Source organism: Arachis hypogaea, chromosome 7 (genome assembly GCF_003086295.3).
Source record: "Arachis hypogaea cultivar Tifrunner chromosome 7, arahy.Tifrunner.gnm2.J5K5, whole genome shotgun sequence".
In the NCBI taxonomy this organism is placed as follows: domain Eukaryota; kingdom Viridiplantae; phylum Streptophyta; class Magnoliopsida; order Fabales; family Fabaceae; genus Arachis; species Arachis hypogaea.
In genome coordinates this window covers 66,097,455-66,241,633 of record NC_092042.1, presented here as the reverse complement: position 1 = coordinate 66,241,633, position 144,179 = coordinate 66,097,455, and the positions used below count along the sequence as shown (strand labels likewise).

The window sequence follows — 144,179 nt, the reverse complement described above, 5'->3', positions numbered from 1 at the left end:
CAATGTACATGGGGCAAAGTTAAATTTAATGCATGAGTTTGCAATACAAAGTGGGAAAATTTGGACAAATAGGTTAAGGAACTTTGATTTGTATAAAGTATGTATATGTTAGGTGAGATCTTAAACTAATTAAGGATTCACTTATTAGCTCACTTAGCCTTATACATATACCCTTACCTCTCTACCTTGGCCCCATTACAACCTTGAAAAGACCTCATAATTTTTGTATGTCTATATTCTATATTTGTTGATTGGTTAGATGAAGAATAAAGTTATAGAAAGTAAGGATAAAAAGAAGAATAGAGAGATTAACCCAATAAACACTGAGTGACTAGAGAGTAAACACAAAATCTAGTGAGGGTTCAATAGCTCATCACCATATATCTCTGCCTCAATTGTTAATTGTCTTGCAAGTTTGAAAAAAAAAATTTTCATCTCAATTGTAAAAGTGCTTTAACATTATCTAAGGTTGGCTATGCGTATATGATTCCTTGAGAATGTGAATTAATTTAACTACATGTAAAGCTTTATATATAGGTGAATAATAACTAGATTTGCATGACTCATTTAGGTAGTTGCATCTAGGATAGATTGCATTGCATGAGATTTCACCACTTTACCTTACTCTTTATTTTGGATTTAGCATGAGGACATGCTATTGTTTAAATGTGGAGAGGTTGATAAACCCATATTTTATGATATATATTGTGCTCAATTTAAGTGATTTATTCAACCCTTCACCTACTTATTCATGAAAATTGCATAGTTTTGTTTTCCCTTCCTTATTATGTGATATATGTGAAATACATATTTTCTATGCTTTAAAAGTAATTATTTTAATTACCCTTTATTACCATTTGATGCCGTGATTTGTTTGTTGAGTAGTTGCAGAGCTTCTAAGGCAGGAATAACTTAAAGGATGGAAAGGAAACATACGAAAATGGAAGAAAAGCACAAAATGGAGTTTTTGAAGAAACTGGCAGTGACGCGAACGCATGGACGACGCGGCCGCATGCCCAACGTGAAAAGGGAGTGACGCGACCGCGTGACCCACGCGGCCGTGCACCTTAAGCAGAACACAGATGACGCGGACGCATGATCAAAGCGAATGCGTGATAAGAAAAACTTCAGATGATGCGACCACGTGACCCACGCGGACGCGTGACAGACGCCACGCACCAGAAATTACAGAAAACGCTCCCAGTGGTTTCTGAAGCCCTTTTTGGCCCAGATCCAAGTCCAAGAGGCCCAGATTAGAAGTTATGAAGTGGAGGAATACATCCATTCAGGGAGTTGGCCAATTATTCACTTTACATAGTTTAGATGTAGTTTTTAGAGAGGGAGGTTCTCTGCTCTCTCTTAGGATTAGAATTAGGATTTTTAGAATTTAGGAATATTTTTATCTCATCTTTCTATCAGGTTCAATATTCCTTTATTTTGACTTCTCTTCTACTTTGAGATATTTTAATGCTTGCATTACTTATGTTGCCTATTTGGCTTATGAACCATTCATGTTAGGATTTTTTCTATTTAATATAATTTGAGGTATTTTAGACTCATGATTGTTTTCTTTTATTTATATAAATAATTTTAGATTTTTCCCATTTTGGCTTTGGTTAGGTAATTGGTAACACTTGAGTTTCAAACTCAGCAGTGGTTGAAATTGGCAGATTCTAATTGATCTAGATCGCTCTAAAGCTAGTCTTCCCACAGGGATTGACTAGGACTTGAGGATCAAACTAATTAGTCTACTTGACCTTTCTTTGTTCAATAAAGGATAACTAAGTGGGATTAAAACCCAACTCTCATCACACCTGATAAGGGTAACTAGGATAGGAATTTCAATTCTAATACCTGGCCAAGAGTTTATTTTATCATTACTATTTTATTTTTCTTATCGTTTAACATACTTGTTCCTTACTTTCAAAACCCCCAATTTACAAGACTCATAACCAATAATAAGAACATACCTCCCTGCAATTCCTTGAGAAGACGACCCGAGGTTTAAATACTTCGGTTTTCAATTTTATCAGGGATTTGTTACTTGTGACAACCAAAACGTTTGTAGAAAGGACTTTTGTTGGTTTAGAAGCTATACTTGCAACAGAAATTTATCTAAAACGAGCTCAACCATTATGTGCTTATTGAATGAGCCACACTTATATAGGTCATTAGATTTTATTAGATGAAAATCAAAGGCTAATATAAAAGAAGAGCATTGATGGACTCTAATAAATATAGAATATTCTAGTATATAAATAAATGCTTTAAATGACAATACTTTAATACACAATACCTTTAAACGACAACAAAATCTTTTATTCTTAAATAATTAAATATAAAATATATGAATATTTTTTATTTATTAAAATTAATTATTGCAAAAAAAATTTATAATATTAACAAATCATATTAAAATAATATTTTAAACTATAACTAACATAAAAATATAAAATAAATAAAATTTTATTTTATATTACTTGACAAATTATTAGATTATTATATTTAAAATTTATTAACTAACTACGTTTATTAAAGATATTATTATGTGATATAATTTTTTATAAAAATATTTTAAAAATATAATTTATTTAAAATATTATATATAATACATGAAAATATTAACTTTTTAATTTTTTAGAAAAATAGAATAAATAATATAATTTTAAATATATACCTAAATAAAAAAGTTAATATTTTCATGTATTATATATAATTTTTTAAATAAATTTTACTTTTACAAATACTTTGATAAAAAATTATATGATATAATAATATATTTAACAAAGTAGTTAGTTAATAAATTTTTAATATAATAATCTAATTATTTGTCAAGTAATACAAAGTAAATTTTAATTATTTTATATTTTTATATTATAGCTTAAAATATCATTTTTATATTAAAAAAAATTTACATAATAATTAATCTTACTAAATAAAAAAATTTATACTTTTTGTATTTATTTAATTTATATTTTTTAGAACAAAAAATTTCTACCTTTATATAGTAAAATATGTGATAATCTTCTTAATATATATGTTAGGGGTGGCAAAACGGGTCGAGTCCGTCGAGCCGACCTGCCGAACTCTCTAAAACAGGTGGGTCGGACTAGAATTTGAAACCTGTCAAATTAAAAAAATTCGCCAAATCCGTAAAATTTTTATGCAAAATTTTTTTATAATATTAAAAAATTATATTAAAATGATATTTTAAATAGTTATACTGTAACAGATTTAATATGTTTTTTTATTTCAATGTTATTATATGATTATAATTATTTAATATATAAAAAATTACTAGACAGTATATATATTAGGAGTGGCAATGCGAGTCAGCTCGCCCCAACCCGCCCCGCCTCACCTAGGCCCGCACCTTAAGAGGGACGGGCCGGCCCGCCCCGCCAACTAAAGTAGGTACAAAATGCTAGCCGTTTGACTTTGTTTTTTTTTTTGAAAAATAAAATTAATTAAAATTAACTAAAAAATAATAATTAAACAATTAATTACAAATAAAAAATAGTCAAATTATAATATAACTTTTTATTAATTTTTTTTAATTTTTAACTTCAATAAAATTGTTAAAAATAATATTTGTCAATAGAACCATCTTTATTTTAAAAAATAAGTCACATAATTTGGACATATATACGAAATTGTAAAATAAAAAAATAAAGTCAAATAATTAGAACATATATACATAATTTGGCGAATTTTTTTAATTTGACAGGTTTTAAATTTTAACCCGACCCATATTTTTAGCGAATTTGGCGGGTTAGCCCAACGGATTCGACCTGTTTTACCACTCCTAATATATATATAGAAGATTATCAAATATTTTATTATATAGAGATAAAAAAAATTTGTTTTAAAAAATATAAAATAAACAAATACAAAAAAATAAGTTTTTTTATTCATTAAGATTAATTATTATACAAATTTTTTTATAATATTAAAATAATATTTTAAACTACACCATAAAAATATAAAATAAATAAAATTTATTTTATATTACTTGACAAATAATTAGTTTACTATATTTAAAATTTATTAACTAATTACTTTGTTAAATATATTATTATATAATATAATTTTTTATCAAAATATTTGTAAAGGTAAAATTTATTTAAAACATTATATATAATACATGAAAATATTAAATTTTTTATTTAGGTCTGTATTTAAAATTATATTATTTATTTATTTTTTAAATTAAAAAAATAAAAAATAATATTTTTATGTATTATACATAATATTTTAAATAAATTATTTTTTAAAAATATTTTTATAAAAAATTATATTATATATTAATAACTTTAATAAAAGTGTTAGTTAATAAATTTTGAATATAATAATCTAATTATTTATCAAGTAATATAAAATAAAATTTTAGTGATTTTATATTTTTATGTTACAATTTAAAATATTATTTTAATATAATCTTTTAATATTTTAAAAAAGTTTTGCATAATAATTAATTTATTAAATAAAAAATACTCATATATTTTATATTTATATATTTTATATTTAATTATTTAAATATAAAAAATTTTGTTGCCGTTTAAAGTATTATATGTTAAAGTATTGCTATTTAAAGCATTTATTTATGTACTAGGATATTCTATATTTATTAGAGTCTATCAATGCTCTTCTTTTATATTAGCCTTTGATTTTCATCTAATAAAATCTAATGGCCTATATAAGTATGGCTCATTCAATAAGCACATAATGGTTGAGTTCGTTTTAGACATTTCCTAAACAACAACAACAACAACAACAACAACAACAACAATAATAATAATAATAATAATAATAATAATAATAATAAAAAAGATGGTTGATTGATTACCAAAGAAACGTAGAAAAAAATATAGTTTTTGAGATTTTACAAAATAAATTGAGTGTACGTAAAGTTGGATACTTAAAAATAAAAATAGTAAAAGAAATTGTGTAATAAATTAAAAGATATTGAATCATTTATAACTAATTACATTAAATAATTTTAATTAATGTTGATTGTATAACAGTAAGACTAATCCTTGGAGAATTCATTTTTAGAAAGGAAATAAAAAATACATGGATGTTATCTAAGTAACTTTCTCCACACACGCGTTTTCCTATCCTACAGTCGTTTGTTATACACGCACCTCATATAACGTATTGTGTTTTTGTTTTTCTTCTTCTTCTTCAACCTAATAAAATTCGTCGTTCTCCTTTGTTTGCATTTTTCTTCTTTGTTCGCATTCTTCATTATTGATCGCATTGAATTCAACGTGATAAGCTCCTTCATTCTTCTTTTTCTTCGTTTTCTTTTTCGATCTACACTTCTGAATGGAAACAATGAATGATTCAACTTCAAATCAGTTGAATGAGGCTATTATGTTGAGACAGTTAGGGAATGATTGCTGCATGCTATCACAATAATCTTAAACATTGAACAAAGTAAAAGGAGGCCACCGAACCGAACAACATTCATTTGGTGAACCGAAATCACGAAGGCCATCAAACCAAACAATGTACATGTGGTGAATAAATGGTGATCAACTTTCAATCAACAATAATAGTATTTCTTCTCCTCTTCCTCCTCCTCCTCCTTCTTCTTTCAAATTCTTCTTCATCTTCTTCTTCTTCAACCTAATAAAATTCGTCGTTTTTCTCTGTTCGCGTTTTTCTTCTCTGCTCGTATTTTTTATTATTGATCTGCATTGAATTCAACGTAATAAGCTCCGTCGTTCTTCTTCTTCTTCGTTTTCTTCTTCGATCTACACTTCTGAATGAAAACAATGAATGATTCAACTTCAAATCAGTTGAATGAGGTTATTACGTTGAGACAGTTAGGGAATGATTGCTGCATGCTATCACAATAATCTTAAACATTAAACAAAATAAAAGGAGGCCACCGAACCGAACAACATTCATTTGGTGAACTGAAATTACAAAGGCCACTGAACCGAACAATGTACATGTGGTGAATAAATGGTGATCAACTTTCAATTAACAAGAATAGTATTTCTCCTCCTCTTCCTCCTCCTCCTCATTCTTCTTTCAAATTTGCACTCGTAGGTTCTTATTCTTCTTCTTCTTCAGTTCAGTGGATAGTGTAACTAGGGCTTTGAAATTGGTTGTTACTCTGTTCATTACTTCTTTTGCATGGAGAAATACTATTCTTGTTGATTGAAAGTTGATCACCATTTATTCACCACATGTACATTATTCGGTTCGGTGGCCTTTGTGATTCCGGTTCACCAAATAAATGTTGTTCGGTTTGGTAGCCTCTTTTTACTTTGTTCAATGTTTAAGATTATTGTGATGCGTTTCGGAAGAATAATCCAAATCCCACTCATTCAATTGATTTTGAAGTTGATTCATTCATTGTTTCAATTCAAAAGTCCAGATTGAAGAAGAAAACGAAGAAGAAGAAGAACCACAAAGCTAATTACGTTGAAATCAATCCAGATCTATAACGAAGAACGCGAGTAGAGAAGAAGGAGAATAACAAGAAAGAAAACGCGAGCAGAGAAAAAGAACTAAAGAAGAAATAACGTTTTTTCATAATGAGCGAGCGCGTATTTTCACTCTTATTAATGCGCGTGATTCTATTTGGAATTAGGCCAACTTAGTTATATGATTACATAGATGTGTAGCGCTTCCTTTTTAGAATAAGCTTGTAGGAATTTATATTCACCGCTATAAATTATACTTGATTGAAGTTATTCAATTTTCAATATCATTTATTCAAATTAATTAATAATGTAAGAAAAGGAAACTTTTAATTTTTTTTGGGCTAAATTTTGTTGGTTATCAAATATTTTTTTATATGATATTTTAGTTAATAAATTTTTTTATATACGTGTGTACTAATAACACATATATTGGTATCAATTCCCACAACTAATTTTTCTGCGACTAAATATTATATATAGTGTTATTTTTATTATTTATAAGTTTAAGTTTTAGAGTTAAAGTATTTTGTTTAATTTTTTAATTTGTTATTTTTTTACTATTTTATAGAATAAAAATGTATATTCTTTGTTTTTTATCGAAATTGATTATTTTAAGGAACAAGTTATAATTTTTTTATGATCTTTTATTGATATAGTCATTCTCTTATTCTTTTGATAGTTTGATAATTTACAATTCGATTGTCTTTTGTCGTAATTATTTACAATGCACCACATTCGTCAAATATCACCTCGAGTTATATTCACGGATCTCAATTCTAATTACATAGATGTAAGTTCAACGAAAGCATAATGAACTCTATTTTACTGAAAGATAGTTGGATCTATTTATATATTATGACCAATTTAATATAATATGGGTAAAGTTAATTTTCTTAGAAAGAACTCGATTTTTTATTGAGCAATTGGATTTTTATAGGCCAAAATCAAATTCTATCCCTCCATACTTTTTATCTCTGCCAGAAAATTTTCGAAATGGATATATAATGAGATGAGTTTTCTTAATTTAAGTTCAATTTTTAAAGAATTGTATCTGCCTTCATATAGAATTTGAAAGATTGATACCATGTTTAAATTTTCTTCTTTTAAATTTTTTAAAAAAAAGGATGCATGGTCTGAATTTACACAGATTCTAAATGTTAAAATTGATGACATTATTTCAGTTAGTTGTCGTTACGAATATAACTCTAATCTATATGTGTCTAAAGTCTAAATTTAAACAACTTAAATATTATTTAAATAGTTTAGTTCTAATATTAAGATTTTGTTAGATTAATTTTAGAAAAATTTAAATGGTTACTTCAGTTTATTTGTTACGTCTATTAAATTTGGATATATTATTTCTAAATTTTTAATATAAAATTTTTGTTCGGTTTATAAATTTATTTTTATTGGATCCAATATAACTAAAAAATTCTAATAATTAAGTTAAAAAATACTGCTAATAATAAAAATAATATCTTTTTAAATTATTAATACACCAAACTAAATCTTTTAGAATATTATTAGTTGCCTTAAAAAATTTTATTGACATTGTAATAAATATCTCTACAGAATAATTTAAAATATGACAATTATTTTAATCGAAGTTATTGTAAATAAATAATAAATAATGACTTAATTTAGGTATACTTTTAAATTATCAATACGAAAAATCAATTTTAAAATATTAATAGTTACACTAAAAAATTTAGTAATCATATCCAAGAATATATTTATATATAAAAAAATAATCACAGGTATAATTAATTTAATAGCATTGATTATTTTTTTTAATTTTAAAATAGATTAATCCTATTATTATTATTATTATTATTATTATTATTATTATTATTATTATTATTATTATTATTATTATTATTATTATTATTGATAATACTTTAGTAATTATAATATTCTACATAATTATCGGTATTCTTATTATACTACAATTTGTATAAATGCATTATTAATTAAAATAATAACATATATTAATTAGATTATATACTAATTACGCATAATCAAATTTATTTGTTTAATTATACACATTTAAAGCGATAGTAATTAGTCTATTTTTTTTATAATAATGCTCTACATCCATGCAAAAAATATATCCAAATTATCCAAGCATTTTTTGTTAGACGCGCCTCCTCCACTCTCCAATTCGTTTGTGATACATGCGCCTAACATATTAACGTAACAAATTGTTAACGTAAACCTTCTCTGCTGCAACCTAAGCCTTCTTCTCTGCTCGCGTTCTTCTTCTTCTTTGCTCGTGTTCTTCTTCGTTCTTCTCTTCTTCTTCTTCTTCGTCTTCTTCTTCATCGTTCTTCTTCTTCGATTTGCATTCCATTCAATGTAATAAGTTTCGTCATTCTTCTCTGCACACATCTATCTTCTTCATTTTCTTCTTCGATCTGCTTATGTTGGATTTATCTTTTTCCCATTCTTCTTCATTTTCTTTTTCGATCTAGACATAACATTTATATTCTGAATCGAAACAGTGAATGATTCAACTTCAAATAAGTTGAATGAGTCTGATTTGGATTATTCTTCTAAATCCTGTCAAGCGGATCAGGTTGGAATGCAATTGTTAAATTGAATTGAATGCACATAGGTGTTCTAAATTGAATTGAATTGATAATGTAGACACATGTGTTTTGAATTTGAATTTATATAATGGATAATGTTCTGTTCATTCAGTACTATATAATTGTTTCACCTCAATATGGTGTTCGGTTCATTGTGAAGACAACTTGTAACACCCTAAGTGAAATTCCATCCTTAAAGGTCTTTAAATAGGGTGTCACACTTGATTAGAAAACTAATGAACTCAAGTGCTATGCAAGGAAGGAGAAAAATACGCGTGAAGTTTAAATAGCACTGAAATAACTGAATTGAAAACACTTAAAGAGGTTCGAGCAAATAGAATAACAACCAAATTTCCATGAGTACGGTTCTAAAATAAGAAAGTGCCTAAAGGTAAAAAGAAAACCAATTCATCCTAAAATGTTTCATCGAAGAAAACTCCCAACTATACATTATGTCCTATCCTTAGTCCGGACTCTTTAGTGGTTCACGAAATGAGGTACTAATAGTCTTCCTCCAACACTTTTCCACGGAATGAAGATCCGATCCCGTTGTGTGGAGTGAACTAAGATCCGACGAGGTGCCGAAGCGGGGGAATAGAGTACGTACTCCACCTTTGGACTTCCGCAAGAGGTTAACTCTTCCTCTGGATCTTCCTCCATTGGCTCCTCCTCCTGGTTGGGGCTGTCGGATTCTTCTTCCTCTGCCTCGGAGTCTGAGTCGAGACATATCACCTCGGGGACCATTTCTTGAGTGCTGAAGCGTTACTATCTTGAAGGGTCACGACGGGTAGCTGGGTCTCCTTTTACGAAATCCCGACCTAAGTAGATAGTTTGAAGTACGGTGGTAATGGTCGTAACTACCCACGCGTGCTTTGAAAATGTCATATTCAGAAGTTACCCTCGGAGGGCGCTGCGTCGTCTCCATCCGTTGTGCCATGTTCCTCTGGAGACAGTATGGGAAAAAGAAGGGATGAAAACTTAAAGTCTCAGTAGGAGTGCTATGTGACACCTCCATATCTATCCCAAGCCCACGCATGGAATTTAAAAAAAAAGTCATACGGCAAGGCATGTAATATGTGTAATACCCTCACTATCAGATGTCACGCTTCCGGCTGCGCTACTCTGATAGCAAGAAGTATTACGACTACTCTACATACTAAATACTAAAATAGGAGCCTGTGACTCGACACTGTATCGCTGATTTCTTTGAAAACGGGAAATAAATACTTTATTTTAAAAAAAAAATACAAGCAAGCCTAGATTCATATACAAGATTCATTACATAATAACTCATAATATAAAATACATTTTAAACATACAACTCATATCCCTCTTACAAACTTGTAATAACAAGGACGAGGGAAGAAAATAATCTAATTAATACAACAACATATATAAACCAAATGCAGTATACTCTCCATAATACTTCCTCATCTGGTTCCTGAAAAGGTAAAGCTATAGGGGGTGAGAACCTAACCACATGGTCTCACCACGGAGTTCCAAAGTTGTCATAAGAAGATATTTAACAAGAAAATTGTTTTCAAGTTCAGTGATTATCATTGCCTTATGAATCCTTTAAAAACCAGTAGGCACTCGTTCGAAACCTTTTCAAAGAAACAATGTTTAATTTTTTTGAAATATGAAACCTTTCCTTCCTTATAAGAAAATCTCAACCAAAAACCAACCACGCAATCAAACAACACAATCATTAATCCAGCACCAAAGTTCATTCTCGAATGTAGCACGCCAGGACAAACATAGGCAAGACAGACAAGGAAAGCACAAGTAGGTAGCAATTACAGCAAATAGTTCAAGTAGCAGTTAAGAATAGTTTAGCAATTAGGCAACCGAAAACAAGTTCAAACCTAAGCAAAGCATACAAATACATATGATGCAAGCCTGTCCTAGGGCTGATGAGGCTCATCTGTCGGTTATCCAGCCAACCCGACAAGTCTGAATTGTCCTTAGACTGTCCCCCGACGTGCATCCCCAAGAGTCTATGCATAGCTTTTTCTCAAATAATCAATATTGCTCAATGAGGGTAACATTCCCGGGAATTTATATAGTGCCCGGTCACACTTACGTCGTAGGGTCAACAGAGTATCGAGTTTTCAACTTGGTACACGTGGTGGCAAGCAACGGCACTTAATCCAGGGAACCTCGTATCTCAGATATTTCAAATTCATAAGCCATATGAATAATTCAAAGATCATATCTCAACATTCTCAACATCATAATCATTCATCAATCCAAATCTCATTTCCAAATTTATTCAAAAACCATATTTCAGAGAAAATTCTCAATCATCCTTCTTTCCATTCCGTTCACTAACAATTCCCAATATCCAAAACATAATTTTTTCTTTGATAAATGAGGTAGTTTTAAATCATATAATACTTAAAACCTTTTTTAAAATAACTACTTTCAATGAAACTTCTAATTTTATAAAATTTCGGCAGCATCTCCTCTAAAATTCGGATACTGCCACCCTTTTCGGGTCTCATCCAAACATTTCTCAAACCATTTCCAAATCTCAATCACTTTCCAAAATTCAACCAACTCCAATATCAAATTATTTTCAAACCAGACCAATTCCAATAATAAAACTCTTTTTAAAGTCACACCAGCTCAAGTATTAAATCATTTATAAAATCAGACCGACTCAAAATCAAACCACTTTAACTTCAAACCAATAAAAACCACTTTTTCTAATAATCAAGTAAATAACTTTTCAAATCCACTTCTTATCAACAATCGTACTTCACTCAAGCAATCAAGCACCCAATAATCCAATCCAACAAACCATCACATCCACAAGACAAGTATAATCATAAATATATATGTTTTTGCGTCAATATCTATTTATCACAACTCTGTAATGTAAAATAGATTTTAAGAAAAATCCTACCTCAATTATTCGCAATCCGCATAATTAAATACGTTGAATCCCTTTTTTCCCTCGGCTCATCACAGCGGCAACCACAACCGCAGTTCCAAACCACTTTTGTAGCAACTATAGTTACTCTAGCAACTATAGTTACTCTAATCGCAATAAGAAATAACCGAAAATCAATCAAATAGCAAATAACATTGCAAAATCCTCAATAAACTATAATGAATCGCTAATAGCGAGAGTTCCAAAACAAGAAAAACTCACCGAATCAAGAGGAAAATAAAAGTTGGAGCTGTTACAAATCCAATGGCCAACATCGGCAAGAGCAGGACTTTGACAGAAATAATGGAAAGTGAAGGTGATGCAGAATAGCTATAATGGTTAATCCAATTAGCACTGAGAGCGGCGTCAATAACTCCAACAACAGTGACCATGGTTACAACAAAATAGAGAATTCAAACCCAATGGAATCAAAACAGAAATGAATTCAATGGAACTGGAAACAAAGATCGCTTACGATAAAAGAACGAAGCAGCAGCAATAGGAGAGGCAGCACCCTTCTCTCCAGTCCATGATTCCGGCAACCAGAGACACGGCAGCTGTTCTCCAGTGACAATCGACGGCGGCGGCTGAAGCTTCTTCGACGGTGACTAAAACCAACACGCAGACACAATAAGGTTTTTAGAATCTTAAACGATGGTAAACCAAACTCAAAAACCCTTACCGATGGTGAATCTCAGTGGCGGCAGCGGAGCTTCTCGGCGGCAGAGGCGCGGCGGTGGCTGAGCACAGGTCTCCCCTTTCTCTCCTCTGCTCCCGAGCTCTCTCTCCCTCTCTCTTTCCCTCTTCACGAACAGCGACAACGCGGGCTGGAGGTGACAACACGAATGGCGGCAACGGAAGCTCCTACTACGCAACGGCATGGTGGCGACGCAGCAGTGACGAGCTTCAGCGCCAGCGAATCACTGGCGACGGCAGTCTAGCAGTGGTGAACGGCTTCTCTGCTCCCCTCAACTCCGTGCTCGCTCTCTCAGATCTCCCTCCCGATGGCACAGCGACGGCGACGGTGGCAGTGATGCCCACCGGCACCGTTTCCCTCTCTTCTCCCCACTCCCTTTCTTCTCTTTCTTCGGTCCCCCATCTCTCTTTCCTTCTTTCTCTTTTCTTTCTTTTTTTTAAATTCTGTGAATATGCTGCATGGCTTATTGAAGAAAAGGGGGTTCGGTGGCTGAGGAGATAAGGCGGCTGGTTTTTGGGAAAATTAGGATTAGGGTGATATTTTGGGAATTTAGGGTTTTGATAAAAATTATATATAAGGATAGTTTGGTGATTTTAATAAAATTGGAGTATAAAGTATTAATATTTGAAAAACTAATTTAATCTCTAAATTTACTTTAAAATATTACTTGTGGTATAAAAATACTAATTGATTCTCAATAAATTACTCTAATTGAGAATACATGGTAATATAATTAATTTTCTTTATTTTTAACTTAAATTATTAAATGATATAAATACAATTAATCTAAAATTGAATCATATAAAATTCCTATTCTTTTACAACTATTAAGCTATATAATTTAAATATAGAAAATTATTCAATAACTATAAAATTAAGTAAAATTTCTAATTAATTATCAATACCTGATTTAATTAGATTTAATAAAATAATTTCTTGAAATAAAATTTCTAATGAATAAATAAATTGAAGTCAATTTATAATAAGATTTATTTAAAAATTCTGGGTCTTACAATATGAACATTTCTTATAAAGCATATAGGCAAGAGGGAAAGCATATAGAAAAAATAGAAAGATAATATCTTATGTAACCTCAACATATCCATACATAAAACTTAGAAAAACATAATTAAAAATCAAAATTTTCCTTATATTTTCTCTTTTTTTTAACTTATAACTTTTATGGAAGGTATTGAGCTCAAACCGGTATAAAAAGTGGGAGTCCCCTTCCCTTACCGAAGGATTTTATCCCAAACGTTTTAGCGATCACCTTCCCTTATCGAAGGATCATATCGATATCTTGTCTTTGGGGGTCATATTCCCTTACCGAAGGATCATTCCCTCAATTCAATTTACAATCAAGGTTATTTAGACATACATAATAAGGGAGTCATATCAACAAACATATATTATTATATAAAATTGATGGGATAGTCCCCTTCCCTTACCGAAGGTTCTTATCCCAAAGGTTTGCCGATCGCTTTCCCTTACCGAATGATCATTTCGATTATCTTGTCTTTGGGTGTCACATTCCCTTACCGAAGGATCATTCCCTCAGTTCAATTTACAATCAATGTTATTTAGACATACATAAGAAGGGAGTCATATCAACAAATATATATTATTATATAAAATTGATGGGATAGTCTCCTTCCCTTACCGAAGGTTCTTATCCCAAAGGTTTGCCGATCACCTTCCCTTACTGAAGGATCATTTCAATTATTTTGTCTTTGGGGTCACCTTCCCTTACCGAAAAATCATCCCCTCATATTAATTTACAATTAGGTTTGTTTAAACATACATGAGAGAAAAATCATATAAGAAGAGATCATGCAAGAAAAGGGACAATTATGATGATAAAGAGATATATGAAAATCATGAGACTCTAGCATATGTGTGGATTTTCTAATTAAAAGATCTTGGTAATATAATAGCATGGATTGAAAGAGGTCTATCAAAAGTACAGAAAATAGGGCATTTTAAATAATTGCACAAAATATTAAAGAAGTATGTATTCTCGATCCTAAAGGAATAATATAATGGTGCAAACGATCATATACGTGTACATAATAAGAATAAGGTATATTAAATATTTGAATAAAATATCATAAGAAAGTATGTACTCTTGACCTTAAAGGAATAATGATATAAGAGATCACATAGATGCACATAATAGAATAGGATATGTTAAATATTTGAATAAAATATTGAGAAAGCATGTACTCTTAACTTTAAAGGAGTAATAATAACATAATAATATAAGAAGTCACATAGATGCACATAATAGAATAGTGTATATTAAATATTTGAATAAAATATTATAAAAAAACATGTACTATTAACCTTAAAGGAGTAATAATAATATAATGATATAAGAGATCACATATATGCATATAATAGAATATGGTATGTTGAACAAGACATTATAAGAAGACATGTACTCTCGGTCCTAAGAAAATATTAATAATATAATAATATAGAAGAGCACATAATAAAATGGTGTATATTAAATAGTTGAATAAGCATTATAAGAAGGCATGTACTCTCGACCCTAAGGGAATATTAACAATATAATCATATGAAAAAGCACAAAAATAGGTATAGTAAATAATTGAATGAATATCATAAGGAGACATGTACTAATGATTCAAGAAGACATGAATGACATGATGGACAGACATGATCAACATGGATAAAGGATGAGCGAAAGATAATTAATGTCATGATAACATTCGTGAATGGAAGAAAATAAAAATGGAACATAACACATGCCAATCATTAAAAAAACATAATTCCCTGCTCTTTTTCTAACGTTTCTTTATTACCTATGAGCTTGCCTCTTGTGTTTGCACACATAATATATTTTATTTTTTTGTAGAGAGAGAAGGGAGAGGATTAGTATTTTTGAGAAGTGATTTTCTACCTATAGGTGCACCCCTATTTATATACATTTAGTGATAGGGTGGTTGGGATAATTTTAAATTCAAAAGAAGGGCCGTTATTAGATTCCTATCCATAATTCAAAATTCTAAACTCATCTCCTAACTGATTTTCAAAATTCGAATTTAATTGTTTCTAGAAGGGGTGAAGAGAGGTTGTTACACAACTCTTCAAATTTGAATTTATATAATGGATAATGTTTCGTTCATTTAATACTATACAATTGTCTCACCTTAAGAAGTTGTTCGGTTCATTATGCAAAAAGCTGTTTGAATTTGATTTTATATAATGGATAATGTTCCATTCATTTGATACTATACAAATGGAAGTTCGGTTTATGACAACTGGAGTGGATGAGGATGTACTAGACGTATTTTCACTGAGAGATTACTACAAGGTCCTAGGTTATGATAGCATAGTTGAGTGTTGGTGGCTTGTTCCTAGTAAACCTATGAAGAGTGGATTGCGAGCACTAAGTCATGACAAAGAGCTGGTAGAGATGTGCTTCTATGCAAAGAACAATGATGAAAGAGTTCACATATACTATGAGCATGGAATTTTCTAATCCATGGTAGATGAAGCACCTGAATTGATAGAGTTAACACCCAATGTCACTGGTGTAAACAAGGATGTCAAAGGGACCACACCTAGTCCAAAAAATGATATACCACCCATTCCTTCTGAAGAATCCAATCCTTCACCCAACCACCATGCGAACGAGATCTACTAAAACTGCCTAAGTCTTGGCTGCTGCTCTCCAACATCCTGCTCAACTCTTAGAGAGACTATTGCGATTTGGAAAAATTGGGGCAGTTAGGTTTTATTTCAAATTGTCAGGGGTTAAATTGGTGCCAAGTGTCAACTAAAATTGCCAGGTCAGCTTTTTGGTGACGGAAAATGACGAAAGGGTCAAATTGAGGCACGAGTCAAAATTTTAAGGTACAATTAGAAATATAGTTATCAAACCCGACTCGACCCAGTCGGTTCGACTGGAAATTCGGTCACCTAGTCGAACCGAGCCACTCGTCAATTTTGGTATTTTGGTGCTGCATCACTGCACTTTGATTTTGTTGCTGGGAGTAATTTGTTACTGAAAGTTGAATGTGTTGCTGAAATTTGTTACTGATTATCATGAACCTTGAATTTGTTGTTGACTTGCCAAAATAATCACTTAGCTTAAGTTTGTTCGTTGCCGAAAATCATTACTGAGTTTATTGAACCTTGAATTTGGTGATGTTTTGCAGAATAATCACTCTGATAAGTTTTGCTTCATCTCTCTGCCCAGGTGAGTTTCAGCTTTGGCCTTGTTATTCCTCTTTCAATTTCATTGCTGTAAATTATTAGTGCATCTTGAATTTATTGTTGAAAGTTGAGTTTGTTGCTGAAATTATGATTAGCTAATGTTAATTTGCTGTAAATCATATTTGGAGAATTGGAGTTTTTTTGTTGCTCCTGAAAGTTATCATAGTTTATGTTTTTGTTGCTGCCTGAAAGTTTTCATAGTTATCATAGCTGAATTTGTTGCTAGAACTCTAGAAGTAGAATTTGTTGTCAGCTGTAAGTTGAATTTGATGCTGAACATATCATAAATGTGGTTGTTGCTGAAAGTAGAATTTGTTGCTGGATAACTGAGTTGAGTTGAATTTGTTACTGAACTTTGTTGTTGTGTTGCTTAAAAAATGCTAAATCTTTTGTTACTGTTAAGGGATAAGAGATAAGAGAGTTGGTCAATAACAAAATTAGTTTGATACAGTTAGGTAGGGTTTGTTATTCTGATCTCTAATCTTTTTCTCTTTTCCAACTGTTATAAATGAAGCTCTTGCATCCCTCTAAGAGGTGTGTAGAATTGATTCATTGATGGAAGAATAAGATGAAGTTAATTTAGTTTGCTAGTTTCTTGTAGCTCTCTCTTCAAACTTTTCTTTCTTTGTTTCTAATGTTCTGCATAATGCAGTGTTTCTTATGGAAGATATAGATGCAAATCAAAATGAGAAAAATGTTGATCAAGCTCTAAATTTGTCCTATGAAGATATAGATGTCGATTTTAAGATAACTTGGATTTGATTTATCGACTGTGTTATCTTTTGCTTGTTCTTGTTTATTTAAATGGTGAAAATATTTTGTACTAAAAACTAGTTTATTATCCATTTTTGCATCATTAGTTATGTCTAAAAATTAATATTTTAATATTATTATGTTTGTAAAGACTTGCATTTTAAATTTTAATACTTAATTTTAATTTCATTTATATAATTTATATTTTTTTAAATTATGACCGGATCAACCGGATGAATCAATAATCCACCGATTAAACCAGTGACATTATGATTTAGTCATATGACCGGATTGATTGCCGGTTCAGTTATAATAGCTATGATATTTAGAATCAATTGAAACTTTGAAAACTAATTGAGTCGGATCAAATTTCAGGGCTATTTTAAATATTCAATCAAAAAAATATCTAGTGTTTAAAGTTGAAATAATTTGTTTTTAGAAATAATATTTTTTTTATTTCAGACAAAAAAAATCCAATATTTCCTCCCCTCCTTGTTCCTGACTAGTCACAATCTGCTCCCCCTCGACGGCAATGCTCTCTTCTCTCATCGTCCCCTGCTCGTCGCTGGCAGTCTTCTGCTCCATCGCCTCTGCTCGCGTAGCTTTGTTGCTTCCATTCGCGTCGCTTCGTCGCTCACTTTGTTGCATTTTCTCCCACCGTCGCTGCATATGTCCGCCGTTGCTGGCGTCAACTCTGCAGCTCAGCTTCACCGTCTCTCTGTCGTGCCACTGGCCTCTGGTTCGTCGCATCGGGCCTCTTGCTTAGTTGCCTGTTCTCTGGTTCTTGCGTCTCCTCTGCTTCGCCTTCTCTCACTTCTATGTGCTTCACCGCTCCTATATTTCTGCTAAGCATTTAGGGTTTTTGCACATTTTAATTTGATTTTAATGTTATTCGTTTGTTCGGAATTTATAATTTGTTATCCTGATTATTTGAATATGATAATTAGGGTCAAAAGGAATGCTGGCTGCGGGAGTGGAAGCTCAGATTGGGTGCGTGATCCTAACATGATGCGATGTATACGCCATTCAATCTCTTCTTATTCAATTTTCTAGCTTAACTTTCTTATTTGTTCTAGCTATGTTATTAGTTATTGATATTTAATTATTAGTCTCGTCTGTTGCTGCTACTTTCTTTCGGTGAGTTCAACTGTTCAAGAAATTTAATTTCCTGTTCATGTTGCTCATTTCTCATCTTCATGTCAAATTTATTGTGTTAGTTATTCTTGTTACTGCTGTTAATTTTCTACCTCCAGAGATGTTCTTCTTCAGTGATTTTGTAGATGAATGAATGAGTAGAGGCAAGTTTGCGTATCTCCAAAGACATCATTCCTGTATATGTATCTTGTTTTGACTGTCGGAGTAGTAATACTCTTGTGTGCTTCAATTTCATTTATGTTTCACTTGCCAATAAAGACATTATTGCTCATTTTATTTTAATCTATTTACCAATTTGAACAAAACAATCAACAATTACTAACATATATTCTGCATCATATCTGCATATCGACATGGTAGAAATAATGAAAGTGTGAGGCACGCTGTCTAAGTCCTTTGAAAGTTCTTTTATTTTTTATCTTTTGGAAAAAATGAAAATGGATCTGCAATTTTACCTCATAGATTGTCACAAACTGAATTTATAAATATATTTGTCTTTATTTATTTATTTATTTATTTATGCATATAATTATAGGTATTTTTTTGTTTAAAACTGTATTGTTTATACTTGTGGTTTACAGGGTTAGCTTCACAGTTTGCTTTTGTTTATGGAGATGAAGCAACATCCTTCAAATCATATCGCATTTCCAGGTTGCCAGTGAGAATTCTGCATTGAGTGGTATATATGCTACCACCACTGTATTGTAACTTAGTAATTTGCTTACAATGTATGTTTTTCACTTGGCTCCACATCCTTCCTTATATAGTTAATTATATTTATTGATATCAACAACTCTGATTCTTAAGTGTAATGATTCTTAACATTTATATTTCTTTTATTGCTTGTCGATTTTTTTTACTGTAAAAAATATTAAAACTTATAGTGTACAATTAAATAAAGCTAATTTTCTTATTATATTGAATAATACGGGCATCTGAACAACACCCTCTTGTTTCGTAGATTATATTTCTGATATTTTTTTCTCCCTTAATGTGGTAAGATTGATTATAGTTTCTTTGTTGTATCTCTGTAGCCATTGCTGAATGGATGCAAGAAAACTTCTATTCCTTTTGAAAGCCAGTGTGACTTCCAAGTCACTTAAGCAAGGGAAACTCATCCATCAGAAGGTTGTGACTTTGGGGTTGCAAAGTGATGTTTCCTTTTGCAGGAACCTGATTAGCCTGTATGTTTCTTGTCATTTATATGATTTTGCAAAGCATGCTTTTGATACCATTGAAAATCCAAGTGAGATTTCTTTGTGGAATGGCCTAATGGCCGGTTACTCTAAGAATTACATGTATGTGGAAGCCCTAGAGCTTTTTGAGAAGTTCTTGCATTACCCTTATCTTAAACCTGATAGTTATACTTACCCGAGTGTTCTCAAGGCTTGTGGCGGGTTGAGAAGAGTCATCTTAGGGAAAATGATTCATACCTGTTTGGTAAAAGCTGGTTTAATGACAGACATTGTACTTGGAAGCTCTCTTGTTGGTATGTATGCTAAATGCAATGCACTTGAGTATGCTATAAAGATTTTTGAGGAAATGCCTGAAAAGGATTTGGCAAGCTGGAATACAGTGATTTCTTGTTATTACCAAAATGGAAAATTCGAAGTGGCCCTACGTTATTTTAGCATAATGAGAGGATTTGGTTTTGAGCCTGATTCAGTTACAATCACAACAGCTATTTCCTCATGTGCTAGACTTTTAGATTTGAAGAGGGGAAGGGAAATTCATAAGGAGTTAATTAATAGTGGGTTTCAGCTAGATAGTTTCATTAGTTCTGCTCTTGTTGACATGTATGGAAAATGCGGTCACTAGAAAATGCCATAGAGGTTTTTGAGCAAATGCCCAAAAGGACCGTGGTTGCTTGGAATTCCCTGATTGTAGGATATGGTTTGAAAGGTGACATCCCTTCATGTATTCAACATTTTAGGAGGATGTACAATGAGGGAATCAAGCCAACTTTGACTACTTTAAGTAGCATAGTAATGGCTTGTTCACGATCAGCTCGATTACTAGAGGGGAAATTCGTGTATGGATATATTATACGAAACAACATACAACCTGATATTTTTATTAATACCTCCCTAATGGATTTATACTTCAAATGTGGAAAGGTTAGGTCAGCTGAAGCCATCTTTAAGTTAATACCGAAGACAAATGCCGTTTCTTGGAACGTCATGATTTCTGGATATATGACGGCAGGGAAATTTTTTGAAGCCTATGATGTGTTTAGTGACATGAGACAAGCTCATGTAGAAGCAGATGCTATTACTTTTACTAGTGTTTTAGCTGCTTGTTCACAACTAGCAGCTCTAGAAAAGGGTAAAGAGGTTCACAAATTGATTATTGAGAGAAACTTAGAAGACAATGTAGTAGTTATGGGGGCTCTTCTTGATATGTATGCAAAGTGTGGTGCTGTTGATGAAGCATTTGGTATTTTTAGAATTTTACCGGAGAGAGATTTGGTGTCTTGGACTTCGATGATTACAGCTTATGGGTCCCATGGTCGGGCCCATGAAGCTTTAAAACTCTTTGCTGACATGCTTCAGCGGAATGTGAAACCTGACAGAGTTACTTTTCTTGCCATATTATCTGCTTGTAGCCATGCAGGGTTGGTGGATGAAGGATGCTATTATTTCAACGAAATGATCAATGTTTATGGCATTATGCCAAGAGTTGAGCATTATTCATGCTTAATTGATCTTCTTGGACGTGCTGGAAGATTAAATGAAGCCTATGAGATTCTGCAAAGAAATCCCTCAATCACGGATGATGTTGGGTTGTTAAGCACATTATTTTCTGCATGTCGTTTGCACAGAAATCTTGATTTGGGGGTTAAAATTGCAAGAATGCTAATTGACAAGAATCCTGATGATCCATCAACCTATATTATCTTGTCAAATATGTATGCATCTGTCCAAAACTGGGATGAAATGCGGATGGTGAGATCAAAAATGAAAAAGCTTGGACTGAAGAAGAATCCCGGATGCAGTTGGACGGAGATTAACCAAAAGATTCAACCCTTCTTTTCGGAAGACAATTCCCGATGGCATTTGGAATCAATTAAAAAATGTCTTTTGTATCTTACTAGTCACATGGAAGACGAGTCTATATCATTTATCCATTTTGATACTGAAACTCAGATATATTACTAGCCTTCAAAGGAAAAGAGCGTAGGCTTAGCAGATAGACATCATAATGATCCTTAAACTTAGTTGCAGGTAAAATTTTTCTGTGAGCAAAATGTAAAGTAGCTTTACTATGCTTGATTTTATATTTAACGTAGGGCTGCCAACTTGGTATTTGTATTTTGTATCATCACTTAAAAAATAGTGACATGGACTTTATTGTTAACTGGCTTGAGGAAAACCACCTCAACAGCTAAATTATTATTATTATTATTATTATTATTATTATTATTATTATTATTATTATTATTATTATTATTATTATTATTATTATTATTATTATTATTATTATTATTATTTTCCAAACTTCGTCTAAGTGGCATCCAATTCAATTCTGTTTAAAAATAAAATTAACTTTATTGTAGAATCACAAAATATTCATCTTGTTTATTATTTTAAATATTAAAATTTTAATTTTAATTTACATAAAATATTCTTAAGATAACCTTTAGGTGTTTCTTTAGTGAATACAACGAAATATTTAGGATATGTTTTGTATAAAGGTAGGTAAATAATTAGAAAAAAAAAATAAAGAACGCCAGCTTTAATAAAGATAAAAAATTTTGAGATGTGCGTTTACTATTTGTATTTATTTTTTATTACTTTTGCGTCATTTTCATTCAGACTTTTGAGCTTGAGAAAGTAGGAGATTCTTTATAGTCTCATTTTTTTTAGAAGTCTTCCCTCACTTTTGAGATTGTTGTATCTTTTAATTATGCTATATATATGATTGTACATAATTTAATTTCAACTATGTAATCATTTTTAAATGAAGAAAAGAAAAATTTATACCAATAGTCATATTATGATTTAAGCATAGTTAGTATTCGATTATTGAGGGTGTTACGTAGTATATTTGGTGCAGCTGGCTAGGGCCCAAAGTTCATATGCACGTACTTCAAGTAAGTGGAAAAAATGAATTCACTACTTTGTACGCGAGAAGTGGTATGTATGTAGATATCGTGTGTACGCGAACTGGTGCACATACATGATAGGCGCGCATGCATAATGTTGTGCATTTGCAGCACTTCAAGTCAGCTTTGAATTTCTTTGTATATTCCGCTCTAGGGATGTTTAAGACTGGCTCTGACTAAATCCGGATTCGAGTCATATTTTATTGGATTCGGATTTATTATTTTTACTCGATGTTATTTTCGAATAAGATTTTTGTCATGTTTTGGCCTTTTGGGTGACCTAATCCAGCTCGAAACTGTATTTTATAATTAAAATATAGACTTTGTTAGGTAGACAATAATTTTTGTGAACAATAAATTCTAAAATTGGTCCAATAAAGTAAAATACACTACACTCTCAAATTATCCACCTAAATCTTAATATTAGGATAACTATTTACATACATAGTGAATTGAACATTCGATATATTCATTGTTCACATTGTTTAGTATTTTCATTGTCTACCTATATTTTTTCTTAAAATATATCTTAGAGTAAAATTTGTAATGAACATTATACTTTTATATTTCGATTAAAATTTTTTATACTATATAGTATTATTTTTATTTTAAAATAATTTATTTTGTTATAAATATGATATAATGTATATTAAATTTAATTTTTAAAAGTAATTTTTTATTAGTTTATTATATGAAAATAATTACCTTTTACATTGACTATGTGAATAGTCATCTAAAAGAATGAATGTGATGATACGATTGTATAAATTAGTGCATTAAAATAAAACTCTTATAAATATTACATACATAAAATTATAAATACTAAATTAAATAAAATAATTCTAGGTTACTGTCTTGCTAGTATGTGAAGAATAGAAAAAATTATCGAGAAACAAAGTCGATGAATTTTGAAAAATTAGAAAAAAAAAAGAATATTCTGGGAGTGAAGAAAAGGTAAGAAAACAATTTTTTTTTTTCTGAAAGTGAACAAAAGGGAAGACGACGAAATTCACTGAAAGAGGAATAGGATTCTATGTTCTTTCATCTTTTTCCGGTAACAAATACAAAATTGTGCATTTTTTTCTTTTTTTTTTAAATAATTTATTTAAAGTTTATCACATATGTTAATTTGATTTAACCAAATTTAAATATATGTATTGTGTAATAAAATGTTTTATATATGTATTAAATACATTAATTTTTATTTTTAAAAATTAAAAATTAATGAATACACATGTCATCAACTAATTAAAATATATAAAAGAGGTATGTAATACCCTCAAATTAACTGATATGAAAGAGGTCGTCTTATTTAAATTTTTTTGTTAACTTAATGTTATCCTTACGCAAAATTGATTTCTTCTTTAATCGATAATTTAAATGAGAAAGTCTAATTGATTAGTTAGTTGGTGTTGTGATATAGATGTGTATTTAAGGGCAATTTACTTATTTAAATAGAATGGGAGATTCCTTTACCTAAATGTGCAAAAAGCCATTTATATGTAATCCGTGGCAACCCACCACGATTTCAGAACGTGCATAAACCGTGACAGGTCCCAGCGGTTTATGGGCAAAAATTATAGAGTCTAAACCGTGGTAAGTCACCACGGTTTACGAAGGAGAGATGGCATGCATAAACTATGGAGAGTCACCACGGTTTATGAGGAAAGTTGATTGCACATAAAACCCGGTAACCCACCGCGGTTTATGTGTGTGTAGCTATATAAGTAATCCGCTGAAGGCAGGGACGGATCATTTGAGACAGCACAAAAAAAAAAGGAAGTTGTTGTTGTGTTGAGAGGATTTGGGAAAACTTTGGAGGTGTGAAGGAGGAGTGGGTGGTGGAGCCAATGGAGGATGAGGATCGCTTGTACTGACTAAATGGCGTCGCTCACGTGGCAGGATATATCGACGAAGAGGTTAGCTACTATTATTGTTATTATTATTTTTATTAAAATTCATACTAATATAGCAATTGATATTATTAGGAATATTGTTAGTAAAAATATTTTATTATGTTTATTTGTATTGTTATTCTGATTAATGTTATTTACATAAATATTGATATTATTATGGTTACTGTCAATCAAAATGTGAGGCGTTTATTAATATTGTCTACGTAAATGTTAATATTATTATCGGTATTGTTAGTAATGCATATTTTATCATGCTTATTTATCTTGTTAGTCTGGTTAATAGTATTTTTGTAAAATATTTTATTATAAATGTTAATATTTTATTGAAAAATATTTTTTTTCTGTATTTATATTGTTATAATGAGTGCATAGTATTCGTAGCTTCATTGTTTATTACACAATAAGAGAATCAATGAATTTAATGTGACGAGTCTAATAATTTTTACGAAAATTATGTTTGGTGTTGTTTGTAATGGTTGTATGTTAACGGATTTTGTTACCCACGTTTTGCAGCCTAGTAGGGTTATTAGCGCCGTTAGGCGGCAGCAGAATATGCCCTTACATGACCGGATTATACCGTATCTGGAGACTGCGGGCTTGTATCATCTAGCTAGGCTAAACAGTCAGTGGTTCTGGGTTGATGAGTCTCTCCTTAGCACATTTATTGAGCGGTGGCGTCCGGAGACCCACACGTTCCATATGCCGTTTGGTGAGTGCACCATTACTTTACAGGATGTTGCGTATCAGCTGGGTTTGCCGATTGATGGTGCGGCCGTTAGTGGGTGCTTGACTGAGTTTGAGAATCTGATGGAACACGGTAGACCAGCATGGGTGTGGTTCCGGGAGTTGTTCGGGGAGTTACCTCCACAGAGTAAAGTCAAGTAGATGACAGTGTGCTACACATGGTTCCACGAGAGGTTCCGAGTTCTCCCTGCAGATGCTACTGATGAGACCGTGCGTGTATACGCACGCGCTTATATCCTGATGCTGTTGTCGTCTCAGCTGTTTGCGGACAAGAACGCAAACAGGGTACACCTTCGCTGGTTGCCTTATTTGGCATTATTGGACGACTTAGGCAGATATAGCTGGGGCTCCGCTGCACTGGCCTGGTTGTATAGGTGTCTTTACAAGGATACCCTCCTGAGGAGTCACATGCTCTCGGAGATTGGACAAGAAGAATGACCACGACTCTGCATTTTCGCCCTCCACAAGGGCAAATGCTATCGGGAGGATGTTCGAGTTCCCGTCCTGAGCTATCGCCAACAACAGTGTCCCTCCATACTTCCCATACAAGTGGGTACCATCAATATTGACGAGGGGCTTGCAATGCTGGAATGCCTCGATACAGGGTAGAAATGTCCAGAAAAGCCGGTGAAAGTACACCGTGGACTCATCAACCCCACCACCAATCCGAACAGGAGACGTCTTCAGCACCGTGATTGTTCCCGGCATTGTCTCCTGGATCCCTAGCATCCAACGTGGCAACTCCGCGTAAGACTCCTCCCAATCTCCGTATATTTGTGCCACTGCCTTCTGCTTAGCCATCCAAACCTTCCTGTAACTAGGCCTGAAACCGTAATCAGCTTTTGTCGCTTGTTGAAGTACCTTTACCGTAACCGCAGCATCGGCCCTAACCATAGGAAGAATCCTCGCACATATAACGTGGTAATCCAGCTGACGGTGATCACTTGAAATAAAAGTTGCGAGGCATGTGTGTGGCCCGTTGTACCTCCTAACCTCCCAACTCCCCTTTCGTGCACGAAGCGCTACACGAATCAACCAACTACAACCCTTGCCGAATTCCTTGCATTTTCCATGATACTTCAAATGATCCGATTCGATGACTCTGTACTCAACATCTCGCCGGATGCTATAGTCCTTTACACTCAGCACAGCTTTATCTTTACTCTGGAATGATTGCCCAATCTGAAATTCTGTAGAAGATCCCCCCACTCTGTTACCACTGTCTTCCTATTGACCAAGAGCTTCCAAGTTTAGTGTGGAGAAGTGTGGAGGGTACGGATGAGAACCAGAACTTGAAGGCCGATGCTGCGCATGTGGATCGCCACCTGTGTCATCGTCGCTGTCACCATCGATATCAACAGGCTCCTGGTCAGACTCATCGTCACGCATTGCATTCTCTACTTGATCAGGTCCACCAAAGTCTTCGATATAAGGTACGAGGCCACCACCGGTGCCCACAACGTGGGGAGACTCAATGACTGCTGCATTCTCCAAAGGTACAGAACCAACAACCTCCGTTCGGTCTAAATCAGCCGCAAACGAAGGTGATTGAACCGGCGAAAAATAGGGTCTGACCGCAGGCATCGAACTAGATGCACCACCCGCGGCAGTTGGGCAAGGAACTGGAGCGGATGCCCCAGAACTATCGACACCAACCTCCAACTTCGCGAACAACTCATGGATTCTGATCTCCGGAAAACTCCTTACAAAGTAGAACAGAACCCTAATATCTTCATCAGCCTTAACCGCAAAGGTTTCATACTGAACACCGGTCGAGACAACCGCCATGGGAATCTTGTAGAATAGTTTCTTCACCCACTTGCTACCCAACACGCCAAGCTTCTCCAAGATGCTGTTCTTCAAATCTGACAAACTCATCGACGAACTGATAAAAATACTTAGTGGTTCTCTGTCGGTAAACGATAAACCCCATTTTGACGGTTTATCTTGTATTGATTTTAGGGGATTTTATGACCTTTTACCCACATTTATTCAATGAAATAGCATAGTTTTGTGATTGTCTCCTATTTGTGCTTAGATGTGAAAACATGCTTTCTAGACCTTAAATTAGCTAAATTCAATTCACCTTTGATTCCACTAGATGCCTTGATATGTTTGTTAGTGATTTCAGATTGAAAAGGGCTAAGAATGGATCAAAGGAGTGAAGAGGGAAAGCATGCAAAGTGGAGAAATCATGAAAAGTCAAAGAAGTTGAACTCGCCCATGGACGCGCACGCGCACCTGGCGCTTGCGCGCACCTGCGAATCACCCCATGGACGCGTACGCGTGATGTGCACGTACGCGTCGGTGCCGTTTTATGATTTTTTAATGAAAACGTGGCCAACAAATTCTGAAGGGTTGTGGGGCCCAATCCCAACCAACTTTGGCGCCAAAGATGCTATTTAAAGCCAAGGATTGAAGAGCAAAGGGGATCCCAATCATTCACACACATTAGGATTAGTTTAGAGTTAGTTTCTAGAGAGAGAAGCTCTCACTTCTCTCTAGGATTAGGATTAGGATTAGGTTTAGTTCTTAGATCTAGATTTTAATTCATCTTCTTCTACTTCTATCTTTTCAATTCCTTGTTGCTACATTCATCTTCTTCTATTCTTTTGTTGTAATTTCCTTTATGTTGTTCTTGCATTTTGTTGTAGATCTACTATTGTTCCTTCCATTTTCTTTCAATTCAATAAGAGGTAATTCATAATAATTGTTCTTCTTTGCTTTTCTATTGTTGATCTCTTGCCTTTGTAGTTAGATCTTTCTTTAATTCTTGCAATTTATGTTGTTTACTTTTATTGCCTTTTATGTGTTTGTTGAAATGCCTCTTCTAGATATAGTATAGATTTTGTTCCTCTTGGCCTAGGTAGAGTAATTAGTGACACTTGAGTTATCTAATTCCTTTGTTGATTGGTAATTGGAGAGATTGCTAATTGGTTTGGAGTGCATTAAAGCTAGTCTTTCCTTGGGAGTTGGCTAGGACTTGTGGCTCAAGTCAATTCATCCACTTGACTTTCCTTTATTTAGTAAGGGTTAACTAAGTGGTAGCAATGAACAATTCTCATCACAATTGAGAAGGATAACTAGGATAGGACTTCTAATTTTCATACCTTGCCAAGAGCCTTTTATAGTTGTTAGTTTATTTTCATTGCCATTTACTTTTCATGCTTCTTATCCAAAACCCCAAAACACATTTCTAACCAATAACAAGGCACTTTATTGTAATTCCTAGGGAAAACGACCCGAGGTTTGAATACTTTGGTTTATAAATTTAGGGGTTTGTTTTAGTGACAAACAATCTTTTGTATGAAAGGATTTTTGATTGGTTTAGGAACTATACTTGCAACGAGAATTCATTTGTGAAATTCTATACCGTCAAAAAATTCAATCATCAAAATGGCGCCGTTGCCGGGGAGTTGCAATGGTGTTATGTTATTGGTTATTGTATATATGTGAATATTGTGAATAGCTTGCTTTTTAGATTGCTTGTTAGTTTTTGCTAGTCTTAGTATTTTATTTCATTATTTCTTATTAGTTTTTGTTTCTTATTTTCTCTTGCTACCATGAATTCTCACTTTGGCTATGAGTGTGATTACAACTATGTTGTAGGTGATGAGGACTATAATGGAGATATGTATCAAGGATGGGACAACCAAAGGTGGGAGGAGCCATATGCATATGATCAATCTTCTTGGCAACAACCTCCACCAATGAACTATGAAGGAATCAAATGGCTATGGTGAATCTCCTTGTGACTTTCAAGAACCACCACCATATGCCTATGAATCATACCCTCAACATAGCCCTCAACCATACTCACAAGCCTCTTTTCACCAAACACCTCCATATGACCATGATCCTTACCCACCATACCAACCTCCTTTTGAACCATATGAGCCATACATGGAACCACAATTCCAAGATTACTACTCCCAAGAACCACCTCAATACACACCACCACCTTACCAAGAAAAACCACCTTCCTATAATGAACCCTTTCTCCAAAATGATGAACCCTCCCATCCACCCCAATCTCTAATGGATGAAACCATCGGTGTTCTTCTTCAAGGACAAGAGGAGATGACAAGGGATGTGCAACAATTCATGACCGCCTTAGATGAGGTGGTAAACCGGCTAGCATCCCAACTTTTGGACACTCAAGGAACTCCCATGGCTCCATGTGGAGAATCTAAAGAGGAGCATAGCTTAAAGGGGAGATTGGAAACTTCGATGGAAAAGGAGGAATGCTACTTTGTGTTAGAACAATTAGAGGAACCTATGACCATTGAAGAAAAGGAAGAAGTGGTTGAAGACTTAGGAGATGCAGATCCTCTATGGGAACCTAGAGTTATGAAAACTCCTCCAAGAAGATTGAAGTTGATGTTGAGGAGGAATGTGCACAACCTCCAAGGCATATCCCATATGAAGACTTGGAAGGAGTGAAGCAAGAATTGAGTTCCCTTGGTGATGAAGATCATGCATCCAATCTTCTTGATGAAGAATCCTTTGAATTTGAAGAACTTTCTCCTAATAAATTTGAAAGTGATATGGAGGTAGATTTCTCTCGTCCTCCCATTTATGATTTGAGTGATGGAGAAGAGTGGGATGAAAATGATGAACAAAGGACTGAAAGTGAAGAAGTTTATGAAGAGGTGGAGATTGACAAGGAAGCAAACAAGGGAGTAGAGCTTGCTAGCACATTGGAGACACCTCTCCCCAAGCCACCACCATCCACTCTCTCATTCAAGTGGGTAAATTCCTTATACTCAAGCTTTATTATTTCCCTTGAATATGGTTTGCTTGAAACGGATGGTCAACTTAGATATATTTGTGGCTTTAAGAGTAAAAAGGAGATGGTTAATGGTTGGAAGCATCATCCTAGGTTCATTATGGTCACATGTCCAAAGATTGATAGCAAAGGTTGGTGTATAACTAGAGTACATGGGTCTAGAAGGATGTTTGGTCACTTTGTTGAGAATTCACCTTGCCCACCACCCACATGGATTAATGATAATCAACTTGGAGATGGGTGTGAAGACAAAATAGGATCCGGGAACACATGAGGATCAACATTGGGAGCCCATGGTTTGTGAAGAACTCCATCAAAGCTTGGAGATATTAATCTTGAATGATGGAGCTTATTGGAAGTCCAAGCATTGGTGGAAGTTCCAAGATGAATACAAGCACAAGCCACCTTGAGAGAAGCTCCCCATAAGTCCAACTTAAGGACAATAAACAAAAGTGCTAGGTGGGAGACACCCCACCATGGTAAAACCTTTTCATTTTCTCTTTTGTATATATGGGTATAATTAGTTTAATTTCATGTTTTGGTAGTTTGTTAAGTGCATTTGATAGTTTAGTATGTTAAATAAGGTTTTAGGGTGTTATGGTAGCTGTTTGGAGGTTTGGAATGCTTGGATTGGTGTAAAAACATACCAAAAATTTTTGAAAAACAGAGCACCATCCATGCGTACGCGCACTGCGTGCGTACGCGTGCATCAAGCGTTTTGGACCATCCACGCAAGCGCGCCATGCACGCGTGCGCGTGGATTGAGAAGTTCCACCTTCCATACATTAACCCGAGAGTTAGGCCTGCACTGTGCACAACTTGGGCCTTTGGCACAAACCATTTCGCGCGTACGCACACCTGGCGCGTACGCGTCCTTTTGGCAACCTGCGAATTGACGCGCAAGCGCACTGTGTGCGCCCACGCCGATAAGACCACCTGCCCTCCTGGTACATATTCCAGAGAGTTGGGCCAATCTTAGGCTGCCACGATGCCCCCAGCGCAACTCAGTCGGCGCACTCGCGTACGCTGTGCGCACGCACCGACCCTCTCGGACACCACCCACGCGCACGCAGCATGTACGCGTACGCGCGGATCACCTTTTCTCAACACATTTTCTTTTCTTCCCCTCTTTCTATTTCTTTCCTTCTCCTTTCTTCTTCCCTCCTCCTATCCCTCATCCAACACTTCCAAACACCATTGATAACCATTTATTTTAGTTAGTTAATTAGTTAGTTAGTTGGTTGATTAGTTAGTCTTAGTTTTGTTTTCATTTTATTTTCTCTCTTTTCATTATAAGTGTTGGATTATTGATTTTGTTTACTACACATTGTTGCCTCTTATTGCCTAAATGCTATTTTAGCATGAATGTTTTTAAACAATCTTTGTTGGACTCTATTGTTGAGGTTATATTTTCTACTTGGTTTTGAGTTTTTCATGCTTACCTTTTAAGAATACCAAGTGATGAGAATTGCCTTCGAGCTTGTAACTCCTTTTGAATTGCATGATTTGGCCACCATGTAATTTGAATCTTTTTCCTCGATTAGGCAACCTCTTGATGGATGATGTTATGCATTTACCTTAATGCATTGTATTTTATGATCATATGCATCCATATGTTTTAGCTTGAATGCTTCCATGCTTCTTTAATGCTTGTCTTACCTTACAAGTTCACTTAAAGCATCTCAAGCATACTAGAATGAGTGAAGTGCATGCTTCTTTTGTGACATAACTTTTATGCTAATGTGTGTTCTAAACCGCGCAATTTAGAATTCACACACTTATTTGTCACTAATGTCACACTAATTCACTCACTCAATTCTAGTGATTTTCCTCACTCCAACAAAGTATGCTTCCTTGATTTTGTATTGTCTCATCTTATGGTGTTATATTTTTGTTTTCCATGAACAATGCACCACAAGAAAACATGGAAGCGGGAGAAAGAACACGTAGCAATCCGAAGAGTCGCCGTACCCCCTTGCTCATCCTTCAATGCACCGAGGACGGTGCAAACTTTTAAGTGTGGGGAGGTCGTCCGACCAGTCGGCGATTTTGGGTGACAAATTTCTAATCCCAACACTTTTGCATTTCATTTTAGGTTCTTAGGATTTTTACTTGCATTTTCTAATTTTTGCATATGTATACACAATAAGCTTAGTCAAAATAACGAAATTTTTCAAAGATTTCTATCTATAGGGCACCTCAATTGATTTGAGTGAAAACTTTTTTCATAAAACTTGCTTGAATTATATATATTGTGGATCATGTTTTTGAGCTAAGAACACAAGCAAGTGAGTTTTGAACCTAATGGTGTGGTTACATCTTATAACCACTTATTTTTCCTTCTTGTGTGCATTATTCTCTTCTTATGATTGTAATCTTTGATTTGTTTGATTCTTTATGTCCATTATTTTGTGTATTCATGCATTTATATGATTGAAGCCATCGTTTCATTAGCTCACTTACCCAAAAAGTCTTACCGTTTATCTTCCATTGTTAGTCAAATTTGAGCCTACGATTAACCCACTTCGTTCTTATTTTAGCACATTGCAAGCCTAAAGCGAAAAACAATACAAGTCCTTAATTTGGATTTTTGATTAGCTTAGGCCAGTGTGTGTGAGTATCATTCAAGTGTGGGAACCTTGGGACATTGGGTGAATAAAAGGGTTGTTTTGTATTATTATTGGAAATATTGGGGATTGGGTACATACTCATGTATTGATCAAATGTATAGACCTTATGCATTGATGCTCTTGTATATAGAAAGAAAAAAAATGAGAAAAACAAAAGAAAAAGAAAAGAAAAATAATATGGAAAAGGAAAAGAAAAAAATAGAAAAAGAAAGAAAAAGAAGAAAAAGAAGAAAAAGAAGGGGACAAAATGCCCCAAGTAAAGCAAAATCCAATAAAGATCAATGCATAAGTGTTGTGAAATGAAAAGGAAATGCATGAGTATGTGAAAAAGTGAAAAATGGGTAGTTAGGTTAGAACTTAATTGTATAGGATGTCATAGGTTAGGTGGGAAGTTTAAGCTTATCAAAGATTCAAATCTCAAGCTCACTTAACCAAATATGCATCTTACCTTGACCCTAACCCCATTACAACCTAAGGAAAAGACCTCATGATATATGTATGCATGCATGAAATATTTGTTGATTGTTAGAAGAAAAACAAATCTTAGAAAGCATGATTAGAGGAGAATTGAGTGAATCAACCCTAAACACTTGAGCGAATAGAGTGTAAACACTTCCGGTGAGGGTTCGATGCTCAATTACATGTTTCCACCTATGATCATCTCTTTTCATGCAAGTTTGTAAAAATATTTAATAACTCAATTCAATTGTGGATTAGACTTGCTAGTCCTTAGCCCTTGTGCATATATGCTTCTTGGAGATTGATTTATTTTGACCAAACAATTGCATTCATGTAGATAGTTGCATATAGGTAGATTGCATTTAGTTAGTTCCATTGAATAAATGCCATACCCTTTACTTCATTCTTGGTTTAAGCATGAGGACATGCTTGGTTTAAGTGTGGGGAGGTTGATAAACCCCATTTTGACGGTTTATCTTGTATTGATTTTAGGGGATTTTATGACCTTTTACCCACATTTATTCAATGAAATAGCATAGTTTTGTGATTGTCTCCTATTTGTGCTTAGATGTGAAAACATGCTTTCTAGACCTTAAATTAGCTAAATTCAATTCACCTTTGATTCCACTAGATGCCTTGATATGTTTGTTAGTGATTTCAGATTGAAAAGGGCTAAGAATGGATCAAAGGAGTGAAGAGGGAAAGCATGCAAAGTGGAGAAATCATGAAAAGTCAAAGAAGTTGAACTCGCCCATGGACGCGCACGCGCACCTGGCGCTTGCGCGCACCTGCGAATCACCCCATGGACGCGTACGCGTGATGTGCGCGTATGCGTCGGTGCCGTTTTATGATTTTTTAATGAAAACGTGGCCAACGAATTCTGAAGGGTTGTGGGGCCCAATCCCAACCAACTTTGGCGCCAAAGATGCTATTTAAAGCCAAGGATTGAAGAGCAAAGGGAATCCCAATCATTCACACACATTAGGATTAGTTTTGAGTTAGTTTCTAGAGAGAGAAGCTCTCACTTCTCTCTAGGATTAGGATTAGGATTAGGTTTAGTTCTTAGATCTAGATTTTAATTCATCTTCTTCTACTTCTATCTTTTCAATTCCTTGTTGCTACATTCATCTTCTTCTATTCTTTTGTTGTAATTTCCTTTATGTTGTTCTTGCATTTTGTTGTAGATCTACTATTGTTCCTTCCATTTTCTTTCAATTCAATAAGAGGTAATTCATAATAATTGTTCTTCTTTGCTTTTCTATTGTTGATCTCTTGCCTTTGTAGTTAGATCTTTCTTTAATTCTTGCAATTTATGTTGTTTACTTTTATTGCCTTTTATGTGTTTGTTGAAATGCCTCTTCTAGATATAGTATAGATTTTGTTCCTCTTGGCCTAGGTAGAGTAATTAGTGACACTTGAGTTATCTAATTCCTTTGTTGATTGGTAATTGGAGAGATTGCTAATTGGTTTGGAGTGCACTAAAGCTAGTCTTTCCTTGGGAGTTGGCTAGGACTTGTGGCTCAAGTCAATTCATCCACTTGACTTTCCTTTATTTAGTAAGGGTTAACTAAGTGGTAGCAATGAACAATTCTCATCACAATTGAGAAGGATAACTAGGATAGGACTTCTAATTTTCATACCTTACCAAGAGCCTTTTATAGTTGTTAGTTTATTTTCATTGCCATTTACTTTTCATGCTTCTTATCCAAAACCCCAAAACACATTTCTAACCAATAACAAGGCACTTTATTGTAATTCCTAGGGAGAACGACCCGAGGTTTGAATACTTCGGTTTATAAATTTAGGGGTTTGTTTTAGTGATAAACAATCTTTTGTATGAAAGGATTTTTGATTGGTTTAGGAACTATACTTGCAACGAGAATTCATTTGTGAAATTCTATACCGTCAAAAAATTCAATCATCAGTAAACTTCACACCTTGGCTTTTGCTTTTTTTTATTTTCCCAGAGCAATGCACTAGGGCAAGAAAACTCTCTTCCTCACTAGCCATTGTGAGAATGATCTCTTATGGAGCTTGAATCACCCACATATATATAGACTTCCCGTCATACTAAACCGTGAGAACCTACAAGGTTTTCTGGCCATTATTTACCCTACATAAACCGTGGTAACCCACAAGGATTTATGTGCAATCAACTTTACTCATAAACTGTGGTGACTCTCCACGGTTTATGCATCCTTCTTAAACCGTGGTGACTTACCACGGTTTACACTCTATAATTTTTGCCCATAAACCGCTGGGACCTGCCACGGTTTATGCACGTTTTGAAACCGTGGTGGGTTGCCACGGATTACATAGAAATGGCTTTTTGCACATGCACGTAACAACAACCAGTTTTGCACAATTAGGTAAATGATTCTGCTATTCTATTTATTTAAGTAAATTTCCCTGTATTTAATGATATGTGACTTCATAATATGGGCGCTTGTTTTTTTAATAATGGATGGTTTAAGTTCTCAAGATGGATTGAATTTAATGAAGTTTGAAGATGTGAACTTTGACTATATAAATAGAAAAATATAGAATATTAAAGTGAATATTCATCTCAATATATTGAGATAATAATATTAGAGAATATTAATACTAAAATTTTCTATTTTATATTTGTTTCTTCTGTCATATTTATTTATTTTACAATATGTTATTAGTACCATTCTCTAATCAAAATTCAAGAAGATAAAGGTAATAAATTTACATTATGTTAAAACTCTCTTATCTTGAATTTAATATTCTTAATATATCTGAAGATAATTACTTATCATGGATATTAGATGTCGACATACATCTTAATTCAATGAATTTTGAAAATACCATTAAGGCTGATAATAAAATATCCCAAAAAGATAAAGTTGAAGTCGCCATCTTGACGAAAGACTAAAAAATGAGTATCTCACATTAAAGGATCCTCCAGATATTTGGAAGAACATTAAAAAAAAATATAATTATCAAAAGACAGTGATACTTCTTCAAACTTGATATGAATGGACGCATTTACGTCTGCAAGATTTTAAATTCATAAATGAATACAATTCAGTAATATTCTAAATTACCTCACGAATAAAATTATGGGGAGAAAAGATAATTGATAATGACATATTAGAGAAAAATTTCTTAACCTTCTATGCCTCAAATGTGCTTCTGCAGCAGCAGTATTGAAAAAAGAAATTTAAAAAATATTTGATCTAATTTTTACCTTTTTGTTGCTGAACGAAATAATGAACTACTCTTAAAAAATAATGAAGCGTGCCCAACTAGCGCCTCCCCATTTCTTGAAACAAATGCGGCAAATTATAACCCCATATGAGGTAAATGACAAGGCTTTTGTAAGAAGAAAAATTATTTTTACAAAAAATGATCTCACTAGAAGTGGGATAAAGAAAGAAATAATGAGCAAAATAAATCACTAGAGGATAAATATTTTCATTGCGGTGGAAAGAGCCATTAGTCACGTACTTGTCACTTCAAGGCACTTAGTTGATCTTTATCAAGCATCCTTAAAGAAAGATGATAAAGAAAATGGACAAATTTTGTTTCAAAGGATGTGGCTGAAAATTACACCATTCATTATGAAGTGTCTAATTTTTTTTTAGAATTCTAAAAAAAAATTAGTCATTTAATCAATAATGAAAAAATTTAATATTTAAGTTCATTAAGTATTTATGTCATAAAATAATGTAAGAAACTTATTGTTAAATTTTATATACTATGCATTTGAATTTTAAGTATGATTATGATAAATAATATTTAATAAAATATTAATGTTTATGTTTAAAAAGTTTAAAATATTAAATATGTTAAGTTCTACAACAAGAACAACAATAATAATAAAAATAAATTTTTTAGTATATAATACTATTCTTATGTACAGTGCTATTTAGATAAAAAGTTCCATTATTATCAAGAATGCAATTTTAATGCGCATGCATTTCTACTTATTTTATGTTATGATCTTATTATTATTTGTCTTTAAAAAAAATGACAAAGACATATAACGAGGATATTTGTCTTGTAGATAGTGCAAATTCGCATACCATTTTTCAAAAGTAATATATATTTTACTCATCTTGTAGCAAAAGAAGAATGTCAGAAAATGTGATAGAAGGCTTCGAAAGTGCTATAATTTTATTTTCCAAGAAACAAAATTTATAATATATAATGTACTATTATTTACTAAGTCTCTAATGAACTTGTCAAATTTTAAAGATATTCGCCGAAATAGATATTATATTAAAATAATAAATGAAAAAAATTATTAGTATTTTTATATCACAACTCACAATTCAAATAAAAATGTTATATTATAAAAGTGACTCTCACTTTTTTCTGGATTATACTATACTAAAATCAAGGAGATATATGTAAACTAGAAGCTTACTAGTTTAAATGGGTTTATAATTTGACATGGTCGATTTGGCCATCCTAAAATAACTATGATGCGAAAAATTATTAAAAACTTCTATGAACATTCATTAAAAAGTCAAAGAGTTTTTTAATTTAATAGATTCTGATGTGCTATGTTCTCAGAAAAATTAATTATAAAGCTATCACTAATAAATACTATATTTGAATTTTCTAAAATTTTAAAAAAATTTTTAAAAAATATATATAGACTAATTCGTATGTTTATTATCTTTTTATAACTTATTATTTATGACATTTACTTACTCAAATTATTCGATATAAAGCGCGTTTTTAAGAAAATCCAATCAAAAACAATTTAGTTTGATAATGTTGATGAAGTCACTTTCAAAGCTTTTGATGAAAGATGGGCTCCAATAGAAAAAAATATCTAAACCCCAACAAATTATAAAAAATTTTCAATCTACCTTTCTAAGCTAACTTAATCACTCCCAATTCCTTTCCCGAATCTTCTCTTCCCTCATCCACTCTATCCCATTACGTTATTTTTCTTTTCACTCTCACTTCTTACTTTTCAAACGTTGAACTAAGCTCCACTCTTATTCTCCAATTCCTGTGCCGCCAACTCAGGCAAAGACGTCGGTGGAGGAGAATCCTCGTAGATAACAAGCTGACAATTGGCGTCGAAGTCGGAGTCGGCGCATGGCCTCTTGAGTGGGGGAAGAATCCTCAATATCATTTTTCTTTTCTCTTCGCTGCACTTTGATCAATCAAATCAATCTTCCACAATATGAACCACACCATTCTCTCTTTCTCTCTCTTATTTGAAATTGAAACCAACTCATCCAACAAAGACGCCACTTCAAACCCCAAGAATTATAACCATCGCAGAAACCCCTTCACAAATTTACTCTACAAAACTGAAGAATCTCAAAAGGCTTGCACTCAGGTGTCGTGGTGTAGTTGGTTATCCCATTGAAATTGGGAATCGAGGAATTGGAGAGTGGAGAGTGGAGAGTGGAGCTTAGTTCATGTTTGAGAAGTAAGAAGTGAAAGTGAAAAGAAAAATAATAGTAGCGGGGACAGAGTAGATAAGAGAAGAGAGAATTTAGAAAATAATTGGGAGTGATTAGGTTAATTTAGAAGGGTAAATTGAATTTTTTTTATAAATTTGTAGGGTTTAAATAATTTTGTCAATCAAAGTCTATTTTGTAGGGCCATGGATTCCTTACTCCCACTTTGATTTTGATGTGGGAGTACTATTAACCTATCTAAAATTATTTACAAATTGAACTCCGTTTTCTTATTTTTTAAAAAAACTAATAATTAAAATTTTGTCTCTCTAGTTTTGCTTTTCACACTTTTTCCCTTTTCTTGTAACCATAGTTTCAGAGATGAGATATCTCTGCTAGGGTTTTTTCAATAATGCTCATGTTTTCTCCCATCTCTACAGCTACCACTGTCGCTATTGCTGTCTTCACTCAGCACTGCCACCACCACTTCTACTGCCGCCACACCACACTTTCCGGTCTTCTGCGTTGTTGCGTTTCGTCTCTGCCCCTGCGAACTACTCAGTTTCATTTTACTTTATTTGTTTTAATGCTTTTTCTATGGCAATTCTTGTGAATTTGGAGGTTTTTCTGCTGTCTTCGCACCACAGTTCTTATTTTATTTTATCCCTCTGCCCTGCTTTTTTGCTTTTTCGAAAAGAAATTGCGGTAAGTCACTAAAGCAATTTTAATTATGTGAGACATGAGTCCGAGAGATACATCATGCAGATTTGGTCTTTCTTTATCAATTAGAAGTTAAATCTTGTTGTTTATAGGATTGTTAGACTTGATTGATTAATTTTTATTTTGTAATGTGTTTGCATAAGCTTGTTCAGCTTCATACGGATACTTTCTCACTTGCTTCTATTTTTATTGGGTTAGAGCAAATTCTCTGCCATCTACAAACGAGTTCTCAGAGATGGTTCTTCTGTGGTCATCAGAAGTATTAATGTGACATGCTGCATACCTGAGGAAATTGAATTCTTGAAGGGATTGAGCCTGCTAACCTCACTGAGACATGAAAACATTATAAAGATGAGAGGTTTTTGTTACTCAAGTAGTAGAGGTGAATTTTACCTTGTCTATGATTTTGTAACCGGTGAATGTCTATGATTTTGTTATCTTGATATGGAAGATGGAAGTGAAAATGTGCTTGAGTCTTCTAATAGGGTTTCCATCATCAAGGGCAATGCAAAAGGGTAGTTCTTTTTTGACACCCAATATTTTCTAAGAAACTCATTGTAGATCAGAAAATTTGCCTCTTTTTTACAACAAGGTATTTTTCAAATATTTAGTATTTAGCATCGGTTACATGAATTAAGATGACTATTATGAACCTATTGTAAAGATTAAGCTATAATCATTATGCAGAATGAACATAAGTATCTATCTGGTTGATATTGAGTATTTGCTAATCCTTTTTAACCAGGTCTTGGATATCTGCACAGCAATGAAGCAAGCAAACCTACAATGGTTCACCAAAATATTTTAGTTGAAAAAGTTCTTCTTGACAATCAGTTTAACCCATTGATCATGGATGCTGGGTTCCCCAAGCTTCTAGCAGACGACATTGTTTACTCGGCACCGAAAGTTGGTGCTGCCATGGGATACCTAGCTCCTGAATACATTACCACTGGACGCATCACCGAGAAGAGTGACGTTTATGCATTCGGTGTCATTGTTCTTTAAGTCCTGTCTGGGAAGACAACAGTAGGGGGTTCAATCAGAATGGCAGTTGAGTTTTTGAGATTTGATGATTTTGTGGACACAAATCTAAAGGAAAAATATTCGAAACTAGAAGCAGCAATTCTTTCAAAGATTGCAGTGATGTGCATTCATGAGCTTTCTGAGCAAAGGCCAAACATGATAGAGGTGATTCAGGAACTAAGCATTTATTCTTCTCATTCTTCATGATCTAGAACTTTCAGTGGGTATCATAAATTCCTAACACATTTGATTCATTCATGACCATGGTTTTCTTTAGCATATTCACTGAATTATCCATTGCTAAATTGTTGTGAACTTCAACGGAATCATGCTGCTTCATTTCTGCACACAACTGAAATTGTTGAAGGATGTTCCTTTATTGGAAATCAAATAGCTTCCAGATAATGAATTAAATTGTTAATAATCTCGGTGGAAGCAATTTAACTGTTTCCAAAATAAGAGCATGAATATACCAACGTCAGATAGGGGCAAGAATCTGCACTATAAGCATACGAAGTAATCATAGTGGTATAAGCAGCAAGTTCTTCGTTGACAATTTTCATCAAACGCCTTATATGCATCATCCATTCTCCCATATTTTGTATCATAGAAGATTCCTACAGAAAGTAACCGCTAATTATAATAGTTTAGTAGTATGAAATTGTGCAAGTAAATGCTTTAGTAGTTTACAATTTTAAATAGTGTAGTGGTTTACAACAGTTCAGTTTGCTGCAATTTTTTTTCCTTATGCTCTTTTTGTCTTTATAATTGTGAAATATATATTATACATTTTGTTTTTTTATTTTAATAAAAAAGAGCTCATTATAAAAAAAATGAGATAAATAATTGATCATTTTGAAGTTAAATCATAATTATGAGTAAGTTCTTTCTATGATAACGAAAAATTGATTCATAATGACTTAATGAGAGAAATAAAAAATGCATAATAAAAAAATATCTATTTTATTAAATCTAAAAAGAAGATATGAATAATTGTTTCCAATCTCACCAAAGATGTTATTAATGTATCATAAGCTACTATGCTTGTATCTTATTCCAATTTCTCTTCTCATGCAGCTGTAATTTATTTTACTAAGCATTAACAAATGTGTTAGTGTAATTAAATCAACATATCATGTAATACAACCTATTTATACACTTAAAAATACCTATTACCGTATGAACTTCCCAACTCTCAAAACTTACTATGAACTTTCCAACCCTCAAAACTTACTATTTTCTCTATACCACGTTTTGCATATCTGAAAGTCATATTACTGAATTATTTTTCATTAGTTTATACACTAATTTATCCTTCCTTTACATGTTACAATTTTATATTACTAATTTCCTTTAATTTGTCAGTTATATGAAAAAAATTAATATAAATTATTAGTGACCTATATATTATTGTAATCAATTATTGCCGGTATAATAGATACAATATAACTTAATCCAAAGAATGAGCAATAAAAAGCTCAAACATATCCTAAATTTATAAGATATAATTGATCTATCTTAAGTTATATAATACAATATAACTTAATACAAATAATCATATAAAATTACAAAGTACAATATCAATCATAAAATAAAGTCACACAATTATTACACCAAGATATTACTCCAATTTTTCAAAACTAATTGCACCCTTCCCTGCTACTTCAATGCCTAGAGCATTTCGACCACTTTCAATTTTAGGCAACCAACATAGTAAAAATCATTCTGTGCCAGTCAACTTCAAATTCATAAAGCAATTATGAATAAACTTATTTTTCTAGACCGTTTTACTTGAAATACTCTAGAGCTTTATATTTAGAATACAATTATCTATTGTTGGTTCAATAATAACTCTTGCTTTCATCTTGCACTTATAAAGATACAAAACTTCTTTCCTGCAAACAAAATAACAAACAAAGGGGATAAGATGAATGCTAATGCGGTGAAGTAATATTTAGTTCATTTACCAGATAAATGGATTCAAAATGAGAAAGCACTAATGGATAAATAAAATTTGTTATATAATTCAGATTGTGAGACCATCCTTATTACACCAGTGAATCACTTTTTTTGCTTCCATACTTCAAAACCAGAAAATCCTAAAAATCACAGCATGTCACAAATTAAGCACAAAAAGAAAATAATGATGGAATAAATCAGAGGTTACTTGTAAATGTCGAGGCAATGATCACTCTATGAAATCTTCTAATGCTTCAAACCAAATTTGACAAAAGATAGTGGTACCAAAGAAGTCAAAAATGCATTCAATAACATTTGGTCTCCCTCACAATCTGTTCAGCATATATAAACAGAAGAAAAATGTCACTTAAACAATATATAAAACACAAGCTCATAATTCTGTTTTTCAAAACAATCTAGAGGTGATTGTTTACAATGACAAAAACATGGGGTAATTGAACACCAACTCCAAACAAAGACACAAAAAGCTGCTACTGTTAGTTTCTTAATGGTTTAAGTTGTTATATGTTAAAATATTTGGGAAGATTGGGGAACCAGAGCAGTCTGTGGTGGGACAAATAAAATTAGGCTGTTGAGATTGCTGGTGTGGTGTAAGAACACCATATCCTCTTCCATATCTAGGATCAAATTGCTGTTGATAGTTTTCAAAATATTGAACACCAGAAATTCCATGCGGTGCTTGAGCATATATTGACTCCTAAAGAATAAAAAGAGTAGCAATTTTCAAGTAAGTCAAGAATCTACTTTGAACAAAATATAAAATGTCAAACAACATAGTTAATTAAAGTCACTACCTGATAGTAAGTTCTATTATAACTAGAGTTATCAACACCATAAAAGGATCCACTGTGTCATTGAGAATTATCAAAAGCAGTAGTTTTGATGTCTTTCTCTGCAGCAATGTTTGGGAGAAAGATAAGAACACTGAGGTGTGTAGAAAATTTCAAATATTGCACAAAAAATGAAAATGCTAGATGATTGAAGAACAAAAGGAGAATTAAGAAAATTTTGGTAAGTTTTTTACCAGAAATTTTGTAAACCGTTGCACTTCACAATTAGCATGACTATAATTAAACCAAAAAGTTAATGTTCAGAAATTTAAACTATATACGTCACAACTTTATGCTAATAGATTTAATATTGTGACTTCTAGTGCTTCTTAAGTATCAAGATTATCAATTCTACCAAGATGAGGAAGATATTAAGAGAAGGGAAGACTTAGAAAGTGGTGAGAGAGGCATAAATCAATGCATGGTCTCACCCATAGTAAGGGAATCATTCAGGTATCTATTTCACTCTACACTGTATTTTATGTATAAAATTTAAGATTGATGACCAACGAACACAAATATGGATTATTGTTGTGCACATTCTAGATATATGGATACATCTAATCTAACCATGTTACATGTCATCAAATTTACAGCTTCTTTTGGTTGTGGTACGTATTCTATGTGAAAAGCTATAGCCAAAGGTAGTGCAAACTATCATGATTCTCACAAATGCAATATATGATCACCGACATATAAGGACATGAAACTTTTAATTGAAAACTGGTTTACTATACAATTCTTTTGAAATCAAAACAACATTCAAGTAAAACTATTAAACTCATAAATAAATTTATTGCCAATCAAAATTACACATTTGCACACTTCTCAAAAAGCATACTCTGCCAAATAACTTTATAAAGATTATTGTTGGATCCTGCTAGAGCAAGAACTTTCAAATTCACTTAAATAACAAACAGTGAATTAGGAATGCAGAGGATAAACAGTGCCTATTCTCCTTGCTCACAACTGATGAAGCCTGTTTTCTTCCTTACTAAAACTGAATACTGAATACAACTCTGCTACATTAGGATGACAGGAAGTACATTTGATAGTATATAACTAAAAGTAGATGCTATGAAAAAAATCCAAAATTAATTAAGATAGTTCTTTGCTAGAAGAGAATAAGATTTTCAATTCTCATGGACATGTTCCATCAATTAATTCTTTATGCAAACACATTACAAAATAAAAATTAATCAATCAAGTCTAACAATCATATAGACAACAAGATTTAACTTCTAATTGATAAAGAAAGACCAATTCTGCATGATGTATCTCTCGGACTCATGTCTCACATAATTAAAATTGCTTCAGTGACTTACCGCAATTTCTTTTTGAAAAAGCACAAAAGCAGGGCAGAGGGATAAAATAAAATAAGAACTGTGGTGCGAAGACAATAGAAAAACCTCCAAATTCACAAGAATTGCCATAGAAAAAACATTAAAACAAATAAAGTAAAATGAAACTTGAGTAGTTCGCAGGAGCAGAGACAAAACGCAACACGCAAAGGACCGGAAAGTGTGGTGTGGCGGCAGTAGAAGTGGTGGTGGCAGTGCTGAGTGAAGACAGCAATAGCGACAGTGGTAGCTGCAGAGATGGGAGAAGAACATGAGCATTATTGAAAAAACCCTAGCAGAGACATCTCTCATCTCTAAAACTATGGTTACAAGAAAAGGGAAAAAGTGTGAAAAGCAAAACTAGAGAGGCAAAATTTTAATTATTAGTTTTTAAAAAAAATAAAAAAACGGGATTCAATTTGTAAATAATTTTAGATAGGTTAATGGTACTCCCACATAAAAGTGGGAGTAGGAATCCATGGCCATTTTGTAGAGTCACAAATTAATTTTAATTCTTTCGCAGTCAAATTTATCAGTATTATAATCTTTAATAGTCAATCTTAAATTTTTAATACTTTAGTCGGGACAAAACATTTGTACCATAGTCCTTACTGGTGCAACATTTTTTTTTTGTCATACAAACACCACTGCCTAGAATTTAAACCTGGCTTTGTTGGAGGCAAACATCTTTCCCACTACATCACATGCCTCAGCCGCTTACTCGTGCAACTTAACTCCTTAGCTTTCCGCATCCTCAAAATCTTCCTAATCTAATTTATTATTTATGTTCCTGATCCCTAGAGCCAGAAGGACTTGAACTAACTTCTTCCAAGTGTGCTTGCTGCATTGTGCGTTTTAGATTCATTAGCTCCATTTACATCAGTAACAACTCCCCAAGTCAAAATATCGTCATCCAAAACCAACATTTCTTCAACACTTCCATGCCTGCTAAATTCTCCCACTAACCATTCGTTGCTATCATCAATATCTTTTATGACAATGGGATCCCAAGGATTCGAATACCAGAAATGCTAGTTGAGCTCCTGGTTATATTTAACAAATACCCAGTCTTGTAGCGTTTGATGCCCGGGCTCACTTCTTTCCTTAGAAACAGATCTATTGCATTAGTTACAAATAAGAAAGATAGTTTGAAAATCACCAAAGGTGTTACTAAGAGTCAATTTCAATAATCTAATACATAGTTACATGAATTCACCAAATAGATTGCGTACCAATTTGCGTGTCCCGCGTACTAATTTATTTGCGTACCTGGATGTCATATGTATATTCCATATAAAATATTTTACATATAGTGTACTGAATAACTGTTCTCATACCAGAATGGACTGCGTTCTATGTAACTATGATCTGATAGCAATATTTTGTATTGTAAACTTGGGGCGGATGATCCACGCGACTCTCACCATGCAGCTGCAACACAAATAACGAGTAACATTACTAAAAGAGAAATGCTAGATGACCAACATAATTTATTGTTTTTAGTCATCATTTTTTACCATCAATCCAATTCCTTTAGTTTAGTAATCTAATAATATACTTTTAGCACATATTTTTAAACATTAATGGCTGATGAAACACGGACACTTCGTTGAATTACGGTGTCCGCCTGTCGGACACATTTTGGACATGACACTCACTGACAGTCGTCCGATACGCGTGTCTATCCAGACCGTGTTTTAATAAAAAATAAAATTTTTTTACCAGACGCCTAAATACCATCACGTGTCAGCGTGTCCAGTCTTATTCTTAACATAAATTTAAATATAGTATATATTATTATTTATTAAAATAAAAAAATATTTTAAATACTTGATATAATTAAAATAAGATATTAAAAATAATTAAAAAAATTAATTTATATTTTAATATCAATAAAATATCAAAATATCATTACGATTTATTTAAAAAATACTTTATATTTTATATGTGTATGCGTGTCGCTGTGTCTTATAAAAAAATTTTAAAATTCACGTATCAGTGTATCCCATGTCGTGTCCCGTGTCAGTGTACGTGCATCATAGTTCTCTAGTATTCCTCTGAGAAATATGTCATGAAACTAAATCTATCAATAAATATAGCTTTCTTACAAGAAAAGTATTAGGCTCTTGATTTAGTTGCCTCCTTTGTTCCAAAGGCACCCTTGGCTCTCTTACAAGGATCTCACTCAAGTAAAACTTTATATGCCTCCTCTTCTGTTTCACTCAGCTTGTCAATTGCCTTATAAAAGTCCCACCACCACTTTTAAATTGAACTCAATCCTTGGGTTGCTATAGTAAAATGCCGCGGTTAGAAACTAAGCAACTGCATAAAATGGATGAACTTTTAATTCTCATCTTAAATCAGTGATATAGAAAATGTCCTGGGGCTTTTTGAATAGATTCCTCAGCCTTTTCCATTGGCATTGCTTCATGTGCGAAATCTACAGGTATCTTTTCATGACGAACAAGCCAAAGGACATGAATAAGAGGTTTCACAGCTTTAAGAAAATAAACAACATCATCCCAACATCATTCCGGAAAATTGATAGACCATCCCTTATACAATAGATAACATCATAACACTGATTATTAAGTCGTGTAATCCAATACATTTTAGATGATCCGCATCACAAAATCTTGGAGCCATTTTATTCATAGAGCAGAACTGATTATCTGAGCAGAATTTTTCAGCAATGTAAGAAAGATTCATGTTCTTTTAGTAGCTTCTAAAGAAAGTAAATAGTTAGCCAGTTAGTGAAAACTTTTCATTCATAGCCTGAAGTTGTAATAACAACCTACAAACAGCAACGTGCTATTAGCAAGTGTATAAGTGTACAAAAAATAAATGTATAAATTTTTATGCTAAAAAGATCTGATGCTGCTTAGTGGAAAATCAGAATAAAACACCGAAATCCCCACATGAGCATTGTCCATTCACAAATTTATGAAGCCGCTTACTGTCTTTGATAATGATTTCTCTACCAGTCAGTGTTGATACATACTTAACAAAATCATGGCTATCTCTGCACATTAAGGTACTCTTCACTACTCGTATCGGCGAGGAACTCGGCAAGTTCTCCAATCCGAATGTAATTGCCAGCTTCTCACTGTGATAAATGGAAGTTGATGTTATTTTTTCTTCTTCTTCCTTGTCTTCTTCACTTATCTCCATAGTTTCTAGCATCTCATATCCAAGATTCTTTGCTTTGAAAATTAAAACCTTCAATGATTCATAAACTAGAGAACTCTGAGGGAATTCCTTGTCATTCGGTTTAAATGAATATACTGTTTCTTTGATGCTGATCCAACTCCAATCATTTAATTTTCCAACTTTTTCCTGCTTCATTATCTTCTTCACCCTAGAAACATCCTCAAATCTCTCTACAGAATGGTACATATCCAATAACAACAAATATGTTTCGATATCTTTCGGTTTATGACTTAGTAACTGCTCGGCAGCTTGAAACCCCAACTCCTGATTACCATGGCTTCGGCAACCTGCTACCAAGTTTGACAAGATATACTCGCTAGGCTCGAAATCCATTTTCTTAATCATATTGAAAGCTTCGTCTAGACGTCCAAACTTCACAAACAAATCAACAAGGCAAACATAATGGTCCATCACAGGCATGATTTTGTACTCCTTCTGCATAATCTCAAAATAAGTGAGTGCCGCATTGATCATGCCAGCATGGCGACAAGCGGATAAAACCCCAACAAAAGTGACTGCGTTTGGTCTAACTCCTGTTAGTTTCATGTCCTCAAAAAGCTCCAACGCTTGCTGAGACCAACCATGCTGTGAAAAAGCTGTAATCATGGAAGTCCATGATATCATAGTCCTAGTAGACATCTCTAGAAATGCTTTGCTTGCCCTCTCAATGCTTCCACATTTATTGTACATATTAATCAGTGAACTCCCCACTACCACTTCCGATAGGAACCCAATTTTGATGGCCTGAGCATGAATCTGTTCCCCCTGCTCTAAAGCCACCATCCTACTACAGACACATAAGGCACTTGAGAAGGTAAACAGGTCCGGCTTCATGCCAAACCGATGCAACTCAGAGAAAAGTTTGAGTGCTTCAATTCCATAGTGGCAAGCAGAAATATTATCCTTTGTGAGCTCCATCATTTGTGCATGCCCAGCAATCATTGCATTCCATGAAACCAAACTAACATCATCCATTCCGCTAAACAAAATTTGTGCCTCATCAATGCAACCACACTTGAGATACAAATACAATAAAGAATTCCTTATACGCAGATTCGACTGGTATCCTAATTTAGCACACAGCGAATGAACTTGAGTCCCGAGTTCTAATAATGGAATCTCACAACACTGGCTCAAGACACTGGATAAAGTTAACTCATTAGGCTGTGTGTCCTCAGAAAGCATATCAACGAAAAGTCTTAAACCCGTCATGGGGTCACCATTGTCCCCACAAGCAGAAATAGCAGCAGTCCAAGAAACAACATTCTTTTCCTTGATTCTCCTAAATGCACTGAGAGCTAATTTCAATTTGCCACATTTGGAGTATAAACTACAAAGTGCATTGCAAATGCTAGTGTCAAAATCAATCTGGTATTTGATTATGTAAGCATGGAACTGATTCCCTAACTTAACTGATCGCATTGATGTACAAGCGCTTACAGCTACGGCAAGTGTGTAATTGGAAGGATAACTCCCTGCATACAACATCTCTTGGAACACATAAATAGCATTCTCTGGCTGCATTTTCTGCACATAACCCACCATCAATGTAGTCCAACCCACCACATTTCTCCTTGGCATTTTGTCGAATACTTTGCGTGCGGCTTCCATGCGACCACATTTAGCATAAACATTGACCAGAAATGACATCAAGAAAACATCTTGGTGCGCTCCTGTTTTAATGGCATGACCATGAATAACTTGTGCATCCAGGAAAGATGTCCTGTCTAAGCATTCTTGCAACAGGGGAAAATAGAAAGATGAGTCCAGCTCTGTCATTTGTTTTGTCAATGAGATCGTTTCACGAAAATCAAGATTCTTGGGATCCAAATCCGTGAAGTAGTTGCTTTTCTGCAAAGAAATGCTCTGACTCTGAAAGCATAAATAAAATGCATGTTAATTACGAATCAAGTGAAAGCAAGCAATAGAATTAGTTTAGTTAATTAGGCTAAAGCTCTCTTTAGGACTTGAATTATAACTTTGATCAAGAAGTTTGATTTTCATGAACTAGAAATGATTTCTTTCTTAAATAATGTGTGTGGAAGTTAAATGCTTTTGCTACGCAGTATTAACTAATTGGATGTCAATGTAACAATCCATAGAAGTTGAAATAAAAAAACAATACATCCAAGTCTTTTTATTACCGAAGTCTAACTAAGTTAAATAATAAGACTTATAATAATGCTAGAAAAAAATTTGAATATATAGTATTATTCAAAAAAGAATCAGGTTAGTTGGTCGGTAAGTTAGTTAAAATGGTTATTCAGCTAGTTACATGAATTCACTAATTAGATAGCGGACCGCGTACTAATTCTCACGTAATTCATCTGTGTACCAGAACTATCGTATGCATATTTTTTGCATAAAATATTTTAGATATGACGTATCATGTAACTATGGTTATTCATATTATCCAAAATAATTAATACAAAGCCAAAGAAAATGGTAAATAAACTTTGTTGATTTAAGAATGAAAGAGATGTATTGAATAAGGAAGTGAAAGAGAGGGGAGGGGGTACCTTTTCTATGGGAAGGGAGGTTGGTGGGTGTGTTTTGAATTGTGGTTGGAGCTTAAGAGTTGTAATGAGAGCAGCAGAAGCACAAGGAAATGATGCCATAAAAAGATAACGTGAATTGAATTGATTATGGAGGAAGGAAAGAGGAATTGAGTAGTGTTGAGTGTTGACATGATTAAGTTAATTGATTGGGTTGGATTGGTGTTGCTTGGATGAAAATTGAGGTAAGGGTCTAAGGGAAGGGAACGGATATATTAGATATCCAGTTTCATTTCAGCCATTGGCTGGCGACTAGAAAAAGACATCAGGTAATGACAATATTCTTAGAAGCACTTTAATTTATTTTATAAAATCCATCACTCTTTTGTGTTGTTTATATAAAGTATCATTTACTTGTAAAAATAAGAATAAATGCTTCAGATTAGTTTTTCAAAATGTATATACTATATAGAAAAAAAATTTACACATTAATTAATTGAGAAATGTTACTCTTATTTGATGATATCACATTTTTTTTACAAATTCATACAAACATACAATAAAAAAATTCATGCCAGAAATGACATTATAAAAAATGAAAATAATATTATCATTTCTCTAATTAATTTAATATGATAGTTTTAAAAAAAATAATTTAGCCTTTTAGTTTATAACTTTATATTGACTATTTTTTTTTTTCGGTGTAAAATTAAGGGACCAAGACCCAAAAGAATAAACACTAACTACTGTCTAAAGGATAGAAAACTAATTTCTTTTTTTTTCCACTATCTATGACCCTCACGAGATCACTTGGTGGAGAATCTAGAAAGATAAAAGCTGATTGCTTCTCTAGGCTTCTTTTGGCAAGCCAATCAGTGCATTCGTTGTGTTCACGGAGGGTGTGATTGAAAGCAAGCTCCCATGGTCTATTTATCATATCCTGTATATTTTTTAAAAAGGCATTGATCTTCTGCGATTGAAATTTTCGGTTCAAAATGTCATAGGCCTCAGTTGAATCCACTTCCACGATAAGTCTTCTCATGCCTAATTCCCACGCCATTCTCATCCCATGGTAGACTTCCCACAATTCTGCTTCTAAAATCGAACAACATCCCAGGTTAGATTAAAATTCCGCCAACCACTCTCCCTCATGAGTTCTGAGGATACCTCCACAACCTGTTTTTCTCCCGCTGTCTCCTACAACTCCATCAGTATTCACCTTTATCCATCTCTTGGGAGGTATAATCCAATGATATACTGTTGAGACTGTGATCTTCTCCCTTTCATCCCCTGCTTTTTTTTTATAAGCTTTCTTGAAATTTTGGGCTGTGTTCCTAATCACTACATTGGTGTTCTTGAGTCTTATGAACGATGGTGAGAATATCTCTTGATTTTTTCACTTTCAAATCAACCAGTTAGCTACAAAAAAACTCATCCTTCCAATCCAACAGGGAGTGTTTTCCAAGATCATTTTTAAGATTGAAATTGATCCACCCTTCTAAGTCTAAACCAAAGAATACCGCAACCGCAGCTGGGTTTAAGAGTTGAGTCCAAATTCTTGAGGCTTTCAGACAATCCCTCAAAATATGGAGTGCTATTTCAGATTGTCCAGTACAGCAATGGCAATTTGGATTTGTTCTTAGTATTCTGTCTCTTCTACTTGCTGTCAGAATTTGTTATACCCACAAAGAAAAAAAAAAGGAAACAGAATTGCATAGTCACGTGGGGGACACATGCCCCCACTTAAATCCCTTCCCCTTTCTTATTCTCTCGAGCCTTCCCTGATCCCTCCTTCTCTCTTTTATTTTCATTTCCTTCGTACAAATCAAAACCAAACCCTCTCTTTTCCTTCATCTCCTCTTCCATTCCATCTTCTTCATTTCAAAATCTTTATCCAACCACAACACACCATATTTCATTTTACCCTTTTATTTTATTTCTATTTTAATATATCATCTATATCCAAAGTAAATTTTTATTTTTCACAATCCCAAATTAAGAAGTTCATACTAATGAGTAAAGGAAGCATTCAATTTCTGAGTTTTTATTGTTATTGAGGCTTCGAAGTAACTCTTTGACTCAATAATTAGCTATATCTCCAGTTTTTAGCATCCTCATACTTGTGGGTATAGCAAAATCCAAAATTAGGGTTATTAGGATTAAGATATTTGGGGCTTTTGTCAAAGTGAGTAAGAATGTGTTAATTGACTACATTAGTAACTCACAAATATCATTATTGTCATATTTCTAGAGTTGTAGAGTGATTGGACATCATGTGGTAGCTCAGTGGCGCTCTCAGAGTTACTTTCGGTTCCTTAGAATCAAGTAGTGAGTGGATATTATATCTGTAATTATTTTTAAATATATTATTATCAATATTTTTGTTGAATCATTAATTTTGGAGTTTGAAAATATTTTATTATTGTGATTTTTGAATTTTTGAAATAAATATTGATTTGTGAAACTTACAATTTTATAAAAATACACACGAGGCGATATTTATATATTTTGTAAAGTATACATGTTTTCTTATTTGACTTTATTGAATTTTAGTTAAATTTTAGTATGCATTCTTATATATATTTTTGATTTAATATGAAAATTTAGTAATATGTTATAATTGTTAGAGATTTATTATAAATGATTTGGTTTGGATTGGTTTGGAAGACTCTGACTAGAAAACCATCGTTAACGGCGGTTATGACGTTAACTTAGATGCATCTAACTCAGACCTCAACTAGTAGAGGCGTTGCTAGTCCGACGTGTAGGCCACACGTTGGATCTGTTATACCGTACGGGCACACTAGAGGAAAGGGCTACCCTTAAAGGTGGAGCCGCCTTAGATGTATAATATTTGATTTGATTTGACTTCTGGAATGAGAACTCCCATTTCAGTTCATCCGCTTAACTACTTATTTATTTGTTTGCATAATTAATTAATATAAATTTCTCATCTCTGAAAGAAAATATATTTTTCAAGGTAAACTCTGTATTGTCTCGTGTGGGTTATAGATGTAATGTTTGCTCACTGAGTTGCAAAACTCACCCTATTATATTCCTATATTTTTCAGATACAGGAGTCATTCCAGGTTCCATTCCACCTACCCCTCAGTAGATCTTAGTCATTTTGGTGAGTCCTTCTTCTTTCCAAGGGCTAAGTAATTATGTAATAGAACCTTTGCTCAAAATTTAGATTATGTCAATGCTCCATATGTCACAGGTAGAATCCTCGTGTAGGTTATGTTATTTTGAATCTTGAACTGTTTAGGTAGTAATTATGATTTGGTGATGTAAGACTTGTGGTTTTAACTATATACTCTAGTTATCAACTTGATATATATATATATATATATATATATATATATATATATATATATATATATATATATATATATATATATGATGTGTATTCTGGATATATTTGGTTGTGGATATGATTGGAGTATGTTGTTGTTGTTGTCTTTGGAAATGGATGTTTATTGTTGATATATGGAGTTAATATTTATGTGGGTAAGGTCCTAAAAACAGAGGAGATTCTGTCCGTTTTTCTGAAAATTTGGTCATTTTGCTTGCTGAGGAACTTGTCCCTTGAGCGCCAGTCATGGTTGGGTTCGGGCTATGACAAAGTGGTATCAGAGCCTTAGGTTTTCCTGTGTAATATGGAGCAAGTGTTCTTTAGTAAGGTCACAATTGTGCAAATGGAAGCCGGCCCATTTTCACAAAGTGTGATGTTACTAGAGGCCTATAGGAAGTTGTCATCAATCCTTTGTTCTCATGATTCTTTCTATCTGTCCTATTCTCTTTGAACTCCATATACATATGTCGTTGGTGATTCAATTGCCTTACTTACTCGATAGGTGGAAGATGCCACCTAAGAAAAGATGTGGTGGAGCTATTGGTGCTCCTAATACTGCTGAATCCAATAGGGCAGTTCTCCGCCACTTGGAGCACTTCGACAAAGGCCAAGGAGTCAAAGAATAGCTAATAGGCGTGAAAGAGAGTTACACCGCGAGAGAGTTCAAGAGAACCCCGCAGTAAGAGAGACTCAACTGGACTTAGCAGCTGAATTAAGGGGAATAAATCAAACCCTTAATGTGGTATTACAGGTTCTAACAAATTAAAATAGAGACGGAGTAGGAATTCCTAATGTGCCAAATCCTCAGCCTCATAGAGTTCATCAGATGTTTGGAGATCAAGAGCCACCAATTGAAAAGTATTTGAAGTTGAATTCGTCCATTTTCAATGGAGATTCATTGGATGAAGATCCACAATAATATCTAGAGGATGCAAAGAAAGCTATTCGAGCTCTCAAGTGCACCAAGGAATGAGCTGTTGAGTTAATATCCTATAACTTGCGTGGTTCAGCAAGATATTGGTATGAGTCTCTTCTTGAGAGCAAAGAAGCAGCTGAACTTCCTCCTCCTTCTTGGGAAGAGTTCACTGAAGAGTTTCTCACTCGATTTTATCCAGATAAAAAGCAAGCAGAAGATGCAATTGTCTTTGAAAGATTAAGGCAAGAGAATATGACAGTGACTGAGTATGCTAATGAGTTTACTAGACTTTCTAAGAGTGCTCCGTACTTGGTGAATTCAGAAGAGAAGAAAGTTCATCATTTCGTTCGTGAATTGGCAAAACCTATGTTCACTACTTTTATGCCTGAAGTCGGACGCATGTCTTTTAAGGATATCCTAAACTCTGCTTATGGAATTGAAGCTGGGATAGCGGAGAAAAATGCTTTTAAGGATGTTGGTAAGAAGCCCAAGATGAAGGGACAATTTTCTGGTGGATTTAGTTCAGGAGGATTTCAGTCTCATCATGGTTAGACTAATCAGCAAGGTTATTCGGGTTATCGAGCTCATCCTCAAACATATTTCGGTAGGGTTGCTTCTTATGGATCTGTTTCTATGAGTGTTTCAAGTCTAAGACCTTTTGTTGGGGGCACCCCTCAATCTAGTGGACATGGTTCTAATTAGACAAGACCAACTAAATCTTACTGCCAGCAGTGTGGGATCTACCATTCCGGTATATTTTTTAAGGCTACGGGTGCATGTTTTGGTTGTGGTCAATCTGGTCATCTTAAGAGGGATTGTCCAAATCCTAGAGGGGGCTTTGCTCAAGGTATTGCACGTCCTACAACACTAATGCCATCATCTTCAGCTATGTCTATTGAAAATTCTTCTGGTCCTAGTGGCAGAGGAGCTGGTGGCAGGGGTCAGACTTATAACAAAGGAGGGAGCCAAAGAGGAAGAGGTCAGACATGTGTGTATGCTTTAACACGTCAAAATGCTCAAGCTTCTAATGCTGTGGTGGCAGGTACTTTACAAGTTTGTTCTTTAGATGTTCAAGTGTTATTTGATACGGGTTCTCATTATTCATATGTATCTCCACATCTTGCATCTCGTTTTGATAAACAACCTGAACTGTTATCCCACCCATTTCATGTTGGCACTCCACTTGGAGTCTCTACGGTGGTTCAAGTCATGTTTTGGTCTTGTGTTGTTAGAATTAATACGATTGAAACCTTAGCTGATTTGATCCTTTTAGAACCAATGGAAGATATTGATGTCATCCTAGGCATGGATTGGTTAGCAGCTTGTCATGCTGATGTGGTTTCCAAAACTGTGAAGTTTGACATACCAGGTATCTCACCTTTTGTTTTTAAGGGTGATAACTGTCCCACTTTAGCTAGCATCATCTCATCTATGAGTGCTATGCAATTGATGGATAAGGGAAACCAAGGATTTCTGGCAATTGTTAGAGATGTTGATGCCGAAGTGCCTAGTCTTGATCAGGTTCCTATTGTTAGAAAATTCCCTGGCGTGTTTCTTGATGAGCTATCGGGGATGCCACCTGACCGTGAAGTTGAGTTTTCCATAGAATTGGCTCCGGGAGTCCAACCTGTGTCCATTCCTCCCTATCGTATGGCTCCAACTGAGCTACGAGAATTAAAAGTTCAATTGAAAGATATGCTGGAGAAAGGATTCATTCGTCCTAGCACTTCTCCGTGGGGAGCTCCTGTGCTATTCGTAAAAAAGAAGGATGGAACGATGCGACTATGTGTAGATTATCATCAGCTCAATTAGATAACTATTCGCAACAAGTATCCATTGCCAATGATTGATGATTTGTTTGATCAACTTCAAGGAGCTACCTGTTTTTCAAAAATTGATTTGCGTTCAGGGTACCATCAATTGAAGATAAAAGAGGAAGACATTCCAAAAACTGCTTTTCATACTCGCTATGGGCACTATGAGTTCTTACTAATGTCCTTTGATCTGATGAATGCGCCTGTAGCTTTCATGGAGTTAATGAATCGAGTCTTCAAACCTTTCTTAGATCGCTTTGTTATCATTTTAATCGATGATATCTTGGTGTATTCGAAAAGTGCTACGGAGCATGAATATCATTTGAGGATTGTGTTACAAACCTTAAGGGATCACAAGCTTTATGCTAAGTTTTCTAAATGTGAGTTTTGGCTTGATCAAGTGACATTTTTGGGGCATGTGGTATCAAAAGATGGAATCATGGTGGATCCAAAGAAGGTTGAAGCCGTTCAGAAGTGGCCAAGGCCTACTACAGTGACAGAAATTTGTAGCCTTCTAGGGTTGGCCGGCTACTATCGGCGATTCATCAAGAAATTCTCGAGAATTTCGCCACCATTAACCAAGTTAACTCAGAAGAATATGAAGTTTCAATGGTCAGAAGCTTGTGAAGAAAGTCTCCAGACACTTAAGGCTTGTCTAACCTCAGCACTAGTTCTTGTTTTACCTTCTGGGTCTGGGAGATTCTTAGTCTTTTGTGATGCATCTCAGATAGGACTGGGTTGTGTATTGATGTAGCATGGCCGCGTTATTGCCTATGCCTCGCGACAACTCAAGAAGCATGAGTAGAATTATCCAACTCATAATCTGGAAATGGCAGCGGTCGTCTTTGCTTTAAAGATTTGGAGACACTACCATTATGGTGAGACCTATGAGATCTATACAGATCACAAGAGTTTGAAGTATATATTTCAACAGACGGATTTAAATTTGAGGCAACGGAGATGGATGGAGTTGCTAAAAGATTACGATTGTACTATTTTGTATCATCCTGGAAAGGCAAATGTTGTAGCAGATGCCCTTAGTAGAAAATCTATGGGTAGTTTGGCCCATATCACTCTTGCAAGGAGACCAATTGTTGAAGAAGTCCATCAATTGGAGGCCGGTGAAATTCAATTTGACCTTGGAGAATCAGGAGTTTTGTTAGCACATGTTCGAACCCACTCTTCACTAATAGAACAGATCAAGGCTGCACAATGTGATGACCCGAAACTAAGGAAGCTTATAGAAGATGTTCGCAATGGGAAGAACTCAAATTTTTCTCTTAATCAAGATGTTTTGCGTTGTGGTCAACGCTTATGTGTGCCAGATAACCATGACTTGAAGAAAGCTATTTTGGAGGAGGCTCACAATTCTAAGTATACCGTTCATCTAGGCTCCAATAAGATGTATCAAGATTTGAAACAATTATTTTGGTGGGAAGGCATGAAGAAAGACATAGGAGTTTTTGTTTCTCATTGCTTAACCTGCCAACAAGTTAAAGCTGAACATCAAAGACCTGTTGGGTTATTGCAACAAATTGAGATACCTGAATGGAAGTGGGAAAGGATTACGATGGATTTTGTAACAGGTTTACCTCGTAGTTTTAAAGGTTTTGATTCAATTTGGGTAATTGTGGATAGAATGACGAAGTCAGCTCACTTTCTTCCGGTGAAAACAACTTTCAGTGCATCTCAGTATGCTCAACTTTATGTTGATGAGATAGTTAAACTACATGGAGTTCCAGTGTCCATTATTTCAGATTGCGGGTCCCACTTTACCTCTCATTTTTGGAAATCTTTTAAAAAAGTGTTAGGAACTCGTCTAGATCTTAGCACAGCTTTTCACCCTCAAATCGATGGACAATCAGAGAGGACGATCCAAACATTGAAAGACATGTTAAGGTGTTGTGTTCTAGATTTTGGTGGAAATTGGGATAGCTATCTACCTTTGATCGAGTTCTCTTATAATAATAGTTATCAAGCCAGCATTTAAATGGCACCATTTGAGGCTCTTTATGGGAGAAGATGCAGGTCACCTATTGGGTGGTTTGAAGTTGGTGAGATTAAGCTTTTGGGGCCAAATTTGGTACAAGATGCAGTTGAGAAGGTTCGCATAATAAGAGAACGTTTATTACCAGCTCAGAGTAGGCAGAAGGCTTATGTTGATAATAGAAGGCGTAACTTAGAGTTTTCAGTGGGTGATCAGGTATTTTTTCGAGTGTCGCCTATGAAAGGAGTGATGAGGTTTGGGAAAAGAGGCAAGCTTAATCCTTGTTACATTGGTCCATTTGAGATTTTGGACAAAATAGGTGCAGTTGCTTATCGCTTGGCACTACCGTCTGAGTTGTCTATGATTCATCCAGTTTTTCACGTATCAATGTTGTACAAATACCTTCCCGACCCATCTCATGTGCTTGCACCACAAGCCATAGAGCTAAAGGAGGATTTATCATTTAAAGAGGAACCAGTGGCTATAGTTGATCGCCAAGTAAAGAAACTACGTTCTAAAGAGATAGCATCTGTGAAAGTTGTTTGGAAGAATCATTCGATAGAAGAAGCAACTTGGGAAGTGGAGGATGGAATACGCGATAAATACCTGTATTTATTTTAGTATGAAGGTAATAATCACATCTATTGTAGTATATCAGTTCAAAATTCAGGGACCGAATTTCTTAAGGGGGAGGGAATGTTATACCCACAAAGGAAAAAAAAAAGGAAACAGAAGTGCATTGTCACGTGGGGGACACATGCCCCCACTTAAACCCCTTCCCCCTTCTTATTCTCTCGAGCCTTCCCTGATCCCTCCCTTTTTTATTTTCATTTCCTTCATACAAATCAAAACCAAACCCTCTCTTTTCCTTCATCTCCTCTTCCATTCCATCTTCTTCATTTCAAAATCTTCATCCAACCACAACACACCAGATTTTATTTTATCCTTTTATTTTATCTCTATTTTAATATATCTTCTATATCCAAAGTAAATTTTTATTTTTCACAACCCCAAACCAAGAAGTTCATACTAATGAGTAAAGGAAGCATTCAACTTTTGAGTTTCTATTGTTATTGAGGCTTCAAGGTAACTCTTTGACTCAATAATTAGCTATATCTCCAATTTTTAGCATCCCCATACTTGTGGGTATAGTAAAATCCGAAATTAGGGTTATTAGGATTAGGAAATTTAGGGCTTTTGTCAAAGTGAGTAAGAATGTGTTAATTGACTACATTAGTAGCTCACAAATATCATTATTGTCATATTTCTAGAGTTGTAGAGTGATTGGACATCATGTGGTAGCTCAGTGGCTCGCTCAGAGTTGCTTCCGGTTCCTTAGAATCAAGTAATGAGTGGATATTATATCTGTAATTATTTTTAAATATATTATTATCAATATTTTTGTTGAATCATTAATTTCAGAGTTTGAAAATATTTTATTATTGTGATTTTTGAATTTTTGAAATAAATATTTATTTGTGAAACTTACAATTGATGCCAGGGCATCTAGGCCAGTTTCACAGACCTTTTCTTTACTGTTTTAGGGTAGTTTCATACATTTTCTTAGTGAATAAGGCAAGTTTTGGATGAAAATATACTTACACCTTGATTCAAGCAACTATTGTGAATTTTACATGATTTCATGAGGATTTTGCAAGGATTGAATGACAAATTGATGATGCATAATCTTATGACTTGGGCTAGAGCTTTGATGCACTTTATTTGCTTGATTTCATGACAAAGGAAGCAAGGAAGAACCACGTTAGTAGCCACGTTAATCTAATTAACGTGACCACTAACGTGGAATGGGAATGAGCTTGCAACGTTAATGAGAAAGGTGGTCGACAATAACGCCTGCAAAGCCATCATAAATCCACGTTAATTGCCACGTTAACTATATTAACGTGGTAGTTAACGTGGAGATAAAGAAAGCTCCAGCGTTAGTGGTAAACGTGAACACCACTAACGCTACAAAATGGCAATTGACCACGTTAAGAGTCACGTTAACTTAGTTAATGTGAACTCTAACGTGGAAGGGAAGACAGTGCCAACGTTAGTGACACTCACCTTTGTCACTAACATTGGATCAAGCTAGCATTTCCCACGTTAGTGGTCACGTTAAGACCACTAACGTGAAAGTTAACATGGAGCTGAGATTGATGAGCCAACGTTAGTGACACTCACCTTTGTCACTAACGTTGGAGATGGCATTCACTACCACGATAGTGGCCACGTTAACCTAGTTAATGTGAACTCTAACGTGGGAAAGAGGGGCGTTTGGAGCGTTAGTGACAAAGGTAAGTATCACTAACGCTCTCAAAGATAGGCATGCCTACGTTAAGAGTCACGTTAGTTATACTAACGTGAACTCTAACGTATGGAAAGAGGGGGCACAAGGCAACGTTATTGGAAAAGGTGATTCCGAATAACGCTTGCGAAGGATCATAAGGCAACGTTAGTGGTCACGTTAGTGCCACTAACGTTGAAGTTAACGTGGACTATATGAGGTTGGAACGTTAGTGAAAAAGGTGATTGCCATTAACGTTCTCGAACCCACATTCTCACTTAACGTTAACATCACTAACGCCCATGCCTAACTCACACTTTTCTGCAAGCTTAGCCCACTAAAGATTATAACTGCTTCAACTCAAGATCTAAGGCCCACATCCAAGACTCGAAGAACTCACTAGAAGATCAAGAAGAGTAGTCTATATAGGAGTAGTTTTGAACTATAGAGAAGCTTGGCACTTTGGAGAACTACCCTCTGTATATTTACTTTTCTACATTTTCTAGTTAATCATGTATTTTTTTCTGCCATTTTCCATTTCCAGAGCTATGAACAACTAAACCCCTTTCATTGGGTTAGGGAGCTCTGTTGTAATTTGATGGATCAATTATAGTTTTCATTCTTCTTCTTCTTTCTTCTCTTTTGATTTACTAGAAAGCTTTCGATCTTAATTCAATTGGTTAGTTGTCTTGGAAAAGAAACTCTCCATAATTGGATCTCCTTTGAGTCTTGGAAAAGGGATGAGGAGATCATGCTAGAAATGCTTTCTCATGTTGGACCAAATTGGGGTCTGGGCGAATATAGTGACATGTAATCCTCCCAACACTTTAATTTGGAAATACATGTGGTATAATCAGTGACCACACTTCATCTCTTCCCATGAGCAATTAAATCAAGAAATTGGACAATTGTTCAAGCTTAAAGAGATTGGGTTGCCAAGGAATTGGAACCCAATCACTTAAGATTGCCAAGGAGATCAATAGATACTTTGATTGAGGAAGAGATGAAAATGAATTTGATCCGGAGAATACAACATCTCCTGAGCCCAATGAATTCCTCATCTCTGATCTTACCCATTCTCTTTACTTTCTGCCATTTATTTCCATGTTCATCTCCCTAATTCCCCATTTAAGATTCTGCACTTTATTTTCTACTATTTACTTTCCCGCTATTTAATTTTCTGCAATTCTCAAACTACACTCTGTTTAGCTCAACTAGCATATTCTTCCAACTAAAGTTGCTTGACCAATCAATCCCTGTGGGATTCGACCTCACTCTATTGTGAATTTTTACTTGACGACAATTCGGTATACTTGCCGAAGGGAAATTTGTTGAGAGACAAGTTTTCGTGCATCAATAATTTTATAAAAATACACACGAGATGATATTTATATATTTTGTAAAACATACATGTTTTCTTATTTGATTTTATTGAATTTTAATTAAATTTTAGTATGCATTCTTATATATTTTTTTTATTTAATATGAAAATTTAGTAATATGTTATAATTATTAGAGATTTGTTATAAATGATTTGGTTTAGATTGGTTTGGGAGACTCTGACTAGAAAACCGTAGTTAACGACGGTTATGACGTTAACTTAGATGCATCTAACTCATACCTCAGCTAGCAGAGGCATTGCTAGTCCAACGTGTAGCCCATACGTTGGATCTGTTATACCGTATGGGCACACTAGAGGAAAAGGCTACCCTTAGAGGTGGAGCCACCCTAGGTATGTAATATTTGATTTGATTTGACTTCTGGAATGAGAACTCCCATTTCAGTTCATCCGCTTAACTACTTATTTATTTGTTTGCATAATTAATTAATATAACTTTCTCATCTCTGAAAGAAAATATAATTTTCAAGGTAAACTCTGTATTATTTCGTGTGGGTTATAGATGTAATGTTTGCTCACTGAGTTGCAAAACTCACCCTATTATATTCTTATATTTTTCAGATACAGGAGTCATTCCAGGTTCCATTCCACCTGCCCCTCAGTAGATCTTAGTCATTTTGATGATCCCTTCTTCTTTCCAAGGGCTAAGTAATTATGTAATGGAACCTTTGCTCAAAATTTAGATTATGTCAATGCTCCATATGTCACAGGTAGGATCCTCGTGTGGGTTATGTTATTTTGAATCTTGAACTGTTTAGGTAGTAATTATGATTTTGTGATGTAAGACTTGTGGTTTTAACTATATACTCTAGTTATCAACTTGATATATATATATATATATATATATATATATATATATATATATATATATATATATATATATATATATATATATATATATATATATATACTGGATATATTTGGTTGTGGATATGATTGGAGTATGTTGTTGTTATTGTCTTTGGAATGGATGTTTATTGTTGATACAGGGAGTTAATATTTATGTGGGTAAGGTCCTAGAAACAGAGGAGATTCTGTCCGTTTTCTGAAAATTTGGTCGTTTGGCTTGCTGAGGGACTTGTCCCTTGAGCGCCAGTCATGGCTAGGTTCGGGCCATGACAGAATTCTTCCATGAGAAACCTGCGACATGAAAACTTTTATTCTCTCTGCCCCTTCCACTTCCAAATTGACATCCATTTGGACGTGCACTCAATATTTGTTGTCTTGGTAAGTTCTTTATAAGCAGATGCAACAGTGTAACATCCATCAGTAGTTAATTCCCAACAAATTGAATCTTGCAAATCTTTATTTGGGGGAATGATGAATTTAATGATGTTTATGATGTGCTCAGGTAGAAACTTCTGAATATCCACGGTATTCCATTCACCCTTGTCATTCACATAGTCCGCAACCAAATCATCTTTTCTAGAATTGGGAATTGGATTGATGACAGCTCTATCAAGTCTATTATAATACGACACCCATTTATCCTTCCAAAAAAGTGCATTTCTCCCGTCTTCAATCATATATCTACAATACTTTTTCATCTGTGACCATAATCTCACTAATTCTTTTCAGATGGTGGAATCATTTGCCCTTCTACTCATCCCTTCTGTTCGTTTCCTTCCTTCTATATACTTGCTAATGAAAACTCTCGCCCATAGTGAGTTTGATTCTGTGATAAGCCTCCAAATGATCTTCATAAGGAACGATTCATTAATAGCCTGAAGGTTCCTCATTGCCATTCTGCCCTGGATCTTCAGCTTGCAAAGTGTGCTCCAGCCAATATGATGGATTCTCTTTTATCCTTCAGAATCACCCTAGATGAATTTTTTTTGGGATTTTTCTAGTTGGTTGCATATCCCCTTTGATAGTTTCAATTTCAAGTGTTACATATCAAAATTTGCAAGCGGACTCAAAACTGTCTTGGCTAAAGTAATTCTCCTAGCAAGAGACAAGCACTGGTCTTCCAAAAGTTTTAAAATACCAGTTTAAGGCAGTAAATACTTTGATACTTTAACCACCAGTATATCTCATTTTATCTCTCCAATAAAATTTTAAAATATGATAATATCACTTCCATTTTTTATGATGTCGCTCATTATTTTTTATTATATATTTGTATAAATTTATTAAAAAATTAACATCAAAATAAGAATAACAATACCAATTTCCTAACATCTTTAACCTTTAATCTTTATCTGTCTACTACTTTGTTATTTGATTGTAGCTGCACAAAAAACAAAATTCTCTGACAACCGAATTGAAAATAAGCATAAATTATAAACATTCTGTTCCTTAAAAATGTTGAGTTTTAATTTTGATGCATCTAAAAAATTTTTTGTATTATCACCAGAAGTTTTTAAATACTATTTTGCTCCCATTAATTGTAGGCTTTGTAGTTGTACCATGCATATTACACTTACTAGCTCCACTCAATAGTCAATACACTTGCACACCGTGATTTCTTTACCACGAAATTTGCCAAATGTACCACGCCTTAATAGCAGGTACGATCTATGCAAATGTAACAACATACAACAATTGTGCAATCTAATTTTATAACTAAAAGCCTAAAACCACAACACAACAATCGACAATAGAAGGGAATTTTCATTTTCAATTCAATACTTTGGAAGAACATGCTAAACTCTACAATAGAACGAAATTTTCCCTTTCTTCATTTTGGTAATGGGCAACAATACAATTCAAATTGTATCAAGCCTCGGTGGGTACAATGCCATTAAGCAACACCTGTTATTTCCAGAATTCAACTCCCAAGCATATGTCATATAACATGTTCAATTACCGTACTTCATTTTCTCCACCTCAAAGCCAATTGTGGGGAACTGCTTTGCATATTCCTCAACTTCATGACGGAGCTTTGCAATATCAGATTGGTATGCATCTGATTGCATTTCTGCAGAAAAATCTTTCAACTTCGTACCTGAACCATAAAATAAGAGATGAAAAGTGTGTGAGATTGAAAGCTGTGGTATCCTGCAATGCCTCAGATTATGGCAGCTAAAGAAGATGAGGGATCAACCTTTGGTATTTGCCTTAATCTGTAAGGCTAACTTGACTCCTAAATCAAAAAATTCAGCTACTTTCTTAAAATCCTCCTCAACAAACCCTCTTGATGTGAGAGCAGGGGTCCCTGAATCATGAATAAAATAATCACAATATAATCATAGGTCCCCTAATAGGCAGGAAAAAGGTCATTGAGACTCCGAGAGACTGTACCCATTCGGATGCCTCCGGGAACCATAGCAGACACATCCCCTGGAACAGTATTTTTATTGGCTGCTATATGAACTGCTTCTAACACCTTCTCTACCCTTGAGCCATCGATGCCCTATCAAATATCATGTAATTAGAAGTTGCTTTCCCTTGATGCTATAAAATATAACTAATGTACACATCAAAACAAACACTATATAAGCTTTAACATCTGTTGCAATTAGGATTAGAAATGTATATACTGTAACTCCGTAAGTACCACATCTAAGCATGAAACTACTGCCAAAATGAATTGGTATAATCATTAGGTAAATTTTGTTTGTTCGAAGACACTTGTATAACTCAAGGAAAAAAACGCTTAATAAAAGCATGAGATGTTTCTAGTATCTTATTTCCATTCTCCGTATCTAATGCATGTTTAAACTAAGCATACATAGGTTGTTCTGAACCAGTTTACTGACACGGACAAACAATTTGGCACGATGTCAAATTCTTGGTGAAATAAAAATATTACCATAATATTTTCAGAGAAAAAACCCTTTACCTTGTTTCTTAAGTTCACTAACAATAGATGGTTATCAGTTCCACCAGATACAATATCGTAGCCTTTCTCTAGCAAACTCTGCAGTTCAATCAACACAGTAGCATCAGGTATTACACCCAAATTAGTTAGACACTTGGGCAAAGTTCCAAACAATTAGAAGATAAACCTAAAAACAGTTTATAGCTTCATAGACTGATACAAAGAATTCTCTTTTTTCTCGGGAAAAAAAAATTGCAGGCATTCATAATACCTGTGAGAATACCGCACAATTACTGACAACTTGCTTTTGGTAATCCTTGAATTCTTGTGTCATAGCCTAAATTTACAGAAATGGAAAAAGAACCGAACTTAAATGAGCCTAAAGATGCACGAGAATTGTTAAGCTTTTATAGAAAATATTATATTGGTGTTTGCAAGGAAAACAATGACAAAATATTTTCTTTGGCTAATCTATTTAAGAACCTGCTTCAGTGCAACTGCTAAGCCTGAAATTGTGTGGTTGTGTGGACCACCTTGAAGTCCAGGAAAAACAGCCTGATTTATTTTATCTTCATAGTCATAGAACACCTGTAGTATGAAATTCAGAAAATGAAGAACTACCCAACTTAGAGATAATGCAAAATACCAAGAAATTTATACACAAAAATATTAAATATAGTACTAATCATCGACAAACACAGTCAACAACTACTTCAACTGGGAACTAATATTTCGTAAGTGTAAGGTAAAATATATATCATGTATAACACTCCTAAACTAAAATACTCTTCACTTTTATGCCCCATAGTATTGCTTTCATTAGTATCCACAAACCACCTTTATGTTGATCTTAACTCAAAAATCAAGCATTTTACAGCAAAAAACTTCAGGGCAGCAAGTTGAAATGGGAGTATACTTCACAGGATAATTGTAGTTTATTTTACCCTATTTTCTAATTTCTTGATTCCATATATCAATAAATTCAGAACCATAGACTCACTTCCTTCCCTTGCTTGTTTATCTCTTTCAGACCCTTCCTGAAGAAGATCATAGCCCCACGTGGTCCACGGAGTGACTTATGTGTTGTGGTTGTCACAACATCTGCATAATCAAAACAAGAAGGAATAACACCTGCAGAAACCAATCCACTGATGTGTGCCATATCAGCCAACATAATTGCCTTCTGCTTATCACAGACCTATAAGAATAAATCACAAAAGATACAATGTCATCACCACCTAATTCTTCTAAATAATAAAATAAATTATCTTCTGTAATTAGATAAAATTTACCTTGCGAATTCTTGCATAATCGTAAAGGCGGGAATAAGCACTGGCACCAGCAACTATTAATTTTGGCCTAAAAAGTGCAGCACTTTTCTCCAACTGCAGATATTAAACGAGTAAAATTGTTATAGAAAAGGCAGAACCCACATTATGCTTGAAAGAGCATAATCTTTGAGAATAAGTGAAAATATAATTCTCCAACAAGCTCAGGAACCTTTCTCCCTCATTTGTTAGGAAAACTAATGTAATAATCAATGATAGATGGCAGAATGATGAATGCTGTGTCATCATGTACAATGAGGACACAGTATTCTGAACCTGCATATGAAAAGATTAAATATTGAGAGATTAGAATGAGCATGCACCAGGGTAATGACATGTAATGATACATGATGCAGGTTTTACTTTGAAAAGAATTAAAAAAATGGCAAATAATCATTAGAATTGGAAACAAAAAACCTTAATTGGAGAGTAAAATTAAAACCCATATATCTGAAATTCACAATTGCCCCAATTTGCTATATGTTAATGAGCTAACACCAATTTCCAATGATACATCCAAAACTAAACATCAGACAAGAAACTATTTAGCTGCTGCCATAAATATAGTGATAGCTATTGAAGCAGCGCTGACTGATGAGAAGACTTTCACCCATTAGAGGAAATATTCACAAACAGAAACAAATGGTACCTGCCTACCTGGTCATAATCAATATAACCAGTGCTTTCATCCAATCTGTATGGCATCGTTTCAAAGAATATAGATACAGCTGATATCTTCTTGGTGTCAGTCTGCATAAGAGAAAATAGTAGTTACTTGTATACGGATAAATATGACAGAAATTGATTTAATACTTTTTATTCGGGTGATAAAAGGAAAACCAAACTCGTGTTGCATAAAAGTTTCAGCAATGGCATTTGCCATGATCAGCTAGTCAGATAGAGTTGCCACTTTGTCCAGACAATATTAAAACAACACAGGACAACATTCAGCAATGATAATAAGTGAATAAAGTGTTTATAAAATAATGATTTAACAACAAAATAGATATGAATACAAAGCAGCAAAGAGGTGCATTTTGATTTTTGGAGTATAACCAGAAAATAAAATTCTGCTGAGATAAAGAAATTATTTCTACAATCCATAGTCTATACAACGGTCCAATAATTTAAGAGATAGTATAGCCGAATGTTAGTGAAAGATTGTTAATGAAGTATGACTAAAGTCTTTAGGGGAGATCAAAGTGTGTGGAACTCCTTACTTGCAGTTTGCCAATATGCTTAGAAATGTTTTGCCTCTATTGAAATTTGTTTAGATTGCTTCAAGTCATTGTATTAATATAAGATCACTAGTCTATTTGGATGGTAATGTAATCAGAACTTTATCAATAAAGTCCATTATCCCTTCCATTTTGGTTGTAATTGGTAGATGACAGGGTACGTTGTTCTTTTTAGATGTTTTTTTTTCTTGTATTTCTTTACTTGACAAGCTTTTGTATCCTCCGTAGCATGCTTATTTGTACTTTTTCCTCATATATTGTAAAAGGTTACTCCGATAAAAACTTATTTGACAGTGTACATCTACTTAATATACACCGGTTCATTTGATCCAAACTCATATATTGTTCACTTACCTCTTTGTTCAAACAACACTAAAAAAATGAGCTATTAGCTATGACTTATCACAGACTTGCTATGATTATCAACTCAAGGTAACAGAGACAATACAATGACCACAAACCATAAGCAGAAGCAAAACATAACCTGATAGCCATGTGACAAATGCCCACCATGTGGAAGATCAAGTGCCATAATTCTCTCATGAGGCTTCAATAAAGCAGTGTAAACTTGGAAGTTGGAAGGGGAGCCAGATAATGACTGCACATTAACTGTCAAAAGCAGAGAATATAAGACTTCCAAGAAAGCAAACTATCAAAATTATGTTTGACTAAGTTGTAGAGGGAAACAGTAGAAAAGGCATGAATGAATTAGAGAAGTGAAAATAATTGTTTAGATATTATTTAACTCAAAAACTGATGCCATACTTGATATTAATATCCAATGAGTTATGTATTGAGACAATCCTCCAATAGATTTAAAAGTTCCTGGTTGCTGCCACTCGATAAACAAAGTACAATGATTGGATGCAATGAAAAACTGTGATCTTGAGAATTTAGAAACAGGAAACCAAAACGCTAGGCAATGAATTCAACATCCATCAGTCATGAAAAGCCACATGTCCAATTACTTATAAAGAAAAATATTATATTAAGTTAGAGAACTCATGGCTAAATCTTAAAACCATTGCTAGTGGATATCAGCACAAGAAAATAAATAAATAACACACCACCACAACCGAAATTACATCTAGATGCCATCTCAATTTAGTGTAATGTACCTCCCCATTTTGCTGGATCCAAATTGAAAGCTTCAAGTGCACGTTTCTGACACAAGGTCTCGGCCATGTCAATGTACCTTTAATACACACATTATTATGGACAATACCCAAAATAAAAACACCAGCATATATAAATTTATGACTTTGGGTTCATAATTTCAAATTCATAAGAAGATGCACATACTCATTTCCTCCGTAGTATCTAGCTCCCGGATACCCTTCGCTGTATTTGTTTGTCATCACAGATCCAACAGCTTGCATCACTGACACTGACGTGAAGTTCTCCGAAGGTATAAGTTCCAGCCCCTGACAAATCCAAACGCCACTTTCTTAGATCTTTTATTTAGCATAAAATAAATAAATAAATAAATAAATAGACAAATATAATATGCTGCACATTTTCATTATATTGAAAGATCAAAAGTCGCTTTCAATTTTGGTAATATTACTACAAATCAGCTATTAAAAAAAACAAAAAAAAAAACAAACGTTACGTTCCAATCTGAATAAAACATGGTTTGAAGTTTAAACATTACGAGCCAAGCAAGCAGTTAGATTAAGGCACCTTCCATTGACGAGCTTTTTCGAGTTCGATTATTTCGGCGATCTCAGGATCAATGACTTCGAGAGGCTCGTTGAGCTGCTTCACCCACTGCGATAATTTTCAGAAGCACAACGCGAGCAAAACGAAACGTGAGAAAGCGAATCATGATTTTCAAGAATAAGAGAGAGGAAGGGAGAATCTCCGAGGTGCTTACGGCAGCGCGAGCTTTGTCTCTCTCTTGCAGCGACAGAGAAGAAGACTGCAAGCAAAAACAGAGAGAATAGATTTCAATGAAATGAAATGAAATGCAAAATAAATTGTCATGGAAGTTTGTTTGGTAAATGGATACCATGCGATAAAGGGAATATGTTTGTTTGTTAAGAGTGGAGGAGAGTCTACGAAGAGCCATGGCCATTGCTTCTTTCTTTCTTTCTTTCTTTTCTCTCTCTTGGGAGACACAGCACTTACTCACCAACAATGAGAGTGGTGGATCGCAAAGTGGTGTGTGTGTATATATTGGCGGTGGTGGTGGGTGCAGAAGGGGGTTGGTGACGATTCTGATTTGTAGAAAAATACTAGAAAACTAGTGATGTGGGGTCTTTGATGGTTGGTTGGTTACTGTGTAAATCGAAATGCGAGCAAGGGGGATAACAACAACAAATGGGCATAGGTAATGTTCTGTGGCTCTGAGCACCAAAGTTTAACTACCAAAAATAATTTTACCAATTGAAGAGGAAACTATTATTCAATTTTTAATAAATATATTTTAAAAGGAAAAGAAAATCCAGGATGGCAATTTTTCCGAATTGGTGGGTATCTGCGGGAATTTACCCGCCGGAGACAGGTTTGGGATCATTTTTTCCTCACAAGGACGGAAGACAAATATCTGTTTAATAAATGAGACGGGGGCAGGTAGAGAGGTACCTGCCCCATGATACCTGTATAATATCTGTATAAATGAAATTACATAAATATCCTTAACTATATATATATTTATATATTATAATGGAAATAAAAAATCTAATTCACGCATCTGCGTCACTCCCTCACTCTCTCGTCAGATCACTCTCACTCTCTCAGATCTCACCCTCTCCATCTTTCTTCCTCTTCCTTTCTCCCTTACCGCCGCTCACCTTCTTCCTCTCACTGAGTCACTGGTGTCGCTCCGTGCTTGCTTCTCACAGCATTGGTGCCACCTGCACCCGTGTCGCCACTGCACCCACATTGTCGTCTCTACTGCATGAAGACGAAACTACTCCAGCCATGCCTCTGCCATCACCAGCTTTCTCAGATCTGTCATCACCAGCCATGCCCCCTGCGTCCAGATGAGAGGAGAGTCGTCTTCAAACCGCGCGCCTAAGAAGAAGAGAATTGCCATCAAAATGACTGATGGAGAAAAATCGTCGGTAAAGATTTTCACAAAAAGATAGTCGCGTTGTAAGTATAGATCTAAATCGACAATTAAACCTCGATTAAATTTAAATAGTTTGTCACTTAAGCAAAGCCAATAAAAATCAACCGAAATATTTAAATCTCGGGTCATCTTTCAAGAAATTACAGGGAAGTGTACTTATAATTGGTTATGAAAAAGTATATTTTTGGGTTTTTGAAATAAGGAACAAGAAAGTAAAATGGCAAGAAAATAAATCAATAACTAAGAAAGCTCCTAACAAGGAAAGAGAATTAGAAGTCCTATCCTAATTATCATTATCAATTGTAATGGTAATTGCCTTTTACTTTCACTTAGTTAACCTCTAACAATGAAGGAAAGTCAAACGAGCAAAATCAACTTAGGTTCACAAGTCCTAATCAAAGACTAGATTTAGTGAAGCCTAAGCCAACTAGCAAGTCTCAATTACCAATCAACAAAAGACTTTTGATAACTCAAGAGTCTCTAAATAATTAATCCAAGTTAAGAACAGAAAATCTAATTTAAAATCTTCCCGAACATTTTATCAAACACTTGGAAGGCACAAAATAAGAACATAGAAAATTAATAAGGACTATTAAATCTAAACAACCAATTGCAAGGAATCAATACCAACAAATGAAGGAAGACACAATAAACATGAAATACCTCAAATTGCATTAAAAAGGAAATTGAATCTAACATGAAGAGTTCATAAACCAAATTAGCGAAATAAGGAAATCATAAAGGCAAATAGATAACTAGAGTGCTAGAATAGTAGAATGTAGAAGAGAAACTAAATTAAAGCAACATAGAAATCTGAATTAGAGAAAAAATAAACCTAAAAAACCTAAAACCTAGAGAGAGGCTCTAGAAAACTACATCTAAAAACCTAACTAATGTGTGTGAAAGTGTGAATGAATGATTCAATGCCTCCCATTCTACTCCACTCTGCAGCCTCTAATCTGTGTTTTTAGGCTTAAAACTGGGCCAAAAACAGCACAGAAATCGTCCCTAACAATTTCTGATACGTGCAGCACATGGCTCTGTCACGCATACGCGTCGCTGAACTTTTGCAAGGTCACGCGTACGGGTGATCTACACGTGCGCATCGCCTAACTGCATGGCAACTATGGCAAATTACATATCATTTTGAAGCCCCTGATGTTAGCTTTCCAATGCAATTAGAACTGCTTCATTCGGACCTCTGTAGCTCCAGTTATGTTCGATTTAGTACGAAGAGGTCAGGATTGACAGCTTAGCAATTCCTTCAATTTCTTGTATTCCTTCCACTTTTGCATGCTTCCTTTCCATCCTCTAAGCAATTCCTGCCCTATAAACCCTGAAAACACTTAACAAACGTATCACGGTATCGAATGGTAATAAGAGAGGATTAAAATTAGCAAATTTAAGGTATAAGAAGCATGTTTTCAATCATAGCACAAAATTAGAAAGGAAAATGTAAAACATGCAAATTCTATGAATAAGTGTGAGAATAATGGATAAAAACCACTAAATTAAGCACAAGATAAACCGTAAAATAGTGGTTTATCAATCTCCCCACATTTAAACATTAGCATGTCCTTATGCTAAGTTCAAGAGAAACTATATGAGCAATGTTCTGAAAATCGAACCGGATCGGCCGGTCCAACCGATTCAACTGCGAACCGGAAATATAAACGGTTTGGTCTGATGCCTAAATCCGGAAATTATAAAACTGGATATAAACTGTTAAATCGGTCGAAAACTGGCCGGTCAAACCGGAACTGGAACCGCCCGGTTTGAATGAAACGGCGTAGTTTCGCGCTTAAGGGGAGAAAGAAAACGCGCTTCACCATCTCCTATTCTCCTTCCTTATTCCTTTGAGCAAAACACACTCGGCCTCAACCAGGGAAAAACCCTAGCCACCACCACCGCCGCAGGGAGGAGCCGTGTTTGCCGCCGTTTGTCGCAGTCAGGGACTTGTCTCCTCGAGTCTTTGTGCGTCACAGTCAGGGGAGTTCTCCAAGTCTTCGATCTTTTCGCCGTTGTTTGTCGCTGTTGTTTGTCACCATCTGTAGCAGTCAGGGGTTTGTCACCAAGGAGTCTCTCTTTGTACTGTTGGCGTTATCCAAGTCAAACCCCCTGTTTGCTGTCTTCTTCCTCGCTCGGCGCCCATCCTCCATCGGATTCATCCTGCTCGCCGTCGTCTTGTCGCCGTCGCCCTCTTGAAGGTCAGTGGCTTTGGTGTGCCCTTGTTCTTCGTTTTTCATTTTATTATGGGACTCTCTGTTCTGGAATCAACAAATCATTCAATGATGATAGGGTTTTGTTTTTTGTTGAAATCATTGATTTTCTTTGGCTTTGGCTTTCTGCTGTGGCTTCTGGCTTCTGGTGTGCTGTTGTGTGTTTTGTGGCTCCACTGTGCTACTGCTGCTGCATTGTGTTTTTGTTGAAATCATAAGCAATTAATAGCAAAATTTCCAATATACAATAGAAACCATAAACGATTTTCTATTCTGTTTTTGTTGTTGTAACTTGAATTTGTTGCTAAATTTGTTGCTTCCCAGTCACATAATCAGAACAGAATGCTCATTCAGTGCTTGGTTGATTGGCTTTGCTTTCTGATTATATTTGATGATAAATTTTAAATTGATAGCTTTTAAATTTTAAATTTGCACTGCCTATGTTACTGATTCACTGTTCCTTCAATGCTTTTTATTGTTGTTAATGATTGTAATGAGCTTTGTTAAAATTGGGTTGAAAACTGTTGAATCTTTCTCCATTTTTCATTGTTCTTAACTTCTGTTCTTATTAAAAAATTTGCAATTGGTGATCTTTTGATTTATTATATGCTTCATGTTTTTAATTTCACTCTACTTCTAGGCTTTGAAATCAGTTTATGATAACTGTGATGCAATTATTTAGTTGGATAACTAAAGTAATTATTGAGTTCAAGAGATTGAGTTTTTCTGTTCTCATTATTAGTAAGACATGATATTTTTTTCACTACTTTTGCACATTTATTTGTGGGTTTGCTGTGGGATTTGGTGCTGTGTGGCAATTAGCACTGGTCACTCTTGTTGTAGTTCCTTTGATAGCTGTCATTGGAGCCATTCACACAACCACTTTGGCCAAGCTCTTTGCTAAAAGCCAAGCAGCTCTTTCTCTGCTAGAAAACCATTTTTGTTTAGTATGTAGTTTACTTACTTGTTAAAAAATCTGGAACTGAAGTTATGCATATTAATTAAAGACCATATGATATGACATGGTATGTTATGTGGCATTAATTAATTGAAGAAATTTTGTGTTGGACAAGTTTTACTAGATAGGAATGATAAGAGTTTGAGGCTAAAATGGTTGAGGCAGCAAATAGGACTAGTGAGCCAAAAACTGGCTTTGTTTGCGACAACAATTAGAGAAAACATACTTTTAGAAAGATCTGATGCTGACCAAATTAAGATTGAATATGCTGCAAGAGTAGCCAATGCTCATTCTTTCATTATGAAACCTCTAGAGGGTTATGAGACATAGTTTAGCCAATATAGAGTTTCAATTTCAATTCCGATTCATTGGAATCAGAATTGTTTAATATTTTGTATTATTGAAAATCTAGATGATGACTTGTAATCCTATGCTTAATTTTAGTTTTATTAGTATATTTTGATAAGATCATATGGCTTTGGTTGATGACATTTTTATATTTGGAAGATATTTTAAGATTTATGTTAAACTATAATTATATTTTTAAGATGTTTATTTATAATTTGTTTATTATTTTATTTTGAAACGGTTTTTTCGGTTAAACTATGGTTGGACCGGTTGGACCAGTAAACCAGTGAACCAGTGAGTAGAGCGGTTCATTGACCGGTCCAGTTCTCAGAACCATGTATATGAGTGAAGAGGAATGGTAAGACTTATTAAATGCAACCTATCTATATGAATGCAATTACATACAAAAATGATTCTACCTACTTGGTTAAAACTAAATCAAATTCTCTAAGAACAAATATGAAATGGGTTCCACTAATTCAAATCATAAAATGAAGTAAAAATAGACTTGCAAGAAGAAAGCTCGTGAAAGCTGGGAACAAAGAATCGAGCATCGAACCCTCACTGGAAGTGTATACACTACTAATCACTCAAGTGTTTAAGGTTCGATTCTCTCAATTCTCTACTAATCTTACTTTTTAAGACTTGCTTTTCTTCTAACAATCAACAAAAATTTAATGCACCAATACACATATCAATAGGTCTTTTCAATGGTTGTAATAGGGTTAGGGTCAAGGTAGGATTGTATTTGGTGAAGTGGACTAAAATCTGAATCCTTGATTAACCCAAACTTCCCACCTAACTTAAGACAATCCATGTAATCAGAATATAAAATCTAACTACCCATTAACTATGTTTTCCTTATATTCATGCATCCCAATTTTGAGTACGGTACATATGCGTTGCTATCACCATTTACTTTGGGGAATTTTGTCCCCTTTTTATTATTTGCTCTTTTCATTTTTTTCTTTTCTTTTTCTCTCTTCTTTTTTCTTGTATTTTTCTCAATGCATATGATTAAGGTATTGCATGCATAAACATGTCCTCAACATTCTTTTTCACATTTTCAAAAGAATGTACAACACCCACTTCTCAAACCAAATGTTTCCAAACCCAATTTTCCCACACTTAATTCACGAGCACTCTCACTAGTCCAAGCTAATCAAGGATTCAAATTAAAGACATTATTGTTTTTCTCTTAGAGTTAGTGATGAGCTAAAGTAAAGAACAAAAGGGGTAAAATAGGCTCAACTTTTTGCAAAGGATAATGAAAAAGATAAGATCATATGGGTATGTAAGCTTAGTGAAAGAAGCCTCAATCACATAAGTGCGTGCATACATCAAACAATGGAAATATAGAATTAAGCAAAACAAAGATCACAATTTTAGAGAGAACAACACACACCATAATAAAACATTGGTTGATAAGATGCAACCAATCAATTAGGCTCAAAATCTCACAAGGCTGTGTGTTCGAGCTCTAAACCATGTTCCAAATTAAATTTCTTCAAGCAAGTTTAACAAAAATTTTAATTCAAGTTAGTGAAATACTCTAAAGGTTTCTTGAAAAAGAAAATATCACTTCAATCAAGTAGTACTTAAATGCAAGCAATTAACTACCATACAATCTATCATGCAATGCAACAACCAAGTAACAAAAAAATGAAAAATTGGTGTTGAAAAAGAAGTAACTAACCCACGAAAGTCGATATCGACCTCCCCACACTTAAAGATTGCACCGTCCTCGGTGCATGCAAAGATGTGCAAGTGGACGGGTTGCTATAACCGATGAAGTTTATTCAAAGAATGTGCGGAATAACTTGTCTGTCGCCCTATTCCCAAGCTTCTCCTTTTCCCTCCTTGGTGGCCATCCTGAAAGAAGAGAAAAAGGAAGGAGAATAACCCACAAACAAAAATATGCGAACAGATAGAATATGGGTGGGCTAATGCCAAATAATAATGAGATTCTCAACTACATAGTAGCTACAACATGCAAGTGAGAAAGCAGTATAAGCAAATGGCATATCAATAGTGCAAGAATTGCAACAATGGAGAAAAGAGATTGGGTCATGAAAGGCAATATAAGTTCATATCAATGCAAAAGAAATACAAGTGTTATAAAAGATTAGCATTGATCTATAAATAGTATCACCCAATCAATATCAAACAAGTTAAAATGCACCAAAACAATACAAGAAATATTCAGCAGATGAGTAAGAAAATTTTAACACCAATGGAAAAATGGCAACTTAGAAAAGAAAATAAAAAATGCACAAAGTGAAAATGCATTGAATGACAGTATGTAAATGCAATGAAGAAAAGAAAATAAAGGAGAATAAGGATGAGAAGCTAAAGAAATGAAGAAGAAGAAAGTAAGAAAGAAGGAGGAGAGAATAAGAAAGGGAAGAAGAAAGAAGAAGAAAGGAATCTGCGAAGCGACGCGTAAGCGTCGCCCACACGTATGCGTGTATTAGCAGAAGAAGAGGCGACGCGTAAGCGTCCCCCACGCGTACGCATGGGTAGCGTCGCGTGCCTGGCACCCCTCCAGCACGGTTCCAGCACAGCTTTCGGGAAAAAGCGATATTCGCATCGACGCGTACGCGTGAAAAGACGAAATGGCTGAGTGACGCGTACGCGTGTGTCACGCGTATGCGTGGGGTGGGTTGTGCGCCAGGCACATCACCCGCACAGTTCCAGCACAACTCTCGGAAAAAATGTACCAGAGAGCAAAATCCAATATGACACGTGCGCGTCGGCCACGCGTATGCGTGGGACAAAATTTTTTTTAATTTGTTTTTATTTAAGTTTTTATTTTTTATAAACTAACAAGCTACCAGAGTAAAGCCAAACTTTATTAAATAAGTGAAAACCAAATAAATAAAAGAGAAAATTGGAAGAATTTACCATGGTGGGGTGTCTCCCACCTAGCACTTTAGTTAAAATCCTTAAGTTGGACATTTGGTGAGTTCCTTGTTAGGGTGGCTTATGCTTGAACTCATCTTGAAACCTCCACCAACTCTTGGACTTCCAATAAGCTCCAACCTCTCTAAGTGAATTCACCAAGCCTTGATGAAGTTCTTCACAAGTTTTGAGCTCCCAAAGTTGATCCTCTAGTATTCCTGGATCCCAAATCTTGTTCCTACACCTATCTTTGAGTGGATTTTCATTATTCCAACCGGATGGCAAGCAATCTGAATTTTCAATGAAGTACCAAACTCTTCTCTTAGACCCATCTAATTGATCACCAATCCGACCCTTGCATCTAGCTCTTGAAATCTCAACCTTGATAAGCCTTGATTTGTAGCTCCAACCACTAAACATCCTTCTCTTACGCTTCATTCCACAAAGCCTCCTAAGTTGACCATCCGTTTCAAGAATACCATACTCGAGTGGGGCAATAAATCAAATAGAGATAAGTTTTACCCACTCAAATAAAGGAGTAGACGACAACCTAGGTAGAGAAGTCTCCAACGATCTTGACAGAGCATATTCAACTCCCGTCCAACCTTGCCGAAGGACTTCTACCTTTTGAAGAGATTTTTCAACTTTAAATTCTTCCTCACCGGATTCATCCAACTCTTCTCCGTCACTCGAATTATAAATATGAGGTGGATAGAAGTCTACCTCAATGTTTCTTTCAATTTCATCGGGAGAAGGTTGGCTTGATTCGTGATTATCATTACTAAGGGAATTTCCTTCTTGATCTATTCCATTCGATTCTTCATAGGGAACATGCCTTGGAGGTTGTGCACTACCCTCCTCGACATTAAATTCAAGCTTCTTGGAGGAATACTCTACAACTCTAGATTCCCATGGAGGTTCAGCATCTCCTAAGTCTTCGACCACTTCTTCCTCTTCTTTGACAAGCATAGCTGCTTCCAATTGTTCTAACACAAAGCAACATTCCTCATTTTCCATCGGAGTATCTAGGCTCTCATTAATGCTATGTTCTTCATTAGATTCTCCACATGTAGCCATGGGAGCTCCTTGAGTGTCCAAACGTTGGGAGGCTAATCGATTTATTACCTCATTCAAGGCGGCCTTGAAATTTAGCACATCCCTTTTCATCTCCTCTTGCCCTTAAAGAAGATCACGAAGGATGTCATCCATTAGAGGTAGGGGTGGATATGAGGGTTCACTGTTTGGAAGGAAGGGTTCATGATATGAAGGTGGTTCATCTCGATAAAGATATGTAGGTGGTGTATATTCAGGTGGTGCTTCTTGGGAGTAATTGTGTTGGAATGGGGGTAGTTCTAAGTATGGCTCGTATGACTCATAAGGTGGTTGGTATGGTGGGTAAGGATTAGGGTCATAAGGGAGGTGTTTGATAGAATGGGGCTTGTGAGTATGGTTGTGGGCTATATTGAGGAGGGGGTTCATAGGTATATTGTGGTGGGTGTTGATTGTCACGAAGAGGTCCACCATAACCATTGTCTTGGTATGCATCATGGAATGGTTGTTGCTCATAGTACATTGGAGGGGGTTGTTGCCAAGAGGGTTGATCAAATCCTTGCGGCTCCTCCCATCTTTGATTGTCCCATCCTTGATGTAAGCCTTCATTATAATCTCCACTTCCTACAACATAATTGTAACCACACTCGTAGCCAAAGAGGTGAGAATTCATAGTAGCAAATAAAAACAAAAATTGATAAAAGTAAGCAACTAAGTCCTAAAACTAACAAAAACTAACAAACAAGCAAAAAGCAAATATGTACAATAACCAATAATAAGGCACACATTTGCAATTCCTCGACAACGGCGCCAGAAATTGATGGGGAAAAAATCTTCGGTAAAGATTTTCAAAAAAGATAGTCGCGTTATAAGTATAGATCTAAACCGACAATTAAACCTTAATCAAATTTAAATAGTTTGTCACTTAAGCAAATCCAATAAAAATCAACCGAAGTATTAAACCTCGGATCGTCTCTCAAGGAATTGCAGGAAAGTATACTTATAATTGGTTATGGAAAAGTATATTTTGGGTTTTTGAAATAAGGAACAAGAAAGTAAAATGGCAAGAAAATAAATCAATAACTAAGAAAGCTCCTAACAAGGAAAGAGAATTAGAAGTCCTATCCTAATTATCATTAACAATTGTGATGATAATTGCCTTTTGCTTTCACTTAGTTAACCTCTAACAATGAAGGAAAGTCAAGTGAGTAAAATCAACTTAGGTTCACAAGTCCTAATCAAAGACTAGATTTAGTGAAGCCTAAGCCAACTAGCAAGTCTTAATTACCAATCAACAAAAGACTTTTGATAACTCAAGAGTTTCTAAATAATCAATCCAAGTTAAGAACAAAAAATCTAATTTAAAATCCTCCCAAGCATTTTATCAAACACTTGGAAGGCACAAAATAAGAACATAGAAAATTAATAAGGACTATTAAATCTAAACAACCAATTGCAAGGAATCAATACCAACAAATGAAGGAAGACACAATAAACATGAAATACCTCAAATTGCATTAAAAAGGAAATTGAATCTAACATGAAGAGTTCATAAACCAAATTAGTGAAATAAGGAAATCATAAAGGCAAATAGATAACTAGAGTGCTAGAATAGTAGAATATAGAAGAGAAACTAAATTAACGCAACATAGAAATTTGAATTAGAGAAGAAATAAACCTAAAAAACCTAAAACCTAGAGAGAGGCAACTACATCTAAAAACCTAACTAATGTGTGTGAAAGTGTGAATGAATGATTAAATGCCTCCCATTCTGCTCCACTCTGAGGCCTCTAATCTGTGTTTTCGGGCTTGAAACTGGGCCAAAAACAGCCCAGAAATCGCCCCTAGCAATTTCTGATATGTGCAACACGTGGCTCTGTCACGTGTATGCATCGCCCACGCGTACGCGTCGCTGAACTTTCGTAAGGTCACGCGTACGCGTGATCCACGCGTGCGCATTGCCTAACTGCATGGAAACTATGGCAAATTGCATATCACTTTGAAGCCCCAGATTTTAGCTTTCCAACACAACTGAAACTGCTTCATTCAGACCTCTTTAATTCAAGTTATATTCGATTTAGTACGAAGAGGTCAAGATTGACAACTTAGCAATTTCTTCAATTTCTTGTATTCCTTCCACTTTTGCATGCTTCCTTTCCATCCTCTAAGCCATTCCTGCCCTATAAACCCTGAAAACACTTAACAAACATATCACGGCATCGAATGGTACTAAGAGAGGATTGAAATTAGCAAATTTAAGGTCAAAGAAGCATGTTTTCAATCATAGCACAAAATTAGGAAGGAAAATGTAAAACATGCAAATTCTATGAATACGTGTGAGAATAATAGATAAAATCCACTAAATTAAGCACAAGATAAACCGTAAAATAGCAGTTTATCAAGGACAGGAGAGCCGTCTTCACACTGCATGCCAGAGGAGAACCGTCGCAATTTTTGTCACCGTTCGAGGAGAGTTGTCTTCGTCAGCGCCGTTCATAGATGATCCGCCTTTGTCACCGTCCAGAGAAGAGTCGTCTTTCATCTATCAGAGGAGAGCCACTGCCGCTCACCTTCCTCCTCCCACTGCGTTGCTCACTGCTTCCTGCTCTTCGCCGCCTCCGCCTCTGGTCTGCCTCTACTATTCCGTTTTAATGTATATTTTGATTCTTAATTGACGAAATTGCTATAGTTCGAATTCTATTAATGTGAAATTGGATTTAGGATTAGGGTTTGAATTCTGTTAATTGATAATTTTGGATTTAGAAATAGATTTTGTTGCTGTGAAATTGGATTTAGGGTTTGGAGTTTGAATTCTTACTGGAAAATTGGATTATAATACTGAGTTTAGGGTTTAGACTATGTTAAATGTTAATTATCTTTTATTTTCCAATTTTTCTGTTTTTTTAATGTTTTTAAATTTTTTTAAAAATCCGTGGATATCCGCGGAGACCACGATCCCTGACAGATACGGGGACAGATTTTTGGTGTCGTCCCCGCCCCCATGGGGATCCATTGCCATTCCTATAAAAAATATTGAACCAAATTTTCAAAAAATAAAAAAACTAGAAAACCAACTAAGGTGTAATCAACTTAGCCAATTAGTTGAAAAATAGTTTTTATTTTTAATTTTGAAATTCAAAAAATTAGAATAGTGGGGAGTTATTTTTTTATAATAAACTTATTTTTTAATTAGTTGGCTAGAGGCTTATACCCTAGTTGGTTCCTAGCGAGATCGTCAGAAAATATATGAGGTCAATTCTATAATTTTTTTATTTAGTGTCTAATTTATTTTTTATAATAACTTTTAAATATTTAAATTTTTTATTTTTATATTTTTAAATTTAAATTTAATTATTTAATCTTTTTTAGCAATTTGGGTAATAACTTTTAGGAAACACTAATATATTAATAATCTTGTTATACATTCAAGTTTTTTTGGTAACTAAGTCTAACCAAGTTAGTCCAAACCCAACAAAAGTTAGTTTCATTAGTGAAAGAGTGAATACACGTTACAACTATTCTCACTAACGTGAACGTTTGTATCTTGTGTTTCTCCTCCTTCTTATCTTCCTCTTCCTTCTCCTCCTCCTTCTTCTTCTTCGCATTTCTCCTCCTTTTTCTTCACGTTGCTTCTTTTTTGCTGCATATTTCCTCCTTATTGTCGTTCTTTTATTGCTACTGTTGTTGCTGCGTTTTTTCTTTTCCTCCTCCTCTTCTTAGTGATTTTGCAGTATTATGTGTTTCTTCTTTTTCTTCTTTGTTTGATTTTTTCTATTTTTTTCTTATTAAAAGAGTAAAACAAAAATAATCATGAGAAGGTAAAACAAGAAGGAGAAAATGAACAATAAAAGAAGAAGAAAAAGTAATATTGAAGAAGAAGAAGAAAGAGGAGGAGTTTTGAGTTATGCAGAATTTTTTTAGAAATAATAACAAAATTTTTGTTACATAGAAGTTTCTTAATTTTGATACCAAAATTTTTTAACCGTAACACAAATTCTTATTAAGAGGGTGAAACAAAAATTATGAGCAACATTTTGATAACTTTTCTAGATTTGAAATTTACATGCATGTGTTTTGTGATTGATTGAGTCTTGTTTGTGTGTTTGTCCTGAACTGAGTTTGTTTGTGTGTCGTCATTATTAAGTAATTTCGATGCATTCTACATTTAAATAAGGTGCACTTAGTTTGTGCTTATTTTGAACTGAATTTATTTGTAGATTGCCAATTTATTATCTATGTATTTATCTCAATTGGGCTAGGTGTATTTCTGATTTTCTGTTCTTATATAGTGTTAAGTTTAGGAAGTGGTGGGCCATTAGTTGGGTTCTTAGTTTTTTTTTTCTTTTTTGACTTAGCATGCTACAAGAGAAACAGGATTTAGCAGCGGTTTTTATAGGGAGTAGCGGCAGTTTTAAACCGCCACAAAACGAGATACCCATGCCACGCACTTTACTTGGTGCTCCTTTCCAAGAGTTTGAGCAAGCGAATCATTTTGAGACAACAGTCTAGATAATTTATCATGTTGCTCAATCTCCGCAATTCTTTTCTACACAGTTAGATAAGCGAACATAAGCATTTATTAGCTAATTGCTAACCGAATAGACTTTCAACACAATTTTAACAAATAAAACCTATGAGAAACAACTTAACAATTCTCAACACATTACTTACACCAATAGGCCAAGCTGAATCATGGAGATAGGAGCCATTAGGTCGTTTGTGCGTTAAGATCCACAATTCTCCTCTACCAACTGGATGCCTTTGTCGTTCCGACTGTAACAATATAACTTAAATAGTGAATAAGTAGACGAAGAGAAAGTTCAAAAAGTGAGTCAAATGTAAATGACCTCTTTTTCTCCAAGCCTTGCCAAGCTTTTCGATTCGCCAATGTGAGTGTATAACTGCTTCGATCGATTCACATCATTTTTCCTACACTTCTCCAATCATGCCATCAAAAGAAAAGGTTACTAAACACCATTTTTTGACTAAATATAACATAAATAGACTTTTTTTGTTATGAAATAAAAATATATTACCTTTGTGTCTTCACTATTGCAATAATCAAAGTACCATCTCCAATGATCCGTCATAATTCCCGGTGGACGGCCTTCAATATTTTGTTCAATGGTTAGTTCTGAGTTATAATAACCATGGTACAACCTGTTTCTCATTTCCTTCCAAGCTCTCCCTAGCAATTTTAATATTGTACGCTTGATAGCACCTCCACTATATTCATCAAAATGGAACATTTTCTGCAACAATAAACTTAACTTGTTAGTAGGTGACAAATTAAGATTCTCGAACTCTACAACAATATAATGTTTTACCTTTACACATTCATTATAAATCTTGTCCTTGGAGCAAACCTATCTCTAGTCTTTATCGCAGATTGGGATTTGGTGTAGTCAGATCCTAGCCATCCGAAAATGCCGCTCAGTATACCAGCTTCATTTCCAACTGGTTGTAGTCTCTTGTTAAACTTGAGTACGATCTTTCTACCATTAGGTGGCTTCATAACCTCCTTCACACTTAGATGAATATGCTTGAATGTTCCATCGGACTCTGCAAAATCATAGTTACTCTATGTAAGTAACCATTGTAGCCAAGATGCAATGAAATCATAGAAAAATTAAGCATAAATAATGATATGGGATAAATTCTTGTATACCAATTGTTTTAACATCCCAAAATTTGGTGATTGTGCTTCCCTTGCGCTTTTGAGCCTCCGATGTAGCAAATAGGTTATCAACTTGTTGCTCAAAAGAGTCTACCTCATCTGCCTCTAGGTCTAAGTTTGTGGAGCAAGTAGTGGTTCGGTACGAAGCGGTCGAAAAGGACATAAATATGAGGTTGAAAGGGAACCAGCACCACTCGACGGGAGAATTAGACAATCCACTTGATGCACGGATGAAGCTGCAGTAGATCCTATTTGAGGTTGCTGACATCCTGTGTTTAACTTTGATTTCTTCATGTAACGACCTATCCTGGGCATCTTAATAAATTGGGTACCACCAAGGGTATCACTTATACTATTCTCAAACTGAAAAAAAGAAATGATAATTTTACAACATTAAATATTAACAAATAAGTAAATCCAAACCAAAAGAGAGAGAAGCATCAACTCAGCTCCCTAGATGGGAGAATTTAAAAACCGTACATAGTGCAAAACACTTTGAGGAACGCTACTAGCAGTAGTTTATTTGGTTAAATATAACATTGATAAGTTTATATTAAATAGCCAACTCTGAAGTTGAGACATGAGCATCAAAATGACTAATTATTTAAAGTAAAAAACTAATAATGCATATTCCCAGTCAAGGACTAGTTGTATGTTTTAAGTAATGTTTTACCTTCAATTTAGCCATTGAAGCTTTAGGCCATGCAAGAATCAAATACTTTTCAAGTACAATGTTATGACAAGAAAGTTTTATGTTTGTCAAAGAGACTTCTAAAACAAAGCTACTAACCACACAAATTCCTGAAGAATATAACTCGAATTTAGAAGATGTCGGTAATATATATGCATTATTGTAATAATTCTTCAGCTATCAACTCTTAATAGCAAGAAATCCAACATGATTTTGACAAGGAAAAGAAGGGCATAATAATTTATTGAATTCAAGGATACAAATAACTTCATAAACAACCAATTCAACATAATAAAAAAATAAAAAATGGAACGAAAAGAAGCATATAGAAGGATATCAAAATTTGGATGATTTATCAAAAATGGATATCAAAATTTGGCTAAAATATGTACATACTAAAGAAGCAGGGGAAATAGGGTAAATAGAACCTTTTGTCATGCTCCTAAACTATTCAAAAGAAGCATATTACATAATATATCCTCCTAAATTATAGCAAAAAATTCCCATCAAAACACCACAAATGTTGATATGATAACAATATAACCTTTTTGCTAATGCAAATCAAATGTCTAGTAAAATGTTAAGAACAAAAAATATTACTAAATACAGCGAACCAAAGATAAACCAAACTATTGGTGAATCAAATATACTATACAATGCAGCATGGCAAGAATGCTTTCTTGAAGTTGATTTTTCTTATTTAGTATTTTCAAACTAACGTAACAGTAACAAAGAGAGGAACTTGATCATGGAAACACAAAACTATATCTATAAATAAGGGTTAAGTAATTGGTGAACTTTCAATTGGCAAATCAACAACCACATAAAGTCAACTAGTGGTGCTTACCGACAGCGGGAGGAAGGATATTGACGGCAAGAGAGGAATCTACTTGACGGGTGGACACAGCTCGACGATGCAGAATGGATTCTGGCTTCAGAATGTCGACGGCTACTCCAACTTGACCAGCTCTGAAAACTACTTGAAGGAGGAGACTGGGTCTGATGGCAACTAAATCGGGATGCAGAGCATAGAAGGCTTTAGCGGTGACAATAATAAAGAATAGGGAAGTGGCAGGGGTTTATGGGTTTTGAATAATAAGAGAGTGAATTTGGGTCTCTTTTGAAGGACTGATACATACACTACTAATAAATTACAATACTCCCAATCAACACCACTAGACTATCAAAACAGTCCCAATCATATTAGGAGACTATCAAAAAATTTAACTTTGGAGTCTGTGATGCAGATTTTGTGTGGGAAAGACCTATGTGGGCAAGTCCTATTCATTCAACAATTCACGGGCTTGTTTAACCCTGCTTGTTTTGCATAAACCATCCACCAAAGTCCCATATGTAATAACATTTGGTTCTTTAGTGTTGTTATCATCATCCAATTTGAAATACATGTCCGTATTAGAAGTTTCTATGTCACTTTGCATTCTGGCAAAAATCTAGCAAGTTTTTTCAATCTGCCCAGCTTTACAATGACCATCTATCAAAGCTATATATGTAGCAATATTTGGCATGCAACCTTCATGTACCATCATCACCTCGAATAGTTTATTTGCATCAGACAACTTTCTTGCCTTCAGGTATGCATGAATAAATACAGTATACGTCACCATATTAGCCGTACAACCATACCTTAACATTTCATCACACCATTTGCGAACTTGTTGGATGAGACCAGCTTTGCAAAAGCTACCAATCAAAATAGTATAGGTGTAAACGCTAAAAATGCCATTCCTTTTAATTTCTTCAAACAAAAGAAAAGCCTTATCTACCTTGAAGGCATTACATAGAAAATGAATCACTGTAGAATATCTACTATCATCTGGAACAAAATCCTTGCTCATCATTTCACATATTATCATAAAGGTTTTATCAAACTTTCCAGTCCCACAAAAACACCGTGCAAAGTTGCCTACATTGACCTTATACAATATAACCCTTGAATCCACAAATGAACTAATATTAATAGCTACAAAAACTACACTATCATAACCACTACCAACAGTACTATCCTGCAACTAATCACTAATAGTTACACTAATTTGTGGTGTAATGGATATACAATGAAAGTTATAAATTCAACGAAGAATTAACCTAGCGCATAATCCAACACTGATGAAGTTTGTATGTAAACAAGAAATGATGCTTTAAACCTCAAAAGGCAGGAAAAGTTACCATTAGTTTAGATTCTTAGGCTCACAAAAAAGATTATGTTCACAAGAAATGATGCTTTAAACCACAATCTGCTATCATCACTAGCTATAGCCAAAATGAATGAGTAAAGAAAATGGCTAATAGGGTGGAAATGATTAAGAAAGTGGCAGAAGCTATAGTAAACCATAAAATGGCAGTGCAAAGTGTAGAACCATGGGAGTGGAACACAAAACAGTCCAAGCAAATCAAACCTTTATCTGTATAGTCAAATAATAATAATAACGATAACTTAGAACTTGGATTAGGTACTAAGTGCTGCAACACACAAAGTTTATCATTATTATTATTTTAATTATTATAAAGCTTCATGATTCAGCTCCAGATCTCTCTTGGGGGGGGGAATTTGGTAACTCTTCACATTATCTCGTGCATTCTAATATCTGAGAGTTTAATTATTCGACAATTATTCCAGAAACAAACATATATAAACACTACTGTACTATGTAGAATCTTCAGCAACCAGCCCCATTCCTATTGAGTTAAACTATTGTACCCAACTAAATGGCTAAATAAATCTCTGAAATCCGTAATGTATCTTCACCTCCTCCAGTATTTAGTGCAAAAGAAATATTTCCGTGCTAGTTATGAACTCAAATCTGAATTTCTTGCGGTACTTTGCTCCAAATTGAAGCAATTCCAGCAATGTTTAGAGTCTCAAATATGTAAGACCTTTGGCTGTATCTTTTTATTACATGATAATAAAACCACCAGATTGATTATGGCAGGTTGAAATATAGTAAAAGACCCCTTTTTGCGGGCAGACATATGACATCATAACGTCCTAATTTCTCCATGCGCTGTAGTAATAGCATCACCTATGTGCCTATGTGCTGAGAATGCATCCAACCATGCTCTAATTGGCAACTTGTTGAACAAGTCTCTTTCGATTGATGTTGCGTGCTCCAGCGAAGAGAACGGAGATGCCTCTTCTATCGCCTTGCATAACGAAAAGCTAGATCCACAAAGAAAGAGGTCCCTCTCTTCTAATTTTCCTGTTAAGTCAGATCATGTTAATCAATATATAAGTCCAAGTACATTAGGTTAAACAATACGAAAAATTAAATACCTTTAAGACAAAATAGATAATTAATATCACCTTCCAGGTGGAGCAATCGTAACTAATGAGTAATATACATCAAGTGTTTCCATGTTTTAATTTCTATTATATCCTAGTTTCCAATTAATAATTTTGCAAATGTTTAACCTTCAACAGGACTATACATAGAATAATAGTGCACATGTCCTATATTGGTGACTAAATACATCTATAAATCGGCAGCCTCTTTACAAGTATCGATGGCATCAGTCGTGAGTTCTTCTAAATCGTTGTCCCTTCTCAACTTCATCATTCATATAGTATACAAGGCGAACATCGGATGCAAGAATGTATGGTTCATCATCTTCTCGATCACCGGTATGAATTGGATGAGAGAAGTTGACCACTGTGTGTCCCAAAAAGTCTTGTTTTATGCCTCTGCCAGTGGTGGTATTTTCCTAGATATATCCAAACAAGACGACTGTGAATTGACCGCTGTAATTTAACTCAATGATGTCCACTAGTTTTTCGTAATACAAGATGCTACCAACAGCAACATTACTGTCGCGCTTGCTTGCATAACTCCTAGTGTCAAAAGTGACATGAACCTGGCTATTTTGGGCTTTCAACCCTTTTTCTCTCGACAGGGTTCTAAACTTAAATCCATTTACGTTGTAAGATGTAAAGTGGCTAACTTGAACATTGGTGCCACATGCAAGCCACTGCAATTCGTTCGAGTGCATGATGCTTCCCAATGGAACCTGGCAGGCAACAACTACGTGTTTCATCATCTTGGGATACAAACGACAGGACACCATTTGACTATGTAAATGGATTTTCACCTCACGCTTGAACCAATCAGAAAATTTTCTGTGCATAACACTGTCTATATGAGACTGGGACATTGTCTTAGTTCGCAACTTTCTCTTTGTGATGACCCTAAAATCACTGGATAGGTCACAACAGTTTCATGTCAGAATCTCCAACTATAGTAGATCATTATCGAAATCCATAATTTCAAATGCACTTACTCTAAGAATTTTTCCACGGCCATGCAATTGACCAATACGTAACGAAGATCTCGAAATTTTTCCGTTGGTGTGAGGGTGTAAAAAGAAGCAGCCCTGACAGCCTTTCCAACCTCTGGGAACATGGTTGCACTTTTATCAAGCATAAGTTCACGCGGTTGATCGTCAACGCGCATTGGTCGATTAATCCTATTCTCAACTTATCTAGGTACCTTAAACAAAATACGAGAATCTCCTCATATAAGCATCCCTCTGTAATTAAGTCCTTTGGTTGTGATTTGTTACGCACGTATTGCTTAAGACGACATAGGTACCTTTGAGAATATAACACGTGTCATATTATGTTGGGGTTGCCAAACTTAAAAGCATAAACACAAATTCAATTGATGATTACCTTTCAATTGGGCACATCCATCGATAATGCACTGAGCCACTGAGACGCACCTCCTCGACTAGATGCATTATCAAGTGAACCATGATGGTGAAGAAAGAAGGGAAAAAATCATCTTTATGCAACACAGAGTATGAACCACATGATCCTGAAGGATAAGAAGTTGTTGAGGGTCTATGGAATTGCTGCATATTCGGTGAAAAAAAGATGATAAATCCGCCAGGACAGAAGACATTGTGACAAACAATGCATTCTATATTGACCATTTTTTAAACACAATAGGTTAATAACAATCACCTTTATTTACTTCAAAAATAGAAAGTACATTACTCTTTTATTTTAGACCATAATAAGAGTACAATATTCAACTGTTTGTTTTAAAAAAAATCTAATTCATTTTAAAAAATTCTTTTTGAAAATATGTTATTTTAAAATTTTTAAAATTTAATTTATCCAAATAATGTATTCTTACAAAAACTTATTATCGTAAAATTTAAATTTTATTTTATACTAAAAGCAATAATAAATGTGTATAAAACACATATTTAAAATTATTTTTTAAAAATATTATAAATTATTTTCATTGCTCTTTGAGAGTGTTTAAAAAAGAACTCAACTTTTATATTCTGTGACTATAAAAGAAGTTTATAACTATGATCTTTCGTCGTCTAAAAAAATGGATAAATTTAATTGAATGATAGTAAAAGCATTAAATTTTTATTCATTTTCATTTCATTATTCATTTCGTTATTCAATTTCATCTTATTATTCATTTCATTCCATGCATAATTGTTATAATTTCTATGTATGCATAATTCGTGCTACATGCTGTCATGAATTAAGCTACTCATTGTTTTTTTATAAACCGTTATAACCAGTAGCAATTCATGTAGTTTCGTATCTCCTTTAGAAACCTCTATCACCTCTAGTGATTTCTGTCTAACTCGCTCTTCTACGTAAACCAAAAAATCGCACATGAGTATGCTATTTTCCAAAGTTGTAATATGATAAATATGAATTTCAATTATTTTATTTAATTAACTTACTCATATTTTTATGTATTATTCTCTCTCCTACATGGGAACATACACTGTTTTTAATAAAATAAAAGAGTAATACCCCAAATAGGTCCCCAAGAAATTTACCATCCGACAGTTTTGTCCTCCACAAAATTTAACTAAGATTTTGACCCTGAGGTTCTCAGATATCCCCCAAATACGTCCCCAAAACCGTTTGATCCGGTTAAAGTGGTGACGTGTCAGGTCAATTGTGACATGTCACCTTTAGGACATTTTGGTCCCCATCCACGGTGCACAAAACGACGTCGTATTGGAACCAGTGGCAAAACGACGTCGTTTCGGGGAGGACAAATTCGTCCCCACTTAGACAGAGAATGCAAACGGCGTCGTTTTCATGTTGGGGACCTATTTGTCTTATAATAGTATCTTAGGGGACCTATTTGACCTATAATTTGTGATGTTAAAAGAAGCTATATTTACTTCAACGCAAACTTTAAAAACACATTGACATTGGTCTGTTCATTTATCAAAATGGTAACATAAACCTGAGAACTCAAACATGTTAACTACACAAATATTTGGCTTCAATAGCAACACAAAGCAAATCAAGTCAAAGAAGGTTTATTTTCTTTAACACAAACTAAACGAAACCATTCTAAATAACATAACGTCTTCTTCCTCCAACATAACAAAAGGTGGTAACATAACTAAGATAACAACTTTCACATTAATTCTTAGAAGTATCATTTCTTGAAAGACTGGTTCAACCCTCGTGTGCAACAAGTGGCACAGTATCTAAGTTGTTCAAATTCATTCTAATACGAGGGTTGAACCAGTCTTTCAAGAAATGATGCTTGTAACAGCCCAGACCACCCGCTAGCACGATATTGTCCGCTTTGGCACACAATGCCTCACGATTTTACCTTTGACGATAGGGATACTAGTCGAAACCTCCCACACTCACTCGTCAAAACGCGTCATGCTAGGGAGAGGTATCCGCATCCTTATAAGGCATGCTTCATTCCCCTCCCCAACCGATGTGGGACCTTACAATCCACCCCCCTAAGGGAGCCCAGCGCCCTCGTTGGCACATCGATTCGGGCTCTGGCTCTGATACCATCTGTAACAGCCCAAACCACTCGCTAGCACGATATTGTCCGCTTTGGCACACAAGGCCTCACGGTTTTTCCTTTGACGATAGGGATGCTAGCCGAAGGCTCCCACACTCACTCGTCAAAACGCGTCATGCTAGGGAGAGGTATCCACACCCTTATAAGGCATGCTTCGTTCCCTCCCCAACCGATATGGGACCTTACAATGCTTCTAAGAATTAGTGTGAAAGTTGTTGTCTTAGTTATGTTACCACCTTTTGTTATGTTGGAGGAAAAAGACGTTATGTTATTTAAAATGGTTTCGTTTAGTTTGTGTTGAAGAAAATAAACCTTCTTTTAACTTGATTTGGTTTGTGTTGCTATTGAAGCCAAATATTTGTGTGGTTAACATGTTTGAGTTCTCAGGTTTATGTTACTATTTTGATAAATAAACAGACCAATGTCAATGTGTTTTTAAGGGGTTTGCGTTGAAGTAAATATAATTTTTTTTAACATCACGAATTATAGGTCAAATAGGTCCCCTAAGATACTATTATAAGACAAATAGGTCCCCAACATGAAAACGACGCCGTTTGCATTCTCTATCTAAGTGGGGACGAATTTGTCCTCCCCGAAACGACGTCGTTTTGCCATTGGTTCCAATACGACGTCGTTTTGTCCAACGTGGATGAGGACCAAAATGTCCTAAAGGTGACATGTCACAATTAACCTGACACGTCACCACTTTAACCAGATCAAACGGTTTTGGGGACGTATTTGGGGATATCTGAGAACCTCAGGGTTAAAATCTTAGTTAAATTTTGTGGGGGACAAAACTGTCGGATGGTAAATTTCTTGGGGACCTATTTGGAGTATTACTCATAATAAAAAAACCATCCCAAATGAAATTAAAAAATTTAGATATAAAAATAGAATGAGTAATATATTTTAATATTATAATTTTTTATTTTTTTTTAAATTGTGAGAAGTAAATAAATCGAAGGGTCCAATTTGTGTTAAAAAAATTAAAAAATTTTGGGACACATTATTTCAAATTTTTTAATTTTTTTAACACAAATCGAATTGTCCAATTTATGTCCCTCTCACAAATCAAATAGTTCTATTTATATAATTTTAATAAATTATACGGTCCAATTTCTGCATCTTTAAATATTTGCCACATTTCAACAAAACAGTTACCCTTTCAATATCTAAAACAAAAAATTCTCCAAATGAGGCCGTTTGACGTTTTTAAATAAAAAATCAATCCCGCTATGTTATCAACATCATTTTTGTTAATATCTGTCAACTCTTATTTATAATTGTATTTAATAAAAATATTTTTGTGAATATATCTAATAAAATATCTTTTTTATAGCTGTATTTAATAAAAGTATCTTTATAAATATATTTTTTAAATATATCTCTTCATATATGTGTTTAAAATATAATAACTAATCATTATTAGTAATAAGTTGGTAGATAATATATTATTACCTGTACTTTTCCATAAACAATACCCTAGTTCTGAAGCTTCCCACCCGATCCCATTTCTCTATCTCGGCTCACGTCGGTTCACCGCCACCGCACGCTCCCCGCCGTCGCCGCGCCTCTCGCTGGGTCCTCGTGCCGTGTGCTCGCGTATCCCCTCTCTCCTCTGTCTGTGGTTGGCTGTTCGCATCTCGCCACGCCTACCCCTGCCAGTGAGTGCTCGAGCTGTGCATGGTTGTTGCTGCTCGCGTCCGTGGTTGTCTGACTTGTCTCTGCTCGATTCTGCCTCTGCAACAACATGTGAGCATTTTAGGGTTTATGAATATGAATTGATTCTGCCTCTCCGTCTCACTCGAGTCTCGTCTCAGTCACACTTGCCGGTGTCTCGTCTCCCCTCCGGCGTCTCAACGTCTCGCGACCTTTCCAGTGCTCCTTCTCCCTAAGCAACTCGTGGGGTTGTCGCCGCCGTGTATCGTTGGTGAGTCCCTGCATCATCGCTTTCCCTGTTCTCTCTTTTCCAGAATTCTCTTCTCCCTGTAATTTTCCATGTTGCTGAATTGCTAATCAATTAATTTGCCTTGTTGCTGTAAATCATGACTGAACTAGGATTGGTTGAATTTGTCCCTGTAAGTTGAATTTGTTGCTGAAAATATCACTGAGCTAATTTTTTTTGTTGACGAGAATCATCACTAAGTTGAATTTGTTGCTGATTATCATCACTGAACCTTGAACCTTGGATTTGTTGCTGTCTTGCTGAAATAATTACTTAGCCAAATTTTTTTGTTGCTGTAAATCATCTTTGGAGTTAAATTCTTTGTTGCTGAAAATTGTCATGGTTGAATTTGTTGTTGAAAATTGTCAATTAGCTGAATTTGTTGCTGTGAGAATAGATTTGATTCTTAGTATTGATTGATTTGATTCTTACATAGACAGTATTGATTTGGTATAATTAGTTGAATTTAGTTTTTAATTAGTTTGTTAATTATTAACTTATTGATTTATTTTTCTGTTTTTTATTTGCTAGAATTTTGATACTTGATTGTTATTAATGTGTTTGTGAAGACATGTTTTTGAATTTTTAATTTTAAGCTTATTTTTTGTAATTTTATATTTATATTTAATTGTGACCGGATCAACCGGTTCAACCCGTGATCCACCGGTTGAACTAGTAACCCGGTCGTATGACCGAGTCGATTACTGGTTCGGATCTAATAACTATGTTCTAAACCAATTATTTACGATTTCATATTTTCTCTTTTAACTTGCATATAATTAAGCGAAGCACGTATCAAACCAAAGGAACTTTTGTTATATATGTTGGTGATTTGTTGGAGTACCATTGTGAGAAAATTGATGCAATCAGGGACTAAACTACACATAACGTGGATAAAATGGCATGTTTCCAACCAGCAAGTGGGTCAAAGTTATAAAGTTCTGTTTTGAAGGTTTCTACCTTACGTTGAAGTAGGATGATAAAATGGGAATTTGAAGGCAATTTTGGTGCATTATAGAAAAGCATGTGTCACTCTGAACAAGATAATAAGAGATGAAGTTAAGGCTATATTTATTTAATATGCTAAATGCTTGTGTTTTGCTTATTTGCGAAATGTTGTGTTTATTTCTTCTTTAGTTTTCTGAATTATTTCGCTAAATGCTTGTGTTTTGTTTATTTGCTAAATGCTTGTGTTTTGACCTGTGTTGTTGTTCATGATGTAGTTATTTGCTGAATATGTTTTTTGACCTGTGTTGCTGCTGTTCTTGATGTAGTTATTTGCTGAATGTTTTTTTTTACCTACATTCTTGCTGAATTAATTGTTCATGTTTTGTATAAGATGGATAATTGTAGCTCTACTCCTATTGGTTGAAGACTTTGTTTTATGGATATTTTAGCCAGAGATTCTTCCTTGCCTCCAGGTACGCACTTTTTTTATTCTCTCATCAGATCTCATTTTAACAATTCTTAAATTAGTGTCTCTGGAATGAAGTGTGGTTTTAGTTTATTTGTTTATTTATTTCTGATTTGCATGGAAATGGGGGTTGAGTTGACCCTTTTGGTTTTAATTTTAAATTCTTTCAGGGAACCATTGTTGGGGGTTGAGTTTGACTAAAAAACTTTTAGCCAATGAAACAAAGTGGCAAGCAGTAGACAGAGAAGACAGAGGAGGAACAGAGTGTACGGCAAAAGAGGTGACAGCAGAATGCGATGGAGTGAGTGTGTCACCAACGATTTCTCTCTCTTTTGCACCTGCTGCATCCATTCAATTTATGATCACTTCACCGTCTTTCTCTCTCTTTTTTCTTGAAACTAACTTATGGTTTTGAATATGGAGAAGAGCATATACACATTTCTCACTGTGCACCGTTGGGAATCACTCAACTGTATGAGGTATAGTTTGGCTTCACTGAGACCTGTCCATGGAAGATTAGCTCTCAAATTTCTGAATTGGGTTATTAACCAGCCCAATTTTGAGCTCAATCATGTCACCCACATAGTATGCACTACCACTCACATACTTGTTAGGGCTAGAATGTACAATTTTGCCAAAGCAACCTTGTCCCACTTGTTGCATTTGCCAATTGGCTTGAACTCTGCATTTTTTGCTCTTATGGACACATACTCAATTTGCAACTCTAGCCCTGCTGTTTTCGACATCTTGATTCGAGTTTGCTTGAAAGAAAACATGGTTGGAGATGCTGTGCAGGTTTTCTACTTGATGGGATCCCGGGGGTTCAAGCCTTCTGTATGCACTTGTAACATGGTGCTTGGTTCGTTGGCGAAGGGCCGGACTCATGACCTTTTTTGGTCCTTTTTCAAAGGAATGCTTGCCAAGAGGGTTCATCCTGATGTTGCAACATTCAACATATTGTTAAATGCTTTGTGTGAGCGGGGGAAGTTTAAGAGTGCTGGTTTGCTCTTGAGTAAGATGGAAGAGAGTGGTTATCTTCCGAATGTGGTTACTTATAATACTTTGCTCAATTGGTATTGCAAGAAGGGGAAGTATAAAGGGGCGTCAGAAATGATTGATCGCATGGAAGCTAAGGGTATTGCAGTTGATGTTTGTACATATAATTTGTTGATAGACAATTTGTGCCGGGAAGGCAAGAGTGCGAAAGGTTACTTAATGTTGAAAAGGATGAGAAAGAATGCGGTGTATCCCAACGAGATCACTTACAACACTCTCATTAATGGATTTGTTAAGGAGGGAAAGATTGCAGTTGCTTCTCGAGTCTTTGATGAGATGTTGTTGTTTAATTTGTTCCCTAATAGCATCAGTTACAATACTTTGGTTGACGGGCATTGTCGCAATGGCAACTTTGGCGAAGCCTTCAGACTCGTTGATCTGATGGAGTCACATGGTTTGAGACCTAATGAAGTGACGTATGGGGCTCTTTTGAATGGGCTATCCAAGCATGCTGAATTTGGATTGGTATCTAGAATACTTGAGCGAATGAGGATGAATGGGGTGAGAATTTGTCGTATTAGTTATACTACAATGATTGATGGGATGTGTAAGAATGGCCTACTTGAAGAAGCTGCACATTTGATGGATGATTTATTAGAAGTTTCCATCAATCTTGACGTCATTACATTTTCAGTTCTTATAAATGGATTTTTGAGGGTGGGGAAGATAAATAATGCAAAGGAGATAATGTGTAAAATGTACAAGGCTGGAGTAGTGCCAAACAGCAGTTTGTATTCAACATTAATCTACAATTATTGTAAGATGGGAAACCTTGAAGAGGCATTAAAAACTTATGCAATTATGAACCATAGTGGTCACGTTGCAGATCGATTCACATGCAATGTGTTGGTGGCCACTTTTTGTAGATGTGGGAGACTTGAAGAGGCTGAGTACTTTATGGATCACATGAGCAGGATGAGTCTTGATCCTGATTCTGTTACTTTTGATTGCATTATAAATAGTTATGGAAATTCTGGTAATGCATTAAAAGCATTTTCTGTGTTTGATAAAATGATTAGTTTAGGCCATTCCCCTAGTCGATTCACATATGGTGGCCTGGTGAAAGGACTTTGCACTAGTGGATGTATTAAAGAGGCAATCACGTTTATGCATCAACTTTCTTGCATTCCTTATGTTGTTGATAATGTTTTCTACAACACAGTACTTACTTGGGCATGTAGATTAGGTAATTTATCAGATGCAGTTGCCCTTATTTATGAGATGATTAAAAACAATTTTATGCCAGATAGTTATACATACAGCAATCTTATTGGGTTGCTATGCAAGAAGCATGAAGTGGTTGCTGCACTTCTTTTCTCAGAGAAGGCAATGGAGAAAGGATTGTTACATCCTAATCTTGTCTTGTACACTAGTATAATTGATGGGCTTCTTAAGGCAGGACATTCAAGATTCGCTTTCTATATTTTTGAAGATATGCTGAACAAAGGTGTTACCCCTGATACTGTAGCATTGAATGTACTGTTGGATTGGTACTCAAGGAAGGGGAAAATGTCAAAGGTAAATGATATCCTTTCCACAATGAGGAATAGAGGTTTAGCGTTCAATTTAGCTACTTACAATATTCTCATGCATGGATATTCAAAGAGGCATGCGATGGCAAAGTGTTCTATGCTGTATAATGGCATGATCAGAGACGGTTTCAGGAAGGATAGGTTAACTTGGCATTCTCTTATTCTTGGGTATTGTAGCTCTGGATCATTGGATGTTGCTGTAAAAATTTTAAGATGGATGACACTTGAAGGTTCTATTGCTGATTGTTTTACATTTAACATGCTTATTACTAAGCTCTGTGAAAGGGATCAGATCAAAAAGGCCTTTGATCTGGTAAAACTGATGAATAGGTTAGGAGTTATTCCTAATGTAGATACATACAATGCCCTTTTTCTTGGACTTATTAGAACTGGTGCTTTTGATGAAGCTCATTATGTTTTGCAAGCCTTATCGGCAAATGGTTCTGTTCCTACATGTAAACGATATATCACTTTAATCAATAGCATGTGTAGAGTTGGAAATGTAAAAGGAGCAATGAAACTTCAAGATGAGATGAGAACACTTGGTGTCACCTCCAGTGATGTTGCTATGAGTGCTGTTGTTAGAGGTCTTGCACATTCAGGGAAGACCGAAAATGCTGTTTGGGTTCTTGATTTCATGCTTGGGAAGAAAATCATTCCAACTACTGCTACTTTCACCACATTAATGCATGCTTGTTGCAAAGAAGCTAATGTTGCAAAGGCTTTAGAATTGAAGAATATAATGGAGCGTTGCCATTTAAAGCTTGATGTTGCTGCATACAATGTTCTTGTATCAGGCCTTTGTGCCAATGGTGATACTGAATCTGCTTTTCAACTTTATGAGGAGATGAAACAAAGAGATATTTGCCCCAATACCTCTATATTTACTGTTCTCATTGATTCTTTTTGTGATGGAAATTACCACAACGAAAGTGAAAAGCTTTTGAGAGATCTACAGGCAAGGGAGCTGTTTATTCTGGATTTATGTCGAGGCACTGAAAGCTTGAATGAATTATTAGTGATTGCTAGGAAAGAGTTGATTCACTTGAGAGATAAAAGGAGAAGAAAGTTTGGTTGCTAACAGCATGCTTTTCGTTGGATGAATTGGAGGTGCAGTTGAGATGGCAGTTTTGTTACCCTGCTTGATGCAATGTTGCTGATATGGTTAGCAACCTTGATTCCTATTTTGTTGTGATAGTACTTTTTTAATCAGTTGAAATGCAACCTACTTATGTTTCATGTACTGTTCGCTACAGGTCTGGTTTCACTTAAAGCTAAAAGAATCCTCTCAGAATCTCTCAAACTCGGCCAGGTACATAAAATTACACCCAAATTTTATGGCTAATTAACCATAGTCGAATTATAATTCAACTCATCTAGCACAAAATTTGATAAAATTAAAGTTCAACATGCAAACAACAATTTTCATATTTTGAGTATCAATATTTATTCCCAAAAGCACAGAACCTATTGCACTCAACTATGCTAACAAGCTGTTTATCCTTCTTAGCTGCCTGTTTTGCATCGTGCTGTGTAGTCTATAAAGCAGAAATGCATTCAAAGCTTTGCATGTTTTTCAACCACCAGCTTATCCTGCTTGTCTTTCAAACATGGCATACAGACTTAAACACATTTCATTAATCAGTTTGTAATATTGATGCACATACAAAATTATTCAATTAACAGTCACAGCAAAATCTCTCATTTTTTTCATCATGGATTTTGCATTCAACTCTACTGGAATCAACAAAGATGGACAATGCTTCATTTCAAAAGATAGTGACCATTATCAAAAGTTATAACTTCTGGTTGTGTTATTTATGTTCTTCATGCAAATAACTAGAAGCAATAGGAATCAATTGCTGCTCATTTTTTCTTCTAACGTCACTCCAAATTGCTCAGTCATGTTCAAGTCCTCACATTTCACTCCATTAGGAGGCTCCCAATCAAAGTGATACAGCAAATATGCAAGGGCCAGCTCAACATTTATTAAGCCTAATTTGATGCCCGGGCATATTCTTCTTTCAGCACCAAATGGAATGTATTCAAAATTACTTCCTTTGCAGTCAATGGTACTATCAGTAAATCTCTCTGGATAAAACCTCTCTGGTTCACAATAGTAGTTTGGATCTCTTCCAATTGCCCAAGCATTCACAGTGACCTTACTTTTGACAGGTATATGATATCCATTAATCTCACATGCTTCTCTACATTCTCTAGGAATCAAAAGTGGAGCTGGAGGGTGTAACCTGAGGGTCTCTTTGACCACTGATTTCAAATACTTGAGCTCATTATGTAAGTCTCATCAACATTTCCACTCATGTCGAATATCTCTCTCACCTCGACCTGTGCTTTCTGCATTACTCTTGGGTCCTTGATCATCTCATTTAGATTGTCAATTAAAAAAAAAAAAAAAGATTAAATGTGACTCTTGGTTATCTGATTGTGCAATCTGCTTTGGTCTAGGGATGCCGGAGAGTAAACCGCTGGTTGGACTTTTGTGGTAACCACAGCTGTTGATTCCATCATCATCAAAAGCCACATATGCTTGTCATAACAAACCTCAAAGTGAGGCATCTGTAGTCTATGGAAACCCAATACAGAGCTTGTTGATGGCCTTTTCCTGCTGATTATCCTAGAAAGTTAAACAAATTACTAAGAAAACAAGCTAAAGATACACAGCTGACTAGCTGGGCTGGGTATAGTGGTGGTGACTTTCATTTTTAATCAAATAGAAGAAGGAGATTTGTTTAGGTATATCCGTATATCTTTCTTCTCCCCCACCCCCCTTTTTTTGGGGGAAACTATAAAAAGAAATTATGTAATCTGATTTTGCAGTACTGATAAATAATTAGTACAATAATACAAGTATATTTGTTTTTATTAGATTAAATTAAATTATAATCATCTAAATTTTAAATTAAATATTTTTATAATTTTAAAATTTAAAATTATTTGAATTAAATTGGATAAAATAAAAAAATAAAAATCAAACAAATATAGTATCAATTCAATTATACACACATCTCTGTTATTGATATGTCAGATATGTCAATTAGAACTTTGTGTATTGCTCATGTGACACAAATCGGAGTCTGAATATCCGAAAGGCTGTGTTTTATATATTTTCGGAATGTTGATATAAACCGTTGTTGCTACTTATAGATTCACCCAAATTTTAATGGGGGAAAATAATAGGGAATTCACATAATCTATAAGTATAATATACATTTTATATGGTAAATAAAAATCAACCTCGAGTAAGAAAATCGTTGTAAGATGTTTTGCTCCGGTTACCCGTTAGCACATACCCACAATTTCCACACCAAGCATTCACGTGTCATTTATCGAACTATTGAATTAATCGGCATTATTTTTAAAATTAATTAAAAAAATCATACTTCATACTTCTACATAAGAATCAGCCACTAATCATCACCGCAAATAATTAATTATTTAGTAAAAAAATATAAATATATATAAATAATTAATTTTTTATTTGTATATAATATTTTTATATTATTACTATCATGAAATGCCGGTTAGGCTGCTTTTTTTTATATAATATAATTTATTATATTAAAATGTAAACTAATATGATGTTAAATAATATAAATTAATAAGCATGTATGATAATATCTTAATTTTTATGTCATGCCTGTTTTTACTCAATATTAATAACAAATGTAATATCTCTTAACAAATTATTTTGTATTCAGCTTTTAAAAATGATAAAAAAATATTATATGATTTTTTTTTAAAGTTAGAATAAAGTAAATACTATATTAGGATGAAATTTGGACATCACTAAATTTGTTAAATTCTGTTATATTTATGCATTATTCAAACTGAAACACTTTTTTTTTTAACTTTTTATGCCTTCGCAACCACAGAAGAACAATTAGAAACAATCTGGTAACAGCAATACGGCACCCTAAAGATAAATAGATTATCAAATAAATAAATAAACAAATCCTTCCTTAAGCAAGTACAACTGCACATTACTAGCGTGCACAATCGTCCTTAACCTTAATCCCTAAACTCAGCAAAACTAAAGCAAATTCATACAAGCATATGCATGTGCTGTTTTATATTTTCAGGATTCAAAAACAGAAAGCATTATTTGCTTAAACCCTAAACCCTAAACTTATCGCTAAAAATGTAACGATCAATGAAAAGAAACCAAGAAAAGAGATAATCAAGACAAGCAACTGGAGGTATGAGTTGATTTGTTTGAAGGTGCTACATTAACTAAATTATAGGTTTGAGAGATAACACTTAGTTGTTGCTCTAGTTGTTGATGTATTCTATATATATTCATTGCTACCTTTTCAGCCAAACTTTTCCTCACAAATCTTCCATAGCACAACACATTTAATAACCCCAAAGCCTCCTTAACTAATCCCTCACAAGCGATTCCTTCCACAAGAATCTTATATGTATCCTCACTTGGTTTACATCCCTTGGCTGTCATACGAGCCAGAAAATCGATGGCAGCACTGGTTTGCTGAGCTTTACAGAGCCCCTTCATGACTGAGTTATAAAAGAACACATTAGGCCTGAAACCCAATTCTTCCAAGTCATGTAGAAACTTGATTGCTTCACGAACCTTTCCTTTGCGGCTAAGACCCCTAACTAGTGAAGTGTAAGTAATTGTATCAGGTTTAGGACCTCTTGTGCGCATCTTCTCGAAGAGTTCCATAGCAAGATCTGTCTTTCCTGCCTTTAAAAGCCCATCAATGAGCGTATTGTAAGAAACTTTATCAGGTTTAAGACCTTTTCGGCACATCTCTTTGAAGAGTTCCATTGCATTCTCTGTTTTTCCCACATTTAAAAGCCCATAAATTACTATATTATAAGTGACTCGACTGGGAGAGCACCCTTTGCAACTGAGTTGGTTCATTATTTCAGCTGCATCATCCACCCTCCCATCTTTGCATAATGCTAATAGCAAGATATTATAGGTCACTATATTTGGGCGACAACCCTTATTTACCATTATTTCCAAGTATTCAATTGCTCTATCAATCTTATTTACATAGCAAAACCCTTGAAGCAATGGATTGTAACTCCTGGGATTAGGCAAACAACCATGCTTAGGCATCATCTTCAATATATCAATGGCTTGGCCCAACAAGCCTTTTTGGCAGAGGAAACTAATCAAGATATTGAAAGTAACAACACTAGGGGAACAACCCTTACAAATCATGCCAGCAACTAGCCCCTTAGCATCCATCCATCTTCCCATGCTACACAAGCCACGCAAAATAATATTATGCGAAATTACATCAGGCTGACAACCATAGGAGGGCAAGTTACTTAACAATCTGATTGCTTCATCCAACCTACCTTCTTTGCAAATACCATTGATAATAACATTATATGTGACCACATCGGGTTTGCATCCTTTGCTTCTCATCTCATCAATCAACTTCATTGCCTGATCAACTCCAGATTCTCTACAAGTTGCATCAATCAATACAGTGTATGAAATCACATCTGGATGACACTCGCTTTGCAGCTGCCTGTTAAGAACTTCCATGGCTTGCTTCAGTTTCCCTCTACCACACAAACTACGAAAAATTGTATCGAAAGTAATGGCATTAGGAGCAACACTCATGCGATCCAAAACCCACAAGGCCTCCTCTATCGCCCCTGATCTGCAATAAGCATCAATCAAAATATTGTAACTGGTTAAATCAATAACACCACCAAACTCCTCCAAAATTTTCATGATTCTCCTTGCCTTCTTGGTCCTGCCAACCTTGCAAAATTGGCAGACCAGAGCACTGCTCGCATTGACATCAGGGATATTGCCATGTTTAATCATATGCTCTAAAAGCTTTAACCCTTCCTCCATTTCCCCATTTCTAACCAACATTTGCAGATGATTATTCTCAAATTCCTCAAAATTCAGGGAAGCACTAACACCATTTGGCAAGGATTCCTCCTCATTTGAATCCCCTTTTGGAAACTTTATAGAATGTTGTGAACTACCATTCAAACCAAAAGTTTCATATTTCAAAACAGCAGAAACACAACGATGCCTTCTAGACCAACTGCTCTTAGATTTTGCAAACGCAGTAACACTGCTATCATCAGAGGAACATAGTGAATGAGATTTAACAGAGATATTACTTACTCCTATATTGAATACAGAACTAGTGTTATCCAAAGTCCTACTTCTGGTGCTACAATCTCTTGTGCCATCCTTAAGCAAATGCCCAAATGAGCAAAACTGTTTGTGGGATGCCACCAAATCCATAGTTTTCACAAACTCCTATAACCTGAAAGACAAAAAACCACAGATTCCATATGCACACTCAATCGTAAACAACTCTTCATTACATTATGAAAGAGGCAGTTTTGAATTCAATTACTAACTTTTCTTTGTTCTCTAAGGTGTTATATGTTTTCTGTTAGCCTGAATAACAACAAAAACATGAAGATGGCTATGAAGGGGGAAATTCATTTCAGAAACAAGAAATTGGCAACAATCAATCTTCTTAAACTTCACCTAAAAATGTTCATCTACCAACATATCCAGATATCCAAGCATAGTAGTAGACCAGCATTCAGAAACATAACCATTAACCATCCAAGAAATTGCGAGAATGAAGAGATAGAGACAAGACCTGACAAAATTTCTGATTACTAAAGAATAACGAAGATGTGTCCAGCTGATCTAGAATGTAATAATATAGGCTGTGTTTGTTAGTGTCCATTCCCATCGGAGACTCGAATACCACCGTACATGTCCACTATTTGTTTGTTGAGACACAAAATTTCAATGTATATGGCGGCACACGAGTGCACATAAAATACATGTCTTTAGTGCCTCTCGTTAGGGCTGAAACGGAGACAAAACTTGTGAGATACAAATTTTTCCACTTTTGTCTCTAATTATTTTTCAAAATTCCAGTTTTATCCCTTATTGTAATCCCCCTTTTCCCCTCTCTCTCCTTCCTCTCTTTTTTTCTGCTGCTCCTCCTTCCTCGGCCTTCCTTCCTCCGCAACTTTGCCTCTCACTTCCCCACTGCCACCCTCCTCTCTTCTTCTTTCCCTTCTCTTGCCCCACCTTCCTCCCTCGCCTCTACTCATCGTCACTGCCACCCTCCTCTCTCTGTGCCTTGCCTTTGCTTTTGCCTCCCTCCTCCTTTCCTCTACCTCTCTACCCTGCCTCCCACCTCCTTCTGTGTTCACCTTTTCCTTCACCTCTCCTCTCCCTCTTCCTCCCTTCACCACTCCTGTAAATCTACCCTTCTTTACCCTTTTTTGTTTCTGTTTTATTTTTATTTTTCTTTTGGAAAAAAAATTTGATCGTTAACTTGTGAAATTTCTATACTATTGTGTGATTCGTTTTTCTGTGATTGTTGGTTAAGTATAGTTAATGGTGGATGCTGTTGAATCTATGATTGTGGTGATACTAGTAGGGGATGATGATGAATATGAAAAATGGCTGCAGTAATGGATGACAATGGTGGAGGATGATGATGGTGGTGGTGGTGGTGGTAAAGATGATGATGAATATGTTTTTTTTTTTTTTACTTAATATTCAGAGTATTGTGGAATTTTAAGAATTTTGTAGTTTCTTGTCTACTTTTAACCTAATAATTTGTCTACTTTTTCTCATTAAAATTTTACATTCAAAGTTCAAGTGTTCAACACATGAAAATTCATAATTAAAAACCGATGTGGATTCTTGGCAGCGGTATCTTCACTGCTTTGTGATTGTTAATTATTGTTAGCATCCATCTTCAAAATTAAAAAAAAAAATCTCTAATTAATGATAGAGATAAACAGACAAAAAACACAAAAGAAGCAAAATTGTTTGACCAATTAAGCAGCAACTCAGCCAGGTAAAAATTAGGATAAATTACTAATAAAATTGATGAAACATGAAGCAAATTCAAGGCAGCAATTGAGAGAGTAGTAAGTCTTACTAGGGACACAGACGCTGCGTCAGAGGCGCAGGTGGCGCCGCAGGAGTTACAAGGAGTAGCGATGCAGGAGGAGATCAACGATGCCGGCGAAGGCGACTCTGGCGGAGTTCGGACAGAGGAGGAGAAGAAGGTAGCACCGTAGCAGCAGCCGCCAACGTTAGGGGAGTTGGGGTTCAAATTTTTTTTTTTTTGGTAGCAAATTATTTTTCTAGAAATGGGAGAACACCATCCAAATTTATTATTTTTAGTTATTATTTAATTATTAATTTAATTTTTTTAATTTAACATAATTTAATTATATATTTTATTTTATATTTTTAAATATTAATAATTAATTATTTATAAAAACAATAAATTTTAATAATTTTTTAATGTTCCTCTTTTTTTTTTATATTGGAGTGATAACCACGTTTTTGGTTTAATTAGAACACACAAATTGGACGTTTACATTTTTAGATTTTTGGAGAGCACAAATTATAAAAAAAAATAGATCATCTACTTTTTGAATTTTAAAGTAAAAAAATAATCACAATAAAAAATTTGATTTTTTTAATTTAATATTAAAATTATTTTAACATAATATTTAAAAATTTTTTAAAATTTAATTCTCATAAGAATTAAATTAAATTTCAGCATTTGAAACAAAAAAATAAATTAATTTAAATAAAATTCAATTCAATTCAACTATTTTTTTTAAATTAATTCTTATTTAATTAAGTCTAATTTAAAATTCTATCTTACTAGAATTTCACTTAAAATATAAAATATTCAAAATTTTGATCTAATTATTTTTTACTTATTCACTTTCAAAGTTTTTCACCTTCCAACAGCATTTCCACTCTTTAGAATTGACAATGAGTAGGATAGAATTTGGACTATCCAGGATTTAAAAAATTTATTAAAACTCTATCATATTCTATCTACAAGTTGAAAATCTCTTAACCATATCCCTACCCGACCTTAAAATTCTAAACCCTATTCTATTTTATCCTTTGTGAAAAATATTAAATTTTTCTAAAATAAATATAAAATTCTCAATAATCAATGATATATGATTTTTATTTTTGTTTTATTTTTATTTTATGTTAACTTTATAATATACAAATGCTCTAAATTATTAAATTAACTAACTAGTTTAGTGGTAGTTCATTTATTGCAAATCATTACATGAGAAAGTTGTACGTTTAATTCTCACCTCCTTTATTATATACATATTTATAAAATGTGTGTTATATATGGAGTAGCATAGGATAGAATACACTCTAAATCCATACCCTACTCTACCTGTAGGCATACCCGAACCAATATTTATCCTATTTGCAGCGAGTTGGATAGCCTACTCCATTCGAACAAATTGGGACAGATTGAATACTCGCAAGTAGAGTATGTATTACCAGCCCTACCACTCTTTTTTCTTTCCGTAGAGACTTACTTCGTCTTCTTCCTTTTTGTGCAAACGTACTTTATCGATAAGATATGTATTTCTGTTTCATTTTATATGTATTGCACCTAGATAATATCACATTTAAACTTTAAATTAAGTAAAAATTCAGATACAGTCGATTTTAGGTGAAATTAATAGTTGAGAGAAAATTTAGTCAAATCAATAGTCAAATCATCTAACAAATTTCAATTCACATTTAAATTATGGTTCTCTTTCTCTTTTCATAGACATGCTTTATGTGCTTTGCTTCATCGTATATGTATACTTATATATATAATCAATTATATATATTTGTTTGTATTTAAACACGTTGATTCTGTTGAATTTATATTTTGCTTGTATTTGAACATGTTGCTTTTTTTCTTTTGGAAACGCAGGAAATTTTTTCTTAAATAACACCGTTGAGAGAAGATGAGAATTTTTGAGAAACAATTTCTTGTAAATAGGAAAAAGGATTATCAGTTTTTAATTTTGCATTATTAACAGTATATATAGAATCTTTATTTAGGTTGAGTTTAAAATTTAAAATAAATAATAATTAATTATTTTAATTATTATTTAATTTTAATTATAAAAATATCTCATTGTATACCTTATATAATAATTACATTAATTCTCCATACTTTTTATATATATATATATATATATATATATATATATATATATATATATATATATATATATATATATATATATATATATATAACATGAATGAATTTGACGAAATAGAAATCTTAGCTTTAGTTGTTTGTGCAGGTTATTTAGTTTGTATGCAATATAGAAGGTAGCATATGTCTCTAACTGAAATATCAATCGCTCAACTACAGTAATATAATTGAGATCATATAGGAAAATAGTCGATAGCTCAATTAAAAGCACATTATAACTCACATCCTATAATACGTATGAGTGATGATGCTTTTAAGAAATTAGTTGATATATTTTGTAGAAGGAAATTTGTTAAGGATACCCAATATAGCTGTGTTGAAGAACAAATTATAAAGTTTTTATATATTTTAAGTGTTCAAATAAGTGTAAGAATAAAAAATTTTTCCTTTTATTGATCTACTAAAACAGGCAGTCGTTATTTTCACCAAATTTTTTAAGTTATAATAATATTTGAAGATCAATTTTTAGTTAAATCAAATGGTATAATTGTTCTATCAAAAAATTTTTGTCAATAAATATTTTATCCATAATTTAAGATAATTTTTTAAAATAAAACTCATTTATTCTTTTTCTGTATATTTTTTATATTTTGAAATAGTTATATCACTAATTTTCATAAAATTTTTAGAATTGTGCCAGTGTTATAGATAGAACACATATTCATGTTAAAATTTTAAAAAGGAGATGTATCAAAATATAGAGGAAGAAAAAGTTATCCGACAATGAATATATTAGCAACTTATACTTGACTTAAAATATATTAGCAACTTATACTTGACTTAAAATTCTCCTATGTGATGCTCGGGTGAGAAAACTTTTAATTATTAGTGCATTTTATGATATAAATTTGTTATGGATATAAAAATAGGTAAAAATATGAATACTCAAAAAGTTATTGATATTGAAGGAGAAAATGAACCAGATGCATATTTTAGATGGACCATAAACATAGATGGTTTGTTACTTGAAGTTCTCATAAAACATAAGAATAAGGGACAAAAGGAAAATAGAGCATTTTCAACAGAAACTTATAAAAAAAGGTGGACACTACAACATTTTTGAGCTATTGCAACATGTGCGATAAATAACCCTTAAAAAGTGTTGTTTAAAGTGGTTAAAAGCATCACTTAAAATTTATTGCAAAAAAATAAAGCTAATACAACACCTTGTTAATAAGTGTTATTTTTTATCAATTTAAAAAACATATAAAAAATGTTGCTTTAATAAATTAAACAAACAACATTTATAATACTTATATATTACACTTATCAAATGTTGCTATATTAAATATACAAAAATAACTATTATAAAAATAATATATTACTTTTTTTTAAAGTTGCCTTTAGATTTATTTTAGACTTCACGTTTCAAGTATTGCTTAAAATTTTTTAATATTTTTTAAAAAACAAAAATAAATTATATTGTGCAGAGAAAGAGAAAAAGAGGGAGAAGAAAACCCCAATCCATTCCAAAATGTTTCGTTCCTAAAATCACAACCCTAACAAAATCACAAAATCCTCAATCCATTCCAAATGTTTCGTTCCTCTATTGTTCTTCAATCCATTCAATGATGACGCGCGTTTCTTTATTGAGCTTCGATCTCAATCTCTGCTCGCTAATGAGCTTCGATTTTTTTTTCTCGTGAATGTGCTTCGATCTTCTCTGCTCGTCAATGTGCTTCGATCCTCTGCTCCTCTCCTCGTTGAGCTTCGATTCTCTACTCGTTGAGATTCGATCATCTGCTTGTTGAGTTTCGGTCCTCTACTTCTCTTTTCGTTGAGCTTCGATCCTCTCTGCTCGCGTTCATCACCACCAGTCACTGTTCGATTATCACTGCTCGTGTTTTTGGTGAGATTCTCGTTTTTGGCATTCTTCTGCAGGTATTGATGATTCTACTGTTCTTTTTTCTGCTCTATTTTAGCACCTGTTTACATATCCTTCCTATTGACAAGTTTAGGTCACGCAAATAGTATTCCTGTTGTTACTTTGGAGGGTTTGGGTGGTGATGGTGTTTTTGGAGGGTTTGGGTGATGGTTATTGTGGGTAGCAAGCGAAGGAGCTTGAGAAATTGGTGATGGAACATATGGAGGATTAGGTGATGGTTGTTATGAGCAGGGGAAAGAGCCTGTGGTGGAGTTGGAGTATGATAAGGTTGTTGAGAAATTGGTGTTGGTACATATGGAGAAGGTGATGATCTTGGTGTTCCTGGTGGAACAATTGGAGTGTATGGAGGGTTAGGATGATGATTGTTATGGCTGGGGGAAGGAGAAGCTTTTGGTGGAACTATTGGAGTGTATGGAGGGTTATGGCCAGGGGAAGGAGCAGCTTGCGGTGGAGTTGGAGTAACATATGGTGGAATAATTGGAGTATGGCCAGGGGAAGGAGCTTCTGGTGGTGTGGGAGTAACATACGGTGGTGATGGAGTTTTTGGTGGGACTATTGGAGTATATGGAGGGTTATGGCCAGGGGAGGGAGCTTGTGAAGGGGGGATGATGATTAACTTAAATAACATTTACTACTTTTCTGCCAGTATTGAATTGCCTATGTGCTTCACAAAATAATTTCTTTAGAATCTCTATTTAACCGTGTAACGTGTCTTATTCAAATTTGTAGGCTGCTTTTCTATTAGCTTTGGTTGGATCAGAAGTTGCATATTCTGCTGCACAAGCTACAGTGGCAACTCTCTCGGAGGCTTACAAAACAACTAAAAATCATCCATCATTTCCAAAAAATACATCACTACAAGGTGAGAATGGTGAATATCTTTGGCTTAAGATTACAAGCTTCTGAATTAATTAAGGTAATGGTCAAAATGGAGGTTATCTTGAAATGGATGGATCAATCTTCATCATGTACTTATTGGACTAGTTTTTGAAACTGTTTTCTAAATTATGTGAATCTATACACTGTGCTGCAATTTTTTCTGTTTGTTTTTCTTCCTCCCCTCTTTTTCTAGAGCTGATATAGTATGTTCATGTGATTCTCAACAGAAAGTGAAGAATTTAACTTATTAACTCATTTTTCTCAGTATAATGCTGGCTTTGTTTCTAATGCAGAAGCTGGTATTAAACCTTAGCTTGTTAATAAACATTTCTGCAACTGACATTTTCTTGAAATAACAAGACCCGCCGCTTTGATGCTTGTGAAGATCCAGAATATAGAATTTTAAATTTTAACTTAATTTAAATTTGTGAGTTTTAATCAACTATATATACATCTAATAAACAATGTAATCGGTAAAGGAAAAGTAATCAATGATTATATAAAACAACTAAGATCTCGTATAATATAGTAAAAGATTTAGATTCGTTCAATGCTGAGAGCTTAAGATAACAAGATCAAGTATATTTTATGATCTTGCTTCCAAATGAACAAGCAGCAATATTGATTAAAATTTTTAGTGCAGTTTGGTTCTCTTTGTTTTCAATTTTGATAAAACAATTAACAGTGATACATGTATATATATATCTGATTTGATTTAGGCGAAGAGGAGGAGTAATAAAATGAATTATAGGAATAGATAGGTTGAAATTGAATAAGTGATGAGATAATTAGGTAGTTAGGAGTGTTAGTTGAGCATGCATGCAAGACACAAAATTCACTTGAATCCTTACCCATGCTATGGGAATGTACCATTTCATAAATTCCATATTCCCCGTAAAGAAAACAATAGGGAATATATAACCAATTTTTGTCATGGGCTTAGTCTTATGAGCAGAACCCATCTGACTTGTACGGTTTTATTTAAAAACATTCAGTTTATATATAACTATTTTTTTGTTACACCAAAATTTCATATACCTACTCAAATTTCTTTGCATTAGCCCACTAGTAATAACTAATCTATAATAAGTATTTTATTAAATTGGTCCTCTTTCATTTTTTCAATTACTTTTCATTTATTTCTGTTACACTAATCTCTGATTTTTTTTTTTTGAAGGAGATTGATAAAAAAAATATTTACGATCTTTGGTGAACACTAAGTACAAATTATACATATATAGCAAATTGTTGCGGCATGACCTCGTAAGATATTTCTATCTTATATTTATTTGCTTTTATATGTTTATGTTATTCTTTTGCACTTTTTTATGTAACAAAATACTGATTGTTTAATTAAAAAATTAAAATATAAAAGTATTTTTATTTTAAAATATATCTTTTCAAAAGTAATTATTAATATTTCTTTTAGAATAATAAAAGAATTATGATTAGTTTAAATTTACTTAGCTTTTTAGAATAATAAAAGAATTATTAATATTTCTTTTAAGATATAAAAGCATTTTTTTAATATTTCTTTTTATATATTTTATATTGAGCAACCGTGCATATATAACAAGTTTCAGATTCCATTTTGATAAAAGAAAATTGTTTTTAGCTGGTGTTTAAGACCATAATCATTTTTAGTTTAATAGTAATATCACTATGAACAATTAGGTTTTTCCAGGACTCATCCAAGAACTGGATGAGTTTACCAAGACATAGCCAAGAGTTTAGAGACGGCGTCAATAGATTCTTGGACTATGCTTACTCCGTTGGAAATCCTCAAGGAGAGGAAATTCTATGTCCTTGTGCAAAATGTTGCAACTTTCTTTGGGGTCAAAGAGAGTCTATTTATAGTGATTTAATATGCTTTGGATTTGTCAAGGGCTATACATGATGGGTTAATCATGGGAAAAGTGTAATTGGTATGGATGTCGATACTGGTGATACCGATGAGATTTATTCATGTGATGACATTGAAGGCTTGCTAGACGAAAGGTTTAGGAATGTGGCAGATGTTGAGGGAGAAAAAGAAGGTATGAACGAAGATGCAAAGAAGTTCTATAATTTCGTTGACGAGGCTAGCAAGGAACTATATCCTGGTTGCAAGGGATTTTCTACGTTATCTTTCACCATCCGACGATACTTGTTGAAGTGTCTACATGGATGGAGCAATGCCTCGTTCACTTCCCTCCTGGAGTTGTTGAAAGAGGCTATTCCTAACTTGAATCTCCCTTCTTCTTTCAACAAAGCCAAGGCTATGGTGAGAAATTTAGGTCTTGATTATAAAAAGATTGATGCATGCCCAAATGACTGCATGCTATATTGGAAAGAGCACGAGAATGAAACATGTTGCCATGAATGTAGAACTTCTCGTTGGATTGAGCCTGCGGTAGTTGAAGGTGACATATCTTCAAAGAAAGCTCACAACATTCCTGCAAAGACATTACGGCACTTTCCCCTAATTCCCAGGCTTCAAAGGCTATTCATGTGCTCAAAGACCGCTAAGAATATGAGTTGGCATCAGGAAGAGCGTAAAAAGGATGGAAAGCTAAAGCATCCTGCCGATGGTCAGTTATGGAAAGATTTTGATAACCGACATTCAGAATTTGCCAAGGAACCTCGTAACTTGAGACTTGGTTTGGCGAGCAATGGATTCAATCCGTTTCGACATTAGAGAGGATTTTTCCTCCTTCATTTTTTGACATAATGATGCATTTGCCTATTCATTTGGCTAATGAAGTGAGACTAGGCGGCCCAGTTCAATTTCGGTGGATATATCCTCCCGAAAGATACATGTGTACTTTGAAGTCATATGTTCGAAATAGAAGTCGTCCAGAAGGATATATTGTGGAGGCCTACTTGGCTGATGAGTGTTTGACTTTTTGCTCACGTTATTTACATGATGGTATTCAAACAAAATTGAATAGAATACCCCGGAATAATGATGCTAATGACTTTGAAGCGGAAATTCCACATTCATTTCCAATTTTGTTTCCTAAGAAAGGCTGTCCATTGGGAGCAAAGAAGGGTGAGCTTTTTTCTCTTGATGACAAGTCTCGAAACCAAGCCCATAGCTATATATTATTGAACTGTAGAAAAATTGAAGACTATGTTAGGTAACTGTCCATTTATTGAACTGTCCATTTCTTTTAATTTTTTTAATTATGAATCATGGTATTATCTCTAGGTTTTACTTATGAAAATCCTAATTTTGGATTTAGAGAACATGAGGCTGATCAATAAGGAACAAGTTGGGTGAAAGCTAAGAACCATAGTATGACCTTTTTCTCATGGTTTAAAGGACGTGCCATGCGTCAAAATGTTCCAGATTGGATTAAGGAGCTTTCTAGAGGGCCCAATAAGATTGCAAAAAGATATTCGGGGTAGTTTATCAATGGGTATAGATTTCATACTAGGCAACGTGAGGCAAGACGCAAGACGCAAAATAGTGGTGTAACTTTAGTTGCGTTGACTACGAGCTTTGCAAGTGCAAAGGATCCAAATCCAATTCGTGCAAAAGTTTTCTACTATGGCAGAATAAATGATATAATTGAGTTAGACTACTTTGGCAATTTTAAGGTTGTATTGTTTAGATGTGACTGGTATGAGACTCAAGAGGATGGCTATGGCTCTTCATATGTTCAATTCAACAAAAAATGTTATCAAGAAGAGCCTTTTGTGTTGGCATGTCAAGTACACCAATGCTTCTATGTGCAAGATCCATTTGATCAAAATAAACATTATGTTATGAAGTCAATTCCAAGGGATTTATTTAACATAGGTGACGAAGCTGATGTTGATCCCCAAACTATTTATGAAAAAGAGCCATCTGATCAGTCAATGGGTCCTTCTATACCCAATGATAATGGTGAAATTGATTTGATTAGGGGTGACTTGCACGAAGTTGTTATTGATGCTTCAAAAGGAGTTCTTCTTTCAAAAGAATATAACACAGAATCAGAAGATAATTCCGAAGACGACATTGAATGATTTATACTTTTTTCCTTCATTACACTAAATAGTAGGGAAGTGGAATGAAAGATGTATATACTTTAACTTTTTAATTGTATTAAACAGTAGAAAAGTGGAATGAAAGATGTATCACTTTTTTTATATATGTGTCTTATGTCATGCCTTCTTGTTTATTTCTATTAAATAGTAGTTTTCTTCTTTTTTATTAACATACAGCAGCTATAGCATAACTGATTAATTTTATTTCCTTTTTATTTTTAAGGTTCTAATAGAATAGGTTTATTTTGTTTTATTTCAGAAATACAATGGAAACAAGAACTACTCTAAAGCGGAGAAGACTGGTAAAACAGTATCAAAGCAACAAGGAATTCATGCAGAAAAATACAGCAAAAATTCATAAGAAGCAGCATTTTATCTCTCCCATGATGGCTGGTGGTCATGGACAAAAGAGAGTGACTCCTATGCCTTCTAAGCAAAGCACTCAAAAAGAAGTATCAATTTCCAAAAGAATGAAAAGTACACCGAATCAGAAAATTGTAGCTAGTGAAAAAGAACTAAAAAATCTTAAAAAGCGTCCAACCATGGGTATGGATAAATTTTTAGAGACACATGAAATTCATTTGGAAAGAGAAGATGACGATTTTGAACCAAGTGCTGAAAACGAAAGATCTATTCAAGAAAAGCAACAAAATCTTAGGAAGATAAATACAAAATCAAGTTGTCAAGCCATGACACTTGATGCATTTTTGGAGACAAATGGGATTCATGTGGAAGGAGAGGAGGAACATAGTGGAGCAAATGCTAATGAAGTTGGAGATGATGATGATGATTTCTCGGATGATGAGGACTATGTTGGTGAATATGAAGATGCAGTTCTTCATGGTGATGACAATCACCTTATGGAAACTAACAATGTTAAAGGTGCTGTACTTTATACATAATTATCATTTTACTTATTCATTAGCATGTATAGCTATATAATTTATTTAAGTGGTTAAATTGCACATATTTATAGATACTCCAAAGACTAGAAGGACACGAGAAAAAACAAGGTGTGCTAAAATCCATGTAAGAAGTTGGGAAGAAAGAGAAGAGGTGACTTTTTATGAACTACAAGCAGTGGGACCAACTCCAAGAAGAGTGAAGGATTTAACTTACTTTGTTGGAACAATGGGAAGGAATAGTAATTTCATAACATTGATGTACACTAGTTGGAAAGCTGTGCCCCCTCAAAGTTAAAAAGCGCATATGGAAATATATTAACGTAAGTGTTTTATTTCTCATCTATTTTTTATGATCTGAAAATTTTTAATTTATGGCTTAGCTATAGTTTTGTGAAAATATATAGCTGCTATTTTATGCTGCAGTTGTCTTTGTTTTTAGTGTTCTTGAATTGTCATTTTCAATTTCGTATGGCTTAGCTATAGTTTTGTACTTTTTTGTACTCAAAGTTCATTCTTCCAAAAGAGGGGAAAGAGTGGGTGATGACTGGTGTTCGAGAAGCTTGGAAAGGTTAGAAAACAAGAATCAAGGGAAAGCATTTTGAGATATATAACAACATTGAGGATATGCTGAAAAATCGCCCTTTAGATATTCCAGAAGTTCAATTTCGAAAGTTAATTGCATATTGGAGTATTCCTTCTGTTAAGGTGGGTTGTAGAATAAATAATTATGTTTCTTTGTCTTTTTGATGCTTTTGGTTTATTACATATAACTCCCTTTAATTTTGTTGGGTATAGGCTCTATCTCGTTTAAATTCTGAAAATCGTAAAAAGCAACAACATCAACATCGAATGGGACCTATAAGTTTTGCAAGAGTGCGTTATGAAATGGTAATAATTTTGATTTTTTATAAGTCTTTTCTTGTTGTGTAATGACCATCTTAAAACTAGATAAATATTATTTTTGGCCATTTTTAATACTCTTTCCCCTTACTTGTAGCGTGAAATGAATGAGAACAAAGAAGACCCATCACAGGTTGATGTGTTTGTTGCAACTCAAACTGGACGAAAAGGAAAAAAGCTTGATTCAAGAACACAAGCTGTTATTGTAAGTCATAATAAGTTGAAGTAGAACTGCCTTAAATTCTGAAAATCGTAAAAAGCAACAACATCAACATCGAATGGGACCTATAAATTTTACAAGAGTGCATAATGAAATGGTAACAATTTTGATTTTTTATAAGTCTTTTCTTGTTGTGTAATGACCATCTTAAAACTAGATAAATATTATTTTTTGCCATTTTTAATACTCTTTCCCCTTACTTGTAGCGTGAAATGAATGAGAACAAAGAAGACCCATCACAGGTTGATGTGTTTGTTGCAACTCGAACTGGACGAAAAGAAAAAGAACTTGATTCAGGAATACAAGCTGTTATTGTAAGTCATAATAAGTTGAAGTAGAACTGCCTTAATTTACAAATTGATCTGAAATAAAACTGTCTTAATTTACAATATTATTTTAAGTCAGATTGTCCTGTATAAAACTTAAGATCCTATCCTGAATATCAAATCTTGGATTCTCTTCTACCTTTAAGATTCCCAAGGGTTTAAACTAAAAAAATGTATTGTTATAGTATGTAATATGTATATATCTTGATTTTAGAGCCTTCAAAGTCAATTCCCCCTGGAGGAGGATTCTTCTTGAAAGCTAATATAATTTATAAATAACTAATTAAGTAGATTTAAAACATACATGATCATATTTTGTGGGGTCCATAATTAAAATATACATGTGAATTGCTTATGCTTTAATTTATTTAGATATAGCAGGCGAGAAGTCAAAGATACAAATGTTAAATAATATATTACCTCTTAATTCTAATTAAAATAACAGTGACTTGTCATAAACTCACAATAGTGTCCCGTGTCCTTTTAGAGTTTAGGGTTTGGTAGGCATTAATTTAAGACAGCTTGCTTTTTTAGGTTTGAAATTAATCAAATCATCCTTTAATTTCTGTCATTTATTTATATTTAATGGGTAGCTGATATGGACATGGCTGGTAAACAGAGCTCTCAGCCATCAACTTGAATAAAATGTATGTTTCTAGAATACATATTATTAAGTGAATACAATTTTTGTGAAAAGGACATAAAATCTAAGTTTTAACTTTTAATATGTTCATTATATCATTATTAAAAGTATTAAAAGTTCCCCCAATGAAGTTCTCATCTCAGAAACTTCCATTAATGCTGCATCCCTACTCTCATTTGCTTCCATTAACTCCCTCTTGAGTGTCTCAATTGAAACTATTCACATGTCCTTAAGAACTTGAGAAACTTTCTCAGATTCAGTTCTGTTTGGGGAACTCATCATCACATTCTTGCTATGCTTCTTCTTGAACCGAGAAAATAGCCATGACATAACACCTTTACTTTTAGGCTGTTTTGGAAAGAAGCATGAGAATCAGTGAGTGGAACAAGCTAAAATTGTTATGTTTTTTTTTTAATAGGATAAACTTAAGAGCCACCAAGAAGCTGGAGACACTCCCGAGAAAGCATTTACTGCAGTATTTGGCAAAGAACAACCAGGAAGAGTTCGATGTTATGGGAGGACAATCACAAAAACATCTCTGCAGAAAGAACGGGAGATTGCTAAAATTAAGCAACAACATGCAGAGACTATAAGTTCAATGAAAACTGAACTTCATGAGATAAAAGATAGAGTCCAAAGTTTGGAGGATCTTGTGAAGCTTCTCTTGCAACAGAGTTCTCTTGGCACAAATACTGATGAAGCACTGTCTTTATTACGAGCCAAGGAATCAACACATGATATAAATAGTAAGCAATGTTCGAATGGCAACGATCGTCCTTCCTCATCAACTCGTGATCCAAAATGATGACCAGGTATAACAAAAAAATTTGCAGTAATTTTTGTGATTTATCATTTATTGGGAATGGACTATCAACATTTTTGGCCTTTGCTTTCTCTGTCTTCTGCCATCTTACTTCATGGTGACTTCTGCAATACATTCTTGCTATTTTTAATCAATCATCTTTTTTTCTTTTTCCTTTTTAATTACTTATTTTTGTAGCGTTGTGCTACTGTGAGGAAGAAAATTTTTCCTCATTGCTGAAATAATGTGGCTATGTTGGGGAGTGATGCGTGTTGTCACTGCAACAGACTCTAGTAACTGCTGTCTCATTCGCAGGAATGGCAGAAATTGTCAAGGGAGTTGTTTCATATCTTTATCTTTTCATTTCTTCCCCCTTCAAATTTATGTTTCAGTCATTTATATGTTGTAACTTTATAAGTTGTTTCAATGGATTCTACACTAAAAAATTGAAGTATATGGATCTTGAATTATTCTGTTCCTTTGATTTTATTCTATTAGTGTTGTTTTGCTATTTTATGGATAATCATATGGTTAGAACTTAGAACAATTTGGGAGTTTTCTGACACTTGTATTTTTAGCTGACACAGGTTAAGAATTATTGCCTTAATAGGGAAGTTTGATGTTACTCGCACATAGTTATTAGGGGAGTATAACAATGGCTACTGCATCAGTTATTGGACTCAGTGGAGGCAAGAGGATTTTGAGTTCATCATACCATTACTCTGATGTTACCAAAAAGCTTTCATTTGGCACTGATTTTGGATCCACACACTATCAGATTGTTCCAACAAAGTCAAGCATAGATATAAAATATGCAAGTAGATTGACATCTTTTTGATAAATATTAATTACTATTTTGTTATGACAATTATTGTTAGACAAGAATTTTATTATTTTGTTGAGAATTATTGATGAACATGTATTTGAAATACTAATTGAACTTTTTAATATATATTTTAATTAGAATTTTATTATTAGTTATTTTGTCTCTTTTATAATTTTTTTCTATTGTGCACAAATTTATTTATTAATTAAAATAATTACATATGTATAAACAAAAAAATTTATTGTAAATTTTAATTTTTTGTATTTTTATTATAAAAATAATTTTTATTTTTATCAAAAAGACAACCCTTTTATTAGTTGCATATTTTGAATATTAGACAACACTTGTATGGTTGCATATCCAAAAGAAAAAACAACACTTGTATAGGTTGCATATCCTGAAGAAAAGGCAATACTTTAAAGGGTTGCATATTCAAAACTAATAGGCAACACTTTAAAGTATTGCAAATTCAAACTTATAAGCAACACATAAAAGGGTTGAATTTTATTGCAAATAGGCAATATTTTTTAGTAGTGGCCAAAATATGAGAAAAGACAACATTACAAAAGTGTTGTCTCAAAGACACCTTTGAAGTGTTGTTGTTTTTTAACCAAAGGCAACACTTACGAAATTTGCTTTTGTTGCTCTCAAAAGCAACACTTTTGAAACCAAAAAGTGTTGCCTTAATCTAAGGCAACGGCTGCATATGCAACGCCGCCCAAAAACGTTGCCTTAGGTCCAAAAGTGTTGCCATAGATCAAAAGTAACATTTTGTTAGCCTTTAGACAACACTTTTTAAATGTTGCCTCAACCTGAAAATGTTGCAGTAAGAAGAAATTAATAAAAAAAATTAAGTATCAATAAAACCAAAGTATAAAATCGTTTAAAGGCTCTCAAAGAACAAATGGTGCCAGTAAAAGAACTAGAATCCAAAAGTGGAATAATATGGAATGAAACTACTAAGACATTTGAGGCCACTTAAGAAGTATGAAAAAATTTAATAGGTATGAATGACATTTCTATTTAATATCAGTTTTTTGTTAGCATTTGTATGTACATATTCTAAATGTATACTAGGTTATAATTATTTTTTTTTTGTGTTTTCAGTCTAATTATAAACTTCGAGTAATTAGTAAATAATTAACTAATAAATTAATTATTATTCAAATAAATTAGAAAGTTAAATTTGATAAGTTAGAACGGTAGAAATAATCAATATTGTAAGAATCGAACCGGTCATCGAATCAGTCAAGTGACTGGTTTAATGGTTCAACCGGAATTGAACCATGATTGAACCGATTTAATTAAATATAGAGTAAAATTATAAAAAAATTCAATATATAATTTTAAAAAGTTAAATTCAATAATTTTTAAACTAATAAGATTCAAAATTTAACAATTTCACAAAATGAACAATGCATAATTTATCATTAAAAGGTCATAAACAACTTCAAATATCAAAGTTTATAACTAAAGAAATCAAAATGCACATAAATGACAAACACAATGTTTTGCAACCAAAAGAAATAATATCCAACAAACAATACTTCAGCTAAACAAAGACACTACTCATCAGAAGTCATAATCATCATTAAGTGTTCCGATATCTCCATCATAAACAGGTAATCCAAAGCCAGCATCTTCAGAAATACCACCAAAAGAAGTATTTGAGGATTCAATTACAATATCAGGCATATCCACTTCAACTTTTATGTCTCCTCCATCTAATAAAATAGAAAGAAAACTCAATAAGAAATCAATATTAATGACATGTATCTTTATGGAAGGAAACAAAGTTTGCTATGTCACTCACCATTAGGATACGAAAGCATAGCATTATCAGTGTATATTAAACTTTCGATGCCTTCAACATCTCCATTAGTAAATTCATGATCATTCTCATCAACCATTACCAAAAAATCTATCGTGTCAATGCTTTGAATGTCAATTGGATCATAATTCCTCTTCTTTCGATGTAACCTAGATTGAAGGTGTAGGTTATAGGTGACATAAACAATGTCACTTAGCTTTTGATGCTCTAACCGGTACCTCCTCTTTGAATAGATTTGTTCAAAAAGACTCCATTTCCTCTCACATCCAGATGAAGAAGAGGTTTGATGAAGAAGACAGACTGCCATTTTTTGCAAATTAGGAGCACTCCCATCGTGTAGCCTCCACCATTCATCTATGTAGATATAAAAATCAAATACTTTTTAATGTTTATCACCCAACATATTAAACTTTCAAACTAAATTGAAATATGAAATAAATTACCAGGTTCGAGTCTTGATGCCGCTCTCTTAGCACTTTCTCTCCTAAAACTTTTTTTACAATCTCGATACAGCTGTATCTCTTGCATTGCAGCAACTGAGTCATCACAAAGTGTTTCAACATCAAGCAAATCAAGTAAAGGATCTCAAAACATTTGCCTTCTCAACAAAATCATCACTATAGAAAATGCCTGGATTTAAAAAGTACGCTGCCGCATGGAGATCACGCTTCAAATGTTTATCTAACCTCATTTTCAAGATACTCGTGTAGGGCGTATAAGCAGCTTTTCAATTTCTAAACATTGTCTTGATAGCATTTTTGGCTCTTTGCATGCCTTCATACACGATTCCCAAAAAGGGTTTTTCATCAGTATCAACAAGCCTCAACAACTTAATAAGAGGACCAACAATTTTCACAGTGGTAACACAATCTTGCCAAAACTTACTATCCAAGACAATTGAACTAATAATCTTTCCATTAGCACTTTTGGCTAACTTATGAGAAGTGAAATATTTGTCTACCATCAATACCTGCAAATCTTCCTTGTAATCATATATACTTTTCAAAGTAATGAAAACAGTGGCAAAACGTGTGACTCCTGTTCGAACAATTTCTGTCCAACCTTTTCTTTTTCTAAGCCAAGACAATAAGATCATATGATTGTAAACAAACACAATCACTTTTGAAGCACGGGAAGCAAGGTCAGCTATGTGAGGAATACTTGCAATATCTTTCAAAATAAAATTGATACAATAGGCAGCACAAGGAGACCAAAATATATTTGGGTATTTTTCATGAATAAGTTTTTCGGCAGATACATAATTAGTAGCATTATCAGTGACCACATGCACAATGTTACTAGGCTCAACCCACTCAATAACATCAGCAAACAAACTAAACAATGCATTGGCAGTTTTTATCACATCAAAAGCATCAACAATCTTAACAAATGACATACCAGCAGGATAATAAACTAGAAAGTTAATTAAAGTTCGTTGCCTTGTGCAGGTGCTTCCCCACCATAAGACTCCTCCTCAAATTTTCTTTTTTTTCATCTTATTTTTTTTTTGTTTTCCATTAGAATCCTTTTGAATTGAAGTTCAACTTCTTCAGTGACTTTGTTACATACTTTAATTTGTCCAGGAATTTTCGTAAGATAATATTTCATCCTATATATCCCCCTCCATTATAAGAATTCAAACAAAAGATACATGTATATTGTGCCTTATGATTTTTATCATACTTCACAGTGAAATATTTCCAAGTCGGGTCAGATTTTCCTCGAAAGGAACCTGTCTGAGATTCCTGTACAGCATTATGTTGTTGTTGCTGATCATTTTGTAACTGTTCCATCTAAATTCAGAATGCCAGCAATCTAGAATACAGACCAATATATCAATTCATAGTTCATACAATTTCATATGCCATTCAACATAATTAAATTCAGTAATTCATCTAGTTAATTCAATAGAGCAGAATTGAAAAAATCAACATTACAGAATAATTAAACATTACATAATAATTCAGTAATTCATCTAGTAAATTTAGCAATTCATCTAGTTGAACATACATTAAATTTATTCAACATTACAGAATAATTAATCATATAATAAACAAAATTAAAAAATTAAAAATCCAGAAGAACAGAAGCCCAGAACAAAAAATGAAAACAGAAAGAACAGAAGAAGAGCCAGAAGCCCAAAACTAACCGCAAGAGAAGTAGAGAACAGAAGGCCAGAGGCAGACGACCTCTCTTCGATGATAGTGACGACAACAAGCCGACGACCCGCAACGGTGAGGCTTCGACCCGCGGCAGTGAGGCGACGACCCGCAACGGTGAGGCTTCGACTTGCGACAGTGGTGCTTGCCTCTAGCGTCTGCTTCATTTCACGGTGGCGGTTGTCCTTCGTAGACAGAAGCCCGAAGAGATTAGGGTAGGGAGTGGGAGGTGGCCAGGTCCAGGAGTGAGGAGTTTTTTTCGAAGAGATTAGGGATTTAGGGTTAGAAATGGCTGCAATGTATTCTTCAGCCTTTTTTTTTTAAAGCCAAACGACGCCGTTTCGTTACCTAGGGGGAGAACCGGTGCCTGCTGAAACCCGGCCAATTCGCCCGGTTCGCCAGTTAACCACCGGTTCGGCTGGTTTTTTTTGCAAGGCGATTTTGTAGGTAGACCAGACCGGCTAGGTGATTGATTTCCAGTTAACTAGGGATGGCAATGTCACCCGAACCTGCAGGTACCTACCCCGCCACTACCCGCTCGGGGCGGGTTTTTAGCGGGGCGGGGTCAGGTTTAGGTAATACCGGCCCCTATCCGTCCCGCTATATATATATATATATATATATATATATATATATATATATATATATGTAAAATAATTAGTAAATGATTAATAATATTGTATCATATTTAAATTTTTACTTTAATTTATGTTATGTATGTGACGATGGTTATATAAATTTTGAAACTTAATTTTATTTATTAGATTTTAATAATTATAGGGGGCAGGTAGGGACGGGGAGGGTATCCGCAGGGGCGGGTTAGGGTTCAACATTTTATTACCCGCGGGTTCTATGCGGGTTGTTGTACGGCGGTGCGGGGTCAGGTAGAGCAAAAACCCGCCCGTTGCCACCCATACGGTTAACCTGGTTGAACTGGCCGGTCTAATTCGGTTTTTAGAACATTAAAAATAATCAAAATAAAAATTTTAACACTAAATTTAAATATTTTGACTCAAAACCAGACTAATAGACCGAATCAATTGAACCGGGTCTGAACTAGGCCCAAGGCCCATCCTATAAAAATACCAAAAATGAGCTTTCATTCCATTCACCCATGGAGATACGCTGAAGAAGAGAAGATTAACGTTTAGAAAACCTAACCCCCCCCATTTCTAATTGAGTAAAGTATCATTTTTGTCCCCAACGTTTAGGGTAAATCACAAAGTTGTTCCTAACATTTCAACCGTCCTATTTAAGTTCCTAACATTTTAAAATTGACTCAATGTTGTCATGTCGTTAGGGATCCGTTAATAAAATTGACGGTGGAACAAAATTGAGATGATTTTGAAACGTTAGGGACTTAAATAGAACGAAAACGTTGGGGACAAAAACGATACATAGAAATAAATTTTAACAAGTTTAATCACCCGTGCCATGCACGTGATAAGATTGAAATTATAATTTTAAATTATTTTATTAAAATTATTTTAAATTATAATAATTTGATTAATAAAAATATAACATGTTATGTATTATTTGTTTTTTCTTAAGCTAGTTTAATATATTAATTCTAAAATAGTTATTAATTGGTTTTAGTAATCTACTTTTTTCAATAAATCAAACATATATATTCAATGTGACCATAAATAACTTAATAATATTTAGACCCACCAACAAAGTTTTATATGTTGTTTTACTGTCAAGTAAGAACATATCAAAATTATCTCAAAATAAATAAGAAATTATTAGAGAATTCTAATGCATAAAATTCTCTAATAAACAATAAATAATCTAAATCTACTAAAAAACAACTCAACACTTTATTTTCTTTGATGCCTGCAAAACATATACGTGAAATAATATTATATCAATGTTAGTATATAATTTTACAATTATCGACCGTATTTACTATACATGACTCATTCTTAAAAGTTATTCTATACACGTGTGCAGTCGGAAGATAAATTACTGGACTTTATTTTACTTTTCTAAATTATTATAATTATGCATTATTCATTAAATGCTAATTGTAATATTGTAATATAATTATAATAAATATATTTTTCTAAAATAAATTTAGAAGAGAGAATAATACTTTCATTTTGGAGGAAAAATGAATTCATGAGGAATTGACACTTCACTTTTATTAGTTGATAATGTATCAAATATTGATTTTATATAATTATAATAAAAATATTTCTCTAAATTAGTATAATCATGCATTATTCGTTAAATGTTAATTGTAATATAATTATAATAAATATATTTTTCTAAAATAAATTTAGAAAAGAAAATAGTGATTTTATTTTAGAGAAAAAATAAATTCATGAGGAATTAACACCTCACTTTTATTAGTTGGAGAAAAAATTCAAGTTTTAGTATATTTTGTCATTATTATACATTTTTCTCTAATCATATATCCACTGTTTTCTTTTTTTGTTTTAGCATTTTGAACTTGGGTTAAACTTCTATTATATGATAGAATTAATATGAGTATTATTTATTATTAAATAAACAAAGTTAATATAAAATAAAATTATACATAAAAAAAAGCGAAGAAAATAAAATTAAAATAGCAAAAGTAATAAAAAGATTATTTTTATAATTTTGTTTTGTCATTTTTATGTATAGAAGATTAGAAAATATTAAATTTTTAACTAAATTAATTTTTATTTGTTGTATTCAATTTAAATAAGTAATAAATTATCTTATTTTAATTTATTCCTTAAATTTATATATAATAAAAATTAAATCAAATAATTAAAATACATCATTTTAAATTGTGTGATACTTAAATATCTATTCAAATCAATTAGTTGATATAATTAATTCATCATAATGAATTGACTTTAATGAGTTAAACAAAATAAAGCAGAAGCATGCTACGTTGATTCTATCATTAAAGGTAAAAATTCGATTTTTATATAATAGAATAGATAGAATAGATAATATAATAAACGGCGAGAAAGAGAAAGATAAAAATTTTAAATCCTAAGTTGTTTCATTTGGATATTGCAATGTGGGTATCACATTATTTTACTTATTCTACTCTATGGACCCTTTTGTAACTTTATTTTAGTATTAATGGAAGAATGAATTTAATTAGTATTTGATAAAATATTCAATTAGAATAATTAAATAAATAAAATTATGATATTATTAAAAATAATACATTTTTATGGTAAAAAATTATATTTAAATAAAATATTTATAAAATATAAAATTTAGAGTAACATAGTTTCATGAACATTAATCAATTATGAAATAACATCAAATTATAATATAATTTATTTATGAAAAAATAATCAATAATTAATATTAATAAATATAAAAATCATCCAAACACTTTGAAAAGTATGAGTGGTTAATTATTATTCATTATTAATAATATTTTGTTCATAACAAAAAATGAAAATATAATTATTCAGATTTAGATATTAAAAAAATAAACGTATAAGTAACAAATGATCTATTTTATCATGTATACTATAAATTAATGAATTAAACTAACTGATATAATAAATTATAATTAATTAATTGGTATAAATTATAATAAATTATATGATATTTAAAAAGAAAATAAAATGAATAAAAAATAAAAAGAAATAGAAGAATAGAAGACTATAATAAAATAAATTGAATGAATTTTTTTTCTTTTTACAAATTTTATATTACATCTGCTTCAATAATAATAAATAAAAATACATTAACTTAATATCTAAGAAAAATGATGAGATAAAATCATAACACAATTCTAAAATAAAAGCTTAAATTAAACCATAATATCATTGTACAACACAAATTAAAAGTAATTTCACACTACAATATACCACACAAATAGGTAAATGACTTAAACTTAATTACGAATTTTTTATTTATTTATGCAAACATGATAACACCATGGTCTATAAATGCTTAATAGATAACATATCATATATTGCTCTAAATGATGAGCACGGGAGTTGAAGAGTGTGTGTTGATTTGTATCCATGATAGTTACCTTCTTGTGACGACGTCTCATAGGAAGAAAAAGAATTGTTGTAAAAGCTACCCAATAAAAGAGTAATTGGTAAATGAATGATATTTTCTTCTAACATATATGATTTTTTATAGTGGTAAAATAAAAATGAAATGAATAAAATTTTGTATTTTTATATTAGAAATAGAATTTGATATTTATCCTAATAAAATTAAATAACAAATTAGTTATATTTAAATAAATAAAATAAGTTAAACAAAAATATTTGTAAGAATTAATCAAATTAATTAGTCAATACAAATAATTAGTATAATTAATTTTATTTGATTTATTGAATTCAAAAAATAAATTAAAAAATAATTGATTGAATTAATTAGTTGATATAATTAATTTATTATAATTGATTGGATTTAATGAATTAGAAAAAATAAATAGGAAAACATAGGAGACAATGATTTTTTTAACTAAATTAATATGTATTTATTGTATTTAATCATTATAAGTAATAAATCATCTATGTTATTATGTATCTTATAAATTAATGAATTAAAATAATTGATATAATAAATTACAATTATTTGATTGATATAAATTATAATAAATAGTGTGATATTTAAATACATAATCAAATCAATTAGTTGATATAATTAATTTGCTATAATAAATTGTATTCAATGAGTTATAAAAAATAAATTAAGAAACACGCTAAGAAGTATGTCACGTCCATCATGAAGTGCAGAAATTTAATTTTTATATAATAAAAATATACATTCTTATATATGTTATAGAAATATGATTTGATTCCATGAACTTGCTTATTTTTTTTTACTTGCCACCTATATTCAGCATGGAATTTTAATTTTTCTAAAATAAATTTAGAAGAGAGAATAGTACTTTCATTTTAGAGAAAAAATAAATTTATAAAGAATTGACACCTCGCTTTCATTAGTTGATAATGCATTAAATATTAATTTTATATAATTATAATAAATATATTTTCCTAAATTAGTATAATCATACATTATTCATTAAATGTTAATTGTAATATAAATATAATAAAGATATTTTTGTAAAATAAATTTAGAAGAGAGAATAGTGCTTTCATTTTAGAAGAAAAATGAATTTATGAAAAATTGACACCTCACTTCAATTAGTTAGAGAAAAATACAATTTTAGTATATTAAGTAGAAGTATATTATTATTATTATTATTATTATTATTATTATTATTATTATTATTATTATTATTATTAAAAATGTTTTTGATTGATAATTGATAAGTAGTTTAATAATGTATTAAATATGAATTTATATAATTATGCATTATTCATTAAATGCATTCATTTTGGAGGGAAAATGAATTCATGAGAAATTCACACCTCACTCATTAGTTGAAAAAAATCTAATTTTAATATATTAAGTAGATTATATAAATAGAAATACTTGCTAATAAGTATATATAAAAGAGGAGATATATAATTATATATAATATAATTGCTATATATGTAACAGATATAAATTGTTATAATTATAGAGACTTACTATAATTATATTAAATTTAATTATGAATGTAAACAAATAAAAGTGATAATAATTAATATTATTTTTTTCTTTTTTACATTTAATATTTACCGTAAATATAAAAAATATTGAGAAAAAAAGTAGATACTGACTTTATTTTATTTTATTTTACGTCATGGATTTCTTTACTAAAATTAATGAAGGAAAAAAAAATCTTTATGATTATATATCAATCTCGATCACAATAAATAAGATGAATCGGTCGAGCAATTAACAAATTTACCAAAAAATCCATTCTTTATTTTCATTAAATATTTATATTAATTCAATTAGATGAGTATTTTAATAAAAAAAAAGATTATTATTATTATTATTATTATTATTATTATTATTATTATTATTATTATTGAATAATAACGATAATTATCGTTATTAATATTAAATTGGTTATTAATATGTATATATTGTTGCTTCTACAATCGTCCAATAATATTTTCTTCCATTTGTTAATTAATTAAACTTGGTTATTTATATTAAATATATTTAATGATTACTAAAAATTAATCATATAATTATCATTATTATTAATAACTAATTATTAATAATCAATTTATATTTCTCTGAAATATAATTTTCTATATTATTATTATTATTATTATTATTATTATTATATAGGTCACCATTAAAATAATAACTTGTCACTAATAAAATTTTAGGATAATGAATAAAAAATAGAATTATATTAATATAATTAAAATCAATATAATTAAAATAGTTAAAAATATTTTTGATTGATAATTAGGTTAATAATGCATTAATTATTGATTTTATATAATTATAATAGAGATATTTTTTAAATTAATATAATTATGAATTATTCATTAAATGCTAAGTATAATATTGTTATATAATTATAATTAAGATAATTTTCTGAAATAAATTTAAAAGAGATTAGTATAATTATAATAAAGAGATTATCTTAAATTAGTATAATTATGTATCATTCATTACATACTAATTATAATATAATTATATCAATTAAAGATAATTTTTAAAAATAAATTTAAAAGAGAGAAATAGTGCAATCATTTTGGAAGAAAAATGGGTTCACAAAAAAGTGACACCTCACTTTTATTAGTTGGAGAAAAACACAATTTTAGTATATTAAATAGAAGTAGATTGGTATAAATTATGATAGATTACATAACATTTGAAAAGAAAATAAAATGAATAAGAAGAAAATAAAAATAAATAGAATAGATAGAAGACTACAATAAAATAAATTAAATGTGAGAGTTTTTTTGGTACATTTCATATCACATTCGTTTCAATAATAATAATAATAAATAAAAATACGTCAACTTGATATCTAAGAAAAAATGATGAGATAAAATCATAATACAGTTATAAAGTAAAAGCTTAAATTAGAACATAATATCATTACATAACACATATTGAAAGTAATTTCACACTACAATATATCCCAAACAGGTAAATGACTTAAATTTAAATACAAAACAGTTTTTATTTATACATACATGATCTATAAATACTTCATAGATAACATATCTTATAGAGCTCCGAATGATGAGCACGAAAGTTGGAGAGTGTGTAGTTTGTATCCACGATAGTTGTCTTCTTGCAACGATGCCTCATAGGAAGAAAAAGAATTGTTGTAAAAGTTATCAAATGAAAGAATAATTGGTAAACGAATGATATTTTCTTCTAGCATACATGGTCTTTTATAGTGGTAAAATAAAAATGGAAGGAATCAAATTTTATATTTTTATATTAGGAATAGAATTTGATATTTATCCTAATAAAATTATTATTATTATCAATATAAATGGGTTAACAACTTGCCACTAATAAAATTATTGGATAATGAATAAGAATTAGAAGGATATGAATATAATTAAAATATTTAAAAATATTTTTGATTGATAATTAGTTTAATGATGCATTAAATATTGATTTTATATAATTATAATAAAGATATTTTCTTAAATGAGTATAATTATGTATTATTCATTAAAATAATAAAAAATATTTCTAATTAATAATTGATAAGTAGTTTAATAATAAATTAAATATTGATTTTATATAATTAAAATAAAGATATTTTCCTAAATTAGTATAATTATGCATTATTCATTAAATGCATTCATTTTGAAGGGAAAATGGGTTCACGAGAAAGTGACACCTCACTTTCATTAGTCGGAAAAAAAACACAGTTTCAGTGAAGACAACTCGATGAGGTATTTCATGGATGTGATGCATTGTAAATGATTGTGGCAAAAGACAATCGAACTGGAACATTAGACGATAAGAATAACTTAGAGTAACAACAAATAAAAAATTATTAAAAGAATAATATAATAGAATGAGTATATGAAAAATATTATAAAAAATTATAAATTGTACCTTAAAAGGATCAACTTCAATAAAAAACGAAGAATACATTCTTATTCTATGAAGTAGTAAAAAAAGAAAAAATACTAAATATAAAATTATGAATTGACTCTCAAATTTATATTCATGTACCACAGGAAAACACTATATATAGATTTTAGTAAAACAAAAATAAATATGTAAATTACCTATTATTAAGGTAATTTTTTAATAATGCATTAAATATTGATTTGATACAATTATAATGAATATATGTTCCTAAATTAGTATAATTATATATTAATTTCATCATATCACGGGTAATAAAGATTTTTTATTATTAGTATTACTATTACTGATATTATTATTATCATTAAAATGAATAAAAGTATTTTTAATTGATAATTGATAAGTAGTTTAATAGTGCATTAAATTTTGATTTGATACAATTATAATGAAGATATGTTTATAAATTAGTATAATTATATATTATTCATTAAATATTAATTACAATATAATTATATTAAAGATATTTTTTATAAAATAATTTAAAAAAATTATTTGATATACGTGAATCGGATAACAAAGATTGTTTATTATTATTATTACTATTACTGATATTATTATTATCATTAAAATTATTAAAAGTATTTTTAATTGATAATTGATAAATAGTTTAATAATGCATTAAATATTGATTTGATATAATTATAATGAAGATATGTTGCTAAATTAGTATAATTATATATTATTCATTTAGTATTAATTATAATATAATTACAATAAAATAATTTAGAATAGAAAAAAAAAATTATTCGTTTTGGAGGGAAAACGGAAGCACGAGAGATCGACACGTCACCTTTAGTAGCTGAGGGAAAACCCAATTTTAGTATATTAAGTAGATTTTATTCTTCAATAATATCAATTTTTTACTGTGCATAGTATTCAATTATTTTTAATCACATTTACACTTAATTCCATTACTTTCATTCTAAATAAATTTATTTTTTTATTTTACATTTAAAGTAATGTAATTTTTTATAAATAAATAAATTTTACAATTTCATTCTAAATAAATAATGTAATGTGATTAGAATAAAAGTGTAAAATTATAAAAAAAATATAAGTAATGTGATTAAGTAATAAAAGTAAAATTACATTATTTATTTAGAATGAAAGTATAAAATTTATTTATTTATAAAAAAATTATATTACTTTAAGCGTAAAATTCTAAAAAAATTAATTTATTTAGAATGAAAGTGTAAAATTATAAAAAAAATACATAAGTAATGTGATTAAGTAATGAAAGTAAAATTACGTTATTTAGAATAAAAGTGTCAAAATTATTTATTATTTATAAAAAAATTACATTACTTTAAGTATAAAAGTATAAAAAAATTAATTTATTTTGAATGAAAGTGTAAAATTATATAAAAAAAAAGGTGATAAATAATGTGATTAAATAATGAAAGTAAAATTACATTATATTATTTAGAATGAAAGTATAAAATTTATTTATTTATACAAAAATTACATTATTTAAGCGTAAAATTATAAAAAAATTATAAGTGATGTGATTAAGTAATGAAAATAAAATTACATTATTTAGAATAAAAGTGTAAAATTTATTTATTTATAAAAAATTACATTACTTTAAGAATAAAATTATAAAAAAATTAATTTATTTAGAATGAAAGTAATGTGATTAACTGTAATTTAAAAAATAATTGAATATTATGTGCAGTAAAAAATTAATATTATTAAAGGATAAAATTAAAATTTATTTTTATGTATCATTTTTGTCCCCAATGTTTTCGTCCTATTTAAGTCCTTAACGTTTCAAAATCGTCTCAATTTTGTCCCGCCGTCAATTTTGTTAACAGATACCTAACGACAGGACAACATTAAGTCAATTTTGACACGTTAGGAACTTAAATAGGACGATTGAAACGTTAGGGACAACTTTGAGACTTACCCCAAACGTTGGGGACAAAAACGATACTTTACTCTTTCTAATTTCAAATCCTTATAACTTTCTATCCGGAGCTCCAATTGACAAGCCATCAGTGACCATGCGTTCGTCTTAAAATTCTCTACAAAATCCACAAAAAAATTCGGTAAGAAAATCTTAATTTCACACCCAATTCTTCCTTTCCTAATTTTGAAAACTTTGAGTAAAAGTGCCGAGATTTTGTTAAATTTTGTTGTTTATAATCAAATTAGGTTTGTGGACTTGCTTGATCTTGTCCCGAATTTCCGTTGGTAAGGTGAAAAACCACTAACTCTTGTGAACCATTGATGATTATGAACCCTAATTTGACTTTTTGTGGTATTTATGTGGAATTAGAGAGATATATATGTTTTAGAGACAAATTTGGTGGTATCAGTGACTAGAAATCAAAACCGTGGAGGTTGGGTTTTCGTTCAATGAGGATTCGATGCTTTGAACACTTGAAAAATGGAGATAATTGAGGTGCTTCGACGTTAAGGAATAATCGGTTAAGATATGGTTTTGGTTTCTCGTAGATAATATATAATGTTGCGAGAAAACTTAGGCTAGACAACCTAGGATAAGTTGAATTATGCGTTGGTGCAAACTTAGTGGTTTTGATTAATGTAATATGTATTGAGCTTATATGATTGATGTTGGTAACATGATGATTTTGATAATGGATAATGATGTATTGATAATTTATATATATAGAGTTGTTATGAATATGGACTATTGGGTTGAATCTTATGAAATTGTACAATTAGTGTATTATGGAGTGAAAGAGGAGTGTTGCAATATGGTTTGGTCTGTTTTGGTGATTGATATAGTTGAGAAGTTGTAAAAATAGAGGTTTGTGATGTTTGAGAAAAACTTGATTTTTGACCGAACTTTGGCAGGCCATAATTCGGCTTCCGGACCTCCAAACTTGTTTTGAATGAAAATTGGGTCCGTGAAGTTTACACCGTTCAAAGAACGGATTAAAAATAATTTTTAACAAAATGTTATGCGCGTTGGTGGACGAAATTGTGATCATCAACAATGGATCCAAAGACTTGGTGCTCTCAAATATAAATCACATTTTGTCACAACTCCCCACAACTAACCAGCAAGTGTACTGGGTCGTCCAAGTAATACCTTACGTGAATAAGGGTCGATCCCACAGAGATTGTTGGTATGAAGCAAGCTATGGTCATCTTGTAAATCCCAGTCAGGTGGATTCAACTACATTAAGAGATTATTGGATTTCCGAATAATAAAAATAAATAAATAGAAAATAGTTACTCATATAATTCAATGGTGGAAATTTCAGATAGGTGCATGGAGATGCTATGTTCCTTCTGAATCTCTGCTTTCCTACTGCTTTTATCCGATATTTGTCACTCCTTTCTATGGCAAGCTGTATGTAAGGCATCACCGTTGTCAATGGCTACATCTCATCCTCTCAGTGAAAATGGTCCAAATGCTCTGTCACAGCACGGCTAATCATCTGTCGGTTCTCGATCATGTTGGAATAGAATCCCTTGATTCTTTTGCGTTTGTCATCACGCCCAGCAATTGCGAGTTTGAAGCTCGTCACAGTCATTCAATTCTGGTTATACCACAGACAAGGTTAGACTTTCTGGATTCCCATGAATGCCGCCATCAGTTCTAGCTTATACCACGAAGATTCTGATTAAGGAATCCAAGAGATATGCGCCCGGTCTAAGGTAGAACGGAAGTGGTTGTCAGTCACGCGTTCATAGGCGAGAATGATGATGAGTGTCACGGATCATCACATTCATCATGTTGAAGTGCAACGAATATCTTAGAATAGGAATAAATCGAATTGAATAGAAAATAGTAGTAATTGCATTGAAACTTGAGGTAGAGCAAAGCTCCACACCCTTAATCTATGGTGTGTAGAAACTCCACCGTTGAAAATACATAAGTGATGAAAGTCCAGGCATAGCCGAGAGACCAGCACCCAAAACGTGATCACAGGATCAAAAATACAATCTAGGAGGAAAATACAATAGTAAATTGTCCTATTTATAATAAACTAGCTACTTAGGGTTTACAGAAGTAAGTAATTGATGCAGAAATCCACTTCCGGGGCTCACTTGGTGTGTGCTTGGGCTGAGCTTGAATGTTACACGTGCAGAGGCTTTTATTGGAGTTGAACGCCAAGTTGTAACGTGTTTCTGGCATTCAACTTTGGTTCGTGACGTGTTTCTGGTGTTTGACTCCAGAATGCAGCATGGAACTGGCGTTGAGCGCTAATTTACATCGTCAAATCTCAAATAAAGTATGGACTATTATATATTGCTGGAAAGCTCTGGATGTCTACTTTCCAACTCCGTTGGGAGCGCGCCATTTGGAGTTCTGTAGCTCCAGAAAATCCATTTCGAGTGAAGGAAGGTTAGATTCCAACAGCATCAGCAGTCCTTTGTCAGCCTTCTTATCAGAGTTTTGCTCAGGTCCCTCAATTTCAGCCAGAAAATACTTGAAATCACAGAAAAACATACAAACTCATAGTAAAGTCCAGAAATGTGAATTTAACATAAAAACTAATGAAAATATCCCTAAAAGTAGTTAGATCATACTAAAAACTACCTAAAAACAAAGCCAAAAAGCGTATAAATTATCCGCTCATCACGCGTCAAAAGTTAGGTGTATAAAACTAATTTTTAATGACTTAACAACTTTTTGAGGAAAAGGCAGTGTCGCATACGCGACCTGCACGCATTACGCAAGCTATTCTCACTATTTGTTAATCTCGCGTATGTGGAACAAGGCCTGCGTACGCGAAACCCAATTTTTGAAAGCTCGCGTATGTGAGAGTACACACACGATGCGCCCCCCCTGTTTTAGCCAAAAAGGAGAATTTTGAATGTTAAGTCAGTTCTCTATCTTTTTAAACCTCTTTTACAATTCTTTAAGGTCTGTCAGTGAGTCTTTAAGCTTTAGAACGGCGATGAGTCTGTTAAATAGGTTGAAGAGATACTTGGGAGAATTTTGCGAGGTGTTAACTGAATTAATGAACCATTAGTAATGTTGAATAAGTAAATAATGATAATAGTAATGAAACGTGGCTGAGTCGAGAAGTGTTTGATGATGAGGTTGGTTAAGAGAAAGAAGAATAAGGAGAACTGAGTTAATTATGAGTTTGATTGAGATATATGTGACCGTGTAAGAGGCAACGGCATTGTCTACTTGCTCTGGGTAAGTGATGAGAAAGAAGAATGATTGATAAGTGTGACAGGCACTATATCCCAAAAGTGTTCTAAGCACTATATCCCTGATAGATGGTGACTGTAAATGTTGAGGTTGACAATGATTGAGTTTGGCTAGATTGGCTGAGATGGCAAGGTCTGGGTGGAGATCCCGCTTGCATGTTACCTCAAAAATTATGTTGGCGCTTGCACCAGGCAAGGACGGAGGTTCCATCCCATTTTGCTCGTGGTTGTGGTGTCGTGATGGGGACGGAGGTTTTATCCCATCCGTGGTGAGGACAGGGGTTTTATCCCGCTCACGAGGTTGGCAAGTTGAGGATGAAAGATTCCATCTCTTGTCGTGATGTGGACGTGGGGAAGGTGGAAAGGCACTCTTCTTCGTATTGTTTTTTCCAAGGTTGCGAGAATCAGACCGGTCAATAAACCGGTGAGGTTACTGGTTCAATGGTTCATTGGTTCGACCGGGGTTCAACTGGAGTTCAATCGGTTTAATTAAATATTAAATAAAATTATTAAAAAAACCTAAAAATATATAATTTTAAATATAAATGGTACAGAACTAATTTTGGAAAGTTTGTAAGAATGACTTACTAAGAAAATGTTGAGCCAACATTATTCAGATTTTGGAGGACAGAAATTACAAAACTAAAATATGATACATTGAGTTTTAGGTAATATAATTAAGGAAAGCACTCCCGAAAATGGTTGCTCCACAATTCAAACACTTCATTCACACGGTAAGCAAAGTGTGTAGATAAGATACACATTACAATAGAAGGATAAGTTGGTAAGAGGAATTTCATTTCAAAACAAATCCAAAATATGTCTACCCCAAAGACTTCAAGAGATATCTCATTATCTCATGAAAGAAAGTGGGTAAAGTATTCAATAAGATTGGGTTGGGGAACCTCATTGATAAGGTTCTAAAAAAATTGCTTACATGCCATCAGTCAAAAGTCTCTTATTTTGCAAAGTCCCGACTGCTCTTGATTTGAGGCTATCCGAAATTATTGTTCTTTAGTTTTGAACTTTTTGAAGATTTGAGTGATAGTTCCTTTAGTTATACACCACCAGGGTCCAAGGTCATTAGAATTAGTTAACCTCTAAAGAATTTATATATTAAAAAAGGAAGCAATTGACTCAATAGTCTCAATATTACTTGAGAGTAAGGACATGAAAGTAAGAAACCTTCATGGAGGAGTGTCGATAAATAAATAGGGTGTGTGAACAATCTTATCCACCATTAATCAAGAGAAGGTCCACAATTTGCAAAATAAGAGACTTTTGACCTGGGACTTATAAGAAATTTTTTTGAGCATCTCATCAATGAGGTTTCCCAACCCGACTTCATTGAATGCTTTGCCAAGAAGTGACATAAGGACACGATCATATACAAACACTTTCCGAAAAACTGCAAATTTGACTAGAATACCATTCAATTCTATTCAATTCTATGCTATAACAGTAATCGGTAAACCAATAAGCAAAACCTTAAGAAATTAGAACAGCTAACTTGAAAACATAGAAAATCACTTACTTCATCTGGTGGAAGACGAAACAGCTGCCGATACTTCTTCACTCTTCAACGTGTCCATAGTCTGTAACCAAAAGGATAAAGGCATGAGTTACAAAGATTGAACACAGAAATGTTGAACTTCAAAACTACCAAAAATTTACACGATTTCCATAGCTAACTAAGCCAGCTTAGATCCTAAGATCAAATTTCACAGAACTCGAAATTCTCAACACATCCGGAAAAACACATGAAAGAGAATACAGCATATTCATTTCTATAAAATTAAATGAATAAACGAAATTCCTATAAAGTAATGCGCTACAGACTACACTACACACAGAAACGATTGAACCGAGTCGAAGAATCATAAATGCAGTAAGCGTGCAGCACCGACGAGATTAAAAGAGCGAGGAGGTAGGTACCTGATTTTCAGCGTCAGCAAATAGGTTCGGCGATGAATTGGAAGAATCGCTACGATCAATGACCTTGGCGGAGGGGGCGGACGATAAAAGCGACACCTCGGTGGCTGGGGACTGACGATAGCGGCGGCTGAGGGCTCTGATAGGGTTAGTTGGATTAAATTAGGGATTCTGGTGAATGTGAGAGTGAGAGAGAATAGAGAGGGGTAGGGACGTGGGGTGTGTGGTTTTATTTTATTTTTTTTATTTTTTTAAGATACAAAACGATGCTGTTTAGGGTTATATTTTTAAATCAAAAACTCGCTAAAAAATCGAACGGTTTTGTTGGTTTATCGATTAATCGTCGGTTCGACTGATTTTTTTACCAATTTTTTGTCAAATGGTTTCTGACCTTACCTGGATCGGATAGGTGACCGGTTCCCAGTTAATCCGGTTGAACCGGTTTGGTTTTCAGAACCATGGTTTTTTTCCCACATTCTTTTCTGGTTGCTAAGTGGAAAGGCACACTCTTTCGATGTGGAAAGACACACTCTTTTGTGATACCTCCAGGAAAAGGTGAATAGGTACTCTCCTTCGACTTCACCTGAAATAATTAAAACACTAAAGCGACTTAAAGTAGCATCCAAATAGGCTTCAAACATTAAAATCTAATTTAAACTTAATAATTTCATATTTAAAATAATAAGAAAATAAAAAAAAGATGCTCACGCATCAGCTATCCATGTTGAGCCAATAATTTTTTAGAGATGTTCGCAAAAGTTGAGATTTTTCCTTGAGGAAGTGAGTAAACCATTTAATAGCGGGTCTCACTAAAGTTATCAAGAACCCCCTACATCGGATCACTTCAGCAACTCCTTTTTTAGCTTCTTTTCAGTATGAGCCTCATGGCTCGACTTGAGTTGCTAACAACGATCTCAAGCCATCAACTTTTGTTTCAGATTCTGGACTTGATGTTTGGGTTCTTGCATAATACATGTGCTATCACTACTAGTTCCTCCGAAGGGTTGTCGCTCTGGGAGTGTTGGAAATTGGGGTCCATCACTCACGACAACCTATGGTCCCTATAGACAGTGCTAATGTTCCGGAATTATCTGATGATGATGATGATGATGATGATGATGATGATGATGATGATGATGATAGCACCAAAGGTAGGATGAATGAGTCGGAGAATGAGGTTGTTGCTTGTGGAATAGGGGGAGGATACCTACAAAGACACGCCGACGTCCAAGTCAGGAAAAGTAAGAGAGGTGTAGTATTCTAGGATAAAATGTAGGTCATACCTTGAAGAGAGCAAAGAGCTCCCTTTTTATATTTGGATTGTTATTCCCATCACATGGTCTCCGGATTCAGATATTTCGGTAATTCCTCAAATGTTTGGGCTAAAAAGCGGGGCCTAAAAGCAAAGATTTAACACATTTAACTTAATTATCGTTTAATAATTTTTAACAATCAATTTTACATGAAAAAAATTATCTAATATTTTTTAACTATATTATTTACCAGTCTTGCTACACATCCAAGTCTTTTTGGTAACCAAATCTAACAAATTGGTCCAAACCCAACAAAAACAAGTTTCATTAGTCAAAGCGTGTTTACACGTTCCAACTTTCTGCTAACGTGAACGTTCATATCTCGCGTTCCTCCTCCTCCTATTCCTCTTCCTCCTCCTCCTTCTTCTTTTTCTTCTTCACGTTCCTTCTTCTTCATTGTTGTTCTTGTATTGCTGTTGTTGTTGCTACATTTTTTTCTTTTTCTTCTCCTCTTCCTGGTGATTTTGCGATATTATGTGTTTCTTCTTCTTCTTTATTTGATTTTTTCTTGTTTTTATTCTTATTAAGAGAGTGAACAAGAAGAATTATGAGAAGATAAAACAAAAAGGAGAAGATGAACAAGAAAAGAAGGAGAAGAAGATGATGATGAATTTGAAGAAAAGAAGGAGAAGTTTTGAGTTTTGCAGGATTTATCAGAAAATAGTACCAAAATTTCTTAATTGTGACACAAAAATTTCTCAAATTTGACGCTGAAAATTCTTAATCGTGACACAAGTTCTTGTTAAGAGGGTGAAACAAGAATTATGAGAAAGTGAAACAAGAAGAAGAAGAGGAGGATGAGGAGGAGGAGGAGGAATGAGAGTTTTGAATTGTGCAGAATTATAAAAAAAATAACATCAAAATATTATAACTGTGACACATAAATTTTTTTAATTTTAACATCGAAATTTTGCTAAAAAGACAAAAATATCTTTTTTTATTACTACATTTTCTTCTTATTATTCTTCTTTCTTTCTTTTCTATTGCTCTTATTTCTTCTGTAGAAATATTGCTTCTCATATTAGACTTGAATAAACATTTTTGTATTGTACTGGAATCTTATTTAGTTGAATGAATGTAGATTCACATTTATAGAATTGAATTCTTGCCTAAAAATAGCATCGAAATTTGTTTAAATTGACATTGAAATTTAAACACAATGATACAAAATATAAAAAGTAAATGACATACTAAAAGATCACATTAACTCTATAAAATATAACAAGATAGCATTGAAATTACTTAAAATTGACACCAGAAGTTCAGTACCACGACACAAAAAATATTGAATCTTTCTAAAAAATATTACATATTCAATTAATTAAATGCTTATCTCATATATAATACCCACATAAAAATATAAAAAATAACACCAAAATATCTTTACTCTAACATTGAAATTTTCAACTAAATGATTTGATAGAACTAATAACTTATTTCATGAAGACTTGAGTTGTAGATTTATAAATTTTAATAGTAAAGAGAATAAGTGAAAAAATATGTAGATAATATTGTAAAATTAAGCATAACAAATGCAAAAATTCAAAAGATAATGAATAGTGAGATTTACATATAAGAAGAAGACGATATATCTGATATATAAAACGACATATAAATTTTTAAAGAATAATATCGAAATGTCTTCACTCTAACACCAAATTTTTTTATTAAGTGATATGATGGAACTAAGACTTGAGTTTTAGATCTATAAATTTTGATAGAAAAAAATAAGTGAAAATTTTATAGATGGCGTAGCGAAATTAAAAAAATGCAAAAATTCAAAAGAGAATGAAAAATATTATTTACCTATAAGACGAAGACGACGACAATGACCATAATAACGATAATGATGATAATGAGGATGGAGACGGAGGTAAAAAAGATAAAAGAAGAAGAAATTTAATTAAGAAAAGAAGGAGGAGGACGAAGCTAATGTGGTAAGGATGACAACTATGAGAAAGAGGAGAAAAAAAAAAGAGAAAAACATCACCAACAATGATATAAAAAAAAGAAAAAGATAAAATAGGTATATAACAATTTTGTTAAACTTTATTAAATATTTTATTTAGTATAGAACTTTATTGATTATTTAATAATTTTCAAAATTAGTTCATATGAGTGTCTATTCAAATTTTTTATTTAAATAAATAAAATAAATATTTTAATTACTAAAATGAATAATTATAAAAATTATTATCAAAATTTGTTCTCCAGCCTTATTTCGTTTACTGTAAACGAGATAAGGCTGGAGGACAACTATATATACATTTCGTTGACAGCGAGGTTTCGGGCCCCAATTCAAGCCTTTCGATCACTTTCTCCTCTCTTTTACCTCTTTCTGAACATATTAATGAGTAATACGAAGATGGTGCGCACATATGCACGTGATCGGAACATCAACAGGATGAATGCGACATGGTACTATGCTGGGGCAGACGACTTTGCGGTTAGTTCTATTATCTTGAGTTTTATGTAATCCCATACATGTATAGCCATGATTAGGGTACTTGCCAAGAACTCGAATACAATTTGTATGATAAGGAATATGTCACTGGTAGAAATTAGTAATTCTAGGAATGTGGTTATTATTTTATGTAATCCCATATATATAACTATAATTAGAGTACTTATCAAGAACTAGAATACAATTTGTATCATTAGGGATGTGTCACTGATAAAAAAATATAGTAATTCTAGGATTGTGGTCTTCATTTTTTGGTAATTAAGTTGTTAACTATATAATTATTAATTTAGAGTTTAAATACAAGAGTAAATATTTTTCAATGGCCAATTCTATGGTGTCTATAAATTTTTACCTAAACTTTGCCTAACTTACTTTTTGTAGTAAATTTTAATTTTTTAAAAATTATTTATTCTTATATCTTTTAAATTAAATAATAACTTTTAACTCTTTTTAGTAAATAGACACCACCTTTTAGGCACTATAGCATTCACCTTTTTCAATTGTTGAGTCTAGTTTATTGGTCACACGTGTCTACGCCAGACATAGCCTCCCCCGTGTGGGACTTGACATCAGCTCCACTATCAGAATCCCCACCATCGATAATGTCTTATAGTTTATTTTGTAGTGAATGTTGTTGTTAACTTTATGTACTAGACTATGAACTATGTATTGTAAAAGTGGAGCTTATATGACTTGTTAATGTATATTATTTTTATGTGTAATTTTTTGTTGTTGCTTGGTATTATGACAAAATCTGTTAGAATATTCACTATTAATGATTATATATATATTACAAATATAAACCTTTAATATAAGACGAACATGCTCATTATTTCCAAATCCATTAATGTACAACTAGCATAACTCAAAACAATTAGGTAACATCGAATGCAGTAAATTACTATCACCATTAAGCGTTATCCGTGGGTTAGTTGGGACAATCTCTCCTAGTATGACCGACTTGCCTGCATAGACTACATCTCTTCTTTTGTCGCTCGACCTTATTCATGTCATTCCGGAATCTGGTAGGGATAGGTCTCCCAATAGCCTTCCTACGCATTAGTGGGTTAGGACGAAGCAGAATCCCATGCCACTCCGGCCATAGTGACTCATTCGGTATCGGTGGAAACTCCATCTCGTACATCTTAAACACAGTGTCCTGCCTGTAAATCGGATGAATATACGGAGCTCACTCGATGCTTGCGGCGGCACACCCGGCAAGCGCATGTCGGCATGGGTAGTGGAGAGACTGAAAGAGTCTACAGTCACACGTAGGGCAATGCACATGGTACTTTAATTGGTCCGATTCAACCACTCGGTACTCAGCACTTCTGTAAATACTGTAGTTCTTCACACTCTGCATTACTGCATCTTGGCATTTGAATATGTGGCTGACTCGAAACTCAACCCCACCGTCTTGGTTATAATCCTCTTTTCTGGTGTTGGAAATAGGAGATTTTTCATGCATGGCATCCAGATCTATTGTATGATAGTGCCTTGGTACATCTGATAGCGCTAGAATCAGGTGGGGGAGGTAAAACATAGCGCACCGCTGTTTCGGTCGACGTCTCCTGTACAAACTTCTCCTCCTCATCATCATCCTCAGAAAAATCACTATCGTTACTATCCGCAACGTACTCTTCGTTGGAGTCTTTCTCACCCACCTCCATTTCTTCCACTGGTATGTCAACATGAATTG

General features: G+C 33.4%; 8 protein-coding genes, 3 long non-coding RNA genes and 1 pseudogene across 22 annotated transcripts; 4 read left to right on the top strand and 8 right to left on the bottom strand.

The window, feature by feature from the left end:
- Positions 1-9,288: 9,288 nt before the first annotated feature.
- LOC112703301 (uncharacterized) lies at positions 9,289-13,203 on the bottom strand. Of its 4 annotated transcripts, none has more exons than XM_025754698.3 (5): positions 12,646-13,203; positions 12,439-12,571; positions 12,186-12,293; positions 11,937-12,070; positions 9,289-9,971 (listed from the first exon to the last, which is right to left on the bottom strand). In XM_025754698.3, the coding sequence occupies exons 1-4, from the start codon at positions 12,842-12,844 to the stop codon at positions 11,938-11,940; spliced, it is 573 nt and encodes a 190-aa protein (XP_025610483.1). In that variant the 5' UTR covers positions 12,845-13,203; the 3' UTR covers positions 9,289-9,971; position 11,937. The 4 variants fall into 4 exon arrangements, with proteins under 4 accessions (XP_025610483.1, XP_025610485.1, XP_025610482.1 ...); XM_025754697.3 differs by lacking the exon at positions 9,289-9,971 and adding an exon at positions 10,230-10,469; XM_025754700.3 differs by lacking the exon at positions 11,937-12,070.
- Positions 13,204-18,064: 4,861 nt separating this feature from the next.
- LOC112703300 (pentatricopeptide repeat-containing protein At5g27110-like) lies at positions 18,065-22,235 on the top strand (annotated as a pseudogene).
- Positions 22,236-38,221: 15,986 nt separating this feature from the next.
- On the top strand, positions 38,222-40,847 carry LOC112703299 (proline-rich receptor-like protein kinase PERK3). Its single transcript, XM_072199528.1, has 3 exons — positions 38,222-39,551; positions 39,765-39,948; positions 40,312-40,847. Exons 1-3 carry the CDS (start codon positions 39,444-39,446, stop codon positions 40,569-40,571), a joined length of 552 nt encoding a protein of 183 aa, XP_072055629.1. The 5' UTR covers positions 38,222-39,443; the 3' UTR covers positions 40,572-40,847.
- A 1,192-nt stretch (positions 40,848-42,039) lies between these two features.
- On the bottom strand, positions 42,040-45,101 carry LOC112703297 (uncharacterized). 2 transcript variants are annotated; one of them, XR_003811178.2, is made up of 4 exons: positions 43,594-45,101; positions 43,364-43,461; positions 42,757-43,266; positions 42,040-42,484 (listed from the first exon to the last, which is right to left on the bottom strand). It is a non-coding gene; the product is annotated as an uncharacterized lncRNA (long non-coding RNA). The 2 variants fall into 2 exon arrangements; XR_011864078.1 differs by having other exon boundaries at positions 44,725-45,101.
- A 2,388-nt stretch (positions 45,102-47,489) lies between these two features.
- LOC112703296 (putative pentatricopeptide repeat-containing protein At3g13770, mitochondrial) lies at positions 47,490-50,778 on the bottom strand. The gene is made up of 2 exons (XM_025754694.3): positions 50,469-50,778; positions 47,490-49,821 (listed from the first exon to the last, which is right to left on the bottom strand). Exons 1-2 carry the CDS (start codon positions 50,565-50,567, stop codon positions 47,632-47,634), a joined length of 2,289 nt encoding a protein of 762 aa, XP_025610479.1. The 5' UTR covers positions 50,568-50,778; the 3' UTR covers positions 47,490-47,631.
- A 13,783-nt stretch (positions 50,779-64,561) lies between these two features.
- On the bottom strand, positions 64,562-70,865 carry LOC112703295 (serine hydroxymethyltransferase, mitochondrial). The gene is made up of 15 exons (XM_025754693.3): positions 70,543-70,865; positions 70,408-70,452; positions 70,215-70,301; positions 69,834-69,955; positions 69,650-69,726; positions 69,016-69,140; positions 67,951-68,043; positions 67,258-67,350; positions 66,966-67,163; positions 66,449-66,553; positions 66,237-66,302; positions 65,987-66,064; positions 65,446-65,557; positions 65,249-65,359; positions 64,562-65,149 (listed from the first exon to the last, which is right to left on the bottom strand). The coding sequence occupies exons 1-15, from the start codon at positions 70,606-70,608 to the stop codon at positions 65,004-65,006; spliced, it is 1,524 nt and encodes a 507-aa protein (XP_025610478.1). The 5' UTR covers positions 70,609-70,865; the 3' UTR covers positions 64,562-65,003.
- A 22,872-nt stretch (positions 70,866-93,737) lies between these two features.
- On the top strand, positions 93,738-101,111 carry LOC112703294 (uncharacterized). Of its 6 annotated transcripts, none has more exons than XM_072199526.1 (8): positions 93,738-94,033; positions 94,102-94,211; positions 95,566-95,647; positions 95,811-99,392; positions 99,485-99,540; positions 100,131-100,300; positions 100,449-100,523; positions 100,695-101,111. In XM_072199526.1, the coding sequence occupies exon 4, from the start codon at positions 96,046-96,048 to the stop codon at positions 99,307-99,309; it is 3,264 nt and encodes a 1,087-aa protein (XP_072055627.1). In that variant the 5' UTR covers positions 93,738-94,033; positions 94,102-94,211; positions 95,566-95,647; positions 95,811-96,045; the 3' UTR covers positions 99,310-99,392; positions 99,485-99,540; positions 100,131-100,300; positions 100,449-100,523; positions 100,695-101,111. The 6 variants fall into 6 exon arrangements, with proteins under 6 accessions (XP_072055627.1, XP_072055626.1, XP_072055628.1 ...); XM_072199525.1 differs by having other exon boundaries at positions 100,404-100,523; XM_072199527.1 differs by having other exon boundaries at positions 93,738-94,211; positions 100,164-100,300.
- LOC112701551 (cytochrome P450 71D9-like) lies at positions 100,084-100,610 on the bottom strand. Its single transcript, XM_025752296.1, has 2 exons — positions 100,569-100,610; positions 100,084-100,509 (listed from the first exon to the last, which is right to left on the bottom strand). Exons 1-2 carry the CDS (start codon positions 100,608-100,610, stop codon positions 100,084-100,086), a joined length of 468 nt encoding a protein of 155 aa, XP_025608081.1.
- Positions 101,112-102,163: 1,052 nt separating the features above from the next.
- On the bottom strand, positions 102,164-106,402 carry LOC112703293 (uncharacterized). 2 transcript variants are annotated; one of them, XM_025754684.3, is made up of 3 exons: positions 106,172-106,399; positions 104,864-105,078; positions 102,164-104,515 (listed from the first exon to the last, which is right to left on the bottom strand). In XM_025754684.3, exon 3 carries the CDS (start codon positions 104,491-104,493, stop codon positions 102,427-102,429), a length of 2,067 nt encoding a protein of 688 aa, XP_025610469.1. In that variant the 5' UTR covers positions 104,494-104,515; positions 104,864-105,078; positions 106,172-106,399; the 3' UTR covers positions 102,164-102,426. The 2 variants fall into 2 exon arrangements, with proteins under 2 accessions (XP_025610469.1, XP_025610468.1); XM_025754683.3 differs by lacking the exon at positions 104,864-105,078 and having other exon boundaries at positions 106,172-106,402.
- Positions 106,403-116,507: 10,105 nt separating this feature from the next.
- Positions 116,508-117,049, top strand: LOC140174244 (uncharacterized). Its single transcript, XR_011863508.1, has 3 exons — positions 116,508-116,671; positions 116,762-116,854; positions 116,964-117,049. It is a non-coding gene; the product is annotated as an uncharacterized lncRNA (long non-coding RNA).
- A 4,206-nt stretch (positions 117,050-121,255) lies between these two features.
- Positions 121,256-123,840, bottom strand: LOC140174390 (uncharacterized). Its single transcript, XM_072198839.1, has 6 exons — positions 123,664-123,840; positions 123,179-123,307; positions 122,289-122,895; positions 121,958-122,050; positions 121,497-121,868; positions 121,256-121,407 (listed from the first exon to the last, which is right to left on the bottom strand). Exons 1-6 carry the CDS (start codon positions 123,838-123,840, stop codon positions 121,256-121,258), a joined length of 1,530 nt encoding a protein of 509 aa, XP_072054940.1.
- Positions 123,841-130,571: 6,731 nt separating this feature from the next.
- Positions 130,572-138,939, bottom strand: LOC112703291 (uncharacterized). Of its 2 annotated transcripts, none has more exons than XR_003154542.3 (3): positions 138,707-138,939; positions 138,306-138,366; positions 130,572-133,656 (listed from the first exon to the last, which is right to left on the bottom strand). It is a non-coding gene; the product is annotated as an uncharacterized lncRNA (long non-coding RNA). The 2 variants fall into 2 exon arrangements; XR_003154543.3 differs by lacking the exon at positions 130,572-133,656 and adding an exon at positions 135,382-136,037 and having other exon boundaries at positions 138,707-138,928.
- Positions 138,940-144,179: the final 5,240 nt, after the last annotated feature.

Bases quoted from the DNA above. Each gene is read 5' to 3' on its own strand.
- LOC112703301 (XM_025754698.3), bottom strand. From the start codon at position 12,844: ATGCCGTTGCGTAGTAGGAGCTTCCGTTGCCGCCATTCGTGTTGTCAC. The intron at 12,572-12,645 runs GTAAGGGTTTTT...TGTTGGTTTTAG, and splicing joins GCCACTGAGATTCACCATCG to TCACCGTCGAAGAAGCTTCA. The intron at 12,294-12,438 runs GTAAGCGATCTT...TAACCATTATAG, and splicing joins TGCTGCTTCGTTCTTTTATC to CTATTCTGCATCACCTTCAC.
- LOC112703299 (XM_072199528.1), top strand. From the start codon at position 39,444: ATGGCAATTCTTGTGAATTTGGAGGTTTTTCTGCTGTCTTCGCACCAC. The intron at 39,552-39,764 runs GTAAGTCACTAA...TTATTGGGTTAG, and splicing joins TTTTTCGAAAAGAAATTGCG to AGCAAATTCTCTGCCATCTA. The intron at 39,949-40,311 runs GTGAATTTTACC...CTTTTTAACCAG, and splicing joins TTGTTACTCAAGTAGTAGAG to GTCTTGGATATCTGCACAGC.
- LOC112703296 (XM_025754694.3), bottom strand. From the start codon at position 50,567: ATGGCATCATTTCCTTGTGCTTCTGCTGCTCTCATTACAACTCTTAAG. The intron at 49,822-50,468 runs GTACCCCCTCCC...TTATGCTTTCAG, and splicing joins CCTCCCTTCCCATAGAAAAG to AGTCAGAGCATTTCTTTGCA.
- LOC112703295 (XM_025754693.3), bottom strand. From the start codon at position 70,608: ATGGCCATGGCTCTTCGTAGACTCTCCTCCACTCTTAACAAACAAACA. The intron at 69,956-70,214 runs GTGCCTTAATCT...TGGATTTGTCAG, and splicing joins AAAAAGCTCGTCAATGGAAG to GGGCTGGAACTTATACCTTC. The intron at 69,141-69,649 runs GTACATTACACT...TGCTTTTGACAG, and splicing joins GGATCCAGCAAAATGGGGAG to TTAATGTGCAGTCATTATCT.
- LOC112703294 (XM_072199526.1), top strand. From the start codon at position 96,046: ATGGTTTTGAATATGGAGAAGAGCATATACACATTTCTCACTGTGCAC.
- LOC112701551 (XM_025752296.1), bottom strand. From the start codon at position 100,610: ATGATCAAGGACCCAAGAGTAATGCAGAAAGCACAGGTCGAG. The intron at 100,510-100,568 runs GTGAGAGAGATA...AATGAGCTCAAG, and splicing joins TGCAGAAAGCACAGGTCGAG to TATTTGAAATCAGTGGTCAA.
- LOC112703293 (XM_025754683.3), bottom strand. From the start codon at position 104,493: ATGGATTTGGTGGCATCCCACAAACAGTTTTGCTCATTTGGGCATTTG.
- LOC140174390 (XM_072198839.1), bottom strand. From the start codon at position 123,840: ATGAAGCAGACGCTAGAGGCAAGCACCACTGTCGCAAGTCGAAGCCTC. The intron at 122,896-123,178 runs GCACAATATACA...TCATTTGTTAAG, and splicing joins AGTATGATAAAAATCATAAG to ATTGTTGATGCTTTTGATGT. The intron at 121,869-121,957 runs GTAATTTATTTC...ATATCTACATAG, and splicing joins GGCATCAAGACTCGAACCTG to ATGAATGGTGGAGGCTACAC.